Source organism: Notechis scutatus, chromosome 2 (assembly GCF_049901735.1).
Source record: "Notechis scutatus isolate UNSWTSFEM ecotype Mainland chromosome 2, rNotScu1.2, whole genome shotgun sequence".
NCBI lineage: Eukaryota > Metazoa > Chordata > Lepidosauria > Squamata > Elapidae > Notechis > Notechis scutatus.
In genome coordinates, this window is record NC_142010.1 from 169112643 (window position 1) to 169256821 (window position 144179).

A 144179-nucleotide genomic window follows, 5' to 3' on the forward strand; every position below is an offset into this window, starting at 1 on the left:
TGTTTGACTCTCACCCTGCGATGCCCACCTTGAAAGCAGTGCGGGCACTTGATCCCAAGCAACTGAGGGCTGTAGGATGGAGCCAGGTAGAGCCCGACCAGGGGGTCCCCGGCCTTTTGGAGGTGCCAGAAATGGAATGGTTTCGGTATCAACATTTAGCTGACGCAGCTCCTGCTGATGTCTCCCTGCCTCAGTGGTGGGAGGCACAAGCTGAGCAGCTTCCTGTGCTGACCCCTCTGGCCCGGCAATATCTCTGGCTGCCTGCCTGTTCTCCCAAGTCTCCCTTCCTCCCAGGAGGTTTCTTCAACCTACCAGAGGCTGAGGATGGCTTTACACGGGACGGTGCACGTCTCTTATGCATGCTTAGGTATAACCGCAGGCTCCTTTAATTCTTCTAGGTAATTTATCCAGGACTGAATGCTCACTTGGAATGGTGAAAAACCTCCAGTCTTTGCTTCGGTACCATGAGAATTTCAAATATTTGTCTTTGTTAACTAAATGGAAAGTCACAAAGTAGCTTGATTGTAAACTAATAAAAATTTCACCTGCATCAAATGTTTCTTGTCCCTTCCCTTTTCTGATGGTGAAGATAACTGGAGATCACAGTGCAACTTAAACAATGAGCATGAACACTACAGGGGGAATTGAAAATGATTATGCCTGAATATAAGAGGTGCCATTCAGTTGGGTTCTCTTTCGATGGTTTTATGGATATATTGAGAGTTTTGCAACGATAATTCAGCGTCAGAAAAGTAAAACACAGATGGCTGATGCTTCATTTAACATCTTTATAAACGTAAGTAGATTTTACAAACCAGTTGTAGATTTCTCCAACTTGGAGCAAACTCAAACAGAAACATGTTGCAAGTTCAGAGCAGAGCTCCTGTCTTCAGCAAGGAAGCAAGTTAGTTTCATCTTCAATAGATAAGCAGGCAAGCAAGAGAAGCAGTTTCATCTCAATAGACAGACTCAGAGCTCAACATAGCTGCTGAGTTGCAGAGCTTAACATATAGAACTATGCCTGGGCTACTTCTAGTTTCAGTTTCCAAACTATCCTCATTGGCTGATTTAGTTGCTATGCCTATTCATTGGCTGACCTTGTTACCAAGCTCTATTCCAGTTCATGAATATACTGACAGGGTTGAAGAGCATTCCTCTACTCAATCTTGTCAATCCTTTTCTTCATCCCATCACTGACTTGTATCTCATGTCCAAAGGTTCTAGTAAAAACTAAATAAAAGCTGCCAACCCTTGCACCTGCTCATTCACGTGGCAATTCTTTCAGAAGTGGGCCCTGTAGCATTTCAATGAAGCTGTAATCTGACTGCCTACCAGTAGATGGAGCTTATGAGTCACACTAAACTCCCTTTCTTTAGTATCTACATCAGATAGAACTTGTTCCAGCAATAAGCAAGTAGAGTTTCCAAAGAAAGCTGCAAAATTTCATTAAAAGGAATTCTAGCATAATATACTTACATTTCAAAGTAGGTCTGGACAGATGCTTCCCTTCATTGCTGATTGAGCTGGTGCTGTTTAATGGTGAGTGAGTCACAAGCGTAGCTTCTTCTGACTTCTGTAAAGAAATGTAGACCTCCAAATTAAGAAATAAAAGAACTTTAACCTTAGAAGGGCGTGACCTGAAGGTAGGGTGGCATGTCTTCATGCGGAACCCAGGAAACAAGGTTCATACTTATTTTCTTTTTTTTTTTTTTTAACAAGTTTTATTGATTTTCAAAACACACAAGTCATCATTATCCATTACATGTTTAAACCTTTTTCCATTATAAATTTAACAAGTCAGATAAACTATAATTCTGTTTTAAACCATTTCCATATAAACATACCAAAAACCTCTTATCCAATTTCCCTTTATTTCTCTTTACTCTTATTCAATTTTATTATTATTATTTCATCTACTTCTTTCTGACTTAGTTACCATTGTTCTCATTCTATATTTCTACAAGGTTTTATTAATTTTCCCCCCCAAAAAAAAACAACATAATCACACAACACACAAAACATAAAAAAATCTTTTTGGAAAGTAACTTGGACCCAGGTATCTCTCTTTTCATGGACTTCAATTATATTCAGCTCATCTTACATATCATTACTTATTTTATTTACCATTCTAAGTCTTCTATATTAACTTCTCCACATATTTCACTCTTCTTAATTCTATCTTAATTAATCATCTTAATTTGAGTCATTATATTTATATCTTTTGTCCATTCTCTATTATACCTTTGTCTCATTCCTTTTAAAAAGAAAGAAATTTCTCCTGAAATCACTAATCAGAGTATGATGCCTTTCTATCTCCCCACTAAATTAATCAAATTAATCTTTAAAATACCCAATCCGATTTTGCTTGGTACATTCTAACTGAATAATACATCTAAAACAATTAAATACATAGTTAAGCAATAGATTTAAATATTAAAAACAAAATACTATAATGAAAGTTTTATAATAACATCAATACCATAATCTTAATAAACTCTTTAATTAAAGTTTAATATTCTAAATCTCCCCTCATATTATATTTTCAAACCAATCATTATTAACATTCCAACATTTTAATCTTTTATCAACTCTCAAGCCATTTAAATTTTCTATTTCTGATACAATACTACAATATCATCTTATGTACCTTGCAAAATCTCTTTGAAGAAATTATACTTATCCTTTATCCCTAAAAAAAATTTCTTTTTTCTCATTTAATTTCAAAACTTTGTAGCTTTTCTCCACCTTTTCCCTTTCTTTCTTCCCCCAACAAACCTTTCTAGCCCCCCTTCTTCTAGCCTCTGCCTTACTGGCTTCCCTTCTCTGTCGCATTTCTCTTCCCTTTTGTTTACCATCCTTATATTGATTTTGCACATTGTTTTTCCCTTTCTTAAATGTTTTTTTAAATCTTAAGTCCTTTATTTCTCTTCTTTTTCCTCTTCCTTCCCTCTTGGTCGAGTTCTGAGATTTATTAAAGATGGCTTCCTCCCTTTGTTCTTCTTCTGCTGTCTTCTTCTGTTGCAATGTTTGTTGATAATTAATAAGCGCCATTTCTAAAAAAAGGAAGGCTTCTTTCACACCAGCTTTACCATTTTGTTTTGCTTGCTCATAATCTTTTCTCAGTTCCTCGATAGAAGAAGCCATTATTAATCTTTTCTTTTCTTTTCTCTTACAACAGCCAGAATATTCCAAAGGAAAAATAAGACAATCCCAAAGTTCTCAGTCAGTCCAAACCAAGACAGAGTTCCCACTCTCTCCTCCTGGGGTAGTATCAATTAGAGAAAAAGAAAGCCCAAATCTGTTTCTTAAAATCTTATTGCAATATATTTTAGTCTTTCAATCCTTAGGGCATCTCCTCCAACAAGGTCTTAGCATACAAATATTTTTTTTTAAGTCCTCTCTTTTCCCACTCACCGCTTAGAGCCAGTTTTCACCTAACAAAAATAAGTTTCTTAATGTTCACTTTTTATTCCGTGAAAAAAGAGGGTAAGCTATTCTTTCAGCACCATTAAACTGCCGCTTTTTTCCTCTTCTCGAAGGTATCATTCAGAAAGTCATACTTTTCAGGAATTTTGTTAAATATGTCTTAGAGTCCTAGGAACCAAGAAAAACTTTCTCCTCTCAAGCACTTACTCCACTTCCTCCTGCGCATTCTTACCCGGCTGCCAGCTTCTTTGTGGCGGCCATTACAGACTGCTGCTGCACCGTCCTGGGAAAAGGGGGTTCTGCCGGCCGGGAAGGGGGTCTGCAACACCCCCAAACCCTTCTCTGGATCCCCCCTACCTTCAACTGCCCCTGCAGGGCAGCCTAGCTCCGTACCCGTCTGGGTCGGAGCCCCAAAAACGGCTAGCGCGGCAGGGATCGCGCAGCTCCGCAAATCCCTGCCGCTCGCGAAGCCGACAAACCGGAAGGGCGTGACCTGAAGGTAGGGTGGCATGTCTTCATGCGGAACCCAGGAAACAAGGTTCATACTTATTTTCATAGACATGTAATTCGAGATTCATTAATGTGAATCTGGCGAGATATTAAGAATAAACAATATATAAACATTCCAGGACGGGTATCCATCATGGAGGCACTGATACACCACAATGCACCACATATTGGAAAAATGATTACTATGATGTTTTAGACACCCCCCCCCAAGGAATATTAAAAACAAATCAAGAACTCGGGTAGCAAGGGTTGAACATAGATTGGTGGCCATACCTCCAGCTCAAAACAAGATATAAAAAAGATGTGGAAGAATATGGAATAGAAGTAAAACCAAGCCAATTAGATAAACTTTTAGAAAGTACAGATGAAAAAGCAATTTCAAAAATGTATAATTATTTATTAGAGTTTGAAATGGCAGAGGAATTAGTTAAGGGCCCAAGGATAGCATGGGCAAGAAATGTAGGGCATAATATTAATTTGGAAGACTGGGAAAGAATTTGGGGGGGAAATTGCAAAATAACAAAATTGATGGTATATAAAGAGAATCAATACAAAATGTGTGATTGGTGGTATCTGACCCCTTTGAGATTAACCAAATTTAAGCCCACTTTGCTGGAAATGCAAACAAACAAGGGGTACCTTCTTCCATGCTTGGTGGCTTTGCCCGAAGAGTAAGAAATATTGGACAAAAATACAAATATGGATAAGAGAAATTATGAACATTCAATTAGAACTTAAGGCAGAAATCTTTTTATTGGGAATAATAAAAGGTGAATATGCAAAAGAAATACAATATTTAATTTTACATATAATTACTGCAGCGAGGATAGTGCTTGCACAGTGTTGGAAGGGTGATCGGATGCCAGTAGAAAACTTAATAATCCAAAAAGTTTACGATTGCGCTGAAATGGACAAACTTACCCTAAAATTAAAAGAAAAAGAAGACTCAAAATATTATACAGTCTGGGAAAACTGATATAATTGGATAAATAATAGAAACCAGCGAGTAAATAAATAAGGAAGGAAGAATATGAAGAGGTTATAGTAGCAGTAATAACCAGATATATGAAATAAGTATTAGAATATTGTTTGATAAGAAAGCACCATCTAACTAATTTGTATTCTTTGTTTTTGTTTCATTTTTAACTAAATGTTTTGTATTTTGTATTTATTTTTTTAATGTTTAATAAAGTTTTTCTAAAAGAAAAAAGAAAAATGTAGACCTCCCATAGATTCAGGCAAGATTCAGAAAGTAAACAGCTTCTGAAGGAGCAACCTGCTGCATTGCATCTGATTCATCTCTCTAACGCCGTCTGGGAAAGCTCAAGTATTGGAAGACATGTTTGGGCTTTTAGCAGCAGCAGACCGCATCTTCTACGCCAAGGGTTGGAACAGCTTACCCTAAATAATTAAATTGTAGAACCCCCCAATGAAGTGGCAAAGTTCTAGTGATCAAAAATTGGCTGCATTCCAAAATCAACTCAAGTCTCTCACAGAACCCCAGCATATTCACGCAGAATCCAAGGGTTCTCAGGAAGTCAGTGTGAAAAATCCTACATCAATGCCTCTTCTGAGGAGTCTAACGGTGGAAACTCAGGAGAGCTTGTTTATATATGTCAGAGCTGGATACTGTAGTTTTTATTTGCTCAGGGGAGGTTTTGGAGGTTGGGTAAGCCTACCATTTCTTGTGGCTGTATATTTTTGTATGAAAAAAGCCCTCCGGGTTTACTGGGTGGGTTTGAACATAGGTGTTGTTCTTTCTTGCTACATATCCAGCAGAAATACTTAATATTGGGTTTATACATATCCTGTTTGGTGATGGAGATAACTTGCTTCCAGGGTTAACCTAGTACGTATACTAACCAAATGGGCTGGGTTCACACAACCCAGAGAACTACTCCAATAGTAACTAAGTTTTAAACAAACACATTTTAGCATGTTGTGTCAGTATAGCTGCCCATGTTTGAACACGGTATATCTTGAATTGCTAAGTCTTGAACATGCCTCAGCATGTTGCGCAAAGTCAGCTTATATATAGTAGTCCTCGACTTGCGACTACAATTGAGCTCAACATTTCTGTTAAGTGAGACATTTGCTAAGTGGGTTTTGTCCCATTTTATGAGCTTTCCTGCCAGTTGTTAAATGGATCACTGCAGTTGATAACTTAGTAACCTGGTTGTTAAGTAAACCTGGCTTCCCCATTGACTTTGTCAAAAGGTTGCAAAAGGTGATCACATGACCCTGGCACACCGCAACGATCATAGGTATGAACCAGTTGCCAAGCATCTGAATTTTGATTACATCATGGAGATGCCTGCACTCTAGCTAGCTATCTTGCACACAAAGATGAGAGACATGTTTCCTTTGGATTAGCTTTGAGGTTCTTACATTGCAACCATATTGCTATTCCCTCAAATCTTGCAAGCAATTAGGCAGCCCAGCCCATTAAATAACTTTTCAATTTGCAAAACTAGCACATTAAAATCCAATATATTTAACCAATCCCACTTACCTTGGAAATACATCCCTTCGCCTTTGACATGTAATATTTGCTAAATGGTACAGGATTCACCAAGACAAATGGCACAGTGTTCAACTGACTTGAATACACTTTATTAATACGTAGAGAATGTAGGTGTCATAAAGATACTTATTCAGGTTTCACTTTAGACAATATTCACATGGCTGGTCATGGTTGATATGTTCCTTTCATTCATGGAGCTTTTAATACTCACAGCTTCTAATCATTAACTCAATCTAAAATATATGCCTAGTATATCTAAGTGGCTGTCTTAAATAGAGGGATATATTCCCCATGGTAAAAATGTTCCCATTATATCTGTCAGTTTTCCTTGACTTCTCTAGCCCCATCATTCTGGGTCAGCATTCTGTGTGATTTGGATGACTATACTTCCTAGTAGCTCTAAAGTAGACCTATCAAATCTTGGCTGGAAGCATTTGGCTGATGATAGCTAAGGATTAGAGCTTGTTTTTCTTTTCTTATATATTTGTATTTGTTTATTGCCATCTAGTGCTGATCCAATTTTCTGCAGCCCATATCTGGCAGCCTTAATCTTGAAAGCACTGGGGAAAGCTCTTAAATTAAACATCTTGTTTACTTTTCAAAGGACTGTTAAAGACACAGAAGTTCTACCAAGGAGAAGATGGAATCCTGAGTACGTTTTCCTGGGAGAAAGCCCAAATGAACTCTAAAAAGAGGTGGAAATAGATATGTATTTCTCTCTCTCTCACTCACACACACACACACACAACATATATATGGAGAGAGATGTTCTGTACAGTAATTAACATACTCGTAAACCCCGCGCCGTGATTGGCTAAAGCGCGCGGCACCGGATTGGCCGAGCGAGCTGCACTGATTGGCCCGTTAAGAACCTCCCGCTATTGGACAAGCCAAGAGCGGGAGATTCGAAGCGATGCCATTGGTCGCAGCCGCCGCGGCTGGGGAATAAATAGCCGCAGTTTTCCCTTCCACTTTAAGCTGTAGCTGGAGCACAATAAAGAGCTGAACTTGTCACTGACTCCGAGCTTCCTTCCTGCGCCGGACACGACACTGGCGACAAAGGTGGGATCCAAGGAAGAACCACCAAGCACGTGTCCGGAGGAAGACAAAGACCGACTAGATGGCCGGCATCACACTGCCCGCGCCATTCAACCCGGCTACCGAGGACTGGAATCGTACACAGACCGATTCCTGATGTTCCTCGAGAGTAGCAACTTGAAGGACGCGAACGGACAGAAGAAAGGGGCGTTTTCCTGACACACTGCAGGCCCGCAGTGTTCAAGATGGCAAAAGCCCTCGCAAAACCCGCAGATGTAAAGGCGATGGACTGGGCCGACCTTGCGCCATTACTCCAAAACCACTACGCTCCCACCGTACCAATCCTCATCCGGCGGGACGAATTCTACCGGCGGAACCAGCGGCAGGACGAGAGCGTCAGCGATTTCATAGCCGATCTGCGGGACCTCGGGGGCCTGTGCGAGTTCCAGGAATTAGATGACGTCCTCCGTGACCGCGTGGTCCTAGGTCTCCGGGACCAGGCACTGAAGAGCCGCCTAATGGCGAAGGGCGACATCGATCTCGCCACCGCCATGGCGGAAGCTTCCGCAGCCGAAGCCACCAAGAAATCAGCGGCCCGATTGCGGAAGGCAGAGAACGGGGACCGCGCCGACAACCCCGAGGCAAACCGCCGAGAGACCACCACACACCACGGCGACCTGGACTCCGCCTGCGGACACCCCGGAAGAAGAAGAAGACGCCCATCGGCTCCAGACGGGACGAGACCGACGAGATCAACGGGGTCGTAAGTCGGGGACCCAGTGCGCGGGGTGCGGGGGCAACCATTTCCGAGCAGAATGCCGTTTCATCGACGCGACCTGCCGGCATTGCAATAAGAAGGGCCACATCGCCCGAGTCTGCCGGCTCAGAAAAACTTACAGCCCCCGACGCCGAGAACCGAGCAACCGGAGGCGAGACGACACACCCCCCAGGCACAGAGAGCGCCAAGCCGACAATCGCTGGAACCGAGACAACCGGGGGCGACGAAACGGGGAAGACCGCCAGAGGGAGGAAACCCATCAGACGGTCACCATTGGCCACGCCGAGACCAACGATGCCCGCAAGGTCTACGTGGAAGTGAACATCGAGGGCGAGCCCTGCCGGATGGAGGTGGACTCCGGGTCCTACCTCTCCATGATCGCCTGGAAAGAAATCAAGCGGCTGGTGCCAAACATCCAAAAGGCAGGACTGGAGAGCCAAAAATTGGTAGTCAAGGACTACCAAGGGAACCGAATCCCCGTCATCGGGACCGGACAGTTCGAGGTGACCTTCAAGGGCCGCACCGCAAAACTTCCCCTGACAGTCGTGGACCGGAACCGACCCAGCCTCCTAGGACTCCAATGGTTCGCACCACTGGGCATCGAGGTCACCGGAATAAACCACATTGAGGAAGCCGACTGGGAGCAGCAGCTGGCTAAGGACTTCCAAGAAGTATTCGACGGCACCCTAGGCAAGTACCGAGGGCCCCCTATCTCTTTCAGCCTAGACCCAAACATCGCCCCCATACGCCTAAAACCGAGGCGGGTGCCTTTTGCACTACGGAAAAAATAGACGAGCAGCTTGACAAGCTCGTCAAACAGGGGGTTTTGCAGCCAATTGACCACGCCCGGTGGGAGACCCCAATAGTCACCCCAGTTAAGCCAGATGGGTCAGTAAGGATCTGCGGGGACTATAAGGCCACCCTCAATTGCGCCTTGCAACAAAGCGCCTACCCCGTCCCAGTAGTGCAGCACCTACTTCACTCACTGGGGGGGGGCAAAGTTTTCACGAAGCTCGACCTGGCACAAGCCTATCAGCAACTGCCGGTCGACGAAGAAACCGCCGAGGCACAAACTATAGTCACCCACCGGGGAGCGTTTCGTTGTAACCGACTCCAGTTTGGAGTCAGCGTGGCCCCGGGGATTTTTCAAAGCCTCATGGAGAGACTACTGCAGGGGATAAAAGGGGTGGTCCCTTACTTCGACGACGTACTAGTATCAGCAGCCAACTGGGAAGAACTAGAGGGTCGCCTAAGGGAGGTACTTGAGAAATTCAAAAGGGCCGGTCTAAAAGTGAAAAGAGAGAAATGCCAGCTTTACACAGAGCAAGTCGAGTTCCTGGGGTACCTCCTAGACCGACATGGCATCCACCCGACTGGAAACAAAGTAAAAGCCATCAAGGAAGCTCCCATCCCCAAGAACAAAACAGAGTTGCAGGCATTTCTGGGACTGCTCAATTTTTACAATGTATTCTTGCCCCAAAAGGCGACAGGCGGAGCCTTTGCATAGGCTCCTGGACGAGACGGCAAAATGGACCTGGGGGACACGTGAGGACGCCGCATTCAGGAAAACCAAGGACCTGCTAACCTCGGATGCCGTCCTCATACAATACAACGAGACTCTACCCCTCGCCGTCACATGCGACGCCTCACCTTTAAGGCGTCGGGCGCCGTCCTCAGCCATACCCTGCCGGACAGAAAAGAAGCACCCATTGCCTTCTTTTCGAGGACACTTAGCAAGCCAGAAAGAAACTACAGCCAACTGGACAAAGAAGCCCTTGCCATCGTTGCAGCAGTAAAGAAATTCCACGAGTACCTTTACGCCGCCGATTCACCATTATCACGGACCACAAGCCGTTGCTAGGAATCCTGGCGGGGAACAAGGCCACCCCGAACATCCTATCCCCCAGAATGACGAGGTGGTCCGAGTTCCTCGCCGCCTACGACTACCGGCTCACACACCGCCCCGGTAAGACAATCACCCATGCAGACGCACTGAGCCGCTCGCCATTACCCGACCTCGACGATGACCCGGCCCCCATGACGACCACCCTCAGCATAGAGGCATTGCCTGACCTACCCATAACCGCGTCAGACATTGCCCGAGAGACAAATAAAGACAAACGTCTGGCGCGGGTATTGCATTGGGTAGAAAAAGGGTGGCCGGAAAAAGACAACGACGAATCGTTCAGGATATTCCGAAACCGCCAAACAGAACTGTCATTGCAAAAAGGTTGTTTGTTATGGGGGGACAGGGTGGTCATACCAGAAAAACTACAAGGAAAGTATTAAAACTTTTGCACGAAGGGCACCCGGGCATCGTACGAACAAAAGCCTTGGCCAGAAGCTACGTTTGGTGGCCAGGCATGGACAAGGAAATTGAGGCTTGGGTGGCCAGGTGCTCACGCTGCCAAGAAACCAGACCAAAACCCCCTGCCGCGCCAATACTAGAATGGGAGAGCCCCAGGGGGCCATGGTCCAGAATACATATAGATTTCGCCGGCCCCACAAGAGGAAACACATTCCTCATCACGGTGGATGCTTACTCCAATTGGCTGGAGGTAAGCAACATGAAAACCACCACAACAGAAGCTGTCACCAGGGTACTCAACAAACTGTTCGCGACCCATGGTCTCCCGGATGTCATCGTGTCAGACAACGGGCCCCAATTCACCTCGCTGGAATTTGAAAAATTCCTAGCGAACGGGCATACGACACGCACTGACAGCGATGGCACATCCGGCGGCCAATGGTAGGGCGGAACGGATGGTTCAATTTACGAAAAAAACCATCCAAAAATCGAACACGGGGACATACAAGAAAAAATAAATAAAATGCTCCTAATACAACATATAACCCCTAATACAACAACAAACAAAAGCCCAGCAGAATTACTGATGGGGAGGAAACTAAGGTCCCCACTTGACAGACTGCACCCCACATACAACCCGGAAAAAAACCCCAGACTCATCAAGCAAACACCGGGCATTTGCACCAGGCGATGCAGTCTATGCAAAAAACCTTACTGGAGACCCACTATGGGTACCGGCAACCATAACCCAACTAACAGGCCCCCACTCATACAGACTGCAAACAACGGACGGACAATCATGGAAACGCCACATCGATCAGTTAAGATCAAGGGCAAGAAACACAACCGACACGCAAGCAAGCACAGGCAACCCCATTAACACAAACCAAGGGGGAGGGAAGATACAGGGGGCCAAGAAAGAATAGAACATAACCAGCAATACTCACCAGGTAACAGCCAACTCGAAGCCTCACCAGGGAGAAGCAGCCAGGCCAGCTCAACCAGCCCGGAAAGACCAGGCGGGAGCGGCGAAAGTCGCAGCTCGACCAACCTGGGTAGACCGGGAGGGAGCTGCAACGACAGGCCAGGCAACACCTTCCAGACGATTCCATCGAAGAGGCCAAGAGACAAAAAACCCCGACCGAACAGGTCGAAAGCCAAAGAACAACTGACCTGCGCAGGTCCAGTAGACAGGTACGAAGCCCGCCTACTTACGGGACTACGTTGCGTGAGGAACGAACCAAGAAGGAGGGGTGTTCTGTACAGTAATTAACATACTCGTAAACCCCGCGCCGTGATTGGCTAAAGCGCACGGCGACCGGATTGGCCGAGCGAGCTGCACTGATTGGCCCGTTAAGAACCTCCCGCGATTGGACAAGCCAAGAGCGGGAGATTCGAAGCGATGCCATTGGTCGCAGCCGCCGCGGCTAGGGAATAAATAGCCGCAGTTTTCCCTTCCACTTTAAGCTGTAGCTGGAGCACAATAAAGAGCTGAACTTGTCACTGACTCCGAGCTTCCTTCCTGCGCCGGACACGACAAGAGAGAAATTAGTTGATGTTTATACCAAAGTGCAGTTGGTGTGATACACTTCATAAACAGTAACTTTTTACATTTGTACAAAAATTGTTTCTGCTTGATTATGTCAAGCAGGGGAGGACAACATGAAATCTCCCAGAAGATGCTGAGAAATGTAATGTTAGCAAGAGCTTTCACCTGTAAAAGCTCCTTTATAGCTTTTTACCTGTAAAAGCTCTTTTAAAAGGAAAATCTCAAGTGGTAACTGGTGGTTGCTGATACTACTTGTGTTGCTGTAGACTAGATAAAGATACTTTGCAAAGCAGGAATTGTCAATATTGACATTTATGCCACTACCGCAGCAAAATAACAAAACTGTTTTGGAAAGCAAACCCAGAAATGATTGGGCCAATGGGAATTCCAGCAGGCATCAGTATCAGATCACTCAAGGTACTAGCTTCAGTGGTGACTATAGAGGAGACCTTCCTCCAAGCTAAACTTCTTGCTATCCTACAGAACTTGAAGCACTTATTTTATTTCAATCCCTAAACAAAATGCTGGCAGGGACTTTGCAGGCATGGATATTATATGCTTATTCATTGATTGCTCTTTCTAGGTTTCCCTCCTGCTATGATTATAATCCTGCTGATCCCTAGTCTCTATCACTGAATAGTTGTTATACACATTTCTATCAGGCCACGGTTATCAAAGGGTTAAAAATTTCAGTACTTACCTATCCCATTTTGGGAGGAGTCAGCATACATGGAGACAAATTACTGAGGTTAAAAAAGAAGGCGGCAACAAGGGGGGAATATTGAAGTTTGCTTGAATGCAGTTGTGTTTTCTAGTTTGTTTTTTCCTCAACTAATCAAGTGGTGATTGGGTTTAAAGAAGGCTTTTTTGCTCTGAAGTGTTGTCTTCAATCTAAAATTGCAAAAAAAGTGAGTATGAGGATTTGGGGAGGATGCCATGCTATTGGGAAGGGATGGCTCTGTGGGGTAACAACCCCTTGTTGGTTGTGACCTTTCCAAAACAATTTGTAGCTTTTTAACAGCTGAGAAAATGATAATAATATGCTCGACTTTGGGTGTTATGGTGATGGAGCTATCACTTGCCAAATGTTTGTGTTGTATTGAATTTCTTGACTCTTTAGCATTTGCAGAACTGATATACTTTGTAGGCCCACCATAACCAAAGAGCAGATAAAATTTTCTTTCTTACAAGTAGAAATTCTGGGACTGTAATGGCTGCATGAGCAGCTGGGAAATTGCTTTCTTATCAGAGTAACCATAGAAAAACTTTGTTAAAAACACAGCACAGGAACCTTCTTAACCCAAAATGATACCCCTTCATGGGAAAGAAATGTGTCATGCCCTTGGTAGAGTCAGACTCTGAGAGAGAGGGGGATCAGCCGACAGGGAGTGGAGGTGTGGCTCCGGAGGTGGTGCAGGAGGGCAGAGGCCGGCTGGGCAGTCAGAGGAAGGACCAGGCCCATCCCCTCTTCATCCTAAGACATGCAGGGAGGAACAGAGAAGGAAACAACTTGGCTTACCAGAGAGGAAGCGGCCATGATATCCCTCATTAGTTGCAGCTGGGGAGAATAGTACTGTATAGAAGAGAGACGTTACAACACAGTGTTGCCAGAAGCAAAGTGTGTTTTATTTTGGGCTGAAGTTATCTTGGTTGGCGTCCTTCCAACAGACTGTGCCTTGTTATCTGCTTGAAGTTGGTGATTACTTATCCTGGTCCATTGTGGAATTTCCTTCATTGTAGTTTGTTTTGGGTTTTTTATTTCACCTCTATCTGCTCATTAAGTTTGGACTGCATTGCTTTCTTTAAAAGACTATTTTTGAGTAAGTTTTATCTCCAACTGAGAATTTTTGAACAGTGGGGCCAGGTTGGAGGCATTAAAGGACATTTATTTATGTTTTGGATTTTGTTATGTTTGTGTTACATTCTGGGTCATCACAAAACGTTTGCTATAGAGACTTTTTGGTTCCATCTTGGACATACCCCATATAATGAGGCTTTTCCATGAGCGGAACTGCAATGATAAGAAAAAGAAGTCTTTGACTTTAAATTCTGTGTTAAAATGATATTAAATTCTCAAATTGCCGCAGCTAGAAAGATCACACCGATAAAGCAATAAGCTTGGACATGGCCGTATTGTTAGACAAAGTGTAAAAGGCTTGGTAAATTGGTATCAAGACCTCAGCAGCAGAAAATGAGTTCCAACAGAGGCTGTGTTTAATATGTCTGTTTGCTATGTGTGTTACTTTTCAGAGTGGATCCATGGCAAATCAATCCAGGAGATCCACAAAGCTCCCTCAACGCTGTTCTTCCCTGACCTTACAGGATGATGCCCATGCCCTGCTTTCCCACAGCTGCTCTTCAAAGGGCTCCCAGCTTCACAAGCAACTTTCTGCTTCCTCTCCCCGCCCTGAGAGACAAACGCGTGCAACGCCATTGAATGTGTCCCGATGCCGTCGCTGGAATCCTTTGCTGCGCCAGATTCAATTGTGGTGACTCTGATCCAGGCCTTGGCCCAGACAGGGGTCCCCCTTTCGGAGGCAGAGTTCTTTGAGGCTCTTGTGCGGCAGGCAGGGGCTAGACGACCACTCCCCTCCCTTGCACAGCTCTATCGTAGCTTCCTTCCTGCCCTGAGACGACAGCATGAATCGGCTCTTTGCCACAGCCTTCGGCAGCGGGATGCCTTTGTCTTCCTTCATGAGGCTACCACAGACGATGGGCGGGCAGCCCTTGGCCTCTCCCTTCTGCCTCTTAACAGACTTGGGCAGGCTCCACTGCTTCTCGGGATTGAGGTCCTGGAACAGTTGAGCCATCCCTTAGTGGCCCGTGCTGTGGCCCGCATGCTGAGTGAAGGGCACGTTTTGTTCCACCGCGTACTGGCCGTGGTCACCTCAGGGGGTGCGCCTATGATCCAGGCCTTTGCTGCCAATGGGATTTTAGGTGCGGTGTTGCCAGCTGCCCTTCACGTTCCTTGCTTGTACCAGCAGTTGGAGTTGGTGATGGAGCTATGGCAAGATAAGTTAGAAAGGCTGGCTTCACTGCAGCATCTTCTGGAAGAGACATTTGGACGGCGCCCAGCTCTCCGTCACCGTTACGCCCTATTCCTGAAAGAGCATGAACTGAAGCTGTCCCTCCCTGTGTGCAACAGGCAGGCTGGCCCTGAGGTTTGGTTGGAGAAAGCAACAAGCATTGCAGAACATCTCCCCCTTCTGAGGGAATTTGTAGCAACCGATGAAGGCGAGGGGCCCATTATGGTGAAATTGCAGAGTATCCTGGTGGAGAATGACAAGGAACTGGTGGCGGAAGCCACTTTTGTAGGCGAGCATGCCCAAGGTCTGTTGGCCGTGGCACGGTTTCTCCGCCAGACAGGTGAGCCACTGGCCCACCGAATCTACGGGGAACTAGATTCCTTGCGAGTTTCTTTCTCCTATCACTTAGATGCAAGGCTGGGGCCCAACACAGAGCAGCATCTGGCTGTGTGCCCACCTCAGCTGGCAAAACAGTTTCATCAAATCTTAGCTCAGAGCCTGAGTCGCCTGGAGCATTTGTTTGACTCTCACCCTGCGATGCCCACCTTGAAAGCAGTGCGGGCACTTGATCCCAAGCAACTGGGGGCTGTGGGATGGAGCCAGGTAGAGCCCGACCATGGGGTCCCCGGCCTTTCGGAGGTGCCAGAAATGGAATGGTTTCGGTATCAACATTTAGCTGACGCAGCTCCTGCTGATGTCTCCCTGCCTCAGTGGTGGGAGGCACAAGCTGAGCAGCTTCCTGTGCTGACCCCTCTGGCCCGGCAATATCTCTGGCTGCCTGCCTGTTCTCCCAAGTCTCCCTTCCTCCCAGGAGGTTTCTTCAACCTACCAGAGGCTGAGGATGGCTTTACGCGGGACGGTGCACGTCTCTTATGCATGCTTAGGTATAACCGCAGGCTCCTTTAATTCTTCTAGGTAATTTATCCAGGACTGAATGCTCACTTGGAATGGTGAAAAACCTCCAGTCTTTGCTTCGGTACCATGAGAATTTCAAATATTTGTCTTTGTTAACTAAATGGAAAGTCACAAAGTAGCTTGATTGTAAACTAATAAAAATTTCACCTGCATCAAATGTTTCTTGTCCCTTCCCTTTTCTGATGGTGAAGATAAATGGAGATCACAGTGCAACTTAAACAATGAGCATGAACACTACAGGGGGAATTGAAAATGATTATGCCTGAATATAAGAGGTGCCATTCAGTTGGTTCTCTTTCTATGGTTTTATGGATATATTGAGAGTTTTGCAGCGATAATTCAGCGCCAGAAAAGTAAAACACAGATGGCTGATGCTTCATTTAACATCTTTATAAACGTAAGTAGATTTTACAAACCAGTTGTAGATTTCTCCAACTTGGAGCAAACTCAAACAGAAACATGTTGCAAGTTCAGAGCAGAGCTCCTGTCTTCAGCAAGCGAGCAAGTTGGTTTCATCTTCAATAGATAAGCAGGCAAGCAAGAGAAGCAGTTTCATCTCAATAGACAGAATCAGAGCTCAACATAGCTGCTGAGTTGCAGAGCTTAACATATAGAACTACCCTGGGCTACTTCTAGTTTCAGTTTCCAAACTATCCTCATTGGCTGATTTAGTTGCTATGCCTATTCATTGGCTGACCTTGTGACCAAGTTCTATTCCAGTTCATGAATATACTGACAGGGTTGAACAGCATTCCTCTACTCAATCTTGTCAATCCTTTTCTTCGTCCCATCATTGACTTGTATCTCATGTCCAAAGGTTCTAGTAAAAACTAAATAAAAGCTGCCAACCCTTGCACCTGCTCATTCACGTGGCAATTCTTTCAGAAGTGGGCACTGTAGCATTTCAATGAAGCTGTAATCTGACTGCCTACCAGTAGATGGAGCTTATGAGTCACACTAAACTCCCTTTCTACATCAGATATCTACATCAGGTATCTACATCAGATAGAACTAGTTCCAGCAATAAGCAATTAGAGTTTCCAAAGAAAGCTGCAAAATTTCATTAAAAGGAATTCTAGCATAATATACTTACATTTGAAAGTAGGTCTGGACGGACGCTTCCCTTCATTGCTGATTGAGCTGGTGCTGTTTAATGGTGAGTGAGTCACAAGCGTAGCTTCCTCTGACTTCTGTAAAGAAATGTAGACCTCCAACTTAAGAAATAAAAGAACTTTAACCTTAGAAGGGCATGACCTGAAGGTAGGGTGGCATGTCTTCATGCGGAACCCAGGAAACAAGGTTCATACTTATTTTCATAGACATGTAATTGAGATTCATTAATGTGAATCTGGTGAGATATTAAGAATAAACAATATATAAAAATTCCAGGATGGGTATCCATCATGGAGGCATTGATACACCACAATGCCAGAAATTGGAAAAATGACTATTATGATGTTTTAGACACCCCCAAGGAATATTAAAAACAAATCAAGAACTCGGGTAGCAAGGGTTGAACATAGATTGGTGGCCATACCTCCAGCTCAAAACAAGATATAAAAAAAATGTGGAAGAATATGGAATAGAAGTAAAACCAAGCCAATTAGATAAACTTTTAGAAGGTACAGATGAAAAAGCAATTTCAAAAATGTATAATTATTTATTAGAGTTTGAAATGGCAGAGGGCCCAATGATAGCATGGGCAAGAAATGTAGGGCATAATATTAATTTGGAAGACTGGGAAAGAATTTGGGGGGGGGGAATTGCAAAATAACAAAATTGACGGTATATAAAGAGAATCAATACAAAATGTGTGATCGGTGGTATCTGACCCCTTTGAGATTAACCAAATTTAAGCCCACTTTGCTGGAAATGCAAACAAACAAGGGGTACCTTCTTCCATGCTTGGTGGCTTTGCCCGAAGAGTAAGAAATATTGGACAAAAATACGAACATGGATAAGGGAAATTACAAACATTCAATTAGAACTTCAGGCAGAAATCTTTTTATTGGGAATAATAAAAGGTGAATATGCAAAAGAAATACAATATTTAATTTTACATATAATTACTGCAGCGAGGATAGTGCTTGCACAGTGTTGGAAGGGTGATCGGATGCCAGTAGAAAACTTAATAATCCAAAAAGTTTACGATTGCGCTGAAATGGACAAACTTACCCTAAAATTAAAAGAAAAGGAAGACTCAAAATATTATACAGTCTGGGAAAACTGATATAATTGGATAAATAATAGAAACCAGCGAGTAAATAAATAAGGAAGGAAGAATATGAAGAGGTTATAGTAGCAGTAATAACCAGATATATGAAATAAGTATTAGAATATTGTTTGATAAGAAAGCACCATCTAACTAATTTGTATTCTTTGTTTTTGTTTCATTTTTAAATAAATGTTTTGTATTTTGTATTTATTTTTTTAATGTTTAATAAAGTTTTTCTAAAAGAAAAAAGAAAAATGTAGACCTCCCATAGATTCAGGCAAGATTAGGAAGTAAACAGCTTCTGAAGGAGCAACCTGCTGCATTGCATCTGATTCATCTCTCTAACGCCGTCTGGGAAAGCTCAAGTATTGGAAGACATGTTTGGGCTTTTAGCAGCAGCAGACCGCCATCTTCTACGCCAAGGGTTGGAACAGCTTACCCTAAATAATTAAATTGTAGAACCCCCCAATGAAGTGGCAAAGTCCTAGTGATCAAAACTTGGCTGCATTCCAAAATCAACTCAAGTCTCTCACAGAACCCCAGCATATTCACGCAGAATCCAAGGGTTCTCAGGAAGTCAGTGTGAAAAATCCTACATCAATGCCTCTTCTGAGGAGTCTAACGGTGGAAACTCAGGAGAGCTTGTTTATATATGACCGAGCTGGATACTGTAGTTTTTATTTGCTCAGGGGAGGTTTTGGAGGTTGGGTAAGCCTACCATTTCTTGTGGCTGTATATTTTTGTATTTAAAAAGCCCTCCGGGTTTACTGGGTGGGTTTGAACATAGGTGTTGTTCTTTCTTGCTACATATCCAGCAGAAAGACTTAATATTGGGTTTATACATATCCTGTTTGGTGATGGAGATAACTTGCTTTCAGGGTTAACATAGTACGTATACTAACCAAATGGGATGGGTTCACACAACCCAGAGAACCACTCCAATAGTAACTAAGTTTAAAACAAACACATTTTAGCATGTTGTGTCAGTACAGCTGCCCATGTTTGAACACGGTATATCTTGAATTGCTAAGTCTTGAACATGCCTCAGCATATTGCGCAAAGTCAGCTTATATACAGTAGTCCTCGACTTGCGACTACAATTGAGCTCAACATTTCTGTTAAGTGAGACATTTGTTAAGTGGGTTTTGTCCCATTTTATGAGCTTTCCTGCCACAGTTGTTAAATGGATCACTGCAGTTGATAACTTAGTAACCTGGTTGTTAAGTGAACCTGGCTTCCCCATTGACTTTGTCAAAAGGTTGCAAAAGGTGATCACATGACCCTGGAACAGCGCAACGATCATAGGTATGAACCAGTTGCCAAGCATCTGAATTTTGATTACATCATGGAGATGCCTGCACTCTAGCTAGCTATCTTGCACACAAAGATGAGAGACATGTTTCCTTTGGATCAGCTTTGAGGTTCTTACATTGCAATCATATTGCTATTCCCTCAAATCTTGCAAGCAATTAGGCAGTCCAGCCCATTAAATAACTTTTGAATTTGCAAAACTAGCACATTAAAATCCAATATATTTAACCAATCCCACGTGCCTTGGAAATACATCCCTTCGCCTTCGACATGTAATATTTGCTAAATGGTACAGGATTCACCAAGACAAATGGCACAGTGTTCAACTGACTTGAATACACTTTATTAATACGTAGAGAATGTAGGTGTCATAAAGATACTTATTCAGTTTTCACTTTAGGCAATATTCACATGGTTGGTAATAGTTGATATGTTCCTTTCATTCATGGAGCTTTTAGTACTCACAGCTTCTAATCATTAACTCAATCTAAAATATATGCCTAGTGTATCTAAGTGGCTGTCTTAAATAGAGGGATATATTCCCCATGGTAAAAATGTTCCCATTATATCTGTCAGTTTTCCTTGGCTTCTCTAGCCCCATCATTCTGGGTCAGCATTCTGTGTGGTTTGGATGACTATACTCCCTAATAACTCTAAAGTAGACCTATCAAATCTTGGCTGAAAGCATTTGGCTGATGATAGCTAAGGATTAGAGCTTGTTTTTCTTTTCTTATATATTTGTATTTGTTTATTGCCATCTAGTGCTGATCCAATTTTCTGCAGCCCATATCTGGCAGCCTTAATCTTGAAAGCACTGGGGAAAGCTGTTAAATTAAACATCTTTTTTAACTTTTTGAAGGACTGTTAAAGACACAGAAGTTCTACCAAGGAGAAGGTGGAATCCTGAGTACGTTTTCCTGGGAGAAAGCCCAAATGAACTCTAAAAAGAGGTGGAAATAGATATGTATTTCTCTCTCTCTCTCTCTCTCACACACACACACAACATATATATGGAGAGAGAGAAATTAGTTGATCTTTATACCAAAGTGCCCTTGGTGTGATACACTTCATAAACAGTAACTTTTTACATTTGTACAAAAATTGTTTCTGCTTGATTATGTCAAGCAGGGGAGGACAACATGAAATCTCCCAGAAGATGCTGAGAAATGTAATGTTAGGAAGAGCTTTCACCTGTAAAAGCTCTTTTATAGCTTTTTACCTGTAAAAGCTCTTTTAAAAGGAAAATCTCAAGTGGTAACTGGTGGTTGCTGATACTACTTGTGTTGCTGTAGACTAGATAAAGATACTTTGCAAAGCAGGAATTGCCAATATTGACATTTATGCTACTACCACAGTAAAATAACAAAACTGTTTTGGAAAGCAAACCCAGAAATGATTGGGCCAAAGGGAATTCCAGCAGGCATCAGTATCAGATCACTCAAGGTACAAGCTTCAGTGGTGACTATAGAGGAGACCTTCCTCCAAGTTAAACTTCTTGGTATCCTACAGAACTTGAAGCACTTATTTTATTTCAATCCCTAAACAAAATGCTGGCAGGGACTTTGCAGGCATGGATATTATATGCTTATTCATTGATTGCTCTTTCTAGGTTTCCCTCCTGCTATGATTATAATCCTGCTGATCCCTAGTCTCTATCACTGAATAGTTGTTATACACATTTCTATCAGGCCACGGTTATCACAGGGTTAAAAATTTCAGTACTTACCTATCCCATTTTGGGAGGAGTCAGCATACATGGAGACAAATTACTGAGGTTAAAAAGAAGGCGGCAACAAGGGGGAATATTGAAGTTTGCTTGAATGCAGTTGTGTTTTCTAGTTTGTTTTTTCCTCCACTAATCAAGTGGCGATTGGGTTTAAAGAAGGCTTTTTTGCTCTGAAGTGTTGTCTTCAATCTAAAATTGCAAAAAAAAGTGAGTATGAGGATTTGGGGAGGATGCCATGCTATTGGGAAGGGATGGCTCTGTGGGGTAATAACCCCTTGTTGGTTGTGACCTTTCCAAAGCAATTTGTAGCTTTTTAACAGCTGAGAAAATGATAATAATATGCTAGACTTTGGGTTGTATGGTGATGGAGCTATCACTTGCCAAATGTTTGTGTTGTATTGAATTTCGTGACTCTTTAGCATTTGCAGAACTGACATACTTTGTAGGCCCAGCATAACCAAAGAGCAGATAAAATTTTCTTTCTTACAAGTAGAAATTCTGGGACTGTAATGGCTGCATGAGCAGCTGGAGGCAAGTTGGAAACTGCTTTCTTATCAGAGTAACCATAGAAAAACTTTGTTAAAAACACAGCACAGGCACCTTCTTAACCCAAAATGATACCCCTTCATGGGAAAGAAATGTGTCATGCCCTTGGTAGAGTCAGACTCTGAGGGAGAGGAGGATCAGCCGACAGGGAGTGGAAGTGTGGCTCCGGAGGTGGTGCAGGAGGGCAGAGGCCGGCTGGGCAGTCAGAGGAAGAACCAGGCCCATCCCCTCTTCATCCTAAGACATGCAGGGAGGAACAGAGAAGGAAACAACTTGGCTTACCAGAGGGGAAGCGACCATGATATCCCTCATTAGTTGCAGCTGGGGAGAATAGTACTGTATAGAAGAGAGACGTTACAACACAGTGTTGCCAGAAGCAAAGTGTGTTTTATTTTGGGCTGAAGTTATCTTGGTTGGAGTCCTTCCAACAGACTGTGCCTTGTTATCTGCTTGAAGTTGGTGATTACTTATCCTGGTCCATTGTGGAATTTCCTTCATTGTAGTTTGTTTTGGGTTTTTTATTTCACCTCTATCTGCTCATTAAGTTTGGACTGTTTTGCTTTCTTTAAAAGACTATTTTTGAGTAAGTTTTATCTCCAACTGAGAATTTTTGAACAGTGGGACCAGGTTGGAGGCATTAAAGGACATTTATTTATGTTTTGGATTTTGTTATGTTTGTGTTACACTCTGGGTCATCACAAAACGTTTGCTATAGAGACTTTTTGGTTCCATCTTGGATATACCCCATATAATGAGGCTTTTCCATGAGTGGAACTGCAATGATAAGAAAAAGAAGTCTTTGACTTTAAATTCTGTGTTAAAATGATATTAAATTCTCAAATTGCAGCAGCTAGAATGATCACACTGATAAAGCAATCAGCTTGGACATGGCCGTATTGTTAGACAAAGTGTAAAAGGCTTGGTAATTTGGTATCAAGATATCAGCAGCAGAAAATGAGTTCCAACAGAGGCTGTGTTTAATATATGGTTTGCTATGTCTGTTACTTTTCAGAGTGGATCCATGGCAAATCAATCCAGGAGATCCACAAAGCTCCCTCAACGCTGTTCTTCCTTGACCTTGCAGGATGATGCCCATGCCCTGCTTTCCCACAGCTGCTCTTCAAAGGGCTCCCAGCTTCACAAGCAACTTTCTGCTTCCTCTCCCCGCCCTGAGAGACAAACACGTGCAACGCCATTGAATGTGTCCCGATGCCGTCGCTCGGAATCCTTTGCTGCGCCAGATTCAATTGTGGTGACTCTGATCCAGGCCTTGGCCCAGACAGGGGTCCCCCTTTCGGAGGCAGAGTTCTTTGAGGCTCTTGTGCGGCAGGCAGGGGCTAGACGACCACTCCCCTCCCTTGCACAGCTCTATCGTAGCTTCCTTCCTGCCCTGAGACGACAGCATGAATCGGCTCTTTGCCACAGCCTTTGGCAGCGGGATGCCTTTGTCTTCCTTCATGAGGCTACCACAGACGATGGGCGGGCAGCCCTTGGCCTCTCCCTTCTGCCTCTTAACAGACTTGGGCAGGCTCCACTGCTTCTCGGGATTGAGGTCCTGGAACAGTTGAGCCATCCCTTAGTGGCCCGTGCTGTGGCCCGCATGTTGAGTGAAGGGCACGTTTTGTTCCACCGCGTACTGGCCGTGGTCACTTCAGGGGGTGCGCCTATGATCCAGGCCTTTGCTGCCAATGGGATTTTAGGTGTGGTGTTGCCAGCTGCCCTTCACGTTCCTTGCTTGTACCAGCAGTTGGAGTTGGTGATGGAGCTATGGCAAGATAAGTTAGAAAGGCTGGCTTCACTGCAGCATCTTCTGGAAGAGACATTTGGACGGCGCCCAGCTCTCCGTCACCGTTACGCCCTATTCCTGAAAGAGCATGAACTGAAGCTGTCCCTCCCTGTGTGCAACAGGCAGGCTGGCCCTGAGGTTTGGTTGGAGAAAGCAACAGGCATTGCAGAACATCTCCCCCTTCTGAGGGAATTTGTAGCAACCGATGAAGGCGAGGGGCCCATTATGGGGAAATTGCAGAGTATCCTGGTGGAGAATGACAAGGAACTGGTGGCGGAAGCCACTTTTGTAGGCGAGCATGCCCAAGGTCTGTTGGCCGTGGCACAGTTTCTCCGCCAGACAGGTGAGCCACTGGCCCACCGAATCTACGGGGAACTAGATTCCTTGCGAGTTTCTTTCTCCTATCACTTAGATGCAAGGTTGGGGCCCAACACAGAGCAGCATCTGGCTGTGTGCCCACCCCAGCTGGCAAAACAGTTTCATCAAATCTTAGCTCAGAGCCTGAGTCGCCTGGAGCATTTGTTTGACTCTCACCCTGCGATGCCCACCTTGAAAGCAGTGCGGGCACTTGATCCCAAGCAACTGGGGGCTGTAGGATGGAGCCAGGTAGAGCCCGACCAGGGGGTCCCCGGCCTTTCGGAGGTGCCAGAAATGGAATGGTTTCGGTATCAACATTTAGCTGACGCAGCTCCTGCTGATGTCTCCCTGCCTCAGTGGTGGGAGGCACAAGCTGAGCAGCTTCCTGTGCTGACCCCTCTGGCCCGGCGATATCTCTGGCTGCCTGCCTGTTCTCCCAAGTCTCCTTTCCTCCCAGGAGGTTTCTTCAACCTACCAGAGGCTGAGGATGGCTTTACGCGGGAAGGTGCACGTCTCTTATGCATGCTTAGGTATAACCGCAGGCTCCTTTAATTCTTCTAGGTAATTTATCCAGGACTGAATGCTCACTTGGAATGGTGAAAAACCTCCAGTCTTTGCTTTGGTACTATGAGAATTTCAAATATTTGTCTTTGTTAACTAAATGGAAAGTCACAAAGTAGCTTGATTGTAAACTAATAAAAATTTCACCTGCATCAAATGTTTCTTGTCCCTTCCCTTTTCTGATGGTGAAGATAAATGGAGATCACAGTGCAACTTAAACAATGAGCATGAACACTACAGGGGGAATTGAAAATGATTATGCCTGAATATAAGAGGTGCCATTCAGTTGGGTTCTCTTTCGATGGTTTTATGGATATATTGAGAGAGTTTTGCAGCGATAATTCAGTGCCAGAAAAATAAAACACAGATGGCTGCTTCATTTAACATCTTTATAAACGTAAGTAGATTTTACAAACCAGTTGTAGATTTCTCCAACTTGGAGCACACTCAAACTGAAACATGTTGCAAGTTCAGAGCAGAGCTCCAGTCTTCAGCAAGCAAGCAAGTTGGTTTCATCTTCAATAGGTCAGCAGGCAAGCAAGAGAAGCAGTTTCATCTCAATAGACAGACTCAGAGCTCAACATAGCTGCTGAGTTGCAGCTATGAACCAGATGCCAAGCATCTGAATTTTGATTACATCATGGAGATGCTCCAAAGGTTGTAACTCTGAAAAACAGTCTTAAGCCACTTTTTTTTAGTGCTGTTGTAACTTTGAACAGTCACAACATGAACTGTTTAAGTTGACGATACCTGTATTTCAATCTTAAAACAACGTTCATTGCATGTTTTTTTTAAAAAAGCATATTGGGGAAAGAAGGTTGATTCGTTTGAAAGACATGCTTGCTGTCTGAGTGCAAGAAAAGCATAGATATTTATCTTTATTTTAAATCAAGAGAATTCTGCCTTGCATTCTGAAGTATTCTGCCCAAGCAAAGTAATATTAGCTCGAGTGGCTTTAAAATAACATAAGCTGTTTCATGGAAAACTGAGAATTTGTTTGATCAGCAGCTGCTACTGACAGGGTGTTTACTGCAATGTTGGGCAGAAAGGTCAATGTATTTATTACACTTATAGGGCTCCCCAACTCACATGTAAGGGGTTCCAGGTGGCTTATATTGTTATTATTTTGATGGTATCACACATTCAACCATTGTTTCAAACCATAGGACTGGATGGACATCAAGGGTCCTGTAATTTCAATTATCTTATTTATTGGCCAATCCAAAGTAAAACATGAAATAAAATATAATTACAAATTAAAAAATATTTTAATAATAGCACTTCCTCCTGATTCTCAAGTCTACCGGATCATTTAAACTTTAAAATTATACTCATTATTAGCTCAGGACAATTTAAAATGTATTGTTTCAATTCCTATGGCAAGCCAGGAGACTAAATCTAATGGCCTATCTACCTCTACTTACAATTCTTTATAAATACACTGCTCAAAAACACTTAAACAATACAATATAACTCCAAGTCAATCACACTTCTGTGGAATCAAACTGTCCACTTAGGTAGCAACACTGATTGACAATCAATTTCACATGCTGTTGTGCAAATGGAATAGACAACAGGTGGAAAGCATAGGCAGTTAGCAAGACATCCCCAATAAAGGAGTGGTTCTGCTGGTGGTGACCACAGACCACTTCTCAGTTCCTATGCTTTCTGGCTGATGGTTTGGTCACTTTTGAATGCTGGCGGTGCTTTCACTCTAGTGGTAGCATGAGACGGAGTCTACAACCCACACAAGTGGCTCAGGTAGTGCAGCTCATCCAGGACGGCACATCAATGCAAGCTGTGGCAAGAAGGTTTGCTGTGTCTGTCAGCATAGTGTCCAAAGCATGGAGGTGCTACCAGGAGACAGGCCAGTACATCAGGAGACATGGAGGAGGCCATAGGAGGTCAACAACCCAGCATCAGGACCGCTACCTCCGCCTTTGTGCAATGAGGGACAGGAGGAGCACTGCCAGAGCCTTGCAAAATGACCTCCAGCAGGCCATAAATGTGCATATGGCTGCTCAAACGGTCAGAAACAGACTCCATGAAGGTGGTATGAGGGCCCGACGTCCACAGGTGGGGGTTGTGCATTTGCCAGAGAACACCAAGATTGGCAAATTCGCCACTGGCGCCCTGTGCTCTTCACAGATGAAAGCAGGTTCACACTGTGCACATGTGACAGACGTGACAGGGTCTGGAGACGCTGTGGAGAACATTCTGCTGCCTGCAACATCCTCCAGCATGACCAGTTTGGCAGTGGGTCAGTAATGGTGTGGGGTGGCATTTCTTTAGGGGGCCGCACAGCCCTCCATGTGCTCGCCAGAGGTAGCCTGACTGCCATTAGGTACCAAGATGAGATCCTCAGACCCCTTGTGAGACCCTATGCTGGTGCGGTTGGCCCTGGGTTCCTCCTAATGCAAGACAATGCTAGACCTCATGTGGCTGGAGTGTGTCAGCAGTTCCTGCAAGATGAAGGCATTGATGCTATGGACTGGCCCTCCCGTTCCCCAGACCTGAATCCAATTGAGCACATCTGGGACATCATGTCTCGCTCCATCCACCAATGCCATGTTGCACCACAGACTGTCCAGGAGTTGGGGGATGCTTTAGTCCAGGTGTGGGAGGAGATCCCTCAGGAGACCATCCGCCACTTCATCAGGAGCATGTCCAGGCATTGTAGGGAGGTCATACAGGCATGTGGAGGCCACACACATGACTGAGCCTCATTTTGACTTGTTTTAGGGACATTACATCAAAGTTGGATCAGCCTGTAGTGTTTTTTTCCACTTTAATTTTGAGTGTAACTGCAAATCCAGACCTCCATGGGTTGCTAAATTTGATTTCCATTGATAATTTTTGTGTGATTTTGTTGTCAGCACATCAACTATGTAATGAACAAAGTATTTAATGAGAATATTTCATTCATTCAGATCTAGGGTGTCTTATTTTTGTGTTCCCTTTATTTTTTTGAGCAGTGTATATATGCAGAGTTTTAATGGTCATTTAATATTTTATTTTCCAACAATGATCTCAGACTGAAGAAACATATGGAATGAATCCTGTTTAAAGTTCTTGGCAAAAACATTGACTATTAAATCTTCTCAGAATCACTCATGCCTTGGTATTTGGACTACTCCAATACACTCTATATGAGGCGGTCCTTGAAGGCCACTTGGAAACTGTAATGGGTCCAGTGTCTGCAAGAGCAGTTAGGACTTTCCTTTATTTAATATAAATAAAAATATATTGAAAAATGAAAAAATAACGAGTGAAAGAATGAGCCAGTTTGGCCTAGCGCAGTGATGGCGAACCTATGGCATGTGTGCCAGAGGTGGCACGCAGAACAGTCTCTGTGGGCTCACGAGCCGTTGCCCTAGCTCAGCTCCGCGTATGCGTGTGCGTACCTCCCACCAGCCAGCTGGTTTTCAGGTCTCTGCCAGGCATGCACGGGAGGCAGGGCACATGTGCAGGGGTCATGCATGCGTGCGCAGGGGCAGGGCGCATGTGTGGGAGTTGCATGTGCATGCACAGGGGCCGGGGGTGCATGCACAGGGGGGCGGGGCACATACATGAGGGACATGCACGTATTGCATTTTGAGGATGTGGTGCACGCGCTTTGGCACTTGATGCTGAAAAAGTTAACCATCACTGGCCTAGTGGTTAAGGCACCAGGCTAGAAAATTGGAGATTGTAAATTCAAGTCCCACCTTGGCCATGAAAGCCAGCTGGGTGATGTTGGGTCACTCACTCAGCCCAACCCACCTCATAGGGTTGTTGGCAAAAACAGGAGGAGGAAGGTGTTGGCTATGTTCACTGTCTTATTTGTAAAAATAATAAAGGCAGGATAGAAATAAGTAAGATAAATACCGTATTTGCCGGCGTATAAGACGACTGGGCGTATAAGACGACCCCCAACATTTCCACTCAAAATATAGAGTTTGTTATATACTCGCCGTATAAGACTACCCCCTCTTCCACACACCTTCCACTTTTGCACTTCTTTTTTTTTGACGCACTTTTCTGCTTTGGACAATTTTGAAATGAGCTAATCCAATTTTGAACCAAGAATATGCAAATAGCTATGGAGTTTAGAAATGAGTTTTAAAAATATTTTCATTGCTTACCATTAAGCGTAAAATATGTTGTAAATAAAATGAGAACACAGGAAACGTTCTCTTCTCAATACAGCTGATCTCTCTCTCTCTCTCTCTCTCACACACACACACACACAAAAACCCGGACACTGAAAAGGCTGCCAAGGAACAGTATATTCAATGCCTTCTCTTTAATCAAGAAACAAGGAATTCCTTAGAATCTTTTTTTTTTTCCCAAGTGGCCCTCTTTAAAAAAAAAATGGAGGTAACACTTTCATTCAAAAAGTCTTCCAGTATCTGGAGTCGCTCAGACATATTGAAGTGAGGCAGGAGAGTAAGTGAAATTTGAAATGATCCAGCTACCGCTTTTCTTCCCTCCTGCCCGAAGGCCATTATCTCCACGTCAAAACGAACGAGGGGAGGCAAAGAAACCAAACACGCTAAAAAGGATCTCTTTATTTTCCTACACAAGGTCACACCTACTTTTCCGCATTCAAAGGACAACCTCTCCTCACCACCACCACACACACACACACACACCCCCAATACCCGCAAACAATGTTCTGGGCATTAATCACCATTGCTACATTAACCTGGTAAATTTATACCCTGCCTCCCCAGTGTTGCTTTGACGGCAGGATTTCACACAGCGGGACGCTCGCTCGCTCTCTTCTCCGCTCTCCCACCGTTCGCACATGTTGGAAGCACCGTAAAACCTGATAACCCACCCGGGGCTCCCCATCCTTAACCTACAGCCGCCCGCATGCAAAACCTGCGTGCAAAAAGAAAAAAAAGAAAAAGAAAAGTACGCCGCACGTGAGGATCTTGAATCCTCTCCTCCCCACACCGCTAAGGAAGGAAGAGGGGGAAAGGTTGCGCAGCGCGTGGCGAGTGACACCCGCCACACACACACACACACACACACACGCTCCCCCAGCCTCCCTCCCGGCTGCAACTCAAGCTCGAAGTGGGAGTCGGAGTCCTCCCGGCGTATAAGACGACCCCCCACTTGGAGGCATGTTTTTCAGGGCAAAAAAGTCGTCTTATACGCCGGCAAATACGGTAATACAATGGGCTAAAGGTTTGCTTAAAAATATGGATCAATGGGGGAATATGTGGCAGAAAGCATTGAAATTTACATTGTTGTAGCCTTAAAGATATTTTTTTATAAAATGTCATCAGAAAAACTATCAAGTATAAAGGCTTTTCAAACATGAAAGTGCAGTAATAAATTAGCTTGTATAGTTTCGGTACATACCAGGCCTTAAGGCCTCAAGGCCTCACGTAGGCTGAAAGCGTACCAGGAACAGACAACATCAATCAACAAACACGTCATCATGAGCAAATAACTGGAATGTAAGCGCTGATTTGCTACTTAGTACCTTTTAAACTGACCATGTAACTGTGATTGGATGTTACTATGTGTGCACTAATATTCCTACTCATGTAACTTAATGATTGGATAGACTTCACTGCTTGTGACGTATCACTGTGTGTTTTTAATAAAAGAGCTTACCGAACTTGTGATCGGGGCAGCTCACCCAAGATAGAACCTGCATTGGTGTCTTTCTTGATGCATTCGACCACCCAGTGAGAAGCCTTCCTAATGCGGAGCAAAGCTGCATCTGGTGACCCCGACGTGATCCGTTAAAAGAAATGGGTGCGTCTGTCTTCGACTGCTTATCTCACCCAGCCGGACGAGCCAGTTGCAACTCAGGGACGCCGTCTCGTGTCACGGATCCCTCCCCAGGAATCTTCCTTAAAGAAGACATCCTCCCTTCAGGTGAGTATGGGCGGAAAGTTCTCCAAAGCGCAGATAGCATATTTATAGGAATTAGGAGAATTAACGAAGAGCTCAATTCGTATTCTTAGGAATCAGGGCAAAAAGCTCCCGGTTCCAACTAAAAAGGACCTTATCACCCTTTTGACTTACATTTACACACAATGCCCGGCTTATCCGGAGAAAGGGTCCTTGAAAGTCTCCACATGGCAACGTTTGGGTGACTGTTTTCATGATAACCCCAGGGCTCCGCCAAAGATTCTGACCACATGGAGAATTGTCCTGGAATGTTTAAAAATCCATGGTTTAGCACTGACCAAAGCCCCCCCGGGTCCTTCTCCCTATACAGCTGAAACCAAAACAAAGGACGCTCTCCTGTTAGAAGCTTCCTCCCCCACTGCTCCTAAACCCATAAATCCTCCTAACTCAAATTCAGCGGAGGATCAAACACCCATGGGAGCGATCGCGCAAGCAGGGAGGGCTCTCTTACCCTGGAGGAGCTCTTTCTCTCTGTCCTGTTGAATATATAGGGGATGGAGCCGGAAATATGGTGCCTAGACTTGAACCCTTACCCATGAAATTAATCAGAGATTTAAAACAAGCCGTGGCCATGTACGGCATCCAGGCACCATAAGTCAGAGGCTTCATTGACACCATTGTAGGATCTTTTTCAAAAATCACTCAAGGCTCACATCAGCCTTATGCCGAGTTCATAGAAGAACTTCAGAAGGCCATTCAGAGGCAAATCTCGAATGAAGAAGCCCGTAAAGAGCTTCTGTTAAAACTGACTGTTGAAAATGCAAATGAGGATTGCAAGAGGATTCTGCAACCTCTATCTGCCCGAGGGGGGGGCTTCCCTCTCGGACTATCTAAAGGCTTGCAGAATCGTGGGAACTGTCTCTTACAATATGGAGCATCTGGCCATGGCCTTGCAGCAAGCAAATTCTCAAAACAGGCCAGCCGGAAATTGCTTCAATTGTGGGAAACCTGACCATTTCAAAGCACAATGTAGAACCAGAGACAACACACAAAACAACACCAAACCTAAAACAATATGCCCAAGGTGCAAGAAAGGGTACCATTGGGCAAATCAGTGTCGCAGCAACATTTCTCAGCCACAGGGAAACTAGAGGGGGGGCGATCAGCCAGCCCCGCTCCAAAGGCTGACTCCATATCTTTCCAACTAATTGCCTCAGAAGATATGGAGATTGACATTCCAGGCACTGTTTACTTTCTCCCCACATGCCTGAAAACGATCCCTCCTGCCATGACGCCCCTCATAATTTATCCCATCCGAGACCTCATGGCAAGGGGAATCATTGCATCTCCGTTTCTGAGAGATTCCGATGACTTTTCATCAGTGGCCATGGCAGTAATTGGAAATACTCCCACAAAATTTAGCAAGGGAGAATTAGTAGCAACCGCTGTTCCAGTGCCTGTTAAAACGGCTGATGCGTGGGCATTTACTGTCCATCAAACAGTGGAACAAGCCAGGCCTGTGTTACAATTCACAATCTGTAACAAAGTCTTTTCGGGTCTCTTAGATACTGGAGCTGACGTAAGTGTCATCCGAACGGCTGAGTGGCCGGACGATTGGCCTTTGGAAACTGCCCCAGCCGTTCGGGGAGTGGGAGGAGTTCAGCACACCCACCGTAGCAAACACTGGCTACCGGTGAGTTCCTCTGATATTTCTCACACTGCCTACCTCCAAACTTTGGTTCTTCCATTACATACTAATCTGTGGGGCCGTGATCTTATGTCTCAACTTAACACAAAACTCATTATTGATTAATGGAATCTTTTACTAGAACTCCTCTCCCTCCTCCCGCTTTCAGTGGAAAGTCCTACCTCAAGATATGCTCAATAGCCCTACCATGTGTCAACACTATGTAAATAATGTCTTGCTACCCTATCGTTCTGCTTTTCCACAATTTCTGGTGTACTTCATTTTCCTTCCTAGAAGGGAGAAGACAGGAGTGGGAAGCTGAGGACCATGATTGTTTGTTGCAAGTAGATCTGGTGACAAAGGTGAGGGAGGATCTGGAAGAAACTCCTTTGAAGGAAGGAGAGAGATGGTTTGTGGATGGATCAAGCAGGGTTGAGGAAGGAAAGAGAAAATCAGGATTTGCAGTCATGACAGGAGAAGGGGAGGTCATAGAAAAGGGCTCCCTTCCTTCATGGTCTGCGCAGAAATGTGAGTTGTTAGGATTGGAAACCTGAGGAAAAAGAGAAAGATGAGTTGGAAAAAGAAGGATGAGAAGGGGTGAAGGTGGTTTCTGTGAATGCAATGAGGGGAATTCTGGAAAAGGTATATGTTTGAAAGTAAACAAGAAAGCAGCAAGGAAAAAAGAAATGGGAGGGCGACCCCTAGTGGGCTGGCCTTTCCAGAGAACACAGATTGATTTCACCGAATTACCAGAGAAAGGGAGGGGCAATACCAGCCCATCGCTTTTCTGAGCAAAACTCTGGAACCGGTGGTGAGAGGATGGCCGGTGTGTGTGCACGCTGTGGCTGCTACAGCTATGTTGGTGGTAGAGTGTACTTCATTTTCCTTCCTGAAAGCCGTTCTTGCAAAAGGAGGTTTACTAACTCCATACGCATATCTGGGCTATAAAATGCTTTCAACTACTGCCTATACTTCACTTCCCTCTCTGTCTCTACCTTCTCAACCCACTCTGGTTCACCTTCAGCAATATCTGGGTACCATAAACTGGGCCCGACCTTTCCTGTCTTTAATTACAGATATTCTTTCTCCATTGTTTGAAGCCCTTACTTGGGGGAAAAAGCCTGCTGACATAATATCCTTGCAGCAACCTCAGCTTCAAGCAATACATCACCACAAAGAGCTGAGCTTGCTGCAACCATATTAGTCCTCCAGAATTTTAACGAACCCCTCAACTTGACCCTAGACAGCCTACTCAAATAATCTCTACTATTCACGATTCTTATCTCTCTCCCGCTATTGATAAAAACCTTCTCTCTCTTTTTGTTACATTGCAACACCTTGTTGCACAGCGCCAGCATCCGCTCTTTGTAGCACACATTCGCAGCCACCAACCCTTCCCAGGAATCCTCCAGGAAGGCAATGATGTGGCTGATCAAGCGGCTGCAGGTATCATGACTTCACATACATTAAAGCTCTCATGAAACATTTCAACCTTACTATGGCTGAAGCTTCAGCCATTAGACAGCAATGCCCCACCTGTAGTCAACAAGCCCATTCCATTTCCTTAGGGGTAAATCCCCGCGGGTTGAAAGCCTGCGAAATATGGCAAATGGACGTTACTCAGTTTCCTCCGTTTGCCCCCTGGAAGTATCTGCATGTCACAATTGATACTTATTCAGGGTTCATAATGGCAACCCCGCAAAGAGGAGAAGCCTCCAAACATGTCATCAATCATTGCATTCGCACTTTTGCATCATTGGGACGCCCAAATGAAATAAAAACAGATAATGGTCCAGCATACACTAGCACAGCTATGTCAGAATTTTGCGCTAAGTGGCAAATTACCCACAAATTTGGGATTCCTTATAATAGTCAAGGACAAGCCCTGGTAGAGAGAGCTAACCTAACGCTAAAAACAGCATTAGAACGACATTTGATCAAAGGGGAAAAAGCCCTTGGCCTCCCGGCGATGCAAGACACTCTTAATCTCTGTCTTTATACCCTCAACTTCCTCAATCTCTCCGGCACCCCTGCTATGACGGCAGCGGAGCAACATTTTTCCTCCCCCACTTCCCCTGATTCTCCCAAACCACAGGTATACTACCGCCAACTGCCAGACCCTACTTGGAAGGGCCCTGCTGGTCTCCTCACCTGGGGTCGTGGCTATGCAGCTATCCAGCTTCCAGATCATGTCCTGTGGGTTCCTGGATGGCACGTCAGACCATACCACCCCAAAGTAGAAAAATCACCACCTGCAGACATATCAACATGATTCGTCTCGTTGCCTTGCCGACCCTCTTCCTCCTTCTTGCTGCACATGCCTCCAAGGTTTCCATTCCATCTCGAGTGACGTACTTTACGCCAGGTACTCCCCTCCTGCTGACCTGCACTGCATCTGGGGACATTTTTCCCCCCTATCTCAGATGGTCGACACTCCCTCAGCCATGGCTCCACATCTCCAGCAATGCCTCTTTCCAGATCAACACCTTTGAACGCCCTCCTCGGACTACACTCCTCATACTTCGTCCTACTGCCACTGCCTATTATTGCTCTGGTCGACGCCTCTATGATTCCATACGTAACATTTATGACTCATGGACAGTCCTCAGACCCCGTTCACCCCATCGTCATCACAGACAATTCACGAATCAGCCTGACATTCATGCTCAGCCCCCCACCTTTCTACATCGGGTTAAGAGATCGCAGAATCCCACCAGCGTGTCAGATGGCTGCACCCCCTGCCTGACCAAAACCACACAAGCAGGCTTCATTCAACTAACTCTCATCTACCATACCCAACAACCGCAGAAGTGCCTTCCTACCAGAAAAACTTGCCAAAAAACCGGGACCATGTACCATCTATGCAAGATGAACTCAAAAACCATTTGCTACGATCCCAAGACGGCTGTTCGTCTCAACGTTACCTTATGGGCGGGACTTCCAAGAACTTCTGGCAGATCTGATCCTGCCAGAAGGGGGAGGGGGAGGGAAAACTTTATTAACCTTTGATGTTTGTATTGCTTGTTCTAAACCAGGGGGGTATTCATGCGGGTCGGTTGACTGGAAAACAACATACGCCCACAATCATAAATATTTGTGTCCTACACCCATCAACTGGGCCATAGGGAACCCCAATCAATGGGTCCCTTGTGGAGGTTCCATCGAGTGCTCGGGTTGGTCTTGTGTCTGTGTTTATACTGGGGGAGGGTACTTGGGCTGCAATCATCTGTCACATTTCAAACAAATATCAGGGTCTACCACAGACAATAAGGTAGAAATCACCATCTCCAGACAACACCCTGCCTTGGATACTTATGGTATAGGGATTGATGGCACAGGATCGGATCCAAACACTTACATTACCATAACAACTGAAATAATTTATGAAGGTAAGGAAACATCATTAGGTTGGTCGGTATACAATAATTTGAGGAAATTAGATACAGCCCCTGATACCAGTGTTATTGCATAAAACTTGTTCATGGATATGGCAGAAAAAATTGCAAAAGGTAGATGGAATAACTCCTACCAGATCTGGACAGCACCTGACAATGCTACCACCACACCTGCCAAATTCAACACCTCCCTCCTCCCCTATCTCAATGACACAACATCTTCCCAAATTTGGACAGCCCCAAATAACATGTATTGGATTTGTGGTAACCTAGCCTATCCGTCCCTTCCTGCAGATTTGCAAGGGTCATGTGTATTGGGGTGGAAAAGACCTTCCTTTTTCTTCCTACCGATCTCCATTAAGCAAGAACTAGGCATCCCTGTGTATGATACATTATCCCGCAGGAAAAGAAACACCGATAATGCCTTTGCAGGCTTCCCCTGTCAATCAGAATATACAGGGGATACCTGGACCTAACCCCCACATATATATGATTAATAGAATCATTCGTTTACAAGCTGTTTTAGATTTAGCTGGCCAACGAATAGATAAAGCTCTAAACACTCTAGCAACTGCTACAGACAAATTATGCACAGCTGTCTACCAAAATCGTTTAGCTTTAGATTACATGAGATGCGACAATTAACCTATAATCCTAATCAAGTATGGCAAGGTATTGATTTTAAAAATATTTTTAGTTCCTGGTTTCCAAAACTACCAGGATTACAAGCTATAGTAGCTCTCATAGGTGTGATTGCTGCAGGATGCGTTATTCTTCCATGTGTGTTACCAATTTTTATTCGCACTATCTCCAATAGTCTATCCTTGTTAGCTGAAAAGCGTGCCATTGCACAGGTTAATGCCCTCTGGGAAAAGGAACCTCTGTACAAAGTCATACCCTCAGAAGACCCTGATGCGTGCGCTCGCACAGATTTTCGCATGGGCAGTGACGAAGATCCAGAAGAAATTTCTCTATAAAACTAAAACAGAGGAGATGCAGTAATAAATTAGCTTGTATAGTTTTGGTACATACCAGGCCTTAAGGCCTCAAGGCCTCACGTAGGCTGAAAGCGTACCAGGAACAGACAACATCAATCAACAAACACGTCATCATGGGCAAATAACTGGAATGTAAGCACTGATTTGCTATTTAGTACCTTTTAAACTGACCATGTAACTGACGTATCACTGTGTGTTTTTAATAAAAGAGCTTACCGAACTTGTGATCGGGGCAGCTCACCCAAGATAGAACCTGCGTTGGTGTCTTTCTTGATGCATTCGACCACCCAGTGAGAAGCCTTCCTAATGCGGAGCAAAGCCGCATGACAGAAATGTAAAAAAGCCAAACATTTTGAACACAATTACACACAATAATACAGAAGATTTTAAAAACTCATCTACGATTGAAAGCAGAGGCTTTTCTTGGGGATGGATAAGCAGCTGGGGGAAAAAAATCATGACACTTGTTTTTAAATAGTATATGATGACGACAACAAAACTACTAAATGCACAAAGGTGAAAAGATTTGACTTTACCTACAATGGAGGAGTGGATAGCGAAGACAATGGAATGTGTTGAGATGGCCAAATTGACTGCTTTAATTAGAGACAGAACACTGTCTCGATTTAATTATGATTGACTCTTTCTGGGAAACAGAAAACAGAAACTACACTAGTAACACTTCTCGTGAGGAACCTCTTTCCGGGCCATTTAAAGTTTGAAACCCCCGGTTTATTCTCTTCTCACAACCCTTAACAGCCGCCCCCCCCCTTGTCCCCCAAGGTCACACAAAAGCCTCTTGCCATCATTTGTTTATAACGGCGAGGCTGGGCAGGCGGAGAGCGGGGCGGAGACTTAACTCCAGGCTTATTTTCCTGCCTCTTTTAACGCAGTTCTTGCGCTAAGCGGTTAAGTTCCCTCGCCAGCCCTTGCCAGGAACAGGAGTCCTTGCCGCCTCCGGCCCAGCCTCTCGCAACGATGCGGGCTATTTGGTGCGCTCCGTCTTGCCTACTTTTCCTTCTCGGCTGCGCCGCGTCTCTGGAGGAGCCAGGCGCTGCCGCCGGCGGTTGCTCGCCCTGCGTCCCCGACGAGTGCCCGCCGCTGCCAGCCTGGGGTTGCCCGCTGGGCAAGGTGCGCGACAACTGCGGCTGCTGCTGGCGATGCGCTCGGGGCGAGGGAGAAGCGTGCGGGAGCGGAGTCTCGGGCGGAGTCACCGTCTTCTGGGGACGCTGCGCGACTGGCTTGGAGTGCCGCCGCCGAACCAAAAGCCGGGGAGCCACCGCCGTGTGCGTCTGCAAGAGCCGCTACCCGGTGTGCGGCTCCGACGGCCTCACCTACCCCAGCACTTGCCAGCTGCGGGCGGCCAACCTGCTCGCCAAGAGCCGAGGCGACCGCCCAGTCGAGCAGCGGAGCAAGGGGCCTTGCGAGCAAGGTAGGCAGAGCCGGGAGAAGGTGGCGCCTGCGCCCCAGGGATTAAAAGTGGGAAGAGGCGAGGTCGGGATGGGGGTCTTGGGTGGAGAACCCGCGGGACGGGGCTGTATTCCTAGGTGCTGCCCTGCTCGCCTTCGCTTGGATGTGTAAACCCATTGAATTCTCTGGGGTTGACTTCGGAGTAAGCGCACAAACAGGATATAGCGCCCATTGCGTAATTTCTGAAGAAGGCTGTCCAAGGATATGAAACATAGCAACCCAATTTTTTTTTTAAAAAAAGCAACGTCCAACCAACTATTGATGGTTGTTTAACCTCACATAGGACGTAAAGAAAAAACCAGTTTGTGTTTGGATACGAGTTTACAGTAAGAATTAGGCCCCTTTGGATGGAGCTCAAGTTCGCCCTTGGCAAAAGTTGAGTCCCATAAATCAAAAGTTGATTTATCTGGTCTCTTCCATGTTGTTATTTCTAAGTTTGGTTCTCCTGTCTTGTCCTTTTTAAAACAAGTTCTGGTGTTGTTAAAATGTGTGATTTGGGGTAAGGAAACTTAAATAAATGTAAGCTTTGGCCGAAAGCTTAATTGTTTTAGAATTGATTCACATATTGAGTAAAACCTTGGTTAGGACTTTCTGTGGTGAGGCACAATTACATTGGCTGGCACTTCATAGATGAGTTTTTATGGATTAATTTAGAGCTGAGAGTATTGTGTTCTTTTATTATTTGTCTCCAGTGGTTCCTTGCATCTCTGCTAATCTGCACCAAGTTTAACCAAAACTGTGATTTCAATCCCTATAGTCCTAAACATCCTTATTTATAAGGGAATCCTAGGGATAATTTTGGCTGTTACATTATATTTCTTACCCTGCCTACTGGCAAATAGATTCAGCTGAATTTTAAATAATTTATTTCAAGGTAAACTGTAATACTTAGAGTACTGTAATATTTCACTACCAAACTTATTAATATCTTCACATCAAATTTTCAAGAAAAATTCTCAGGAAAGATCATTTTGGGATTAGAGGTATGGCTATAAAATAGATATCATTTTATGATCTTCACTGAAGAGGAAGAACAAATTGTGGTGCAACTATCAGGAATTAGGTATGGATACTTGGTAATTTAAACTTATGAGAACTACTGCAATGTTGAGGTAAACATTAGTAGGATTGTGGGTGTATGTTTGTCTTGAAAAAGTCACTGGCTAATATATCTTCAAGATGTGTCATTCTCAACCTTTTAGTGCCTATTTGATTTCCTATATTTCTGTTTTTTGGCTCATCCAGCAAATGTCTTTTTTCCCCACCTTTGTCTTACACATCAGGAATGTTAATATAAGCGTTGGAAGATTGTTATATCAAGTCTGCCTGATCTTACTATCTACAGTGCAAAAAAGGCATTCCAGATTAGATCTCAATACAAAGTGTTTCTCAAACCTTGGCAGCTTAAATAAATATTAGGAAGATGCAAAGAGCACTCAATTAAAGAAAACCTATCCTTACCTTTTATCTTTTAAGAGCATAAAAATTCACAATTTTGGTGATTAAAAATGATTATGGCTAACTTCTCATTACTTCCATTAAAAGGCCTTTTAAAACTTTTATAGCAAAGTAATTATTTCAAAATTTCGTATTTATTCACCATTTCCATTTTTATACATGTGGCATTATACCAATGCTTGACTGTTTTTCAAAAGATACCAACATTGAAATGAAAGGATTTATTGGCTGTTCTATAATGTTGAGTCTCACATACCAAGGAAAGAAAATGGGAGGACAGGACCACACAGGCTTGAGATATGCTTTAAACTTGCCAAAAGAAAAAATTCCAAAGAAGCAAAATACTCAGCTAAACCTCAGATGACCTCCAGACCCTACAGTAAGATAAAATATTTACAAATGTTGTTAGTGATTTAAGTCAAGTGTATGCTAAACAGGAAACCTTGTATTTGTGATGAATAATTTGAGGAACACCAAGTTAATTGGGGAAAAGGGCTTTAAGACTTGAGAAGATAGCAGAATCAGGTTTTCAAACTTATTATCATTTCCATATGTCAAAGTTGAATAGAAGAAACATAATAATAACAATCAGTCTATCTGATCATGCATACTATGAACCCCCATAAATCAAGATTGTGGTCAACTCCCAGGTGGTTTAAAAACTTTGTGATAAATATGGTAGCTGCTTTCTTGAGTTCACTGAACTCCTTCAGAAAGTTTAAAGTAACCAGTATTAATACCTTCATAAATAATCATTACTGTCTCTGGCTTCATCAACACTGATATAAAGAAATATTTATAGTAGCATTGGAGACAAAAAGGACATTTCCTTTCTCTTAATGACCACTCAAGGAGTTTCCAAAATACAATTTAATTTCCCTGTCTTATAAGGATGACCTTTTCACAGCACTTCTTGTTGCACAAAATGTGGCAACCGTCTGAAATAGAGTAATTTAAATCCTTCTCTTTGGCCAGAGAAGATTTTTTTAAAAAGAAATTAAAATATCTTTGTCTAGAAAAACATGCTCTGTAGATGTAGTTTCATCTGATGCATCAGCTGGTGATAATGGAGTTTCGGTAAATCTGTCCTGAAGAGAAAATTGAAGAAGGTTCTTTAAAGTGAATGGAAGAGAATTGATTGTCAGATTCTGGCTCTTTTCCTGGGCAGTCCTGCTTCTAAACTCAATGGTGCATTTAGCATATATCTCAATTTTTTAAGAAAGCGTTTTTAAGAAAACAAGATTATGCTTTCTTGCAGAGAGACTTGCCTTTACCAAATAATATGGTCGCTAATCCTCGCATCATTCTTGTGTATGTCACTGATTCTCTCTTCCCCCATAAACTATCAAGTCAATCATGCATTTTTTTTCATTCCCCTTCCATGTACACATAAAATAGATTTATGTACAAACCATGTAATAGAAATAGACTGTTTTCTAAGTAGATGCTCACCAAATATATTGCTATCTGTCCAATAGTTTTTTCTTTAACCTCTTACTTCATTTTCGTCTATCTGTTCTTTATAGAATAATTGCCTCCCTGCATAAAAATATTCATTTAGAACTCTACATAATTTATCCAAAAACTCAACCCTGTTTCATCATCATAATTTACTGAAACATAACATAAACTCTCACCGGCTAAAAATTCCTACAGCAAAGTACATTAGAATAATGAGCTGCAGATACTGATCTTTACTCTTATCAATGGCTTTCATATAAAAGTTGTTAGTAATATCAATTCAGTAATACTGAGAAGATACAGAATATTCCAGGCAAAAGGGAAAATTGGGTGATATATTTGACTATAATCACTCCACAGGTAGTCCTCACTTAACCAGAATTGGCAGCTCCAGACTTACAACATGAGTTTCTTGGTCATTAAGTTAACAACCCACAGTTGTTAAGCAAGACTTCACATGATCACAAATTGTGCTTTTACTGCCAGCTTCTCCATGGATTCTGCTTTTTGAAAACTGGCTGTGAAATGTGCAAATGACAGATATATGACTAGAGGATGCCCCACCGGTTGCAAAATGCCCAAATTTCAATCATTTGACTGTTGGGACACTGCAGGGATCATAAAATTACTTTTTTTAGCATATCGTAACTTCAAACGATTGCTAAACAAGGGCAATTATTAAGCAAGCACTATTTGCATAGCATTTCTATGGAGAGTAGAATTTTGGTCTCTGGCCAACTAGGACACTTGCCTAATTAAACTATAAAATGTTAATTAACATTTACTGCAATGTTTATAAGGCTGGGATCATGTTATACAATTTGTGGCTGCATGTGTTATAAACTTGTTAAAGTTCTACGTCTAAATGCTTTTAGGCCGTATGTTATAAGTACTCCATTGCACTATTCTTGGCAAGGGTACAGTAAGGTTCCTGAAGCTTTTAACAGTAAGATAGGGCTAGAAACAATTCCTTGGCATCCATAGCCATCCTGTGTAAGAGGCATGAAAAAATGCAGAAAAATTAGACCTTTCAGATGTTTTTAGGCTTAATTTACAGGGCTTTTCAAAATGTCTCCAAGCTTTTCTTGGCACTAAAAATTCCAGGACAAGTTGTCCTCTAAGTCCCGAAGATTGTTTTGAGTTTTTAAAGTGGAATGCAGATAGACTTATAAGGCAGAATTAGTCAACCAAAACAGTGTCAGTCTGTGCAAGTAAATAGCTCTCTCTTTCTCTCCTATCCCCACATTACAAAGTTTCTGCTAATTTTTTCCCTTTATCTGAATTTATTTTTATTTCTCATTCTGCTTATCTCTTCTTTCTTTCTTTCTTTCTTTCTTTCTTTCTTTCTTTCTTTCTTTCTTTCTTTCTTTCTTTCTTTCTTTCTTTCTTTCTTTCTTTCTTTCTTTCTTTCTTTCTTTCTTTCACAGTCCAGAAGAACTAAAACTTGGTTTTTTAGTTTTTCTCTTGATAAGTACTTGGATGGATATTTTCATTGATTGCCAGAGCTATAGATAGACTGTGAAGTAAGGAAAAAATCCCAGAGGAAAGTAATGGCAAACAATTTCTGCATTTCTTACCAAGCAAATAAGATGAGTCAACTTCCATTCAAACAATACTTGGTTTCTTTCCTAGAATCAAAATATAGTTGGGAATTTGTTGGCCTTTTTCTCTGTTTTATTTCAAAAGGAAAGGAACAGTTCCTTCCTTCTAGCATTAGACTTGCTTTCAGATGCTTCCATGGCAGGATTCCAGCTAAAAGTTAGCTTTATGGGATATTAAGGAATTACTATTTTTCAACATCAGCCTGAGCTATCAGACTTGAGCTGAAAAACTCTGGAGGACCACTATGTGACAGCAAAGAGTTTGGATCCAGAATTTTGCAAGAGATGGTAGCCTTAGCTTCAACCCATTAGACTTGAGGAAGGACTGTCTTGATGAGCCAGCTGCTGTAGTGGTTAAGACACCAGGCTAGAAACTGGGAAAGCATAGGCATAAAGCCAGCTGGGTGAATTTGAGCCAGGCACTTTCTCTCATCCCTAGAAAATGAATTTAGAGCAAAGTAAAGTCTACTGCTCCACAATTTACATTGTTTGGACAAGTGAGATGAATGATATGGTTTGAATTCTGGGAAAACTGCAATAGGGGAAAGTTGTGCTACAGCAGTTAAGTAACAGCTAGATATTTATGGAATAACAAATGGGCAGCTAAAAGGCCTAAAGACACATATATAGTATATGGATTCTATAGCAAATGACTAGAAACTGCAGATTGGGGTCTTCTAATGCTGTTATCATGGAACAGCAATCTAGCTGGTTTTGATAGGTCATCAGGGCCACCGCACACATGTGTGCAAGTTGGGTACTTGCCAAAGGTGCCATGACATGTGGGGGCACCAAACAATGAGAATGGTAGTAGTCCAGTGCCACATTACAGAGCGCCAGGTTAGGTGGGAGAAGCCTACCCACTTACTATTCCATGTGTGTCTGTGCATGCACTGTAGAAGAAAAGAGAGAACAAAACACTAGGAACCCACAACTGCAACATGATGTGACTTGACATTCTGATGCAAAAAACCTTTTGCACAAAGGTATCATAGAGGCCAGCAGCATTCCTGTAGGTCATCATTTTTAAAAACATTCCTAGCCTTTTTCAGCCTTGGCGGCTTCCCCTGATTCCCCATGCCTTTATTTCTTCCCCGCTTAATTCTTTACTGCAATAAAAAAGGCTGGATAATAGGTCTCTGTTTGATCTACAGGGTATCAACAACAGTCTCTGGATTAACCCATTGCTTAATTGTAATAAACATTTAGTTTTTGCATTGTTAAAAAAAGATTGTTTTGGGGATTCTTGAGAGTGATTCTGGCTCTGTATACAAATTGTTGGGTTGCATAAATACTGAGAAGAACCTTACTTATTTACCTTCTGCCTGGGCAAGTAGCCTTAGGTAGCACATCTGAAGAATGCTATTAGAAAACTTAAGTAGATCCATTATGGTGAAAATTTGCCCATCTGTGTTGTAAAATAAGATTGGAAGTAGAAATAAGGATATGTAGAAGGTTGCCTCTAAAAACACTGATTTTTTTTTCCTCGTATTTTTCCTCATACCAAATCATGCTGTCATATTGTTTGTTTTCCTACCTGCTCCCAGCTGCCAATCCGTTCCCAGTGCAATGTGGAGCAGGTAAATGTACGAAGCAATAGGACTAAACTGTGGAGTCAGTCACCCGCTACATTGCTAATTACTAACATATTACTAAGTTAAAATATGTTGGACAGTTTTTTATAACTCTCAATAATACTAGCTTTAATGGAAGAAGAGGGAAAATGTGCCACTTTTAAAGATTCCCGTCTATTCTCTAATATATTATTGTGTATTGTTATGTTTAGTAATCCTCTAAGCATCTCCATTCTTTAGATGTGTTCAATGACCTTTGCTGAATCAGGGTTTCGATTATGCTGAGTCCACATGCTTCTTAGTTTACGGGGTTGCTTCTTTTCATTCTTTAAATCGATGGTGCATTTGCATAGCGACCAAACATTTATACTCTCAAAATGTTTCTAAGAACACAACCCACTTTCTCTAAATCTAACTGACATTGTTTTCTTGAGAACTATGATATTATCAAAAGCAAGTCCAGAGAGACCTCATGAGATCTGTTTGCTGGCCTGATTTAAGGAGGCGTTCAAACTGATCAGCTTCCCAGATGCTGTAACAAATTCTCACAATAACCAAACTCTTTGATCCTGTTGCTTTCTTTCCAGAAAGCCTGATAATTTTGTGAGCCATGGAAGGAGTTGTGGTTTTAATAAAAACAATAAAGAGTTCTCACAAATAGATGAAGGATAAAGAAAGCAAAATAACTTGTGTAACAGTTTTTCTGACAACAAAGTCAGAGGTATGTTGTCAAAGGTTTCATATCACTCTTAAAGTCAGAAGTTTCTAAAAGTTTACTAGAACCTGATAATTTTCAGTCACAACTGTTGAACTTTGTGAAGGAGTCAGTGCCAGCTGCAGAAGTTTGTTCAAGATGTTTGTCCTTTGAATTATATAACAAGTTATTGTTTACATGCTTTTCAGTAAAGCTGCAGCAAGCATTCAAACAATTTCATTTCTGAAAGAAACCCTCATCCCTAGCTGACATGGCCACTAGAGCAATCATGGGAACTGCAATCCAGGATGTCTGGATAAATATGGATTGGGGAAACCACATTTGATTTCATCTGCATTAGTGAGGACAATATCCCCCAGCTTTTCAGTAATCATCTCACAGAACTAATAACTGTATATACATTAAACCTGGTTTTAAGTCTAGCCATAAAGCTCCAGATCCAATGTATATTAGTGCTAATCTTAGGCTTCAATTAACAATCATATCAGTACAACATTTTATCTACTGGGGGCGGGGGTTGGACTAGATGACCTACAAGGTTCCTTCCAACTGTATTAATCTGTATGTTCATCTGTATCTGTATTTTATAATGATAGTGGGGCTATTACTGCAATCAGTGTAGCAGTCAACATCAAACCAACACCGTTGCTGTAAGACTCAACTGAGCAAAAGAATTATAGATGTATTTTGAATAGAAGAAGATGTGGACAGATAAATTGTAGAGAGGAAAAAGCTTCTAGAAGCTGAAGCCAGAGCTTGGTACTAAGAAGTTGAAGCTCTCTCTGTGGTCCATTAGCCCATGGATGGAGAGTTATCGATCTTAGGTGGCAACCAATACTGTACTCCAAAACATACTACTGAAAATTGGCAGAACAGCAGAATTTGGGGTGCATTCTTAGGATTTTGCAGTGTTTTAAGGATGGAAATGTGAGAACTATGTCTCTGAGAGGCTTCTTGTATCTCCCACTACCTTCTTTAGAAGTTACTACATAGCTGAAAATGTACAAAACTCCCATATTCCTTCCAGCAACATTACAGTGTCAACATATGGATTCCAGTGGCCTTTTAGAAGATTGAGAGGTTGAGTTGTAGTCATTTTACCCTCAAATGCAATAAACTGTATGCAACAAAATTTCATTTTAATATATGCCAATTAGTGTGCATTCAAAGTGACAACGAAGTTATTATAAGTCTTCTAAATCTAAGTCTAAAAATACTACCTAAACCTACATTCTATAATCCCTTCAGTTGAATCCAAATAGCTTGACTTAGTAAAATAAAATTATTGCGCATTCCCCATGTGTGTTGAACTGTAAAGCCATAACAAGGTATTAATCAGAAATTCAGACCTCTTTCCTGGGAATCACATTTAAAATCCTTCCAGCAAAACTGCAAGTATATAAAATTTGGACCCAGCACACTATGTTATGCTGCTGATTGGAAGCAGCTTAAACATCTTCCTACATTATTATGAAAGCATTCCAAAGGGGAGAAATATGGTTATTTGGGGCTATTTTTCCAAGTATTAAAAGCATGATTGTCATCCTCATGGGACGGGAAATGACATTTATGGAACAATTCCGCAAGCAGCAGGATGTTAGTGGGGTACTTGCATCCTGTTGAGTTCTGCTCAGAGCCATAACTATAAAAGGCAATTGTATGTCATTAGTTGTTCTTCTACTGTACAGGACACATGAAAGATGAATCTATTATCTGGCACTAATGATGACCCTTCCGTGACTCTGTTCACCTATGCAATAAGAAAAGCATCCCCCCACCCACTTTTCCTTTATCATCTAGCAGAGCTATGAAGGTCCATGCTTGGTTGAGTCTCCATATTCTCTTAGGTCTAAGTCAGATAAATGTATTCAGTTACATTCTCTCTAGACTCCTAATTGAAAAGCTAATTTTACCTGAATAAGGCATAGGATAATTGTGAGTCTCTCCCTATTAATGATATTTAATTATTTTTTTAAATTTTTCTTATTATTGAGAACCAGTTTAGGGTAGTGGTAGTGATGAGTTCTAGTACTAGGCTCGGCATGAAAACCAGCTGGGTGACTTCCACCCAGTCAGTGTTTCTCAGTCCAACCCAGGTTGTTGTTTTGGTGAAAATAGAAGGAGGAGGAGGAAGAGGAGGAGCAGGAAGGAGTACTAGGTATATTCACTTCATCGAGTTACTTAAAAAGTAGTCAAGGTAAAGAGTAAAGCTGTCCCCGCAGGTTTCATTCCTCTAGTGGTTTCCTAAACCAAAGAGCCAGTGTTGTCTGGAGATGTTTCCTCAATCTTGTGGCTGGCATTATACCACGACACAGCATATGATGAAACATGGAGTGCTGTTACCTTCCCGCATGCTTATACGTGGTACCTATTCATCTACTTGCATTTGCATGTTTCCAAACTGCTAGGTTGGTGGGAGCTGGGACAGGTGTATAGGAGCTCACTCCATCTCACAGCACCTCAGATCTCAAACTGTCAAGCTATAGACTTTATATTTCTCATATAAAAACATAAAAATAAAAAATCAAACATTCATGAATGTTTTCTTTTTTCTTTTTATTATATATATATATATATTAGAAGCTAACAACATGTGTATCTTTGTTCTTCAAGCGTCTTAATATTGGTAGAAAGGATTTGCTTTGTACTAAAAGGCATAGATGAGAAATATAAAAAGAATACTTTTCTTTCTCTTTATATTTTCACTAAAATACTTATTAGATTTTTCTCCTGCCTTCATTTGAAGGACACAGAGGCTCAGTGGTTAGGATGCTGAGTCTTAGACTATTAAAAGTCTATAGCTCTGTCCTCAGCCTGGAGTTTGATCTTGACAGGGTTCGAGGTTGACTCAGCCTTCCATCCTTCTGAGATTAGTAAAATGAAGACCCAGATTGTTGGGGGCAATATTATAAACTGCCCAGAAAGTTCTGTAAACCATGATGGGGCGGTATATAAGTCTAAGTGCTACAGGTATTGCTACTGCTATTGCATATGTCTTTTTGACTGTATATTCACAACAGCAGATCAAAGGTCTTTTTCATGATTGGGTTAACAGACATTTCTCCAGTCCTTGAGTCAGCGGAAAAGTGAGCTGCCTAAAGTGCTAACTCTGACTCTTATTCTGCTTCAACAATGAAGCCAGCCAGGAATGTTGTTTTTACAGCTTCAGCATGGGACAGCTTATTTATTTCATTCCTTTCCTAGGCTTATGTGCTGCCTCCCTCATATCTGATTCTTTGCAGCTTACAAAACTACCACTCAGTAATTAGGTAAAAATAAATCCCCAGCACTAAGGACTATGCTGCATACGGAACATAAACTCCAAAGGCCTGCTGAAAAAGGCAGGTCTTAATAGCTTTGCAAAAGGCCAGGAGAGCCTGAGCCAATATGATATTAAAGAATGTTCTGGCAGATTGATGTTCTTCTAAGCTAGACAAGACACCATTGATGATTGCTGGAGACCTGGGAGTAGAGCACAGCCAGCACTTTCCTGCCTTCTGCCAGGGTACTTCAAGGAACAGTCCCTCCCTCCCTCCCTGGTATGGATTTACCTCCAGAGTCCTCTGTCCTTGGAGGCCACCGTGCTACACATCACCTATCAGGCTCTGCCTCCTTTTAATGAACATCTGAGGATGGTAGCAAGTACCACATTCTCTTGAAAATGTTGCTGGGGTTTTGAAGCCCGCTGCTCCTCTTCTGCAGCGATCCCAAGGTTGAGTTTTGCCAGCCCCAATACCTTTCTTTTTGTCCATGAGGCACAGCCCAACCATCAAAACAATATCACTGGCAAAATGCAGGGTGCCGTTCCTCACAGCAGAAGCCACCAATTTTCAAAACTTCAAGGGAACAAGGGAATAGCTTCTAACCATTATTTTTCTGTTTAGAAGTAGAACTTGGAAGAACACTGATCAGGCATTAAGTAAGCAGATGCCTCCAAAGAAGCCCAGAAACCCATCCTTCCCATAGCCTAACCCAGCATAATCACAGAGGAGAGTGCCCAGTGGGAGGGGTGTATAAGCACAACAGTCTTAAGGAGCTAACCAAGCCCTGATTCCATCATCACAAACTGTAAGCAACTATGGAGATGGCCTTCAAGAAGGAATTCAGACACTATTAGATAAATACCAGCTATATGTGGGAATGACCTTGGGAGACACAACATTGTAGACAATGTTATCTACAACTAGGCAACCTTCGGGTAAGAGGCAGCTGAACCTGGAGGAGGAATGAAATGTGGTAAACATCTCAGAAGAAACCCTTCTTAGCTTCTTTGACTGTAAAGGTGAGAAGGGAGAGATAAACTTTCAGACTTGCAAGACTCTGTTAATGTAAATGTACAAAAAAAATATAAAGCTAGTACTTTCTGGGTATGCTTCTTATCTAAGGCTGACACCAGCCAAGCCCTGGAAGGGAGGAGAGAGTAAGAGAAAAACGTCAACATACGTCCACCTTGATTCTTTTTGGAATAAATGTGGGGCAGGGGAGGGAAAGAATCTCTCAAGCTTTCAAGATTTTGTCTTCATATTGTGCATCAATAACAGAAAACTCCAGATGAACTTACGCTGCCTTGCTTCTGGCTATGGATGAGATGGAAGCAACAATATTGTTCTTTAAAATAACGATTGAGACATCTTTGGACCACCTGGTAGGAATGAGGACGGGCACGTTGTCTATCAGCATGTTTCTGAAACTATGCTCCACTCAGCACTAGAGCTCCCCAAACAACTTGACATTGTTCTATGAAGACTTTTAATGACTTTCCCCATGAAAAGTGGTTTTTCGACACTCACTACAACCAAGACCAGGTAGCCAACCAGGTAGAATGTTGCAATGATTGCAGGGCTTCCATTAACAAATGAATCATGCGTAGTTCCTATTAAAATGTTAATGATACATACTTTCATCGTTTAACATGAAGCATGCATTTATTTTAAATGTTTTCTTATTTTCCCCTTCTTACAAAAAGAAACAATCATTTACTGTTCTCATAAGAAGGAGAACGTGCTCGGTGCTTCTTAGTGTCGAAAAGTAAGAAATAACAATCTATTCGGAAACCAGAGTTACAGTAGACCCAGCTTAACAATATACTAATTTCACTATTAAACATACGCTGCCTAAGTAACAGTAGCCGAAATGCTTATTATAGGGATATAACAACCCTCAGGGGGAAATGGGTATACTATAATGTTCATCATAAAAAAGTCACTAATTTCAGAGTCCTGAGAATGTCTTTGTTTCCCAGACTTCAACTATGCATATTTTAATTTCCCAGAGAGATCCCAGCAGATCTGAATTCCTTTATGCTTTGGAAGACTGCACAGTAGACCCTAGGCTTCCTTATGATTATAGAAGGATAAGAAGCTGACCCCAACTACTAAAAGTATTTCAAATATCTTGGGGGTTGCATTGCATTTAAATTAAATAGAACTAAAAGTATAGTTTTCAACATTCACTAATATTTCATCTAGTTCCCCCAAAATCAAGACTTTTAGAGATATGGCAAAAGAATAACAACTTATTTTTTTTTTATTTTTTTTTGATTTGTCAATTGTTTACAAGATAATAAGTACAAGTGTATACATAGTTGTGAATATATGAAATGGGTACATATAAGAAAAATAAAAGAATAAGAGAAACAATAGGACAGGGACGGTAGGCACGTTGGTGCGCTTATGCACGCCCCCTACAGACCTCTTAGGAAAGGGGTGAGGTCAATAGTAGACAGTCTAATGCCACAACCCTTTCCCCACAGCTGAGTTGACAGGCCATCCATCAGTCCTTGTCAGCAAACTGTACCAACCTAACATTTGTTGTCATCACTGAATATTATTTTCCTGAGCACAAAGCTTCTGCCTTGGCTTGCTGCTGAATGGTGGCGTATTGATGGTGAGGTTGTAGAACAAGTTAAACAAAGCCATCTCTTAAATGCTAGAATTGGCCAATAGTCTTCATGAAGGGCTAGAGTAGCAATAACCAGAACTTATCATTTGGACATGCCTGCTAGATGACTGATCACTGGGCTGAGGAGTTGCTCAGTAAAGTAGAAAAGCTTCTCCACTTTACCAAATACATTTTCTTTCCTTGGTTATTCCCTCAAGGAAAAAGAAGGAAAGGAGGGAAGGAAAAGGAGAGTTGTACTAGATAGAATTGTGTGGGCAATTCCTGGTGCCTACCAGGAAACAAATGTACAGTATATCCTTTCTCAATGTGTTCTGTGCTGTAATAAAAAAAACAGAGAGAGTAAACTGTCCTCAGCAATCCTGGAGAATCACTGAAATGAGATTTGGACAGAGGATAGAAAGAGAGACAATCAGTATTATATCTATATATTATCAGTACACTAATGGAAAATACACAATGCTGATGCTTTTAGATTTCTGTTGGGTCCAAAAAGACTTTAACTGACAAGATTTGTAGGTCTAAAAATCTTTCAGGCCAAGAATTTCTAATGGACCTTTTGCTCTTTGAGGTTCTTCTTACCAGAGTTGCTGAGAGCTAAAATGGGGTTTTGTGGATTCATGGTGTTTTGTGCTATTATTTGTAAATCATTTCGAGTTCTTGAGAGACGTAGAAACATAAGCCATTTTTACAATAATTGTACACACAATGTATTCTACACACTAGAAGCCCTTGGGACTAAATTTTAGCAGAGAGTAAAATATAAATGGATGTTGTAGAAGATTCAGCTTTTCATTAGACTTCTTAAATAGGGAAAGGGATGCCATTTTATTTTATTTTATTTTTTGAGGCATGAGATTGTTGTCATCGAGTCCTGCCTACATCAATCACACTTCCTTTTTGAGGATAACTGATTGAGTCCATGTCAATATTAGCAGTTTCTTCCAAGATGTTTACCAAATCATCAAATTAGACAAAAATCTTAGAACTAGATCACATTGCTTTGGTGAAAAGCTCCTCTCTCTCTTAGATAGGACCATCTGACTGACGATATTTGGATGCTTTCGGTTAGCAGCACTTTATCCTCTGCTGAAAACTGTGGAGTTGGAAGGTCTGTCTCTTCCCATAGTAATAATACACCCCAGGGATATTTCCTCGCCAGTGCTGAAGGAAATCAGAGCAGAATAGAACAAAAGGTCACAGCTATGCAACTTCAGCTAAGCCAAAGAAAAATCTAGTAATTCTAGCCAACAATCTCAAGAACAGCAGCTTGTCTCATACTGCATAAACCTTGATCTTAGGATAAGAAGTCTTTTTCTTTAGAACTTAGAACAAAGTTCTAGAATGAAAACTAAGACAAATATTCCTTCCTGAGAAAAAATGTAATGTATACATAGGAATTATGGTAGATGTCCCGGAATATAATCTCCCTGAAACATGCTAGAAATTTGAAAAAGGAGAGTATATTGCAGATTCTGTCACAATACAGTAGTGCTTACAAATAGGAAACAGCATTCCTTTTTGCTATCTTGGTTCTGTTGCTTAGGTGATTCTTAAGCAAGAAATGAAACACATTTCTTTTCATAGTTTAGGAGCAGATTGGGAATCACTCAGCCAATAAGTCTGAATGTTACTTTCAGATTACTTATAGGACTGCCCGTTCCCTATAGTTCAAGCGGACAAAAAACGCTGCGATCCTAAACCTTTCATGATTGGAGACCATGTATATTTGTCCACAAAATTCTTAAAATCATTACAACCCTCTAAGAAAGTAGGGCCAAAATTCATTGGCCCATTCCCCATCTCCAAAATTATTAACTCCTTGATGGTAGAACTTCAACTCCCCAAAACATTTAGGCAGATTCATCCAGTATTTCACTGTAGCTTGCTCAAACCGGAGATCACTTCAAATCTCAGACCCCCCGCTTCCCACACCTCCAACTCCCATCATGGTACATGGGGAACAACATTTTAAAATTAAAGATATCCTTGATTCGCGCACTCACCGTGGATCCACACACTATTTAGTAGCTTGGAAATATCTTCTTTCCTCAGAAAATGAGTGGGTAGCCAAACGACATGTAAAAGCACCCACATTACGACGAAAGTTCCACCTAAAATACCCTGATAAACCATCCTAAATTGCAAATGTAACACATGATTTTGTTTTTTCTAGATAGACCTATCTGTTTTTTAAGGAGGGCAGGATGTCAGATCCGTGTATCTGTCATTTCTTCAATGAAAGAAGAAAAGGGGGGGGGGGAGACTGATAAAGATATCCTTCTTGATGTAACCTGAATATATTTAATCTTATATCGAATTTGTATAACCTAAACATGATACAATGGAGAGATGAAACCCAGATGGCCAGAGCCTATCACCTCTCAGAGAGACAGCCAGGAGATGAAGAGACCATAAAAATTCCACAGTGAGATGTGTCCTGGGAAACTCTGTAAAAGATCCTTCTAAAAAGGGGGTGGGGGCGGAATTAACAAGTTGGCTCTTTGTTTTACTAAATACAGATCAGGATAAGGGGAGGGGTTTTAAACTCCCTTATCTATCTCTGCATGCCTGAGAGATCTTAGGTGCTGCTTTTGACCCCTACATGAATTGTCTCATCTCAGTAAAGGATTCCTTTTGATACGTTTTCAGAAGTTCATTCTAGTTGATTGATTGGGAAAAGTTCTGTAACCTGACACTCAACATAGTTTATTTTAAATGTGTTTTTTTTAAATTTCATTATGTTTTTGTCATCTAGAGTTCCTTTGGTACTTAGGTAGCTATATAAATTTGTTAAACAAATAAATGTCTATGACTATCAGCTACAGTACTAGAGACCAAGCCAAAACAGATTTTTAAGTTTTATGGAGAGAATATGTCAGCCCTTTGAGGTAATCCTGACAGGAAGCCCAATCCATGAACACCAACACTACCTTTATTGTAAGGCTACAGTAGCAGGATCTTGCAAGTCTCTTCCTTCCTTCCTTCCTTCCTTCCTTCCTTCCTTCCTTCCTTCCTTCTCTCTAGAAAACTAGGGAGGGTCCCTTCTGAGATGCTTCCCAGTCCTGAGTTACCTTTGGCATGGTGATAGTCTAGGCTGCAGCTCTTTTTCCTGTGTCTCAAGGTCATTCCCACGTACCACATTCCAGAGCAAGAGTTGGGCTCAGCTTTAGTTTTTGAAACTTGGCAGAACAAAAAAGTAATGGCAAGGGAAAGGTCCTGAGGAATTGTTTGTTGTTTTTTAAGAGCAAATTGTGTTTTCATTTAAGGATTGAGATGGGCCTTTAAATTTTGAAACGTCAGAAGTTTCTGAAAACAAACTTTGCTAATATTTAATTTTCTGTTGGGAAGTCAGCTGTGGACTTGAAATACTATTATGTATGAATTGTTCTCTATCAGTGTCTGGTGTTGATGCTGATGTTTGAAAATATTGCATATTTATGAACATGCATCAGCTTCCTGGGTTGTCCAGCCAAGTTGAAAAGCACCTGTATATAAATAGAATACAAAATACAACTCTTTGGTCCTTATTAATACTATATTTTATCCCACACTCACATCTCTTGCTTGCTTTTTGAAGCTACATACTTCCTCGCTCATTACCCCCCTTTTAATGTTTAAATCCAATGTGATTTGTACAGCCTCCTTTTCATTGGTCAGGAAAAATGCTTTGATATCTAATAATTGTCACATATTAGTAATGACACAAAAGAGGAACGGTTGGCAGGATGAGCTGATCATACCTCAAAATATCAAGGAGCCATTGTCATAATTCTCTTAATTGCAAAAGGGGAACAGCACCCCCTGAGTCTGCTTCTGGCTTTCCCACAGTAGCGGTCTGCCTGATTATCTTGGGGAAACACAATAGCTAGAACTCAAATAGTAGTTCCATTTTGAGGTGCGGGTAGTCCTCAATATATATTCAGTAGCATTAAGAAAGACTTATATTCTTTTGAGGGCAGCTGCAAGACACTGTCTAAAACCAAAGAACTTCAGGTACCCACAAGGTCCCAGGCCTGCCCTGAATGAGATTCCCCCCTTTCATTTGAAGCCATCACTCAAATCCTTACCACAAACTTCTTCCCAAAGTCTTCTCCTTGTCCCAGGCAAGGATCTAGAGAAACAGAAGTTAAAATCCTCTTAGGACAAATAAAACAAGTTGAAAGAACCAGGTTTCTGAGTATAATCACCAAATAACAGAGAGGAGTTGGTTTCTGTTAACAATTTTTGGTTAATGAAAAAATTGCTTTAATTTCATAAATTCATGAATACACTGTTTTACTCTTTTAAAAGGATTCTTTTTTTAAAATTTCTAGGCCCATCCATTGTGACCCCTCCAAAGGACATCTGGAATGTCAGTGGAGCCCAGGTTTACCTGAGCTGCGAAGTCATTGGAATTCCCACTCCAACTCTCACCTGGAACAAGGTTAGTGGAAACTAGGCAAGTTTTGAAGGTGATCCAGCAGAAGATTTTCCTGGGGAACTTCATTAGAATAAATGAGTACCATGTCAGAACCCTGCCAAGTTCATGCCACATAAATGAAGGGGCCTCCAAGGTGCCTTTTACAGCAATGAGTCCGACGCAGAAATCCCTGGAGTCTGTGCTATTTGTAATGCTTAAGAGTACAGAAAGGGTACAGAAATAGAATGTTGTAGGTAACTGTGAGAAAAAAAGTAAACAGTTCACCATATTTGTGGCTCCTTTAAAACTATTACAAGTGCAAATGCAAAAGGATTAGAATGTAGCATGGTGATATATGAATTTAGGTATGTGACAGAAAGTGCCTTGTCAAGCCAAACTTTCTGCAGAGCCTTGGAAGTGTTATTTAAATCATAGAACGTTATTTTAAAAATTAATACTATGAATAAATCTGGTTCTGGATTCCATTCTGTTCACCCTTTTATACGAGCTCTGTTACTCTTCACCATATTAGGTCTTCCAAAGGAGCAGGTGCTAAGGAATGACTGGAACAGAATGCCAGGGTATTTCTGGAGACCTTGAAATATTTCAGGCAACAAATACAAGGCCTATTTTTGATTCAGATTCTTGGTTGCCTGTGAATGAGAAAAACAGAGGAACTGGAAAGGAGTTGCTGCTTCAGCAGTATGAGAACAGATAATATTGATGACCTTGACTTGTTTTGTAGTGGCTGAGAATTTGAGCCATGTGTTAGAAAGACCTTGATTTACCCATATTTTTTTTAGTTTCCAGTCTCTCCTTAGACATTAATTTTGTTTGACTTTATTCATGAAGAAGCCAGAATTTCAGAATGTGCTTCTGTATGTCCAGAAAGTTAGATAGTTGGTAGGGTTATTAGATCTGGGCTGCAAAAATCCAGTTGATCGCTATCGTGGTAGTTCCACAAATGGGAAATAACAGATTTAAAGTCAGCGATAAGAGTGTTGGCTTCACACTAGATTTTAAGCTGTAAATCATATTTGCAGAGATGATAACTTGGGTTTAAACAAAATATTAACATTTGGCCAAAGCCATTTCCATGGCTCACTAATTGTGCAATTAATGTGCACAATGTATGATAACAATTAAAGTTCAGAAATAAAGGGAGAGGGAGAGAGAGAGAGAAAGAGAGAGAGAGAACATGTTTATTTCATGTACCATAATAATTTGTAGATGTACTTGTAGTAGCCCTAGAAGACAATGGGAAAAATGGGACAAATTATGTTGGGAATAATATAGAAGTGTTCATCTCAAGTGCTGCTGGTAAAACAGTGTGATGTAGTAGTTAAGGTTTTAGAATATGACCAATGAAACCTAGGATTTTTTTCCCACAGCACATAATTCAACTTTAGAAGATGCTATTGTGAGAGGTGGTGCTGCTTACCAGCAGGGCTGGTGGCTTCAAAAAAAGGGATTGGACCAGGGGTGAAATTCAATTTTTTTCCCTACCGGCTCTGTGGGTGTGGCTGTGGGCATGGCTTGGTATACTTGGTATAATAGTAATAGCAACCAGTCGCAATTTTTTACCCATTCAAATCGTTCCTACCACCTCTCCCGAAGTGGGCCGAGGTGATTGAATTTCACCCCTAGATAGAACCAGTTAATGGAAGTCATGGAGATCAGTAGTTTTAGCGTTGATTGCAATATGACTGCATCTGTTGGGAAACTAGCAAGCTTCCTTGTCCAGGTGGCTGGCCACTGTAAGAACAAACTGCTGGACTAGATGGACGTGGGTTAAAATCCAGCAGCCCCCTACTTAAGTCTCTACGTTTAGTTTAGGTCCAACCTTAGCATGGAATCTCACAGGCTGGGCTTTTGCGCCAGTCATTCTTTCTCACCTTACTTCGCTCTTGTGATTGTTATGATGAGCATAAAATGAAACAAGATCTCTTAATATAGAAATTAATTCATCTCTAAATTATGAGAGGAATAAAATTAATATAGGTTAAATATAATTGCCTTGAAGTACTGCACAAAAGGCAGGTTATAAAGCAATAATTATTTTCAGAATAAGGAGAAAGCAAAGGGGCCTCATGCCCTGGAGGGTTCCAAATAACCAATTTTTTTCTATGGAGAGGCCTAATTTACCATCTGATTTCTCAGTATTTGACGTGAATTTAAAGTAAGTGGAACCCAAGAAATGTGTTTTTCCTTCCCTTTCCTTTTTTTCCTTTGCCTTTAAATAGGCCTTGAAAACCTGGTTCTTGTTCCAGGGATGAGGGTTGCCCCCTTTCAGTTTTCAGTTGGATGTGGCATGAGAAATAAAGCATTCATTGTTTTCCCTCTGGGCAATTGCCATCTTTCTAGGAACTATTATGTTTCTAGGTTTCTTTCTTTTTTCATTTTATAAGTTCCCAGAATCGTTGCAAGGTCAGGCAGCCCTAGGGCTGAGGGTGAGAAAAAAAATGAGAGAGGAAGACGGACAGATGGCTTTGGATATGACATCATGGGTGTACAATGTTCAGATGCTGATTGAAACACAAGGCAATAATGGGAGGATTGAATAGAGTCTGAACTGATAATTAGAAGACATAATAGTGTGGTTACAAAAATAGGATTTCAGATGGTAGCTCTTGCAATGGGGCTATTTTCCAAGATATGTAACAGAGAGAAGTAGGAGAACTACAGAGAAAAGAGAAGTAAAACTATTTCATCCCTTCTGCCCAGAAGCCAACTATATTTGGCTCTTCCACAATTGTCAGAAGGAGCAACCTAGCCTATTTCTACTGTAACTTTGGGAACTGGTTCCTCTGTTGGCTTCTTTCCATTTTTCCACCCCTCTACCCCCTGAAATCTTTTCTTTTACTAGTCATGTCAGGGACCATATTAAAACAGCTATTTATAAATCACTCTCTTTGAGCAAAGAAATGGTTAAAAGAAAATGTTCAGTTACTCAAATATCCACAAGGAAATGGTTGTGTTTGATTTGTGATCCTTTACAGCAGATCCCACAGTTTTCTCCAGTAGTGTGACTACCATGCTTAGAAAAGTTGGTCTCCAGCTGACTGATTACAGGGGAACATTTTTTGCCTGTTTTGGGCAAGAATATGGAAATAGGTTTTGACCCTGCCTTCTAGTTTAGTATTCCCTTGTCTCCCATTCAAGCACAAACCAGATCATAGCTGCCTTCTGCTTGACCAACCATCTGCTGCCACATCAGGGCTCTCTTCTGACTCTTACTACTTCTAAATTATTTGCTTGACCTTTCTAACTCAAGGAGATAGAGTGATACCAATCACAAATACTGTTCTCATTTTAGTATTCCAATTTTCTGCTCAATGACCTCTTTGTCAGAAGTAAAAGCACCTAAAAATGCCTATTTGGCAATGCTCAAGGGGAATTTATATGGTTTTTTTTATTATTTAAAAGATTTCTACAATTCTGGACAGCTAGCAGCAATAATTAAAACATATGGAAAGACTGCCTTGATTTGAACTCTTGAACATTACTTACCCAGTGAAGGAATGAGTTTCTAATGCCTGGGTGATAAAGTATTATCTAGGCAATAAAATGTGCATCTCCTCCTCCATAATGAAAACACAAAACCAGCAGATAATTGTTTATATTTCCATGGCTGCTTTTCATTAGTCACAGTGGTTACTTTCTCTTTGAACAACTGGCAACTCTCCCTACCATATTATATAAGCAATTCGTCTTTTTTTAAAATGCAGTTTATTGTATAACTAAGGAAAATTTGCTTTTTAAGGAAATAGTAGTCTATTCTAATTGGGCCTCCTGAAAATAATTTGTGCTCTTAACCAACATTCAGTGTAGAAAGTCTGAAATGTTTTAACTATATGGTATATTATTTATTTATTTGTTTATTTATTTATTTGATTTGATTTGATTTGATTTGTCAATTGCTTACAAGATAATAGGTATAAGTATATACATAGTTATGAATACATGAAATGGGTACATATAAGAAAAATAAAAGAAACAATAGGACAGGGATGGTAGGCACATTGGTGCACTTATGCACACCCCCTACAGACCTCTTAGGAAAGGGGTGAGGTCAATAGTAGATAGTCTAAGGTTAAAGTTTTTGGGGTTTGGGGAAGAAACCACAGAGTCAGGAAGAGTATTCCAGACATTGACCACTCTGTTGCTGAAGTCGTATTTCCTACAATCAAGTTTGGTGCGGTTAACCTTGAGTTTGTATCTATTGTGTGCTCTTGTGTTGTTATGGTTGAAGCTGAAGTATTCATTGACAGGTATGTCATTGCAATGTATGATTTTATATACCATACTTAGATCAGACCGAAGACAGCGTAATTCAAGGTTTTCTAGGTCTAGAATTTCAAGTCTGGTGGCATAAGGTATTCTACGAGTAGGAGTGGAGAATTCTTCTTGTGAAATATTTCTGGACTTTCTCAACTGTGCTAATATCAGATACGTAATGTGGGTTCCAGACTGATGAGCTGTATTCGAGTATTGGTCTAGCAAATGTTTTGTATGCTCTAGTTAGTAGTGTGATATTACCAGAGAAAAAGCTACGTAGGATTAGGTTAACATCCAGGTTCAGTCCTCCTGACCAGTCCAAAACTCTACCCACCCACCTTTCCAAGTCTTTACTCCCATCAGGGGTATCCAACCTTGGCAACTTTAAGACTTATGGCTTAATTCCTCAGCATGGCTGGCTGAGGAATTCTAGGAGTTGAAATCCACAAGTCATAAAGTTACCAAGTTTGGAGACCCCTGACGGCCAATCTTTCTTTTCATATATAGATAACAAGGGGACAATATAGTGTCCAAAGAGTGGAACTTCTTCCAGGAGACCGAGATAATTTAGCCGTTCAGACACGTGGTGGTCCTGAAAAGCATGAGGTGACAGGGTGGGTATTGGTAAGTAAAATTCTCTTTCAGGTTAAATTGTGATTTTGAGAATTTTGCAGCAAGTAGAGAAATAAGATTTTTCTTCTTGGAGGTTGGTTGGGAGGAATGTTGACACATCATGAGGAAAATGATATGCTGGCTTTCTAGGTTGAATGATTAGGTTTCACCTAAGAATTAGTATATAATCTATTATGGTTATGCCATCAACTGCCCATCAACTGATGATACTGTGTGTTTAGTCTCAAATGCTTTCCGCTATTAGCTGTAATTACTGAAGCTGTTCTTAATCCTTTCGGAATTAATGGAGACGACATAACAGAGCCATGGTGGCACAGTGGTTAGAATGCAGTATTGCATGCTAACTCACTGCTCACTGCCAGGAGTTCAACCTTGACCGGCTCAAGATTGATTCAGCCTTCCATCCTTCAGAGATCGGAAAAATGAGGACCCAGATTGTTGGGGGCAATATGCTGACCCTGTAAACCACTTAGAGAGGGCTCTAAGGCACTATGAAGTGGTGTATAAGTCTAAATGCTATTGCTAAAAAGTTTGTTTAAGGAACATTCAGGGCCATAGCATGTATAAGGATATGAACAACCTTGAGGAATGCAATTAACTATGACTCTACTGTCTACTCCAATAGATATCTCCATTGAGCAAAGATGATGCTGGAGAATATGAATGCCACGCATCTAACTCTAAAGGAGAAGCCACGGCTTCTGGAAAAATTACTGTGGTAAATTCCTTAAATGAAATACCTGCAAAAGGTACGTAGGTCTGCATAAGCACTCCCTTTTCTATTGGATCTAGTTAAAAAAAAATAGCCTGGGTTGATTATTAATTGGTAGTACATTTTGTCATGATTTGTGACCAAAATATGCGTTTCACATCTTTGTAAGCTTCAACTGGCTTAATGTATTTATTATTGTAAACCATCTCCTGCATTAAATTCTTGTTCCTTGCGCTGGTATCACTGAATCCCTTTAATGTCTACGACCAGCAGTCTCTGAAAAAAAGTAAAATACCGAAGAAAGTTTGCTTACTTGTTATCTATGATTTTAAATTAATCTAAAATAATTGTGGAGGAAGAAGGAATTGTTATCTATTTCTGCTTTTTTTCTTGCTTCAGTGAAATACCTTTGATTATTTCTATAGCAACTCATTTCTCTGGAATGTATCTCAACAATAACAAGTTTTCTTAAATTAAAGCACACTCTCATTTTTTTTGTAGGTGAAAGTACTGAGCTGTAAAAGGTGAACCATATATACTGCATATTGAGAGACAGTGCCTTTCATCTATAAGAAGTTTGTTTTTTGGAAAATTCACAATCAGCCATGGCTCTGTTTTACTTCCTACTATTTTTGCTGTAGTTCCAATAAAGTATTAAGCGAATGTCTGGAAAGCTTTTATTTCTATTTACATAAAACAAAATTCACACGTTCATAATCTGAAAAATAAACTTCCAATAAAACACACCATGTGTTGGGATTTAAAACACATTTAAAAAGGAAGTTTAAAGCAGGCAATACAAATTTCAGGAAAAGGTGAATTGTTTGAAGGCTACACACTCATCATTCGAGGTGCAATACTCATTGACATCAGTTCTTGGAAAAGTAGTTTGCAGGCATATGGCATCCTCACCAGAGAAATCTGGGAAAAAAAAATGAGATTAACCTATATTAGCAAAAACATTTCATTCCAGAAAACGTTCTATATCTTTCCTCTAAAAAAAAACCCCATAGATGGGGTTAGGGAGTTCAGAAAAGAACACCAAGAAATAATTTTTTAAAGGCTTCAAAGGCTGTAAAAATAACAGTGATAAAAACATCTTTGGGAACAAGCTGGGAAATGTGAGAAAATTTAGAAAGGCACTGCTTAGTACTGGCCAAGCTTCACAGGTGTGATGGAATATGCACCTGGAGGAGCAGTGCGGGAAGAGTCTAGCAACACAGAACTTTCCCAGAGAGAAGCACGGATTAAGAGACTGCACAGTCCCAAGCTAGAAAGGAAGGGGACAAAAAGTTCAGGGTAGCCACATCTCTCGGGATATTACTCATATGTTAGTAGGTTGCAGATTTAGTTTGGCAAGGTTCTGTCTATTAGCTGTAAGCAAACAGAAGACTGAATTTGATTGGATTTCATTGTGTCCTCTCTGGGCTTGGGCCTGACAGAAGGCCTTCTATATAAAGTATGCTGCAATCGAAAAAGCCAATTTCTTCAATGTCAATTTCCCTCTAACCTGGATGAAGAAGGACTTAAAAGATGATGTAACCATCGAGTATTAGGGATTCCAGGATATTGAAGTGTACATTTAACTGGCCATTGACCTCCAGCTAACCATTGCTTGGAATTTGAGTCCCCTATCTTACACGCACACACACACACAAACCTATTTACAGTAAGTCAATGTGAAGTAGAGCTTGGCATCATCATAATTTAAGTATTAAAGAAAACACTTTAAAAGCAAAGATTATTACTATTGCCAGGAAAATCAAATGACATTTTGTAAAGATAACATTTTAAAATTCAATTATATTCTTTCAGAAATTTTCCGAACTCTTCTGAATGGATGGGAATAGTTTTATGCTGTCCCTCCTGCAGCGAGTGACCCTGAATATATTGTATTCATGGCAGATAACACAGCGTAGACAAGTATTGGAAAAAGTGCCTCAAGGGGAGACAAAGATAACAAGTTTTTTTTAAAAAAAAGAGAGAAAGAAAAATGAAATGGAATGGGCAGTATTTTCCTACCCTCTTAACATACCTGTGTCTTATTACGACAACCCCTGCATTCATAGGTGTGGGTCCGGGTGTTTGCTATTGCCATTAGCCCGCACAAGTTGCATACGTGAACCTGATATGGATCTGAGGCTTCAAACAATCTTTCCCTCAGGAACTGCGCTGCTCCATGAGCAATCTGACAGTCTCGTTCCATCTCTCCAAACCGAAGACCTCCATCACTGGGTGAGGGGGGAAAAAAAAAATCATGTCCACTTCCTTATTTTTCCAAGTAAGAAAAACTACCCAATTGGGCTGCCCGTTACTCCTGCCCCAAATTAATGTAAGAAGGTACTACAGGAGAAGCCAGCTTATGTACCAAAAACGCTCCTGAGGAAAGAAAGTCTTTAAAAAACAAAGCATACCGGAAGCTCCAAAGAAGTGCTACATATGCACACTGTCAATACAAGAAAGGCTAAGGAAAATAAGACAATGTATTTCTCAACAATATATTTTAATACTCCCATCTGGGCTCCTAGCATTTCTGGTCTTAATATTTTTCTAGCCCTCATAGTTGCAAATAATATCACTAAAAGCTATGAAAAGGCTTGGGGAAATCTCAGAAATTAGTGGCATTTTCTAGTAAGATTTCTAAGGACTGTGGCTTTAAATATTTTGCTGAAATAAAGACAAATTGGAAAGCATACTAAGTGGGCATCTATTTCTTACCGAGATCGACCCTCCATAGGCTGCCTGTTAAGGATCTGAATAGGTCCTCTTGCCCTGGAATGAATTTTATCATCTACCATGTGTTTTAGTCGCTGATAGTAAGTGGGGCCAATAAAGATCTGTGATGTGATTTTGCGACCAGTAAAGCCATTGTACAAAACCTGCAAAAAGAAATTCCTCCTGTTGTAATAGCATATCAGTGCAGAGAGCAGACAGAATGAGACTTATCACTCATCCGTTGTATCAGATTACCTCATTTCCTCTCAGATGATACCCATAATCAGAGAGCAAGTTTGAAATCTTCTGCACGTTGACTGCATCATTAAAAGGTGTAGCATCACCTATCTCCCCTTTATTTGCTGATACCTAGAAAAGTAGAAGCAAAGACTAGCAAGTATTATATTGTTCCTCATCATAACTGTCTAAAATGAAACTGGGAAGATTATATTCTAACTCCCACTGAAGTGTAGAGCTCACTAAGTCATTTTACTTAAACTGAAGGGCTTCTGCAAGTCATAAATCGGAGAAATGGGGACTATGTAGTATTTACTCTGACTTCTTTGGAGGAAGAAAAGAGTAAACGTAAACTAAACATTAAAAGGATTTTAAATATTATGCAAATGTAGAGGTTGTGTTTTCCCAGCGTCTAGATTAACGCCACAGGCCAGAAAGATAGCTTTTTAATTTGAAAATAAAATGGCTCAAGATTGCAAGAGATTAAAAACAATCTGATTCAACCTTGGCTGGGTATGCTAGAGTCAGAGATGCCCCTGGAAGCTCTCAAAGAGAGCATGGTGGAGAATATCTCAGTTCCAAGCGGCAAGACCTACCTTTCCTTGAAGACATTCAATCAAGTGACCAATGGTCATTCGCGAAGGGATAGCGTGGGGATTGATAATTATATCAGGAGTGATGCCTTCACAGGTAAATGGCATATCCTAAAAACGAAAACAGATCAGAATCATATCTTTTTCCACAGCACCATTTTCTTGATTATAGTTTGCTTAATCTATAAGCTTTGCTGGTTTTTTTGTGTTTTTTTGTATGATATAAGTCACAAAATAAACTATACAACTTCTTTATTCTGTCAGTCATCCAGGTCATGGTTGTCCCTAAGGTGCTTTTTCAAGAGGCAACTGGACTTTCTGATTTTTCTTTGAAGACATTTCACTTCTCATCCAAGAAGCTTCTTCAGCTCTGATTGAATGGGGGGGAATGGAAGGATTTATACTGTCATATCCCTCCCAACTCTGAGAGAGGGCTGTTCAATCTATGTCAAGTTTGATCAGCCCTCTCTCAACAGAGGGGGGGGGGGATACTGCATCATCTATCTCCAGTCTACAACACAGTCCTTTCAACAGTTCCACGAAGGCTCCACACCTATTTGCACTGGTGACCCCGATGACACAGGTAAACCTCCAGGTAGCCTTAATGACTTGCACAAAGCATGCAAATAACCAGCTGTCTGCAAGGAGTATAAATCCTCTCATTTCCCACCATTTAGTCACAGCCAAAGTTTCTTAGAGGTGAAGCAAAACATCTTCAAAAAAAAAAAACCAGACAGTCCAGTTGCCTCTTGAAAAAGCACCTTTGGGATACTTGCAGTTATTTTTTCATCACCCTAAATGTGAATCTGTGGCATTTGAGGCAGCCATTAAATGAGGACTACCTACAATACTTTCTAAAATTGCTTCTGTTTTCCATGTATACTTGTATGTAGCCCATCTGCAGATAAGCTGATCCTTGAATTTTTAACTAAAATACATGAAAAATGTGGGTTGACTAATCCAAAGATAGTGCATTTTTCATGGTATTCTGGTTAAACATTTGAGAGTTATCTAATATGTGGATGGGCTTATACATGAGTACATATGGTATATGCTCATTCTATTCTTATTGTAAGATCTTTTCCATGTTTTGCCGTAGAACAGCCTTTGAATTCTCTAAAATCTCCCAGAATGTTAGCAATCCAGTCTGAATAGAACAGGAAACATAATAAATTGGTATCTGGCATATTTCAGGCCTGGTTTAAAGGCTTGGTGATATCCTACGTGGCCTAAATAACATCAGATCAACCTCCCTTCCTTTATATAAATTTTCCGCGGTCTTAAGGCTCTCCTTGATGCAATACTTCAAATAGGGCCTTTTTAGGAGAAGAAGAGATTCAGAACACCTTATCCCACATAAGAAGTTTTCATATTGAGTTAAATATATGTTTTCCACTATTTTACTGCTAAGATGTTTTTCTGGCTAAAGGTTGTAGTAAAATTGATGTAATTGTTAAGATGGCTTGATTGCATATGAGCACAGATGTCGAGAAAGCAATTGATATATTCTAAGTCAGGGGTGTCAAATTCGTGTCGTCGTTGTAGCATCATGTGACACAGCGGGACTTTTCCCCCCTTCATTAAACCAAGTATGGATGTAGCCAGCGCATGACACATCAGTCCCACAGGCCGTGAGTTTGAAAGCGCTGTTCTAAGTAGTGTAAAAACCAAGGCGTGATTTAAAATCCAATCACCTAAGCATTATCCTCTACATCATTTACCTCTTGCCTGTATTGGATACCACAGGTACCTTTCTGACCATGTCTGCTAGCAAACTTATCTCCAATCTGTGGTATTCGGACAGACCGTACCTGGAGAGATAGAATAATAACAATCTATTACACCAACAATTCCCAAATGCTGGATTTATTCTTGCAGACACATTTGCATAACTCCTATACTTACTCTTATTTTACAAAACTTGTATCCTTCCTGGTTCAAGGTAATCATGACCTGGTCAACGATACCAGTTTCACTAGTTCGTAGAAAAGTGCTGCAATCCCTTTTGGTATAGCGACGATTGGTGCTCTCCAGTTCATCTTCGTTCTCAGGCAAAGTTACCGTCTTGCCAATGATGACATCATCTCCTGAGACACGTACGCCAGGTGCAATCAAACCATCGTCGTCCAGCTTGTCATAGATGGCATGCCTCATCCCTGAGAAAAGAAGAAAACATTGCATGCTTCCAGACCAGGGCTTCTGCTTGTTCCCTTTTCCCTTTTCTAATAGGATAACATTTCAAGGCTGATACTGTTCCATTTTTACTCCGGTGTCATTCTGAATTCAGGAAGAAAAATCTATTTCATAAACATATGAAACTTAGGAAATTCTATTACTGAGCAGTTATTTACTGTCTCTGTCTTCATGATGTACTCCTGGTCATTGTCTATTTCTTACCCTGGCATGTTTCACGACTAGGTTTCTCAAACACTTCTTCTTGGTCGTATCCTTTTTTTGACTCCTGTTCTTTATACGAGCGATAGAACACAGATCTAATGGAAGAGAGAAGCAACACCAGCAGCTCCAAGTCAGAAAGCACTCTTTTAGTTCAGGTTGAGACATGAGCTAACATTCTTCAGCAGCAGGACAAAACATGCTGACATACATTAGCAAAATGTCCACTGGAGATTGGAAGGCTATGAACTAAAACCACCACTTTTACTACTAACCTTTAATCTAAAAATGTAGCAAAAAGATGAGTTTCTGACAAAAAAAAGAAAAATACTTGATGACTAACCTACAAAGAACATATTCCACTGAAGTGAAATCTTTGATACAACAGACAACTTCAAAAAGCATACCAAGAATACTTCAAAACTAGTGACCTATTTCTTATAAGCATGTGAAATAGTTTTTTAACAGGGAAATAGAAATATTTAAGAAGCCAAACCTGAAAAAACCTCTGTCAACAGCAGAGCGGTTCATGATAACAGAGTCTTCTTGATTATATCCTGTATATGAAGCTATGGCGACTATAGAGTTGATGCCTGTAAGAGATTCAAGAATGCACTTCAATTATACACATATTCTTTTCACTTTACAGATAGAGTACTAATGCCAAATAAGCTCTAATTTCTCAGTAGTTATATTTTGTTTTCTACAGCATGATGGGATATGCATATAAACACACCCAGTGACTTCCCATGGAATAGCCTGGTGTTATCAACAGAAGATACGTTTTGTGTGGAGCAGGTGTGGAACTTGCTTACAATTTCATATGTTCCTTCAACTATGTCCTTGAGAACTGTCTTCAAACCCTGTTCGTTTGCTATCCATATTCAAAAACTGGACCACCTTGAGCAAAAACATTCCAAGAATTTAAAACCAGCTAATTAGATCATAGTTGAAACTTTTGATAAATATTTTATGCTTGTTAAAATTGAAAAACAAACAGTGCAAAATGCAATAAGAATGTGCACACCCAAATACAAGCAATAACTGAGATAGATATGAACAAGGTACAGAAACAGAAAGAATGCATCTAAGGAATACTGATTACAGTTTTGACCACTGCCTTGCTACAAGTTATGCCAAAAAGTACCATGCGCTGACAAATATATTAAACAAGCAGGGCTTATTTAAGGAGCAAGCTAAGAAATATTTCAAAGTTGTAATGCTTTTCCTTTGTGATCCAGACATGCTGGTGCAAATGCTTTTCAATGTATTAATGAAACCTAATTGATTAAAGGTATAGGGAAAAGTTATATTCTTAGCTGAGGTAAACCTCTTCTCATTCTGCTATTGCTAAATCATCAATTAACAAATATCGAATCATCAAATCTCAAAGAAATGCCCCACATCTCAGTGAAAACTCATTATTGGTATTTTGGAAATTAAAAAAAAAAAAAAGACACTTTGGCATATCTCTTTGAGAGGTGGATTGCTTCTCTAGAAGTCCAGGTTTTATAGTTGAGGGTTTTACACTTGCACTAATCAGCAACTTGCAATCATACCTGCTGGCAACTCTCTGAACCTCAAATATTCCATAGAACGTGTGGTCACAAGAGGCTTCTGAGGATAATATAAAACATGGGCCAGGGTATCCATACGGACATGGAAATTAGTGATATAAACTCCCATGGCTTGTTTGCCCATAGCAGATTGGTATGTATTCCTAGGAGACTGTTAAGAAAGGAGAAATTGTGTTAGGAATGAAAAAAAATACCTTCAAAATTAATGCTTATTATTATTCCATCAAGTCATTAAAACTCTTACTTTAAAATAGTATAAAACGAAGTCCAACAAACCTGATTGTGATCTGGAAATGGAATAATAGATGCACAAACTCCTAGAATCATGGAGGGATGAATCTCACAGTGTGTATATGTGGAACAATATGCCACACCTTTCTCCTGTAAGTCATCTGGAGTCATAGCCAGCATAACAGTCTCCTCTTCTAGAGTGTCAATGTATTCTACTACACCACTGGCCACCAAATCCTGCCAGCTAAACAAAATTAATTTTAATTAATGCAACTACATACAGAGTTCTAAGAACAAACGTGATAATTTACATCTGAATTCCAAGAAAATGCACATCATTCAGTGTAACGAAAAACTAAATGTAAGCATGCACATATTATATTATCCATAATGTTGTCCCTTCAGATACAATAGGCATTTGCTCCATTCCTTCATTAGTTTATGGTTTTGTTTTTGCTTAATGCATATACAGCAGAAACCAATGTCTTGATTCCTTAGAATTCAGCCCTTTTCTAAACTTGCTGTCTTAGCTGTCTAACCCACTTGTGTACTGAATATTGTCCACGCTCAACTCTGAAGATAAGAATCTGTAATGAACACATTGATCTAGCTGGCTGTCAAAAGATGCTTGTAAAAGGAAATCTCTAATGCAACCTGGGAATGAGATAGGAAAGGAAGTGCTGTAACATTCAGAAATTCACATATATTCCTTGTATTTTACAGCTTCCATATTTAGAATACAGTGACTTTGGCAATTTCAAAAACACCTTTGTTGCTTTGATGAATGAACAGGAATTACAAGGAGGAATATAAGCAGGTATAAAAAGAATTACTTTTTGTAAGATCAGCAAATAGCTGCTTTCTACCTCATCCAAGAGGAATATTCTCCAAAATGGTGACAGGACTTGTTCCTAGTAGCACTTGAGTTATACTAGCAAAGTCAAATCACTCTAGAAAATGCCCAGCAAGTGTTTCAGACAAAACATTTCTCATTTCTAAAAACTATACTCAAAAGACTTTATTTACTTCTTGTATAAGTTGGACCTTAGTCTAAATCATCAATAACATAAACATTCTTTTCAATTCCTGCTCATTTCCATATAACATTTTAGCACACAAATTATGCCTGGAGTTTTCCTTTCTCTTCCCATGAAAAGTATCTTTGAGGAAAGACAACTACTAAATATCCCACAAAAAGAGAACATTTGAAGATAACCCCACCTGTAGTTGTTATATTCACGTTCTTTCAATTGGTCTATATGCCTCTTCTTCAGTAACAATTTTTGTTTTTCCACAATTAGAAGTGGGCGGCAGATCCTACCAGCATCAGTATAAATGCGAATTTCTCGTTCCCTGATATCTCTGATCATGGACACCTGTGTGAGAAGACACGGTTCTCATAAACACTTTCAACTAGCCATTTTTAGTAGACAGATCAAAATATCGAAACACCATGTTCGCAGATGCCCCCTTAATATTTTGCAAGTTGTGAAAATGGTGCTCTTCAGAAAGGCTTTTGTAGCTTAATGGCGATTAACCAATCCTGATGTCAGATAAAAGCAACTGAGTATCTGAAGAGTCAAGGTGAACATTCTGAATTACACATGGCCTTCAGAAAGATTATCACTCTGTTTTAATTCATCAAAATTATATAGAATTTAAATTAAATCACAGATCTTTTTTCTAGCTCAACATGTTTTATTTATTTTTTTGATCTAGGATGGCACCTCTATAGAACAGCTGGAATTACAACAAAATGTACCTCTGATACAATGATATCCATTTGCCGTCGCAGTTTTCTCAGTGTATTCATAAGCTGCTCTGGATCTTTGTGAATTCCAACCCAGCAACCATTCACAAATATTTTTGTGGCACTTATGGAAAAAAAGGGAAACAGTTAAGCTGCTGCTTTAGAGTGAACCACATAGGAGCTAATGGTATTCCATTCCATGATTCTTACTCTGCAATTGCTGCTGGGGAGATTTCTTCCAAGTTTTCCATACTCCATTCTTCTAAAAATTCCAGAATTGGGGATGGCTGAGACCCCACAGAAATATAGGCCATCAGAGCAAGATTCTTCACAAGCCCCACAGCATGACCCTAAGAACAAACACAGGCAATGTTTTCAGTCTTAACAGGCTCTATTATGCACAGAAGTTCTGGCAGTTTTTGAAATTATAATACCACTTAAGTCAAGACTCAAGACTGTTATATGAGAATGGATCCTGAGGCACATTTGGTGGAAGACAAAACCTGTGAAACCCCTTTTTAAGGTTTTGTGGAGCATCCTGTAATAATTGCCCTGCATTTTGGCAGTTGATTTGTTAAAACATTCCTGCTATTCCAAGGTACTGTAGAAATAAGGAAATATGAGACAAAAACTAACACTTTTAAAAAAATAAAAAAGGATTCTCCCAGAAATTGGAGAAAAGGAATATCCTAGCCTAAGTTGTTTTATATTAACATCACACTCATTGCAGCTCTTCCATTAATGTTCCTTGTGGCCAACAAAAATGTGCTTGCCACTGTTCACCGATAACTCGGTTCACGAATCCTTCACATTAACTTACTGGGTTTCATTACCAACCAATTATAACTTGAGGTGGTGTTTAAAAATCTGAAAAGACACTACTAAATACTGCAGAAAAAGATGGTAATAATAAGAGGAAGGCCTCTTTCATGGAAGCTATACTTTCTTACGTGTATTTTTTTATAAGCATTGTTTACACAGCAATTTTTCCTATGAAAATTAGGCTAATTGTCCTATGCAAGCTGAATTACCCAATGCAAAGTAGCCTAATTCACATGGGAAAAATCTTACAGCTCCAATTTTTTTGGAAAATTCCATTCACGGATGCTATACAGCAACTTAAATATAACCTTTGCTTTACCTCTGGAGTTTCAGCAGGACAGATCATTCCCCACAAAGTGTTGTGCAACTGCCTGGGCTTTGCTAGTTTACCATCTCTTCCAATAGGTGAGTTTAAGCGTCGCAAATGGGAAAGCGTAGAAGCAAAGGTGAGACGATTCAATACCTCAAGAAATGAAATCAAGGACATTTTTAGGTTTTTCATTACATGTGAAACCTAAATCTTGCTGCTATAAGCTCTAAAAATTATGTTATCAACTACGAGGAATATGTCATTGACAGTGAGTTACTGAGAGAAAGCTCGGCAGCCATATAAATTTTCTTAATAAATCAATAATTATGAAAGTTTTATTTGCAATATTTATTACATATAATTTGAGCACCACATTTTACTAATGTAATTAAGCATAGTTTAATTCTGAATGACTAAAGGACCAAAGAATACGATGAGCACTTTTAACTAAGAACAAAATCTAATTGTTCTCCCAGGTGGAAATTTACTGAAGTGCAATTTTATTTTATTTTTAAAGGATTTATCATCTGAACACTGTAATTTCTCAGCTAAATTTAATTTTCCTTACCTAGATAAGATTCATTCTACAATTCTTTTATAATTACTACAGCAAATTTCTAAGATACCCCTAAAATGATCCAAATGAATCAGATAGCCTCAGCCATTATCAGCAATGTGAAAGGGGAAATCTAGAAGTCAGACTTTTTAAAAGTTTCTTCCCTAAGGATCAGGGTCCCCAACCACCGGTCCGTGGAACAAGTCCTACCGGGCCGCTGGCTTGCTGGGCACGCCATCTTTTGATGAAAAGTGCTTCCGGTGAAATGGTGGCATAGCCTGAGCTTTTCCAGGTAAAGCTTTTCATTCCTCCCATCTATTTCATGCACTTGCGCCGCCAAAAAAGTGTCTGAGGTCAATCAAAAAAGATGCGGCGCCCAGCTGATGCTGGTAGGGCTATTTTAAGTACTAAAATGTTTGCAATAAAAGAGGCTGGGGAAGGAACAGGCACAAGGAAGATATACAGTGTAACTGTATTAAGAACATTTTGAATAAAAAGATCCATTTGGAACAAATAATCTAATGCCAAAGCATTAGAATTGTTGCTGGTTGAGGAAGAGGGTGTTTCGGGGTTAAGACACTTAGAAGAGACGCCAAGGTAGAAGGAACAAAATGAAGGGTGGGCAGAAAATGGGGCAAATAAGGCTAGTAAAGAACTATTTATTTAGGAAAGAATAATAAGGAAAATAAAATGAGCATTCTCATATTTCAGCCAACCCACTGAACTAGAATTGCTGTCATTCTCTAAAAAGAATTAAAGTGATATAGTCATGTCTCTTCTGAGCTGATAACTTTAAAGAACCTAAATTTGAATGGCAGGAGTACCTAAAACAAAACACTGTTTCACTCCACAGACAATACACTTACTTGTGATACTCCAGCTCTAGCCTGGTGAGCTTTCTTCTGATCTCCCCAGTTGCCAGTTGCTAATGAATATTTCAAACCATCTGATATAATCCTTGTTTTAATTGCCAACTCCAAGTTAAAATCTTTGCCTCTGTCAATAAATTTCTGGGCATATATTCTAACTTCTTTCAGCAAATTCTTAAACATTCTGTTTAAGGAAACAGAAACATTGTATAACAATAAGTGCAATTTTGCATATTTCCCCATAATCTTCCACATACAATACCAAACCAAAAGGCCTCTATTTGCAAAAGATTAGTCACAGTTGAAACCAGATTGGAATGGTACTAACGTTCTCAGGATGGTTACTAGATGAATAATCTTTTCTACAATGTCAGAGCATTTAAAGCACTCAGATACTACTATAAATCTGATTATCCTGACATTGTACAATGAAAAAAATAAACCAGTACAACAAAAAAAAAGTTAAGTAGCAACAGAGTGAAGAGCAAAATCTTTCATGCCTTCCACTATTTTTTGCCTCCTTGATTATCTAAGTACTGGTATTTAGAAGGAAGAGTCGAGAACTGTTTCAAATAGTCTAGAAGAGCAATGCACTTCAGTAATCATGATAATTTCAATTGGTTTAATGCAAAATTAAAGGGTCTCAACATGAATATTTTACTGGATATAAAGTCAACAATCCTTGAAATGTGCATTATTCTATTCTTCCAGGATAAGCAATATTTTGCAAAGAAGAGAAAAAAAGATTAGAAAGCAAAAACACTAAAGGCAAGAAATAAAGGAAAAGGAAATTACTCTTAGTTTACAAATACATTATTAATTACAGCTTTCTGTACCATTCTATCCTTGGAAACCAGCTTTGCTCCCGTGCACTATCAATATATTGCCTTTTATTCTCTAAACCTGACATTTCTCTCTCTGAGGGCCTCATTAAATTCAGCTAACCATTATATTATATTCCCAGTCTTTTCTGTCCTCCTGATCCATCCCTTCTTCCTTCATATATTTCTCTCACAATTTGATTTTCTAGGATCAAACCAACTCAATGTACTGTATTTCTTTTGCACTGCTTTAATAACAGCCAATCATTTTTTAATTCAATTCGCATTTAACCATCACCAATCTCTTATCTACAGATGACCCTGCAGGCTATCATATTCTATAGAGAAGTAAATATGTGTATTTGTACACATAACTTTTCAAAAAGTTGCAGTCCATTTACCCAATCTAAAGCAATAATAACCACATGTACTCACCCTCTGAAGAGGAAAGCAAGCAAAGGTCCTGCCAGGTCAAGCCGCTTGTTGCCGTAGTGATCCCTATCATCTAGTTCTCGTCTCCCTAAGGCTGCTAGCAACAATCTATGAACCATGTATCTGAGAAACAGTGATTGACATAAATTACAGAAAGGTAGAAGTTCAGGTTTCTGGACTGTGTACATAATAAAAACCAGCAATTTACTCTTAAAAAAGGAATCTGCCCGATCTATCATCTATTCAGAAAACCAATTCCTCATCCCAAGTATCTCACTGCATGTTATTTAAATTTGCTGCCAACAGTTTTAAAGCTGTAATTAGCTAAATTCAATTTTGTTTTTTTTGGTAGATAACAAAACCCAGAATATCTATACAATCATTCAGGATCCTTTAATTTATCTCATAAAAATATTGTAAATAGGTCAGTTTTCCTTTCCAAAATATTAATGAAGCACAAATAAACTATTAAATAATAAACTATAATAAATAAATGGGATAAACAGGAATGCTGGTACTGAGGTCCTCCCAACAGCATAGTCATTCAGAAACTTTCCATAGTACCTTTGACCCCCTGCACTTAAAAAAAATTGTAAATAATAACTAATAAAACACTGGTCCCAGTGACTGACCTAAATTCGATTTGGCATCATTATCCTGGGACACGTATATTTGCCTTCATTTGTAATAAAATACTGGTTGAGTTTAAGACAGCATTTTGTTGCATCACACTGAGCCAGTAAATGAACTTTACAAATGCACTGAATGATAAATAAATATATTTTAAAATACTCACTTCCAAAGCAGCAAGATGTTCCACTTTTACCATTTTTCCCCCAACAGGTCTCTGACTTCATATTAAAAATATGAATCTCCACAACCTAGGGCACTTTACCCATGTTGATTTCAACTGCCATAATCCTCAGCCAATATGAGCACATTAAACATTTACATGAATAGTATTCTTTATCAGTACATACCCAAGAAAATAAGCCTTTTTTGTTTCACAGAAGTCACTGACACCAACATGTGGAAGCATTTCTTTCTGTAAGACTTCTTTGGCATACTTGATCCTCTTCTCTTTAGTGACACCGGGCTTTGCACCTCTTGAACCAATGAAATTCAATGCAACATTCTGTTCCTGAATGACAAATGCTTCATCCAAAGAGGGCTTAACCTATTGCACACATAAAAAATAAATGAGACTTACCTTCTATAAGGAATTTCTAGAAATATATTATTAAATGAAGATGCACAAAAATAGACAAGAGTCCTAGCAAGTTTCTTGCAGAACGTATTTAGTGTTCATCCTTGTGAAGCAAACATTTATAAATGGTCACAAATCAGGATAGCATTATCTAGGTTTCTAAAGCAAAGTTAGGAAATTATAGTTAAAGGTACTTTATCGTAAATTTAAGTACCTTTCTGAACACAAGATGAACTGAACAAGAGCGAACTAATTTTACTACTTCTAATAAAAGATAGGGGTTTAGATTTCTTCCTGTTCATAAAGCAAACCCCCCTCTCTTTAATAGCTTGTGCTGACTTCAGCTCAATGTGATTTGGCTTATCCCTTAAATTTCATTCTAACACACTGTAACTGGTAAAGAATTCATAGGACAGTGAAGAAACTTTCTTTCTGCCCTTCAGTAGGAGTGTAGGGTCCACCTTCCTATTACCAGAAAGATACTTTGGAGTAAGTCCAACTACCATTCTTGGAGATGAAACTAACAGGTAAGAGATATATAGCCTCTTTGTGAACAAAGTTGGTGTCTGAAGAGGATCCGTATACTGCAGTTTATAATCTTTATAAACATAGGTGGCTACATCCCAGAGCTGCCATCGAAATGTCTATGGATGGGAGTCACATGACACTACTCAAAAGAGTGCTGTGAAGCAGGAAAGAGGCAGTATCATGCAGGCTATGAATGCCAGGCAATGCATTCTCTTGCTCCATTTTTTATATTAGAACGTGAAACTCATCTCCTCTGATTTCCTGTTTGTATGAGGAAAACAAGACTGTCTAATGAATGAACTCCTCCTAACCTTTTGCACACCAAGCTTCAGCCATACATTCTGTGTGACAAAATAGGCTGTGTTCAGTTAAACCATAGTTGTATCTGATTTTTTTTCCATCCTGCATGCCCAAACTGGCATCAACGGACCTCATTCTTCAAACTGGCAAGTCATGCTTTATTAGTGCTCTCTCTCATCAATATGATGTTATTTCAGACTTCTGGACTGCTGGTGCATCTGATGTACCTTGTCTGTCAAAGGTGCAGGGAGAGTGTTTCTGAATGACTATAACACTGCTTGCCTCTTTTAAGCTCCCACACCTCCCGAGGCCTGACAAGACTCTTCCACTAACTGTCCAACTTCCAACTCTTAGAGCACTCTGTTATTTGGCCATGGTGCATGATTCTATACATGCCTTGATAATATGGCAGTGAAAGCTTGGTCTGTTTCGCTCTTCTTTACTATCATCATTTTATTCTCCAAGACACAGTTGATTCCTTCCTCTAGAAATTGCATGGTTCCATTTGCTTTGAAGTTTAATAATGCGAGAAAAGCATATCTAACAATATACATTCATCTAACTTAGCAATTAATATACAGAATCATGTACTTTACCATTTCCATCATCTCAGGATCTTCAAAGTCATAAATTATATGCTCCAAGATGTCTCTGTCAGATACAAACCCCAATGCACGGAACACAATAATGATGGGCACTTCCTGCTTGATATATGGCAAAGTTGCCACAATACGTTGACCTATCGCACTCTTCTTTGCACCCTAAAGTGTAGAACAAGCGCAACATCTATGCCATCAAACTGTATTTGGGCAATATTTGATGATTTTCAGATGCATTGCAATTTTAAGGGGAAAAAAATCATTTGGATCTCTTCTCAACTCTCTCCTTTACACACACACACACAGCCAAATATCTTGGACCTATGCACTCAGGTTGAGCAGAAAAAAAAAGCATTTCTAACTTCTAATCCTTTCAGGTAGTTCAGTAGAACACCATAGCTGACCATTTCTGAGATCAGTATAAGGTCCAGTAAGGCAAGAATAGTCAGGTTCCTGCCATCCAGTTCACCACAAAGTATCCACAAGAGTGACCAGTGCAGTTTGTGTCCATGCCTAGGTCAAAGATATAGATAACTCTCACACACAATTCAGAATTTTTTTTTAACTTTCCTCATTTAGAGCTCTACGAGTCAAATGGGCTTAAGGCACCCTATTTTCTTAAAAAAAAAAAAAAACCCACACACACACACTCACACCTAAAAAAAAAAAAACAGGCAAAATAATCCCTTGAAAGTGGGGACAGACTCTGGGAGATCCAACAGGGTTTCTAACCGACTGGACTTAGACTTTGGCCTGCATTTTTCACTCCTGCAATTTAGAATGGCAAGGTAAAAGAAAATGAAATAAATCTTATGTCCTGACAAACCAAGGCAAGCCCGATACAGACAGGAGGGCCAGAAGGATGATCGCACTATTCATTTATCAATCCCTAGTTTATTTATAGTTATGAATGGAAAATTATGAATGGAAAATTCTTACCTGCCCACCTCTGGCTAACATGCTAACCCATATAGTACTTGTCGGTCGAGATGAGTTCTCCAGGCAAGAACGACACTCTCCTGTGTATGCATATTTAGAATCTTTCTTTGCAAACACATATACTGTGTTTGTAGCCATTTTCTCTTGAGCAATCAGAACCTGTTGGTAGAATATAAACAAGCATAAGAAATCCTGTTTAATAGCAAAATATTTTACTGTTAAAACACAGTCCTTTGGAATGCTTCAAACTATAATTGCACAGAGTTGCTGGAAGTCATGATATACACAATTATAATTATATTTATATTATTTTCACTTGTAAAAAAAATAACAGAACAGGCATGGTACAAGGAATTCTGAGTTCCAATCTCCACTAAAAAAATAAAGCAATCTATTTTGTTTCAATCAAAACAACCCCTCCTGTTTATTGTATTTGTTAAATGGCTGAAAAACTCATACCTTCCTCACATATTATGCAATCTTTAAATACCCAGGATATAATTCAATATAGAAAACCAGATGGTTAATCAAAAATATTATAGGACTCTTTTTTAAATAATCTCTTTGAACAAAAAAACCTCTAAATTGAAATGTAAAGATGAATGTTCAAAAGGGATTGAAGCTATGATATAGCAAGCAGATGGAAGATTTTTATTCATGCTTTCTTCCTGAATATACCTAAACCTTACCTTTTCTGATCCATTAATAATAAAATAGCCCCCGGGATCAAGAGGGCATTCATTCAGTTCACAAAGATCACGATCAGTCAAACCATTTAATAGGCAGTATGTGGATCGCAGCATGATTGGAATTTTTCCTATGAATGTTTTTTGATGTTGTGTCTGCAACTGGTCTTCTCCTTCCTTAATAACTGTCTTAGTTATGTCCACATACAGTGGTGCAGAATACCTTTAGGAGAAAATTTACAGTATGTTTTATTTTCTCAAATCATTTAAATACCAATATAATCAAGATTATTTTGTACCACTGTACAGTACTTCAAATAATTATACAACCCTTGTTTTGTACAATAAATAAAGAAGTAGATAGCTCTTACGTAAGATTTCTGAGCCTGGCTTCATTTGGCATCATAGGTGAAGGAGCACCATCTCTTTCCCAATGAGTTGGCTTGGACAGATAAATTTGTTCAAATTTCAAAAGATAACGTGGCTGAAAATAACATAAGCACAGCATCAATTAGGCATCTCATCTAACGGCACTTTTATCAAATATATGAAGTGAGGAGAAGCTATGCAAACATTTTGATGAGGATCAAGAAACTGAATGTGAATCTTGACCAAGAAGTAACAACACAGAGAACAACACAATTACATTCTCTGCAAATTTGGAAGATTGTATTATCTGCTTTGGATAAAGAAATGGATGTATAACTGGAAGTTGCTCCTTAAACTCTTACTACTGATGGAATAAGAAGCAACCTCTGCGGCAAGAAGGGCCTTTTCATAGCCTGGTCTGTTTTCTGTAGCAATAATCTGGTTGCAATAATACATGCACGGACAATCTTAAACTGGACCACCATAATGGCCCTGCTTGTGGATTACCTATGAAGTTGGCCTGGCAACTACCGTGTTTCTCATATAATAAGGCCGGGTCTTATTTGTTTTTGAGCCCTGAAAAAATGGCTAGGCCGTCTTTTCGGGGGTGACTTAATTTCCCCCCTCCTTGCATCTTTGGGCGGGCGGGCAGCGACGGCTTGGATGTTGACCTCGGCATTGGTGGGGCACTTCGTATCGGGGTCAACGCAGGCAGCACCATATCCGGGTGTGCCACAAAAGTACTTCCTAACAGCAAGCCCTCCCCCCCGCCATTCCCTCCCATTTCACATGTTTTAATATAGGCCTTAATTTGGGGGAGGGGCTTAATTTCATTTCATGCCTATAAAACATGCTGGGACTTCCTATTGGGGGAGGCCGTATTGTTGGAGAAACAGGGTATAACTAATGTAAAATGTTGCAGCTATATTGCCAAGTTGGACAGCCTAACAAAAATATATTACATCTGCTTTTCTAATATACAAATTTCATTAAAGACTTTTTTAAAGGAAATTAATTAACATAAATAAAAAAGAGAAACCAAAGAGAATGCTAAAAGTGAAATCAGAAATTGCCTTTTAAAAAGAGAAGCAGCTGATCCACCATGCAGGCTTCTTATAAGAGGCTGCCTCATGCCATTCTAGAAGCGGGAGTCATTTTGGGAACAATCACAATTCTTGGATTTTGAGAACTGCGGCTGTTTCCAAAATGGTCCCTGCTCCTGGGAAGGCACCACACAACTTCTATATAGGAAGTCTGACTACACATCAGCTGCTATTCCTTGGAAAAAGTGATCTTTAGAAGAAGTGGAGCAAAGTATGATGGAGCAGGAGAAACCCAAGAGTATGGACCTAGTGGTGCAGGAAGCAGGTCCAAGGCCTGTGGGAGATCCAGCTGGGTGGGAAGTAGGCCCAAGAGACCCAGGATAGGATAGGATGAGGGGGGAATAGTCAGGTGGGGACAGCTATAGTGTTCCTGCAGTTGGTCATAAGGGCAAGTGGATTGCCAAGCACCTGAATTTTTGTCAGATGATTTTGGGGTCGCTGCAACAGCCATAACATTGGGTACAGGTCATAAATCCCTTTATTTAGCAGTCAAAATTTCAAATGACTTCTGAATGATTGGTCGTAAGTAGAGGACTACTTATAGTAGCTATTCTTGTTTACTTATAATTTACCACCCAGAATTTTTTTTGACGAGGCAGTATGTATGTGTGTGGATATGCGTGGTTTTGTGGTGCAAGATTTCTTTGCTATTTTATACCTAATATGATACAATCCCCTTCAGAGGTTTTTTTTTCTGAAGTGAAATAACAAGGCAGAATATTTTAAATAAATATTAATACTCTGTGTAGCATACTGCCCACTGAGATTTAAAAACAAAACAAAACGCAGACATATACTTCCTTATTCAGACTGCACATTCATTCTATTATAAAACTCTCAACTAGCTCTTTTGGGATACACAACAATTGGCTGTTGACAATCATGACTTGTGCTTTATACTATTTTTAAAAAACAGAACAGCCTCTTACCGGTTCTTCTACTTCACCGGTAGCATGTTGAGCTTCTGCTTGTAGATCAATTGGTGGGGCATCTTCTACAATTCTTTGCACAGACATCTGAATGAACTCATCAAAAGAATCCAGCTGCTGTCGAACCAGACCTTTTTCGTCAAAATAGGAGCTTTGGAAAATATTTTAGAGCCAGTCAGCATTTAGATTCAATCTTTATCATAGCATTGACAATCAAAAAAGAAGTGTATATACCTATACCAAATAAGAAAAAAATGCATCTTGCTATCTAAAAGTTTTACTAGTAGCTGCTTTAAGTTATAACTTACAATCAACAACTCTTTTAAATTTACTTTGATGTATTTTTGTCAAACAAATATAATGGATCAGTAAAAATTATATCTGTATTGCCAAGAAAAAAAATATCAAAATAAAATACTGTATAAATATCATTTAAGTGGATAAGCATACACATTTTAAAAATCCCTCTAGAACTGTTTTAAAAGTGAGCTGAAAAGTTTTCATAACAAGGGCACAATGAAAGCATTCAGCATTTTACATGAAACAAAGTGAATTACAGAAAGCAGAGTAAAAAGCATGCATGTAATTTTAAGCAGTGTATAATCAGGGATTACACAATGTGTATTATTCTTCCCCAATACATCTCAAGGCATGGCCTTGAGATGTATTGGCATTATAGTTTAAATTCCAAAAATGTAAAAATGTTTGTTGGAAATACGATTCTTCAAAGGGATTAAATAGAGTTAATATACATAAAATATAGATTTCACATGAATATAATCACTGTTTTATAATTACCATTTCAAAATATGTATTATGCTACCTTATCAACAATTCCTTCTGGATGTTAAAGGTCATTGCCTTCATTGAGAAACCATTTTCCAATCTGGTCTAAATTAAGCCTATAGCTCCATGCATATATTTTCAGAACAATGGCTGTGTAATAAATTTAAAACACACAAAGTAGACAAAATGACTGTGTGTGTGTGTGTGTATATGTATATATACATGTGTGTGTGTGTGTGTGTGTGTGTGTGTGTATTTTCTTAAGTTTTTGCATGGTACTTCCATGTATGGTATTCAGCTTTGTTCGGGTATTTTCCCACGTCATAATAGTTGTGCTTTTAAAGTTGTAGCAACGTTTCTGGCAGAATCTCACCTGCCATCAGGCTTCTGTATTGTGTTCATGCCACCAGGAAAACAGACGAACACAATACAGAAGCCTGATGATGGCAGATGAGATTCTGCCAAACGCTGCACAACTTTTAAAAGCACAACTATAATGATGTGGGAAAATACCCAAACAAAGCTGAATACCATACATGTAAGTACCTACAAAACTTAAGTGTATATCTATATATATCTATATATCTATATATCTATATCTATCCATCTATCCATCTATCCATATATATATATATATATATATATATATATATATATATATATATATATATATATATATATATATATATATATATATATAATAAAGACAGTTTATTAAAACATTTAATAATTTTAAAAATATAGTATTTGTGTCCTGAACAAGGCACTTTATTCAAATATTTTGCATAAACCCACCTAAGAATAGTTTCTCCTAATTTAGTGCAATAACTTTGAGCAAACATGCACTATTCTACTGATTTTGGTTGAAAAAAAACATGTCCATGTGATTTTCTCTTCTCCCAAAATGTAAATGGATTTTAAAGAGTGTTTCATTTTGGGAATACAGCCCATTTTAATTTTTTTAGTATGAAATGTTACCTGATGACAATCCAGCATGCTTCTTGCCACAGATCTGGAGTGATTTCATCATCATCCTCATCATATTGCATATCTATGAGAAAAAAGGGAGGGGTAAGGAACTTCTATAGCATCATTCTAATCCTTTGCAGAGAAAGTATTATTTTTAATGCTAATAGTTTATTATTTTTTGATGTTTACTTCTAGAATCTCTGGATAATAAAAGTAGTAACAGCTCTTCAATATCTTGAGCAGAAGTACAGAAACAGAATCTGACATCTCCTTATAAACTATTTGCCTTATATTTTACCACTGAGTTATGAATTTGCTTTTGTATTGCATAATTTAATTTCTAATTTAAAAATTCTTTTTTGCAGGAATAAAAAAATGCCTTCTACAATTATCTGCAAATAGATTTCAAGTAACAATGGGTCATGTTCAAACCATTGCCTCTGCATTTGTTTGCAAAAGCAATGTCTAATACAGATTAAAAGTCAAAGAAAGACTAAATAATTGAAAATACATGGTAGATTTTGTTTCTGGTTTGATTTGTACTGACTGAAAAAAATTAATGCATATGTTTACTGATAAGTCCCATGCTAACAGCCTTCAATACTTGCACCAAATATCTTTTTTCTAGGTGCACTTATATTTTGTAAACTGTATGTATTACATATTGGCAAGAGAATTCAAAAATTTTTTAAAATGAAACCCTACAACCCAGCAGACACAACTGCACAGAAAATGTCACACTGTCATTTAACTGCAGCATGCCTGAACTTTAAAAAATTAGATATATTTTGTATTACTATACGTTAAAACAAAGACACTTCATATATTGGGGTTTGCAGTTGACTTGTTTTCCTGAAATACAATTAAAATATCCAGTTTAACCCGAGGTTGAACGATGGCTCTTATTCAAACGTCCTCACTTATATTACATTACAATTCTACCAATGCACATCTGTTGGACCAATTCTACATTGTCCTCCTCCAACCTTAAAGGACGGAGAAGAAATATCGGCCTGATCTGATTAGATCTTGTCATAATAGTTGCAATAATATAAGCGAAACCCTTCGGATTCCCCACCATCTTTAACAGTATGGAATGATTAAAAAGCAGCCAGGCTGCTAATTAGCAGGTAACTTCGGATGCCACCAGGAAAACCAACAGACAGAACAGTTTTAGGAGTCAGAAATGATATGGAACAAAGCTCCCCACAAGAGGTGAAGGCTCCCTTCTCCAAGCAGCTGCCTTAATACGAGACTCACCTTCGTCCGCATCATACATCTTGGCAAAGGTACCTCTCGGTTGGTCACGAATACACGCAAGATACTAATCGCCACCGAGACCGCTCACTTCTGAAACAAGAGCCACAGGATTATTATCGCGCTTGCGCACAGCTCGCGTTTCTCGGCTACTTCCTATCGCTTCAAAACCTCATTTCCTTTCCCATTAGGGCCGTGCAAAGGCTTATGGTCCTTCGGCAAAACATTTGCGCATGCGCGAAAGTTCTTCCCATGAATTGTCATCTGACGACGGGCTGCATATACATCCTCCCCCTACCCCTCTCTTTACTAATAATATGCACTGTTGTGTGCAGAGATAGCAAGAATCTTGGTAGACAGATTTTCTGGGTTATGGTTTGATGAGGGCCGAGATTGTTGAGGGCAACATGCTGATTGTAAACTGCTTAGAAAGCACTACGTATGAAAGCACTACGTATGAAGCGGTATATAAGACTAAGTGCTCTTGCTATTTAGGATTTCTCTGTGTCAAGCGAAGGTTAAAAAGCAAAGTATCTCATATGCAATGAATGCCGCCCTGGTTTGACGGGTGACAGTTCAGATATATTTTCAAAAAGACCGCAACTATTTCAGGAGTTTATTTTCCTCTTGTCTTCCATAATAGTACTTAACCGTAATTCACTGCATTTATAGAATTCTAAAAAGATAATATGGTCATTAATTAAATTTTTTGAAAAAAAATTAAAGTGGAGCCAAAAATACCTAGTGGGTCAGTCTTTTATTGTTTCACAGTCTGTTACTGATAATTTGAATATAGATGGAATTGTATATTTCTTCAAGAAGAGCAACCGTTTTAATGCTCTTTAAGACATCCAATGTGCTCATTTGTTTAAGAGAAGCAATTCTTGTTGAATGTATGTAGTTAATATGTTATTCCTAAATAAGTGAACAAATTTAGTTTGAATATTCAGAATAAATAAATTTGTTTTCAAGCAATGTTTAGATCTGAATCTGCTGGTCATAGATTTCTGATTCAGTTGTGAGTCATTAGCTGCAAAAAAGGATTTTCTATATACTCCAGTATTGGTTGATTATGTGCCATTAAGTCATTTTCAATCCTACAAACCATATAGATAGATTTTCCCTAGGACATCTGCCCTTAACCTGTTCTTTCAAGTCTCCCAACAACACACTCATTGCCACTGTAACTGAATCTAACCGCTTCGCCTATGGTCATTTTCTTCTTGTCTTTCACCTTTCCCAGCATCACAGCCTTTTTCTATAGAGTTAGGTTTTTGCACAATGTGTCCGAAGTAGGATAATTTGTGCCTGGTTATTTATGTTTTGAGTGACAACTCTGGATTGATTTCTTTGATTATGTTTGTTTTCATAGTCTGCAGAGATTCTCAGTCATGGTTGTCCCAAAGGTGGGGGTTTTTTTTTTTTTTTTTGGAGGTAATTGGACTTTGTTTTTTCTTCGAAGACCTTTGGCTTCTCATCCAAGAAGCTTCTTCAGCTCTGACAGGATTTGTTTTCATAGCTGGCCATGATATTGTCAGGAGTTTTCTCCCAGCACCAAACTTCAGGGGCTCTATACTCTTCCTATACCGCTTCTCTAAAATCCCACTTTCGCTTCCTCTGAGAGCCCCACATGGCACTGCTGAAATTACTCAAAACTTTCAAGACAAATCCTGATCTCTTGTGAATTCTGCTCATTTCTAACCCTTAAAACTGAATCCTGAACTCTGAATTTTTAGAGATCAATTTGGGTTTGAGTTCGACTCCAAGCCGTCCTTCCAGGGCGCTTCAGGCCTGAAGTCCTGAACTTCACCAGGAAGGGGAGGAGCCCCAGCCGTCCGCCTTCGCTCCTCCCGCAGAGGTCGAAAGTTGAAAGGGCCGCAGCGTTGATGTGACTCCGGTTGTCCCGGTCCGTTCGCTCGTGAGCGGCGATGAACGTCTTCCGGAGGTTTTTTGCCGGGGGCCTTCCTCGCTTTTGGCAACCGCCCCCGCTTTCCGCGCCTGCTTGTGGTAAAAGAATCGGCGCGCTGCTTTGCCGCACCTCGCTGGGCGGCCCCCCTCACTTCCCACTCGGGAAGGAACCGCGTGGACGCTGGGGAAAGACGGCGGTAGCGGTGTCGCCCGAGTTGATGGAGCAGGAGGAGTTCGTCTTCCTCGAATATGTCCCTGAGGAGCTGCCCTTCGATGAGGAGAAGCGGTCGGTGAAGGCAGCGGCGGTGCAGGAGCTGGAGCAGCAGCGGGCTAAGAGCGACAAGCAGCCGCAGCAGCGCCGAGAAGGACGCCAGAAGGCGGCCCGGAGTCACCAAGCGGCGGGGGTAGCGGACCCTTCGGTGCGGTCCAGCGGAGTGAACTGCTCGGGATGCGGCGCGGAGCTACACTGTCGGGATGCGGCCGTGGTGGGGTATGTGCCCAGCGAGAAATATCTGAGCCTGGTGGGGCCTGAAGGGCTCCTGCCGAGGAAAGAAGATGAAGGAGAACCGAAGGAGGAAGCGGAGGGGAAGAAGGGCTGGAAGGACCCCGTCAGGAAGGCTCTGGAGGGAACTGTGTGCCAGCGCTGCTGGCTTCTGATGCACCACCACCAAGCCCTCAAGGTGGAAATGCCCCGGGAGGCATACTACAAGGTGGTAAGCGCCGCCTTAAAACGGCCTCTTCGTCATGGACGCTCACACCTTGTGCTCTGCATGGTAGATATGCTGGATCTGCCTGATTCAATTTTGCCTGACCTGTCCAAGTTGGTGGGGACGGATACCCACGTATTTGTCCTAGGCAACAAGGTGGATCTTCTGCCTGCTGACTCACCAAAGTACCTGAAGCACCTCCAGGAACTGCTGTTGAAGAATTGTGCAGATGCTGGCCTTGTGGATGTGAGCCAGCCTTCAGGAACACCAAACCAGCGTATAATTGATATACACCTCATCAGTGCCAAGACAGGCTATGGAATAGAAACTCTGATCTCCAAGTTGCAGCAGTCTTGGAAACTAAATGGGGATGTCTACCTTGTAGGAGCAGCCAACAGTGGAAAGTCTACTCTCTTTAATACTCTCTTGCATTCTGATTATTGCAAATCCAAAGCTTCTGAGGTGATCCACAGAGCAACCATCTCACCTTTCCCTGGTAAGAGGCATGCTTTGACAACTTATCCTTAGACCATTCAGGAAAACGCACATGAAACTTCTGAGCACTTTGTTTAAAAAGTATTACTTAAAGGCTGTTCCATTATTTATTTGATTTTTGTCCTGCCTTTATTTTTATAAGGTGAAAACATACATAATACTCTTTCCCACCCCCCACAACAACATTCATGTGAGGTAGCTTGGGCTGAGAGTAAGTAACTAGCCAAAAGTGAAGCAGCCAGCTTTCATGCCTAAGGCAGGACTATAATTCACAGTCTCCTGGTTTCTAGGCCAGCACTTTAACTATTTTATCAAAATAGTTGTTTTTGTATAGAAATCCTTTTGCTGACGTGAAATTGGATTTTTCACATATATCCAATATATATCAGAAAACGTGTTAAGGTCTTTTAAGCACTCTTACTCTTCACTCTTCACAGTATTCTTGGAATGATCCGTAAGATTTTCAGAATTCTTTGCATTGTTCCCAATTTAAAAAAATTGCTGGCTCAGAATCACAAACTAGCCAACTACACTTTAGCTACTGTATTCTACAAACCCAGCCCAGTTTATAGGTGTATCATGTAAACCTGAGGTGGCCTAACAAGAAAAATCTGCTTAATTAAACACAGTAGAGTATGCTGTGCTAGTGCAACTTTTGTGAATTTGTTCCAATCTGTAAAATCTTAAATTATATGAGTTAATCTCTTTAGATTATATGAATTAATGTCATCTTTAGTTTATATGAGTTAATCTCTTCTATGCTAGCTCTTAAATGCCATGTGGTTATGTCTAAAGTCTGGTTTAAATATATCTATGTGCCTATTCTATGTGCATTAGAATTGTGTGTCAGCAACAGATGTTAAAAAAACTATAAATCAGAAAAGTGGGTGGTAATATACCCAGTTTGTATTTACAGTTCATAAGAATTTTAAGTAACATAGCTATGTCATTTTTGAAGATGATTATAGAGCTGCTTTGTTTTATTTTTTATTTTTTTAAATGTAATGTATTGATATAAAGTTGGGGTAATTTAGCATCAACCAGATCTAAAATGTTTGGTATTGAAATACCATACTATATGGTGTTGCTATTCACACATACACATACACATATATAAATATACATATACATACATATACATACATACATATATATGGATCTTTGGTTATTAAAGGGTTTCTCCCGTAAAATTGAGTATCTAGGCGACGTTTTGATGAAGTCTCATTCATCATCTTCAGGCTTGTGTCTTGACTTTGTGCTTCTCGGAGAAACACAAAAACTCCGAGAAGCACAAAGCCGAAGACACAAGCCTGAAGATGATGAATGAGACTTCATTGAAACGTCGCCTAGATACTTCCAATTTTACGCGGGAGAAAACCCGAATAACCAATGATCCACATACAAATACCCGCGAAAACCTCAGAAAACATACATACATACATACATACATACATATAATATTTCATATGGCATAACAGAATACAGCATTAGTGCATAAAAATTCACAAAATATATATCAAAATGTAAAACACCAGATCAGTGAATTATTTTAAAAACACACAGTGCAAGTGATAAAAGAGTTATGAATAGAATTAAATTATGCACAAATATTGACCGAAGTGACAAATCCTGTGACAGTGTGACTGGATATCTAAACCATTTAGCTATTGGACAGCAGTATCCTTGAGGTGATATATTTCATGCAGGTATTCAGGGAACTTTCTGAGGGAGCATTCTGTTACAATATGATATAAAGTTTGCAGGACGTTTCCACAGTCACAGTTAGGATTATCAACCAGCCCCCATTTATATTTCCAATATTGACACCTGCCATGGTTGGTTCAAATTTGGTTGAGGCTGTCCAGATTTTCCTTGGAGATCAAAGCTGAAGGGGCGCTGTACTGTATCAGATACTAAATTAAACAGATTAGGGTTACAAATTGCCCAGTCCTGGTGCCATGCTATCTCAATGTCAAAGTGTTTTTTGACTAATTGCTGTCCAAGTTTCCATGGTGGTTCCAAGATTTGAATCTGAATATTTGATCATGACAATCCATGTGTATAGGTAATAACCAATTTGCCTCACATTTTTGCCATTCCCTTTTTAAAACTAATTGTCTTTGAAGGTGTGACTAGCCTCCTCGTGGTGCACCCTGGGCAATGTCACGGCTAAATAGTCTACACATTCCGGCTGCTGGACCTCACAAAAATTTCCCAGCAAGAAGCAGCAGCATGATTACTGAAAATGATTATTTAATACTGTATAAAGCAGACAATAGAGTTATAGAAAGGCTAAATAATTCTTGCTAGACAAGTAATGTTGTCTGAAACCTAATGTTAATAATTTTAGAACAAGTGTGTTGAGAACACTTTGATAACAGTTGTAAGTTTGACAGTGAATTAACCAGTATTACTGGTGTTAGTGTTGAATTCATTTTCTGGCTGTGAAGAATTCAGTATTTCTTTAAGAAAGAATGTAACTTTTAAATATAACTATGGTAAGTGCCATAATTTTGACATAATATTTTTTAAATAAAAGTTATCCTGAGACCTGTGTTAATCAGGATCCCTAAACGTTGTAATAATGTAATGGAAGCCCTATCATTTTTTTAAAATCTAACAATTGCTTTTTTTCTCAAAACTGTTTCTGCCTTTCAAATAAAATAACAATACAGTGAGGTGAATCTGTCTCAACTGTTCATGGTTTTGCCTCATTAAGTGGCACCACCTAGCCTGCTGTATTGATCTGAAAAAGATTACAATAATCCTCGACTTGCAACCATTCATTTAGTGATCATTCAAAGTTACAATTGAAAAAAGTGACTTATGACCACTTTTTGCATAAGTGTTGCAGCATCCCCACAGTCACGTGATCAAAATTCGGGTGCTTGGCAATTGGCATATGCCAGGGTCATGTGATTTCCATTTGCAATCTTCCCCGCTGGCTTCCGATGAGCAAAGTTAATGAGGCAAGCCAGATTCGTTTAACAACCATACCATTCACTTAACAACTGCAGTGATTTGCTTAACCACTGTGGCCAAAAGGTCATAAAATGAGGCATACCTCACTTAACAACACTCTTGCTTAGCAAGACAAATTTTGGGGTCAATTGTAGTTTTAAGTGAGTACTTGTATTGTAGCAGGCTTGGCATTACTTGAATGTGGAGCCAACAGGAAATAATGAGATTTAAAGGCTAGAATGGAAGAAGGAGAGAAAAAAACCAGAAGGAAGCACTAGAAAATTTGTTCTGTTCTTATAAAGATGATTCAAGGACAAATGTGTTTGTAATATTTCCACTTGGAGGTGACTCTAGCCACAGACCCTGGAATCATCAAATGGGGCAGGAAATCATTATGCAACCCTAGACCAAAAAAAGTTTATCAACTGTTGCTTTAATTTGTGGATATAATGATCATGTATGATTTGTAATACATTTGACTGGTGTAAGATAAGCCAATATATATTGATATTTCAGATTTGCTTAAAGTTAGCCATGGTTGAGGCAGGATTTGAAGTGGGAATTTATTGACTCGATATTTATCCTTTTAACCTTAATTGCTATCCATTATCTCATTTTTTTAATAGGGCCCTCCTATAGCTACAGTTTCTTTCACAAATTCATTTTCTGACATATCGCAAAAGCTGTATGCCTCACATAACAATTTGTGACCTATATTATTTAAACCTATTCTAGTATCTTAATTATTTGCAAATTCTATATAAACCAATAATGGAAATTTATGGTGGGTTTTTTCTTCTTCATTTTTTCCTCCTAGGCACTACATTGAACCTCCTGAAATTTCCAATTATTAATCCTACACCTTATAGAATACTCAGGAGGCAAGAAAGGCTAAAGGAAGATTCAGAGAAAAGTGAAGAAGACCTCAGTATAAATGAACAACAGCAGCTGAATATTCTCAAAAAGCAAGGATACTTAATAGGTGAGTGGGGGCTTTGGGAACTGTGCAAGTGCTACAACTAAAATATATTTCATAGATCTTTCCAAGGCTGTCCAGATATTTAATGCAGAGATCAATTAAAGGCAGATATTGTTGCACATCTAAAATGGATCGTTTTAATTATCTGACTAAAAAGTCCACCTAAATAATCAAATTAGATGGCTGCAAATTGTTTTGGATAGTTTAGGTACTTCTGTGCACTTGGAGAACCAGACTTTTCTAAATTGATTCAGATATTAAAAATTACCAATTTGGAAACTTACCTGGATGTCCAAAATAAATAATTTCCACAACTGCATATGAAAAGAACCTTGAATCTAGAAGATATCACATCTATACCATGAAAATATTTATAAGAATATTTATAAGCTAAGATTTATTGGGGCAGATTCCATTAATATGTAATTTCTGTTATTACTATTTCCATGGTCTTTTGAGTCAGGCAGATACGAATTTAAAGAAAAAATACAATGAAGACACCTGCCATATTTTTAAATTCATTCATCAGAAGATTAAAAAATACGATGGATGTTTAGAATGTACAGTGGAGAGGAGTCAAAATTAACAGAGTAAGAGACTGTTGTACTTAGCATTCACATTACTTTAAAGAGTGGATTATTTAAGCTTAATTTATTGAACGAACAACTGATGGATTTTTCATAATATACTACACTAAAATAAAAAATCATATTATAGCCTAATGCAATAGATGTACAAAGTCTGTTAATTTGGGGTTGAACTGTTGCATTTGCTAGCCTCAGAACAACATATCACAAAAGAACATGAATAAACTACATCTACCTGTGTATCTTTCTATTTTTGAAACAGGAAGAATTGGAAGAACCTTTAAGCAATCAGGAAAAAATGAGAAAAATATTGAAATTGATTTTGATTTTGAGGCATTGTCTGTTAGCATGGAGGAAGAACCCTCCACTCCACGCAAAGCTCATACCCCGAAAATTGAATTGACATACAACGAAGTGAAAGATTGTCGTTGGTTTTATGACACACCAGGAATTATAAAAGATGAATGTGTAAGTATACTGTTAAATTTGTCTGATATCTAAAACAGAAATGAAGCCACTATTTCAGCAGCTTCCTGTGATCGTAATTCTTCTTTATTTCAAGTATTAAGGAGCTGAAAATGTATTTCATATACAGAGTGTCTGGGTTATCTATCCCAGAGCACGAACTATCTTGAATTCTAATGTATAGTGCAATATTAATGCAATATCAGGGGGTTTTCAATTCAATTGCACAGAATGTGACGGATGTGTGTTTTTGTTTCATTTTTTATAGTTTTCTTATATATAATGCACACTGAAGATGGCATTTAATTTTGTTGTACAAAGTGCAATGACAAAAATATTAACAGATTAACAGAGTTGGAAGAGACTTTGTAGGTCATCTAGTCCAACCCCCTACTACTATTACTACTACTTGGAGCATTTCTGAAAAAAATCCAATTATAAATAACACAACTATGTATAGAAACAGAATCATTGTAAAAGCCTTTTTTAGCATTTGGTAAATCCTTCACAAAACATTTTCAAAATAGTGACAGCAACTACTTTATTCTTCAATTTATTTTCAAATCTTGCCAATTATTATTTTAAAGGAAACATCTGAATTAATTTAGCATTTAGGTTTAAATAGTTTACACTTGAGTATTAAATGTGAAATTTTGGTTACATAAATGCTCTATCAAAGCCTTACAAAGTTATGGTTATACAGTTGCTGTGCTTTGTAAAGGTGTATGAGAAAGATGCTTCCCCTTTTCTCTGTACATTATTCCAAAGATAATGATGGAAGCATGGAGTTTATGCTACTTAGTTATTGAATATCTAACTTTCCCTACATAAACTGACTGTACCTGCCCATTGAGGAAGAAACAAAACCCTTGCAAACAATGTCTGCAATCTCCGATCCCATAAGGCAGCAGACCCCAACATTTTCAGCTTGAAAGACTAGCGGGGAATGGGGTGGAGGGATGGTCCCATGTGAGCATGCACAGCTCCATTTGCGCAAATAGCTACACCTGCACACCACTCACACACCTGGGCTTTTGCATGGCCTGGTTCCAGATGGGTTGGGGTCCCCTGCCATAAGGCATTTCAATACAGTAAGATACTTTCCTCATCTGGGTCCTGTCATTGTCTTCTGTATCTGATTTTCAGGTTTGAATCTTGACTGAAATAGACCTAGATAATCCAGTTTATTAGGGCTTCAGTAATTGTTTTACTACAACCATCTCAATAACCTTCCCTAAAAGGAAAGGTTGAAGACTCAGCAATAGTTACCCAAGACCACTGAATTCTGAATCCAGGGAGGATATCTTCAGTAGCATTTGCACCAAAATAGTGTCTATGAGGAGACAAGATGACAAAGTGCTATACAAATTACAGTATAGCAGTCAGATCAACCATATAGAAGCAAAGCTGCTATAATTCCATCATTTTAGGCTTTCAGACATTTTCAAGAATTCAGATTTTCACCAATTATTCTTTATAAATAACATTGCTGTAGGCTAGTCACCCTGTAAAAATTTGCGAAATATTGCCAAATTCAAAATACTCAAGAATGGCTAAAGATGGAAAATTAAGATTTAATTTTAAGGTATATTTCACTTTTATTTAACCCATTCATTGGCAGTTAATACTGCTAGCAGACATAGTGATGGCATTATTTTTCCAGCTGGCTTTATATCAATGTTGAATAAAACAAAGGACAAGAAAGAACTCTAGACAAAAACTGTATAGAACCATAAGATAATGCTCAAGAAAGGTTAACAGGGAAAGAAGACTAGGACCAAATGCAATACAATGCACCAAAATCCCAAGACTGCCAGGTGGTCCAAAAGAATACCAGAATAATTGGCCTCAAAAGTAATCTAGAGAAAAGAACTTCCTCAATGCCACAACAGTAATACACACACACACACACACACACATACACACACACACACACACACACACACACACACTTATGTACAGTATTGACTGATCACTGACTTTGGGCCAGTCACTCACTTTCAGTCCAACCTATCTTACAGGGCTGTTATGGGGAAAAGAGGAGGAAGATACTGTCACAGATATGTTTGCCACCTTTAACAGAAGGTGGTGTTAGAAATAATATCCATGTTGTAGCTTTTCTTGTCTTTAATCCTGACTTTCATTTCCAGATTCCTGTTACTATTTTTCAAACTTTAAATCATAGCTTTTTGAAAAAATGTTTAAACTTTCAACATTTAACTTGATTTTTAGCTTAATATAAAATGCATTATAGTAATATAGTTTAGAATAAACTGGGCACAGTACAAAGATGTGTTCACATGAAAGCCAACCAGACATACCAGTGTATTTTTCTTTCACTTCTCCATAGCAGCCCTTAGTGCCGAACAATGTCAATGAGAGGTTGGTAGGGGAACAAATATAACACTATTCTGAGCCAAAATTTCCAAACAATTACTTTTGCTCACTTTTATTGAGTGGCAGCTGTTTTGTGAAATATTTAATTCTCATCTCATTGCATTGAAAGGTAAACAATAGGCTTTCGGAAACTGCCCATGATTTAAAAATTGTTTGCCCGGCGTTATTGTAAAACTGCTAATTAACTATTGTCTTTCAGCATGCTGAATTTGGTTGTGCATTATTTGGAAACAGAATACTGATATATATATATATATATATATTTTGCACTTACAGCTGCAGAAAATTACTCTAGTATGTACATTAATCTTTGGATTATGGCCACTGATTACAATTCTCATTAATTCAATCGTAACTAAGAAGAGCAGCTACACAAGTATTGTCTTGCCATCAGTAGTGTTAAGATGCTTCATTGCTTTTTCGTTCAGCTTTACATGAAATCCCTTTTAACTGCCACACATCAGGCTGCTTCCTTTGTTATAAAAAGTAGAATAATTGCAACTGAGTTGTATTTGTCTTGAATTGTCCTTTTGCAACAGGGAAATAGATCCTAGCTATTACATGAGTGTATGAGTGCTGTTCATCAATGCTCCTATATTTTAGTCCAATCCAACATGCCATCTATTTGTGAACCCTCATAATATTTTAACATTTCAGCCTCTAATTTCTATATGTTTTTTTATTTTATTTTAGGTTTTAAATCTCTTAACAGAAAAAGAAATAAAATGTGTTTTGCCAACCTTTGCCATTGTTCCAAGGACATTTATACTTAAACCTGGAATGACTCTATTTTTGGGTGCATTGGGACGTATAGATTATTTACAGGTAAGAGTTGCCACGGGAATTCTGAACTTAGTGTAGATGATGTATAGAACAAGATATTATTTAGGCTGTTTGAAGGTACCAGTAATCAACACTTTTGTTCTCCTGCCGCTGAATAATTTCCACTTATTAGAGTTGATGCCGGGGCGAGGCGGGTGGGGGAGGGCTGTTGCTTCTTAAATGACTTGGAATGTAGCCATTTCTTTTTCAGGATCATTAAAGTCTCCTAGTCCAATGTTCTCTTCTTGCATTCTGGGTTGAAATCTAGCTTTCAGGAATCACTCTGAACTATAGAAGCCAGAAGCAGGTCGATTGGATTGATCTCTGTTTTAGAGAAATTTAGTTTCTCTTCTAACGAAAACATGAACAAGAATTTCCTCTCTGTCCCTTTGGAAGAGCCCCTCTTGATTGGTTCTACCTTCTCAGTGCATCCCATTCACTCCAACCACTGGAGCCAATTAAAAAATAGGGGAGGGGGGGGGAAGGAGAGAATCCAGCCACAGAATAGAACTCAATTTAAAAAAAGAAATTACACAGCAGACAGGGAAACCGAGAATATCCACCTCACTCCTGACTTCATGACCAGTCATGTCCCATCTCTGTATGTACGGAAGGAATACTCAGGGTATGAAGATACTGACTGTTAAATTCTCTGGGAAGCTTCTTCAGAGAGAATCAAGCCTAAGGGGAACAAGCAGTGAGTTGCAAATAGAAAAATGGGGAAAATATGTTTTGAAGCGGCAGCTGGACAATATTTTTGTGTGCACCTCCTTAGCCATCACAGGGTAGCAACATCAGGAATTCCACATGAGACAGAAAATCCTGCACAGATGACTATTATTATTATTATTATTATTATTATTATTATTATTATTATTATTATTATTATTATTAAATAAAAATAAATGATGTGCAAGATCTCTTTAGGAGTGTTTTAGTTCTAGAGTGTCCCTAACCTACCTCTGCAAAATAGCAAGCTGGGTTTCTCCTTCAACATTAGTTAGACATTACAAAATAGACAAAGACTTTGCAGCTGCAACATAATCCTGCACAGATTATTATTATTATTATTATTATTATTATTATTATTATTATTATTATTATTATTATTATTATTATTATTATTATTAATGATGTGCAAGATCTCTTTAGGGGTGTTTTAATATGTTCTAACCTGGTGACCAAAAATCTGTAATGAATGTACTGTGTAGCAGCTTTGGTCACTGATAATAGCCCCCCAAAAAAAAAAGTATCATATAGAATTAAAAGTATAGAAAGAGGCATTCCACACACAGAACATTAGCAGAATAGTGATGGAAAATGAATCTCAGTATTTTGTTGTTGTTTTTTTGATTATGTGATTCCAAGCAATACAGTTGGCACTGCTATATGGCTGAAGTGAGTTTCCATAACTGAAAGTTTTGTCCCAAAGAACAAAAAATGTTTTTGGGGGCCTTGCTTTCTCACTGGAAAAGGAATTAAGCCTTCCCTTTTGGTCTATCAAATTATTATCTTGGTAAGATCAACAGCTTTTTGCTGTGAATGAGAAAATGAATTAAATGTAAACGAAAGAACAAGGATGGAATATCAGACTATGATTTTGTTATGACTCAGGAACTATCATTTTATTCAGTACTTCAATATCTTACATTGCTTTTAAATTGTTTGGTCCTCATTCACATGAATTAGATTAAATGTTTTTCCTCAAAAAAACAAAACAAAACCCTAAGCTAATTATTTCATTTTTAAATAGGGTAATATGGAATAATAAACAAAGACTACCTTATTCCAATAAAACTTGAATAATTCAACTGTGGGGACTAAAATGTCATTGTTTTACTATGAAGTTCATTCAATTTGTTACAATAGACTAGCAGCCTTCAGAAGCTAAGTTATCATTACATTAGTTAGTAAAGTTGGTATTTAAAATTTAATTGAATTAAGAAATACTGTAGAATTTTTCAGGCAGTTTAATTTTCAAACTTTTTATTCCTTAGGGGAATCAGTCCTCCTGGTTTTCTGTTGTGGCCTCTAATTTGTTGCCGGTGCATGTTACCTTCACAGAAAAAGCAGATGCTGTCTATCAAAAGCATGCAGGTCAAACACTACTAAAGGTAAGCCAGCACTTATGTACACTGACTGGAGAATCTGTTAAGACCTTGTGATTCTCTCCATTCACAGACATTCATTATTAGGCTTCTTGGGACTTGGACAAGAGAAGCTTTGTTCTGCTGTTAGACAATACCATGACTGTGTTGTCTGAAACAAGTTTTCTCTATCTTGGTGGTCTTCCACTTTATGCAAAATGATAATAGTTTTACACATTGTGTCTTTCCAATCTCTGGAAAGAAAGATAGTAAAAAAAACAGCTGGTATGTAAGTTCCAGGTAAAATATAATACAAAGAAACAGTCAGTAGGTTCATTGACACTGGTCTTTTATGTAGAAACTTAACTCTCACCACTGCCAAGATATTAAAAATATTAAAATATTCCCCATGTATTGTTCTCTGCTTATGAACATTTAAAGGGATTGCTATTTGTTCTATTGAAATTGGCAGCTTTTACCCACTAAACAACTTAATTCAAAGACAAGTTTCAAGTTTAAGTAAATTTAGTTCATTTCTTCTAACTTAATTGTATGGTAGACTGTGAGGAAAACCAATTTTTAGATGAGTGGAATTGATTAAATCAAGTTGATACATAGAGATATAAGGTCAACTTGTTATCTTTTTAGGACAATCCCGTACATTTGCAATGAGAATTTTATTTATTTATTTATTTTTGGCGCTTGGCGTTCTCAAACTGTCCCCTTCCTTCAGATAGTAACCCGAGGTCCATTATAGTAACTTGAGATCCTTTACTTATGAATATGTATGCTGATATCACCTGTTGCTTATGTTTTAGTGTTGTCTCATCTTTCTGGGACATTTAAACATAAGTGCATCCCTTTGTTGGATAGGATTTCTCTCAAGATTCTCTACAGTGAATCCCACCAGCACGTGCTGTGTAATAAACATTGCAATTTAGCCTTGATTCTTCTTTTCGGGTTCTGCATTTCATTTCACAAGATAGCAAGATTGGTGTCAGATAAAAGAAATCAGGAACTAGGATAGAGTTCGAAAGTACTACAAGTTTATTTCATGCTACCTATACACAGGAATCTGAACTACTAACAGTGAAAGTGAATTGGCGCCAGATAAGTCAATGGACTTCAAGGGAGTTTGGACTTAGGTTTCTTACAGGAGTGTAGAGACTCCAAACTGATGATGTATTTGATCCAACCCTTGGGCTCAACCTGGTCATCTACAGTTAGCTCAATTTCCCAAACTTGGGACTACCATGGTAAAAGAACAGTCTTGAGATATACTCATCAGAATCAATATCTGTGTAAAAATATATATATATTTTTCATACTTTATCAATCCTCTTTATTTTTCAATATTCATCACCCTTTCTGTTTGGGATATCTGCTTTATTTTATGTCTGGCATATTGCAATGTTTATTTCATTTGCTTTATCTTTTTGTCTCGTTCTTTTCATTCTGTTAACTGATTTTTATTTTTTTCTGATCACTTCAGCCATATCTTGGATGTCTGCCATCTTCTTTTTCATTATCATTTTCCTTCTCATGTTGTCTTCTGCCATTTTTATCCATGCTTATTCAGCTGTAGTTTTTGCTCACATGAAAACCTACCATTCATCATCTACTGTTTCACCTAAATCTTTTTTTAGAGGCACCTTTACAATTTCAATGCTTTTTTAAATCACTGGGCTTCCAACTTTTTCTGTTTCTTTGGCTTTCTACTTTTATTGTTTTGCTGTTACTACATTATAAAACTGAAGGCAGAAATTGATTATATATAGTATCTACCTGATATACTTATGAAAATTACTAAAATGTTATTACTTAATGTATAACTTGCTGATTAGGTTTGTCAGATGAATCTTAATTTTTACTATTTAAAAGACTGTCTTTCTAATTTGTAACACAAGGTTCCAATGGGAGGTGAAGAACGAATGAATGAATTTCCACCACTTGTTCCTCAGGAAGTGATTTTGGAAGGAATTGGGAAGAATGAAGCAATAGCTGACATAAAGCTCTCATCTGCTGGTAAAAATCCTCAAATTTTCTTTCGAATAGGAAACCTATTACAGGTAGTGATTGAATTACAACCACTCATTCAGCCATCACTCAAAATGGTGCTAAATGAGGGGGTTTTTAGTCTGAAGTTGTGGTCCTTGCAGTGCTACAAGGTCATGTGATCACAATCTGGGTGCTTGGGTGCCTGGCTTGCAATTACAACATCACAACAAGCCACAGTGACATCATGCTTTATGACCATGTCACTTAGTGACACAATTGCTAGTCCCAGTTACCATCATTCAGGATGGATACCCGTATTCCAGATTTTTGAATGAAAGGATATCTTTCCCAGTAGCTATCTATATTCACAATGTGAATCCAGATAGAATTGCAGTCAGAAGCCAATCTTTTACTCTCTTACATAAGAAACATCTTCTCTTCAGCAAATAATTCCGAGAGGAGTCCAAGCAGAATGCCCAAGTTGCTAGTTGTTTGGTGGGAAAGAATTTTATGTCACCGAGTAGGTGTTTTTTTTTCCTATCAGTAGAATTTATTTTATGTAGCAGGTGCTTACACTCCTCTCTGAATTTGGCACATCCACATCAATAGGAAATTTAGGATTATTTTCTTACGGATTAGGAACATTTTCCTATATATTGCCTTTGTGGTTCCCATTGGTTTTCAATCCCATACCTGAAAAAGAGACTGCTCTCTTGTCAGACAAGTAAATACTGCAATCTTTTAGATCTGCCTAGTGCACCACATGAAGGGAACAACCAGTTTTCAAAATACTGTTTCCGTTTGCAACAGAAAAAGAACTTTAATACTTAAAGACTAATGTTTGGTCTTTTGATTCTGTTGACATTGTCAAGTATTGTTTTGAAGGCTTTTGGGATAAACACTGAAAATTTTTGAAAACAGCTCTTGCTTTTGGTCCTAAACTAGAAATTAATATGACTCTCTTGTTGCATCAGTCAAACTGAAGTTCACAGTAAATCAAATTAAGAGTTTTTATTTGTTCAGTAACAAAATGATGCATTTCCTCTCTTTAGGTTGGGTTGCAGTTACGGCTCATTCAAATAACAAAATGCAGTTAAGATGCTATACTCCTCAAGGAACACTGGTAACTGTACGTAAACCACCTATGCTGCCATACATTGTTCATTTGAAAGGGGAACGGGTGAAAGGAAGTTCAACCTATAGAACTAAAAGACCACCTTCCTTTGTGCAAAATTTAAAATCTAATATAAATGAGAAAAATATAAAATATAAGGTTTTATAAACAATGGAATCCCCAGTGTAATTTTTTTATCCCAAAACAGCAAATGGTTATTTGTTTAAAAATAAAGACATTAGTTTTCTTATTGTTTTGTTTTAGTAAATTGTCACTGCACATTAAAGGTCATATTTACTTGCAACTTTGTGGTATTGTACTGTTTTACATTGCAGTCTATAGTATTTCTTTTCTTTAAAGACCAGTATTCTTTTCAGCTTTTTTCTAGTTTCGGTAGCCAAATATTGCCAGAAAAGAAAGATGACCTTTCTCTTACAACTCCAATAATACACCAAACTTTAGGAAACTTTCCTTCAGGGTTTAGAATATTTATGTATTGCACATAAATTAACTACATCCGTTTAGTCCCAAGTAATTATTTTATTACAAATTATTCCCAACCTTCCTTTAAAGGTATGTTTCCAAAATGTAGATCACATGTTAGTATAAACAGCTGCAAATAATACAATACATATTTTAAAACAAGTTGCTAAACTCTTTAATAAGGCAGTTGTCAATCACAGGGGACAGAGCAATATTATTTGTGCAGGCTTATATGATTGTCACTTGCTTTCCTCCCTCATATCTGAATTTCCTTGAAAACAGAGACTAGGGGATTGATCTGTGAAACTTTAGATACTAGTAACTATCTGTTATTTCACAGAACTGAGAAACTCAGCTAAATAATAAATATACTGTATTTTGAGATTCAGTTGCTTCCTAATATGCAAGACATTTTGCCTTGCTACCAACTGCAAAAAGTAATGAATGTGGCTGCCAAGGTAAGTGTATATATATTCAGGCAACTTTCGCATTAAATCTGATAAACTGCTTAAGGAATGAAGCAAGGGGAAATTTATTGGAGATGAGATCCAAAATAATATGCCAAAAATTTGCTATTTCATATTTGAATTATTTAACTTATTTTGCAAGTATGGGACTTTCTTAAAGATATTTATATTAATTCTTCACCATGGTAGCAAATACTGTGTAGAATGTTACTGTCAATACCACAGGAAGGATTTTCTACAAATACAATTAATGCAGTTCTGACAAGGTTTTCAGAAGTGGTTGGCCATTGTGTCCTTCCCAGTGCCGAGAGAGAGGCTGGCCCAAAATCACTTAGTTGCCATTGTAGCTAATGTGAGAGTACTGAAGAACCAAGTTTCCTAGTTTCTGGCTTGATGTCTTAGCCAAACAAAAAAACAAAAAAAAACCCCAAAGTTGGCTAGGAGTTAGTAAAACGTGTTAATTAGTGGGACAACTAAATAATTCTAAACCTAATGCGAAACCTTATTTTTCCCAAACGTGAATGATGCTCTTCACACTCTACTGTTATTGTAGTAGAGAAGGGAAACATGCCTTACACCAGTGCATATACTAGATTAATACAGATCTCTTACAGTCTGTTTTATGAGACAATTGATTCCTGAATATATGTTTAAGTCAGACTCAACATTCTCTTCTATGTCAGGGCAGTGATTCAGAAAACAGGCTGTGTAGAAAAACAGTTTTGGTTCAGACTGACCAAATAACTGAGGTATAACACAATCTATGAGGGACTCAGTGGCTAAGACGCTGAGCTTGTCGATCAGAAAGGTCGGTAGTTCGGAGGTTCAAATCCCTAGTGCCACATAATGGAGTGAGCTCCCGTTACTTGTCCAGCTGTGTGGAGAATATAACCATTTCTCCTATAATAATTGTAAAAAAAATTATCTTGGGCTTTTGGGGATGATGTGGCAAATCTGAGCCCAAACATTGATCTTCTTGTTATAAAATATGTGAATTTAATTTAACTAAACACAGCAGCTTTACTGTTGATTACAGAGGTGTGTGCTGCCTTATAAGACAGAAATTGTGCTGCATACCTTTAATTTAAAAGAGAGTTCTAAAACCACCTGCTGAACTTTAACATACATATTATGACTGCACAAGAATCTGGTTCGGATTTGCTTAATGACAAGACCTATTTCTAATGGGATCTTCGATTCCTTAAGGCTTGGAAAACATGTTTGAAAATCTATAAGAAATCCTTATTCAGATACTGTGATGCCCACAAAGATCAGAATAATGCAAGCAATGGTATTCTTTGTGACATTCTATGGAGGCAAAAAGATGAAATTTGACGAAATAGCATAGGAAGACTCTTGATCCTTTTGGTGTAGAGAAGATTCCTGAGAATAATACATCAGACAGCCAAGAAAACAAACAAATGGATCATCTCACTCAAGACACAAATAATAAAGCCCAAATTATTCTACTTCAGACATAGTATACGAAGCTAGAAAAGGCTCTAATGTTGGGAGAGCTGGAAGGATACAGAACAGGACAACTAGCAGCAAGATGAATAAACACAATGATGAGTACATGCTTAGAAGACCAGGTAGGAAGAAAATCTTTGTAATTGCTAAGAGCTGACAAAATCTTAATGGTACACAATCGAATCCCAAAGGCAATCTTAGAAAACAACAATTCCTGAAGAACACTACAAGGAAGCAGTACTTCAGAACCAAATAATGCTTTTTTTCACTATACATAATTTTGAATAGAAAGGTAAGACAAAAGTTAAAAATGTAAAATGAAATTATGCAAATGAGCAAATGCAGTATATTTACATAATGTATCAATTCATGGAAATCAAGGTGTCTCAGGAGAATATCACTCTGAACAATAGCACTGGATATGCTGGTTCCCACTACTAGCAAATTTTTCGAGCAGGAGTAGACAGAACGTAGCCATACAAAAGCTGCTGAAGAGCTAGTGTGAGAAAGAGAAGACTTAACAATACACAAGATTTCAAAGATACATAACAAGAAGCTTTAAACTGGTTATTCTGGTAATCTGCCAATTTAATTTAGTCCTCCCTCAATAGAGGGGGAGGTTCAAAACACCACTTATCTCCAGTCTTTGCTGCAGTTCCAACATTCCACAACCAATTGCACTTTGATTCAGATGACACTGAGGACACAGATAAATCCTAAGTGGCCTCAACTGAGAGCAGAAGAGTGATAATGACCAGATGACTGCAAAGAAATACAATACATCCCCCACCCCCCAATCATCCTCTCATCCCTCCATATCATTCCATCCCTCCGTCAGAACTGATGAAACTTCTTGGATGAGATGCGAAATGTTTTCTTCTTCCTCAAGGAAAAACAGTCCAGTTGACTTTTGAAGAAAAAAGCACCGTCGAGACAACTATGACCTGGATGACAGAATATCTGCAAACATTTTGCCAATTCAGTTATTGTTAAGTATTTCTATGTACACAAGGTTGATGGCAATACCAACAAAACCCGAAAATACATCTTACTAATACAGCACCTTGATCACAACTCAGTATTGTAATACAGAATTCACTACAGGTAGTCCTCAAGTTATGACCCACAATTGAGCCCAAAATTTATGTTGCTAAGTGAAACATTTGTTAAGTGATTTTGCCCCATTTTACGACTATTCTTGGCATAGTTGTTAAGTGAAGCATTGCATTTGTTAGTAACATGGTTGTTAAGTGAATCTGGCTTCTTCATTGACTTTGCTTGTCAGAAGTTTGCAAAAGCTGATCATGTAACCTTGGGATACTGCAACCATCATAAATATGAATCACTTGTCAGGCATCTGAATTTTGATCACCTGACCAGACTGATATTACAACAGTCATAACTATGAAAAACAGTTGTCACTTTTTTCAGAACCATTATAACTTTGAACAGTCACTAAATGAACTACTTTAAGTTGAGGACTATTTGTATTAGAAATTACTAGTGTTTAGTGATCACTAATTGTATTATCCCTAGTGTTGCAACCTTGAGTGGACTTGAAAGATTCTTAAGAATATATTCTATTCTGCTTGCTGCAAACTATGCATTGGCCCAGCAGTGCTATGGTTTCATTTCATGATACAGCATTTCAGTTGCAGAAATATCTCCTGCTTCAAAATTGTTGCATCCTTCCACTTAAATCTGGAATGGTAGAGAGCAGTTTGGTCTAGTGGTTAAGGCACTAGACTAGATAGCAGAGGCCATGAGTTCAATTTCTGCCTTAGGCATGAAAGCCAATTGGGTGACTTTGGGCCAGTCATCTCTCACCACACATAAGTAGTCAGCAACAGGAGTTGAGTTCAAAGCACTAGAAGTTTATTGCATGCTACTTTTGCACAAGAATCTGATCAGTAAGGCTCCAGTCCTATATATCTATATTGGATATAAATAAGGAAGATCCACCTCTCCAGAATAAACTTAGTATTGTACATAGGTCACTTTAAAATGTTATTTTCATCTATTGGCATTTTGTAGCTTCAATATCCCTTATTTTTTAATTTCCCGTTTTAAAATTTTTTTTTTTTTTCACAGTGGGAGAAATCTATCTTGCTGTCATTCTTTTCCAGAGCTCCAACTCCCCCAAAAAAAAAAAAAATCAGGCTATTTGGGGGAGTTCTTTAGCCTTTTGTAGAAGATACTAAGTGAATAGCAAGAGCTATGAAGAGGAAATTTTCCCCTCTTTCAAGTTCTATGGAACAAAGATTACTGGATTTCATTCTATAATTTTGTTTATGAAACTCCTGATACCATTAATGTTTTCTGAGATTATTTTAGAGGACTAAGATATAAGCAAGCAGTAGCATTTATATGAACAGGTAGACCCTGCCTAACTACAATTGGGACTGGAATCTCAGTCATTGAGCAAAGATACCACATGACCCCTTTGTTCAACAAACACAATTTCTGAACTCTCCCAGGTGGTTAAGTATATGGCATCCCAGGTAAGAAGTATGGAGTGGGGAAAACTCTGGGAGACCCAGCATAGGCCATAGCACAGGCCATGCATGAATGTCTCTCAACTCAGGAGCTGAAAATCCTCTTTGCTGAAAACCAAGCAGGAGTTTCAGGCCCTGAGCAGACACACATACACCTCATAAACATCCAAATTACAATCCTATGATTGAAAGGAAGTGCAATAGCTATAACTTCAAGTACAGGTTCTAAGTTCCTTTGTTCATTACCTTCATAATTTTGAATGGTTGTTATGATTACGAAGAACTCAACAAGCTACCAATCTAAGCATGTGTGTTAATTATATAATTTATAACAGAATAGATCATATAAAATTATAAAATGTTTGAAAAAGGATAAACGTGACAATGTAAAAGATAAGGCTTACATGTCTCAATTATTTTAATAAAAGTAAAACCTTGTTCCCTCAAAACCAGAAAAATAGCAAAGAAATTCTTACTTACCTAAGTGCAAAATACTGCAATACCCTCTTGTTAATTATCATCCACTCAGCATAGGTTTTGCCATACAACCCCTTCCTTCCCAATAAAATGTAATCCTAAGTGTCAAAAGGTTATTTAACAACCATTCTGTTCTACATCAAGTGTATTGCAATCTTGGGTATTGGAGGTCAGGGATCTATTGCACATTTAAATGTGTATTCTTAATCAACAATTGTGATTTGACTTGGCCAATCTGCGACTACTCTTGATTTTCTTCCATTTTGGTATATATTAAAATATCTCCTTATCATTCACTAAGTCAATGAAGATCTTCATACCACAAATTCATACATAATAGGCATTTGTAACACATGAATGAATAAAAGACAATTAATCACTATGCATATTCCTTAATAAAGTTTATTGCCTTATAACTATGCTTGGGAAAATACACTCAAAGGTTAATATGCAATTTAGTTTAACACTTTATAATTTGAACAAAGACTTGTACATAGTTTAGGTAAATAAAAAACCCAGGACATGTGATCTGTTCTGATTTTACATCTATTACAAATGTATAAAAGCACTTCATGCACTACAGTAGATAGCAAGCACGAACAAATTACCTTTGGTTTAAATTGAGAGAATAATACAAGTATTGCACTGTTAAAAGCATCAAACACGGTGCAACCAAACATAAAACATTTCAGTGCCAGCTTACAAAAAAGTTCTTTAGCTAGTGTGATTTGAAATTGAGAAGTGAAAAATTGTATATTCATTGAAACAATTCCTGAACCTATTTGGATATCAATACTGTACCTCAGCATGTTAGCTACATAGTGAAGGTTCAATCAATTTAAATGAACTTCTGTAACCCATCAGCAAAACATATTATATACTAAAATTATTAATGCTGTGCATAAACTGACCTGTCAGTTTGCCTATAAGAATTGAATGTTCTAGGTCACAGGTGGCCCTTCAGCACCCTGAGATTACACCACTGAAATTCAGCTGAGAATGACTAATTTTCAGTAGTGCAATTTTTAAAATTTGTATTCCTTCCCACATTAGAATAACAATAGGAACAGGAGGCCTCTGTGAAGCAAACCATTTTTTTTTTAAAAAAAAAAGTCCAAAACGGCCTCAAATCACACAGCCGTAATATGGCAGAAAGTTTTTAAACCACTAGGAGAAATAAGAGTGAAATCCAGAGCACTTTACCACTCTGATGCCTCCTGCTCCTATTCTTTCTTAGATCTCCTCCAAAAGGCTTTAGATGGGTTGAAAAATAATGTTGATTCCAGTGACACCTATGAATCATTGGAAAGCATCCTTCTTCCTCTAGCTGGCTGTGGATATGAATTGCAGTCCTCAGACTAAACAGGGTCATGCTCCAGATAGCAGCAATATTCAGTTGTAATGCAAGTTCCTAATTATCCTTTAATTTAGTTGTAGAATTTAGTTCAAGTATTTGTTTCCACAAATACTAACAGTGCTACTAACTATAGTGCTCAACATGATATATTAATGAAGTATTTGTCAAGCTAAGATGTTACAACAAGCACTGCTGCTAAAAGAAGCCTTCTTTCAGTAAGGAGAAGCTGGAAAAACATCCACATTCTTATAATCTTAATGTTCAATTTAAGAAATAGCTACCTTAAGCAAACATAGATTATGTTATGTATACTTTTAACCCTAATTTATTTATCCATTAGCTACATCTAACATGAAGATAGGAGTGCCATTCCATCTTTTACTGGCATACTTTAAAACATGTAATTCGGTCTTTTTCTAAACAGACAACAGGTAATAATATATTGGGATTTATGATAGTTATAAAGCCAATAAATCTCGGGACACATCATAATATCACTGGCATATTTGTTCTTTTAACACTTCATTCCTTTGCATTCTCATGCTCAAGAATTTTCTAATTCCTTCTACTGTGAAACCTTTATCTCTAATCATTTTCTAGTACCTATTTCAAGTCATATATCATTTTAATACATCGTTATCTGATGTGATTAACACTATTACAACATATCTGCCTTTTTTTCTCCAACCAACTTGGTTTAAAAAAATTGCTAGAAATGTAGGCCAAGGCCTCAAAGGCTCTTACAAAATGGAAGCATCTCTCTTAAAATAGGAAGACATTTTTAAAAGTTCACAGAGTAATGGGGTTTCCAGTCTCTGTCCAACCCTCATATAAAACAATATTTTACATCCGTCAACAAAACTGTGAATAATGCTACTTTAGCTAACTGGTTAGGAAGACATTTCCGCAATGTTTAATGGATCAACATAAATATAGTTGCAACTTGATTCTCAGTTGACAATGATTGTCACAGCGACGTAAGATTTGACATAGTTTGCCACACACAAATAACTAACATTACACAAATTGTTTTTGTCCTAAAGGGTTTTTCTCCCTCAGATCTTTGGCCTCTATTGCAAATCTGCCATCTCACACCTCCACAAAAGTGTTAGGTTTCTCAATTCAGTCTAATTATGTTGAAACAGCTATAAACATTTCTAGGATAAAACAGAAGGGAATTCGGAAAAATTAAATATAATCCAAACTATAATGCAAGATCAGCTTTCTTCAAGGGGAAAAATTAAATATTATAGTTTGTTTCAATATTTCTGAAGCAGCAAATAAAAGTCTCTTGAGAGCCACCAGGAGATATAATCAAGAGATTCTCATGCACACACAATAAGACAGGAGACTACACAATTCAAGAATACAGCAATGGGGCTTCACAGCAGATTGTGGACTTTGACAATATAAGTTTTCATATATGTTAATTTGCTGCATTGGAAAGCACACTTATACCTATAAATTTACAAAAACAAGAATTATTTGAAAATGAACAGGTTGCATGCTCAGTTTTGCTATCTGTAGCTTTTCATTGTGTTTTCAGAAAGTTCAAGCAAATGTTACCTGTTAATAAAGTCTTTAAAATAAAATTGTGCTTCTCTCCCTGTGCCTGAATATTTATTCTTCAGATATCTGATCATTTCAATTTCTCTTTATGTGAATTTTAAAGAGGATCAGGATGCTTAGAACTTGATTTAATGGAAATTGAAATTTTTACAACTGACATTTTCAAGGTTTGTTGCTTATCAGGATTTTTCTGATTTATGAACTATGAAATGAGCAATTTCGTTCTATCCAGGCAATTTCACGCTCACTGAAATAAATGCACACTGGGAAAAAGCATAATGTAATATGAGCTATGATCCAAGCCATTCACTTTTGATGTAAATTATGCAATACAGTGGATATTTCATTTATAATTAGCAATGTCTTAAACCCAAATAAGTACCTCTATTAATACTTTTAAGTTCACCAAGAAAGATCTCACATAAGTCACTCTAAAAGAAACAGGTGACAGACAAATATATTGTATTTATTTTAATTTTTCCCCAGCAGGGGCATGGCAAAAATATCTATAATGCAAAAAAGAAGTATTATTAAAACAGAATATATACAAATAACAATGGGCTGGATCCATAATTTTTCTAATGAAGAAAGCTCTTCTAAATGGAAACTTATATATTATGGATTTAAGTTTAAATAGCCTTCTTAAAAGGAGGATAAGTTCCGAACTTTCATTAGAGAACATCCCCTATAAAGACATCATGCACAGTTCAATTGAAGCTAATACGGTAGGAACTCGTGACTTATTTGTGCAACTCTTTAACAGTTAAATCAGAAATGTACAGAAATATTTGTCCAAAATGATATAATTAAAAGTAGTAGAAATTTTATAGATTATCAACCAACATAGAATCAGAAAGTTATAGTCAAAAGAAGCAGACAATACTGGCCATGATAAGCAACAAATCTGAAAATGTCAACATTAAGGGAAGAAACTGATTTAACAAAACTAAACATGCATATATAAAATGTACATATACAACAAAAATACTAAACTCCTAAAGACTTAAACTGCATAGGTAAAAATAAAACAATTATGTGCAACATTTTTCTCATCTTAAAGCACAAAAAGAAATGACCTTGTTTTAAAGAAGTATTTACCAAATTATGGATTCACCAATCAATAGATGGAAAGAACTTCAAGATTTTGGCTTGCTGATCATGATTGGGGGACCTGAAATGTATATGCAAATTAAAAATACGTTCATGAATTTTTTTTTACCGCTAGTGAACCTCCTTTTTTCCCCAAAAGTGCTCTTTTTACAAAATAAGCTATTGTGTTTCTTGTACAGCTGAGTTTTTAAGCCTTACCAACACATTAAGATAAACAAGAATCAAAACAGATTCTACTAGAAGTATCAAAGTTATGTATTTTTTTTATTTCTAAGATTCCATTTATAGAACAACTTTGTTAGCAAAGATGGCCTGTGTACTGGGCAAATTTTCAAGGAGCTATTAACCATGGATAAACAGCCTCAGGATTTTGTATCCAAAATTCATGCTCACCTTTTCAATGAAGAGGTTCTGCATGGAATAACCTGTTAATGTATTAAAATTGGTGCTTCCCTGACCACACAATCTATATCTAGAACATCCCCATTTAGGAACTGGCAAGTATTCTGATCATCAGAAACGTACGGACACATGTAACATATCAGATGTACACAATTGTTCTTATCCATGTAGTTCTTGTGTTCACCTATTGCAAAGGCACAGAACTGCATGACAGTAAAATAATTCCATACTGTAGCAAGTGTGCATAAACGGGACTCAAGGAGTTCTAGACTAGATGATCAGAAATATAGCACATTGAAGTAAATAAATTCTGAATGATATTTTACTTTCTCCAATTATTAAGGGAGAGAGATTGATGGAATATGCCTGAGACTTTTTCAGATTAAACTTTCTCCTTGCGATTTTTTAAATGTACAGGCACAGACCTGGGACTTAATCAACTGGTACCATCTACAGTTCAAGCTCTATGAAAATAAACAGACCTCTGCAAGAACATGACATTGGTTTTGCAAACTTCTAAGCATTTTCAGCTCATTCCTAAAGAGCTTGTACAGGAGCAACTCCCATGAATGTTTCCCTGGGCTGTCCATTCCTAAACCTATGAACCTTGTACATATATATCTACTGCAAGTCAACAGAAACATGCAAGTGATTCAAGGGCTCTATCTCAAGGACTTTTGTCAGCTTTGCAAGCCACAACTTTTCATATCCCATTTGCCTTCTCTAATGAAAGAGAAACAAATAGTTAATTAGTTCAACTTTTGTTCAAGGGTCGGGGGAAATAACCAACCAACAACTTAATAGTAAAAGCAAACTGAGCTTAAGCAAAGATTCTACAAGAACTGTACCTAAGCTCTAGAAGATTTTACAAAAAAGGAATAAATTGTCATTAAACTGTGTTTGGTTAATCTTGCTCTTTTGTTGCTTTCTCAAGATAGTATACATTTACCAAATGTCGATTCAGATGCTTACTGTATTCACCCTTTTTTTTAAATGACCGGTCACAAAATATACACACATAGTTCTCCTTTGTAGGCTTAGCCTCTGTTACTTCTTGGGATGATTTCTGACCTGTTTTTTCTTGGGCCGTCCGAGCACCATTTAATCCAGAATCATCACTGCCTTCTGATATGTTGTCACTTATATCGCTGCCATCATGACTATGGATACCTTCATCCTCTTCCACATCCTGATTTTCATTCACTATTGTGCCACTTGGTGATGATGAAGGCAAATCTGCTGCAGTATTGTGTTCAAGTTTTTCTGGCTTTTGGCGAGGTTGAGCTCCTGCTGGGTCTTCAGCCTGTAATTGTTTTGTAGAACAAACATCTTCTTGATGTGCTTTACTCATTATCTCTTTGTCACCTGTTTGCACTGACCGTATTTCTTGTACTAAATCTGGATCAGTCACACTTTTCATCTCACAGGTTTGTGCCATTGGAATATCTTGGCATAAATCTGGTAAAATGTCCGTTGCTTCTTTTTCCATGGTGGTATTTGAATCCACAGAGCTGGTCCCAGGCATAACTGCCAGTACTGTTTCAGTGTTATTCTCTGAAACATCTTTTGCAATCTCCTCTTGTCCTATACATATTTCTTGGTTTTTCATCTCTGCTGGGATATTTGTGTTTACCTGCTGTTCATGTAGCTCTTGATGTATGTCATTTTCAGGTGCAAATTGATTTTCTCCATCAATGAGAAGCACAGTTTCCTGCTCACTAGCAGTATCAGATGTCTTCCTTTGTCTTTCATGGATAAGAAAACATTCTTTATGAACAGAAGCTTCATCTGAGCTCTTTTTGTTATGAGAACTGTTATTGTTCTTAGCAGTTTTATTCTTCAAATATTTCTTTTTTTTGTTTTTCTTAAGGCAAGAATTTGACTTTTTGGTCACCTCCAATTTGCTTTCACCCTGACTCTTGGGTGATAGTTTTTCAGTTTTCTTTTTCTTTCTCACTATTACATCAATATCTGTTGATAAATCTTTTGTCAATGAAATAGAGCTATTCTCTGCTTTTCTTTTTGCCTTCTTAGTTTTATTAGTTTTTTCAATTTTCACATTTTCTTCCTTTCTTTCACCAACTATTTTGCGGCTTCTTGTTGTGATCTGGCCTAAACTCGCACTACTAGTTGCTTTCTTGTCTTTTGACAAACTCTCTTTCTTCTCTTCCTTTACAACTCTCTCATTTTTCTTTTCAATCAACTCTTTCTTTGTTTGTTCTTGTTCTAGTTTACTCTCAGTGTTAATGTTCTCAGAAGTGTTAACCTCGTTCTTTTTAGTTCTTAATCTTACTTTTGAGACATCCATTGTGATATCACAGCAGTCTGGGTGCCTGGATTTGATGTGATATTGCAAGTTACATTTCTTAGATGCAGCATATTCACAAACTGGGCAGAGGAACTGACGAGGACTGACATGGAGTTCCACATGCTTCTTGAAATTGCTTCTGTCAGCTGTTTTGTAATCACAGTGGGGACAAGCCAATGGTTTGGGCCCATCATGAACCTGCCTTGCATGTCGAGTCACTTCATGCTGGTTTGATGCCACATAGCAGCACTGTTCACATTTGAATGGCTTCTCACCTAAAGCAAGGAAGAAGCAATTACTAACCATTATATTAAAAATCACAAATTATTTACAGCTATAGATTTATACAGTTCATCATGCTATTGAACTTCTTGCATTTAAGAATAATTTGATTTTCCACTTAACATGTTCACAAAAAAACAACAAAATACAAGAAAGAAAACAACCATGCAAGAAATCATTAGACATTCCATCTATGTTATATACATACCAGAAGATCACTCTACAGTATTATTAGCATTTGGAATCCAAACCAAACTGGTCCATTGAAAGCAATGTAGAAAAATGGAAATTATAGATGAATAATCTTACACAATTATTGTACATACCCCAAAAGAAAATATATTCTCATGAAAAAATAACAATTTCCCCATCCCACCCCCTGGCAACATAATATAATATTTAGAATGTAAATCCAACAGTTTGGAAATCAGTGTATCTTACTTTAATATTCTGAGCAAAGATGATGAATAGCTGCTGCAATTTAACTTTCATATTGTTTCAAAATGTTTCCAAAATTATGTAGCTGAGCAAACTGAATAGGGTTTGTGGGTTTGTGTTTTGCATTTATGCAAATGCAGTTTCCTTCAAGAGTGCTTATATCACTCTTCTGGTGCTATTCTCCCAAATAGGCAATAACACTCACATTTGAACAAAGCAAATTGAAGGAAAATAAGGAACGTTTACAAAAAATTGCTACAAGTAAAAGTCCATACAAATAGTCTTCAACCTACACCACAACTGAACTGGAAGTGAAGTAGTCATAAAATGAGACGTCACATGCCATCATTAAACAAGAATCACTGGTTATTAAGTAGAGGGTGCTCCAGTTAGACGGGGGGGGGGAGGGGCGGCCCTCCGGGGATTGGGAGAGGACCTAAGAGGCCCAAGACAGGCCGTATGCAATTGTGGCAGGGTGTTTAGTGTAGTGCGACTACAGGGAGGCCAGGGAAAGAAGCCACAGCCACCCCTGGAACCTTCAGTCACACAGCCTGGCCCAGCAGTGTGGTGTAAAGGCAATGTATCTTGGGAAGTGCTAAATGCCCAGGAAGTGTCCACAGCGGACTGCAAAACAGCCAGTATTTAGGATGCACTAAACATCCAGGGAAACATCCAATGCCCAGGAAACTCCAACAGGATAGAGAGAAGCAGCTGTCGTCGTTCCATCCCCCCACCCCCAAGAAGACCTTCGTTGCCCTATATTTCACTATGCCAACTGATCTTCACTGTCTTCTTTGTCCTGTTGCTGACAAGGCATGTCCAGTCTGGCCATTTGCTGTTGGCCACAGTACGCCTTCTTCCAAGGCCACTTGCACTATTCTCCAAACAGCATGCAGCCTTGCCAGCTCACGTATGGCCTTCTCGCAAGGCTTTGGAAGGGTTCAAAACCCTCACAAGGCTACAAATGATTTGGAGAAGGGCACACATGGCCTCTAGAAGATACAGTGCAGTCAGCAGCTTCCTCACAAAGGCTAGCCTGAGTGTGCTTGGTCAGTAGCAGAAGGAAGAAAATGGCAAAGCTTAGTTGGGCAGCAGGAGCCACAGAATGTAGGGAGCTAAAAGAGCATAGATGGGGGAAGTTGAAGCACTTCTGCAGTCGTAAGTATGGGCAGGCTGCCAAGTGCCTGAATTTTTATCACATGGCTGTAGAAGTACTACAATGGCCCTAATTTTGGGCATAGATTTCAGCTATCAATACTGTTATATATTTAGCTGAGTGCCAGACAACCCAAAAGAAAACACATATAAGTACAAACACAACATCAACTTTCAAAAAACATCCTGTAAATGAGGCAATAAGAGTTTTAAAATATTGCTCACAGGCTTCAAATTGGTTTCCTTCCTGATCCCCAAAACTAGTATTCCACTAAGCAAGCTCTACACTCAGGGCTTCACTGATCCAGACTCAGGAGCATTCTTTGCAGTTAACCTTGAGCTTCAGAAGATATGCAGAAAGGCTCTGGTGAAGCAGGGTTGCAATATTACCTAATGAATTGTGGATTACACTGAGCTTAGGGAACTTGATAGTGAGAGGTAGCAGAGATCACCAACTCTCTTCTATGTGCCAAAATGGAAAAAAGGGGCTTAAGCCTTTTTGCGCTGCTACTACACATATCACAGATAGCATGCTACACACAAACACACACACTTATACACACATACACACCATTCACTCAATGCTGTAATAGCACAGCTAAGAGATGATGATTACAGCATCTCTATATCCTCATAATGGATTGCCTTCCTACTCTAAAAAGCAAACTGCAGGTTCCAAAGAATCAATAAGACCAAAAACAAAGGATATGTGGTCAGCAAAGAATCTAAGGGCCAGGCTACAGAAGCTGTTGCTGCTGCATCAGCAACTGTTACTTTTATACTGTGTCTATAATAGCTTTTTTTTCTTCAGAAGACCTTTTCAATAAGGCATTATTTTACAGTGTAATCAATTCATATATATAATACTACAATATGTAATTTTAGATGAGGTCAACAACATGGTATACCCTCAAATATCAGATCTTCCAACAATCCACATGATAACCACGGCTTCCCAAAACCTGAACTGAATTAAAATAGAATTATTTTCAGAAATCACTAAAAATTTACAAGCTTTGGCAAGCCTTTAAGACTTTAAGTGAGTTTTGGAAGGACCAGAGATCTGACAAGTTGCTAGCCCTTACTTTAATCAATTAAAGTAATCCAAGATTTAGAATTTTGAACAAGCACATTTTTAAAAATATAGACAGCATAAAAATTCCTTTAAAAAGTGTTTGTAAATACAGGAAAGCATCTTAAAGAACTCAGAAACAGATGCAGGCACAAAATATGTCTATCACCCTCCCACTTTAGAAAGCACTTTATGTATTCTGATGCATAAAATATATAAAACTGAATAGATCCCAAAATAGTGAATATAATTTCCTGTAGGATTTGAGAAAATAAGAATAATGTAAACTGAATTTTACATCTAACCAAGAATTAACATTTATCTTCCAAAGAAGAAAGATGTCTGATTGTTGATAACTGAACATCAACAAACATATGTAACACTTAACAAAAATTAGCACCACAAAATAACAGCCTGCTTTTTGTTTTTTCTTGGCTCATAAAGCTCTGCATTGCTAGTTTTCAGCACTTAACAGTTTAATATGGAAAACTCTGTGAAATGCTGCCTGCAACCTGCATGTAACAGAAATACCATCTTAACTCTTTTGAACTGTTTTTTACCAACCTGAATGAGTACGCATATGTCTCGTTAAATGAGTCTTCTGAGAACTCGAATAAGGACACATAGAACATCGATAGGGACGCTCGCCTGTGAAAACAGAGCATTACATCAAATATAAAATCTGTTGTCATAGAAAATTAAACCACTGTACTGGGTCATAATTATTTTGCCAGAGTCCATCATAGCTGGCAAATACAGCAAACATAAATGATCCTATCATAAGCTGCAATATTTCACCTAAAAAGTCATTCTCTTGCTTGAGCAAGAGCTGTTAGAAGAAGCTTCCAACTGCCCTTCCTCCCACCTACACATTATAGTTTTCACAGCCATCACATGACTAACCAGCAATCATCACCCTTCCTTTCCTAACTTTAGAATGACGGAGACTGTGAAAATCACTGCACAATTGCCCTAGCCTGCTGCTTTAAAACTGGGGAAAACAGGGATTGTTCTAGGATCATAAGTTCCTACATCAAACAAAACTCTTACTTCCCAGTAAAAAAAGACTTTCCCTTTGTTTCTTAATTCTTCTAAACTATTGCAAGTGAGATGAATACCAGAGAACTTGATAGAAACTGAGAATGGATTTGAGTTATAGAGTGACTCATAAGAAAATATTTTAATGACTCTGAATACTGAATATATCCTATTTATCTCAAATTATAAACCAATCATATTTTCTTCAATGAACAAATACAATAATAAAACCAATGAACAATGGAAAGTAAAGCTTTGTATCAATTGAGTTAAAGATGATAGGTTTATATCTCAGTTACAACTAAAGGTAACATCAGATAAATGTATAAATCTAATTTATATCATTATGTTCATATGTTTGTGTATACATATACACACACACAGAGGGAGAGGGGAGACAGAGAGTTTATATCAAAGGTAGGAGGTGAAGAATATGCGTGGGACTAAATGTGATTAGTTTTGATATGAAATACAAGAATAAGCAAATTGAGATAAAATATCTAGAAAACATTTTAAACTTGCATTTTTATTTAAAATGTTTAAATAATTTAAGTTTCTTCAAAGCTCATTTATAAAGAAGACTGCAATTTCATTCTTTCCCCTTATTTCTTCTAATATACTTCCATGTACTTTACCTACTGGCTTACTCTGTAGCATTAAATAAAATAGACCTACAAAATGCCCAACTGGTACAGGTAGTCCTTGATTTATGACAAGTAAGCCCTGTTGCAAAGTAAGAAATTGGTTAAGTGAGATTTGCTCCATTTTACGACGTTCTGGTTGTTAAGGAAATCCAGCTTTCCCTTTGACTTTGCTTGTTAAGTGGCTGGGTAACAATTACAGATAGTCCTTGACTTATATCATGAGCCCCAACATTTCTGTTGCTAAGTGAGACAATTAAGTGAATTTTGCCTTATTTTATGAATTTTCTTGCCACAGTTGTTAAGTGAATTGCTGCAGTTGTTAAGTTAGTAACACAGCTGTTAAGTGAATCTGGCTTCTCTATTGACTTTGCTTGTCAGAAGGTCGCAAAAGGTTATTACATGACCCTAGAACACTGTAATCGTCATAAATGAATCAGTTACCAAGTGTCTGAATTTTGATCACATGACCCTGGGGATGCTGCAATGGTCGTAAGTGTGAAATATTGTCATAAGTCACTTTTCTAGGGCTGTTGTAACTTCAAACAGTCACTAAATGAACTGTTGTAAGTCGACTACTTGTATTGTATAACAGTTGTAAAATCACAATGATCTATTTATTTGTTGCAATAGGAAAAAAGAGCCAGAACAAAAAAAGACAATGAGGTATCTAGACAGTCTCAACAGCTCTTTGAATGTTGTCTATTATGTAATGTTGGGCTCTTCACTTTATATTATCCTCATAAGGCTTCTATATCTTGGCATAGGGTTATTAACACACCTACATGGATGAATTAGGAGTATGAAAACTGCCCAAAGTAATATCATCACCCTATCTTGTGGCAGCAAATTGCACTATTTCACTATGTGCCATGTAGAAATATTTCCTTTCATGTGCTCTGAATTCTCCATTACTCAAATTCATTGGTGATCTTGAATTCCCAATTGAAACTAAGGAAACTGACTAAGTTTTTTAAAAATTGTAAAGTTAAAGTTTAATTTTTTAAAAAATCATCTTAATATGTATAAATAAAAGTCCCTCAAAATATGCAAGGTCAACAAATGCTGATTTTTACTTAACCACCAAACGTTTTCCCTTTTAAAATATTTTAAATCTTAGTTATTAGTATTAGTGGAATAAAGAATGATCTATTTCAAAGCAATTTACCTTAACAAACCTAAACCTAAACCAATTACAATTTGCTGGATCAACTCAAAGCTTAATTCAATATGTCCATCATTCTTTTTCCATCTTAATACTTCTGGAAGTTTACAATATTGGCATCCATGGGGGTAGTCCAAAATGTCAAGTTTTGGTTGCATTGCTGACAGTAGTAGCAATGCAACCAAAGCTCTACCTATTTGTACAAGGATGTGAAAACATATATACAAAAGGGAGCAAGGTTTCAATCATACTGCCATGACTACCACTTTGATTTTTCAGAACATCCCATTTAGTTAACAGCTGTTGCAAATGTTTTTCTAAAGTTGGTCCAATCCTAAATATCCTCTAATTTAGAAACCATAACATTTTACATTAAGAATGTACTGCAAACTATAGTATGTATAATAAACATTATATAAACTGACTGCTCTGGAATAAGTTATGCTGCATTAAATTGAAAGGCTGTTCCAGAACAAAGTGGTCCTGAAATGTACCATATAGCTTTCAGTAGGAACACAGTATGCCTGGTAGGTGCCCAATTTTATTTTCCCTACATTAAGTATTGGAATCGCTTCCATTCACAATGAGAGATATCCCCTTTTCCATCGGTCACCGTCAAATCTACTCCAGAGGATTCTATCTATAAAGCACATCTGGAGTGCTGTTAGTCTGATGGGGTGAATATTGCAAATATAATCTATTAAATTGCTTTATTATTTTTTGTTCATTAATCACAGCATATCAGCAAGAATCAGTATATGATGTTCATAACTGACCACATATTTCAAAAAAATGAAATGTTAAACCTTTCCATTACAATTTATCTTATGATAAACAAGCACAAATATAAATATACAAGTTTGGCACAAGCTCATTACAATTCATTAACAGACTTCAAAATGTAAGGTACAATACATACCTGTATGAGTTCGAATATGCTGCACGTAGTTATTCTTCCGATCTGAAAAGTAGGAGCACTGTGAGCATGTATATACTTTTCGTGGAAAATGGTTTCTTAGGTGCTTTTTCCAATGATATTCACTGACTGTTGTATATGTACAGATAGTGCATTTGTAGACTCTTTCATTTTCTCCTGCTTTGTTGTGGTGCTTCAAGTGAGCCACATAATGATCATATCTGTTAGTGTTATAGCCACAGCGATCACATCTTATAGGCCCCTTAGAAAAGTCAACCTCCTCTGTAATGCTAGAGTCAGTTTCTTTAACCTGGCCATGTTTCTCAGCTTTTTCTTCTACAATGAATCTCTTGGCACTGTGTACCCGAATATGATGGACAAACTCTTTCTCAGACTCTGCCTCATACTGGCATGGCTTGCAACGAAATGGTTTGCTCTTCAAACCCTTACATTTGTCATCTACGCTCTCCTGAGCATCTGGTGCTTCCAATGAAAAGACTTTTTCTTTATTACAAGAGTGAGGAATAGTAGACTCTGATAGTCCAGTTGTTTCCGCATTATGATCCTCTATATCCATATCTTCTATTCCTTCAGAATCATTCTCTGTTTCTTGTGAATCATCTATTCCTTCTCCATCACTGTCTGAAAAATTGGTGTTACCCACCGTTGTCAGTTCAGCCATTTGCCTCTCTTCACCAACCATATAATCACAACAGTTGCCATTAACTTCTCCTGTCAGAGCCACATTCGCCAGCATAATAAGTTGAGGTGCTGCCAATTCAGCTTTGGAAAGTTCAGAAAAGTCATACATGTCATTTGACAGTGCCATGTTAAGGTTAGTATTGCTAGAAAATAGGCTGCTGCCACCAGATTGCCCCAAAACTTGCATTGCCATAACAATTCTGTTAAAAAAGAAAGAAATCTGAGTAAATTTCATTTTTATAGAGAAGTTATATTCTACAAAGCAAAAAAATATTTCAGGCAATATACTGTAGTAAGGACAATTTGATTAAGATTGCAGTGTTACTGACAACATATCTAACTAAATTTATCTTAAAATCAAGCTGATTAATCCATACAGTATTGAAATAATCTTTTTCAGTAAATTAATTATATAGGATCACACAAAGTTGGTCACTCCTTTTATTTCGTAAGATACAGAGTAATTTGTGAACACCTTAAAACAGACTTAATTTGCAGCACCAAATAAATTGATGTAATCACAATTGGTTGAACAAGCCAGAAGCAAGACCCATTTAAACTAGCAAAGTAAACATATTGTTTGACTAATCTTGTGTCAAGTTTTCAGTTACTATTTCCTTACACCTTGCAATTTGGCTAGAACCTATTACAAAACAATCCATAAAAGAAACTAAAAACAAAACATGTGTGCCTCTTCAAATATTCAAACTCTTCAAATAAACCAAAACACAATCGATAAATTAACAAACCACATTTTTGAGATATAATTTGGAAACAAACCATAGTATACCTCTTTTGCACATAACAGAAAGACACACTTTGACCATCAATGACATCTACCCCAAATTAAGGCTATTTCCATTAAATATAGTAGAAACCTAGGACACTTGAATTAAACGCATATATGTTTCTGCACAGATGTATGTACATTTCAAACTTATATTAATACCTCAGATTTCAATTGCAAAAAACTTCTACTGGTAGAGAATGGATAAATAATCCAAAAAATGATTAATAAAGGTCATAGAGAAGAGCCAATTAAAAAGAATGTTCCAGAGAATGTCCATTTGTTAACTGTGATTCTTCACTTATCTTGAATCATGCCTGTTTAGAAGTTAACTTTTATCAGGCAAACTTAACTGCTCTGTTAAGTGCTCTGCTCTGTATTTTATTCACTGCTTAACTGCTCCGTATTTTATTTATTTTATTTAATACAATTATCAGTTCACACAGACAAATTTGAGAAAGTCTCTATTAAGGTGTAAAAATGTAATTATGCACTATATATTGTCACTGAAATTAGATTTCAAGCAATATAATTGGAAATAAGGCCCTATGCAACTTTTTAAAACACTGACTGGGTTCACATATGCTAAGCCAGAATTTTTAACTATAGTTGTTACATAAACCATAATGGTCTTATCTGCATATCACGCTAGCCTAAAATAAAATAAAATAAAAACAAAACCTCATAGCCACTTACTATGTTTGCACAGGATTTTATGGAATTAATCTAATTTTCTGCGGTTGGACAACTCACTGAACCATTAATAAACAACTCAGGCAGAGTTCGCACAAAATACCTGGTTAAAATGTGTCACATTAGTTTGTTGTTCACTATGTTATAGGAACACAGCCATTATTAAATGACTGAAAATTAATGTTCCCTGACTACATTATTATATTATTACGGGTACTACAGTATGTAGGAATCCACATCAATAAGAATATTTGATAATCATATTTGATCAATTTATTTTCAAAAATTTAAACCAGTATGTACTTGGTAAGATTCTAATTAAATACATGAACCCTTCTTACTCCACTCCTAATCCTGCTGGGTGGGCTATTCAGTCTTGAAATTAAACTAACAGCATGGGATGATTTTAATTTACATATGCTTGCTTGCTCTGGTCTAAACATAAAAAGATCAGTAATTCTCAGATCTATATCTGAAATTGCTTCTTAGCAGAGGAAGCAAACCATATTTCAATTTGAAAGCTTTCAAAAGCCAAAAAGCATATTTTAATTAGAGCATCAATCTTTGGGGCCTTCAGTCAGATTTTACATAAAACTGATTTTGAAGCCCCACCAAGTGTCTTTCCCCCCCTGCAAATATATAAACGAATCACAAGGTTAGGACCATGGATAAACGCCCAAAACTTTGCACTTTAAAAAGCTCCTCACTAAATGAATGTATATTGGCAGCCCAGCCAACCATCGGCAGCGGCGGCTGTTGCATTCCAGAAATAGGCATTCGGCCATTTTCTCAAATACCAAGTAGGAGCACAAAGCACAGTTCTCTTTGCAAAACTCTTGCCTGCACCAGAGACTCAAACTCAGCCAACTCAAGGCCTCCAACAGCTCGCGATAGATGCATCATCTACCACTTTTCCTTTCCTCCTTTTTTTGCTTTAAACCTTCCTCCCAAAGTTCCAGCTCCTCCACAACTTTCTAGCGGGCTCCCAGAAAAGTCACGGAAGACGAAGAAGATTTGCCCAAGTTTTCTCTCGCCCGCCCGCCCGCCCTCCCCCACCCAAGGCGGCAGAGAAAGCGGGTGGGGACTTTTTTTTTTCCCCTTTTCCTTCCCTCCTTGAAGTAGCTCCCGAACCGAAGAAAATGGGGGAATTGGCTCGTGCCTTGCTGCTTCCCTTGTTCCTTCCCCACCCCCAAAATCCCCAGAACCACCGCTCTCCACCCCTAACCCTGAACCTAGAATCTTCCTCGACTCTTCGCCCCCGTCCCTCCCCCCCCCCACATCACATACGAGGTGGAGGGCGCGGGTCGAGGAGATCAAGGGGGCTCCCCCGCTCCGGAAGGCGAAAAAGAAGCGGACCATGGATCTGCACTGGTGGGAAAGCGTGGCGGGGCGAAGACGATCGAGGCCCACTCACACCTCCGAGGGGCCGAGGCGGCGGCGGCGGCGGCGGCAGTGCCAAAACGCCTCTCGGCTTCTCCATCCGTGCAGGACGCAGAGCCCAAGGTCACACACACCCCCCATACATACATACATACACACACACACCCTCAACCTACAGCTCACGGCGAAGGGGCCCGAAAGCGGAGACGGCGAGAAATCGCTGTCCAGCTCTAAGTAGGGCGGCTGCTTCTGTTGCCGCTGCGGCCTCCTCGGCAACTCTCAGCACGGGAGACGACAGCGGAGGCGGCTCCTCCCCGCCAAACTTCCTTCCCTTCTTCCTGCAGCAAGGAAATAACGGCCCGTGGTGAGAGAGGGGGGGAGCCGGGGTGGCAAGCCTCCCCGGCGAGAGGGAGACCTTTCCTCTGGAGCTCCTCCAGGGGCTTCCTTCCTGAGAGGCCCCGTAGCTCGCCAGTCCTCCCCGCCTGCTCGGCTCGGCTTTCCCCACCCGCTCACTCCACCCCCTCCGCCGCCGTCCCATGCGCAGCAGCGGCAGCAGCACTAACAACCTCCTCCAGATCAGCCCTGGACAGCGCCACAAGCTCGCTCCCGCGTCCCTCTACCGCCAGCGCAACGGACCCCCCCGCCTTCCCGCCTTCCTAGCCCCGGCCGGGGTTCCTCACCTCCCTCTTCTTCGCGCTCGCCTGGGAAGCCCCTCGGGCGTCCAAAGAGGGAGTCAAGGGCCTGCGGGGAGACTCGTCTGCTGGGCGGTGGGGGAGGGGGAGGGCGACGGCGAAGGCAGGCGAAGCGGCGCCGCGCATTCCAGCGCTCACCACGCGCATGCAACGGCAGCCGCCGCGAGGAGAGCGGGCCCCGCCCATCCTAACCCGATCCAATTGCTGCCCTGCCCTGACCCGCCCCTCCCCCTCACGCCAGGTCAGAGTTTTGGCCTGCGCGGTTCGTGATCCTAGAAACCTGTTTTTGGCCACATGCAGCCATGTTTAGTGGTCCTTTACTTTCTGTTGGTTTTCCTCCCCCCCCCCCCATCCTGGTGGCAGCAGAGGAGCAGTATCCTAAAGGGAGGGGGGGAGGATTGAAGTAGCTTAATAAAAAGCAAAGATAAACTTGCTATTGCCTCACTCCTGTAGACTCTTCTATGAATTATTACCTTTAAAAAGATGGTGCATAACACAGGTTGCGTGACTACGCAGTTGCTGAATTTCAACATCTCAGGAATTTTAAGTTAAGAACCTCAGTTTATGTGTGTTTACTTCGGGATAAAAAATCTGATGTTTGGGAGTTGCATGATCGCATATTAAATATGCTGGCTGTGTTCACATAATGTACTTAATTAACTTTCTGGAATTGAGACAGGTTGAAGCCATAAATTAACACGGGCCGAATTTGCCCCGTAATTAGTTGGGTAAGCCATACAGCACATTAATCCGTGGTTTCAATTATCATCGTTCAGAGAATCAGCTTAATGGGTTGGTTCCCACAAGATAGTAGCTGTGTTCACACAGCACACAACAAACTAAGACAGCTGTGTTTTACCGTTGCACATAGTGTGCAAAACCAGAAATGAGAACGAGTAAATCACATGAATTCTACAAATTTAACCACTGAGCTGCAGACTTATAAATCATAGTAGCCAACACCTCTGCTGTTTTTGAGTCTTAGTGATGCAGGTAAAATGATAATGCTATTAATTTGATGGGGCTAAATTTTAACATTGTGTAGATTTAGTCCACCTTTCCCAAATTCAGAATCTCTCTTTCCACTCCCTGGTTTGTTTTCTGCCAGAAGGAGGACACAGGAAATCAACTCTGTTGAGTAAGGCAGAACATGGCTATAAAAGCAAACAAGTTGCCTTCTTATCAAATGCTTATTCCCTGAGGCAATTCGTCATCTGCCATCATCAGGCTTCTGTATTGTGTTCATCTGTGAGTCAGACTTTTACAGTGGTTTGTTTTAAATTTGGGGCAAGCCTACTGCTGTGCCAGAATGGTTTTTTCTTCATCCTGATTGGTTGGGAGTCTTGGTCTGTGTTTATTGGTCTTGGAGTTTGCTGTGTTCTGCTTGATTGGTGTTTCTAATATCTTCTGTCTGTTTTGTGGCTCTTTTGTGTCTTGATTGGCTGGCAACATTGTGTTCCTGTATTGGAGGCCTTTAGTGCAGCTTGGCTCCGGGTAAATGGACGGTTATCATTTGTTAGGAAGCTAGGTTTCATCTGGGTGCCTGGTTGGGGTGTGTTTGAGCTGGAGGTATCAGGGGGGATCTGTTTGTGCCCAGGTGTTTGCCTGGCTAGTGGTGTGGAGATTTTTTTGTTTGTGAGTGCAGGCATCCAAATGATTGACAGTCTGGTGGAATCATCTCTTAAAGCATGAATAGCCTGATGATGGCAGATGAGATTCTGCCGAAACTGAATACCATATATATACATATACATATATATAAATATTACTTGGACTCTCAACTATGGTAATAGCAATTTGGAATTGTTATTTGTCTTGATAGCCATCTAATAGTGAACCAAGGAACTTTAGCTGTCTGTCAAAGTTAGACTTTAAATCAGATTGTATACTGTGTTCAACCTTTGTTTTTTAAAACAACTTGAAATATAAAAATGCCAAACCTTCCATGGCTTTCCTACAAAAAAAAACCTCAAATAAATGTATGATTTGAAATATTTCACAGTTGGAAAATTAGGCTGCAGATAACAGTTATTAAATTCCCAAGTTAATATCCTAAGGGTAAATTGAGATTACCCTTAATAACAATGTAATTGGATATTGGGCTGATCATTAATCCTTAGTATATTCTACCTCTATAAAGGCTTATTGTGAAAATAAAATAAGGAGGGTGTCGTGTATGCTGCCATAGGGGGTTGTTTGTTTCATTGTTTGTTTTAAGAAAGACGGAACAGAAATAATCCACAATAATGCCATTATTACAACTCTTTTTCTAATGTAGAGGGTAGTGAGGAGCATTTTGGCTGGGATCGGATTATCCTGTTGCTCCATGCTATTTTCCATCCTAGTCCAGATTTTCTTCCAAGATGTCATTTACTGAGGAAAAAAGTATATAAAGCAGACTTAATCACATAATTATCTTCTCATTTATTTGTGTTCCATTGAATAAAATAAAATGAGAAATATAGTACTTCAATCATACCTATGAAGAATATACATATAAAATTTTAGTTTAGATGTCATTGCTTTGTTGAGAAAGGGAAGTGTGATGAAGCCATTGTTTTCTTCCGTCTCTTCAATCTGCAATGTGGTAATTAGATTTCTCACTGGGTCTCTGGCAGAGCACCTAGACGTGCCTATGTGTCCAAGGATGCTTTCTTTTATATGTGCCATGCTGCTTGATTCTCCCCTTTACTTTTTAGGTGTAAAAAGTTTTAATTAAAAAAAAATGGAAACTGACATGTTGCAAAGCACAGGGCCAATCTCCAGCATTCCCTTTATTTCCAGTAATGGTTCTGGAAAAGCTATTAATAGGACCATAAACTTTCTTAGAGAATAATAATTTGCAAAGTCTGTTAATCTGCTTAGAAAAAAACAACAAAGATAAACAAAGATATTGTGTAGAAAAATGGGACAAAAGGAGTGGTAGTAGCATTCTGGTAAACTGATACTTTGATAGTTTGAAACTGATGATCTATTTTCTAAATTTTAAAGCTCCCAAGAACCATTTTTGGTTTTATGACATTCATGTCATATTCAATTTATGACATTCATGTCATATTCAAAATTTCAAATATCCTTACTAACCCCAAAAGATTAAAGACTTCTGGATTATTATACAGAATTTCTGTAATACTATATGAGTTACACCGTATTTGCCGGCGTATAAGACGACCCGGCGTATAAGACGACCCCCCACCACCACCGGAAACGCCCTCCAGAAATCCCGGGGCTGCAGCGGCAGGGCAGAGTGCCAGGGCCGGGAAGAGCAGGAAGGCTGCAGCCTCGGGCGGAGCAAGGCGAGCGGGATGAAGCGGAAGCGACGCAGGGGATCCAGGAAGCCAGAGGCGCCTTCGCTGCGCCAACAAGCATCCGAAAGCCGGCAGTGGATATACCGGCGTATAAGACGCCCCCACTTGGAGGCATGTTTTTCGGGGCAAAAAGTCGCCTTATACGCCGGCAAATACGGTAAATATTTTATAGTTATATAGATTATACTTTAGATCCTTAAACATTTCAACCTTTGCTGACTAATCCTTTGTAGCTGTCATTGATTATGTTTTATAACATATAGAGAGGAACAAGAAAAGCAGAAATGTCAAAGAAGAAAAGGAAGAGACAGAATCTAGAAAAGCAGAAAGGCACAGACTCAAGAGAAGCTGTAGAGTTGAGGAAAGACTGGGAGTTGATTTTTGCTGTGTAGGTTAAGATACTTTGTGATGTGGACTGTGGCTGTCTTTTTTTTTGGACAGTTTTTTCCTCAGAAGTGAATATTGTCACCATGGACATTTGGAAGTATTGATTGCTTTATTAGAAGATTTGTTTTTTTCTGGTTTTCAAAGCAGGACCATTGCCCTGTGTTCCATAGTGGCGGTGTTGCTCTCTATTGTTTTTGTCCAGTGAAAGAGAAATAAAGATGTTAATCATGAAGATTAGAACCTGCCATTTGGAACAGCATCCCTCACCCCAGATGTGTTGGCTTTCTGTTAGGCCTTAAACCAGACCCCTCCTTCTGTGTGTTCCCTTGAGCATTGATCCAGAGAGTTGGATGAACCAGTCCGCTAATGGTTTTGAAATTGTAATATGTTTTTGGCTTAGCTGTATTGTATTGTTGTGCTATATTGTTCTTATTTGTTTGTTTTGTTTTTATGCTTTTAACTCTTTGTCAGCAGTCCAGAGTTTCTATTTGCAAATTGAATGGCCATATACATCATTCATGGTGGAGAGAGAAGGGGAAAGCTGAATGCAGCAATATAAAAAGTTTTTTATTCATTACTTCAATTTATATAATTGCCCATCTTGCAGTTATAACTCTTGTCAATGAACATAGGATTGTGATCAGCAAGACAACAGAAACAAATTAGAAATAATAATCATAATAACACAAGATAAGTTTTAAAAAAAACTTCCAGGGGACTAGGTAGAGGAATCTGGAAAGAAAAGAAAGCAGGTTAGAGAAGAAAATAGCCCTTTTCAAAGGCTGGGAAGAGAGAAGGATGGGAAAAACCACTTATAAATGAAATATTAGAAATAGAAATTTGCCTCAAAGTCCACATGAAGGTAGCACAATAATAAGCAAGGTTTTGTATCTAAGACAGTAAAAAGCTGGTTTCCACTGAAAAATAGGCCGAATTGTAAATAATGGCAGAAAGTGTATCTCTGTAAATATTTCTGAGTATTGAGAGCACTTTTAAGAAGGGCTGCACTCCTGGCTTGCCTATCCCTTGAGCTTATTTCTTGCCAGTTGGCTTTTAGTTTTGCATTCACTGAAGACAAAACAATCTGCAAGTTGTTGATTCCACACATTCCACAAGGAAGGTTTTTGTTGTGAGAAAGAATTGGGAAAGGAGAAATGTCCCTAGGAAAGCTTCCACTGAACATAAAATTGTCAGACTAAGTACCAAGTACCAACTAAGAATATAACAATTATATTCTACTTCCAGGCTCTTATTCTTTTGCGGGCATAAATGGCTCTTGCTTGTGGGTCATTCTTATATCTTTTCTGATACAATGGAAGATATTCTAGCAGTGAAATGGAAAGGGTAGGCTGGTTGTTTTTAAAGGAGGGCCCAGATTTGTTATTACCATGATGTGATAACAGAGGGCATATTATAAATATTAATTTCACTGGTATATTGTAACTGAAAAATAAGTACAGTTCTTTCTATCAGATGAGAAATACGTATCTTTTTACAAATCTCTGACACAGTGGAACAGAAATGCACATCATATGTTTTATAATTTGGTGTGGAGAAGATGATGTGCTTTTTCTAGTTATTTCTAGAAATGTTTCTAGTTCATTTAAATCTGACATAGTACTGCATGCTAGCTGGGATTAGCTAAATGTGACTCATGTGCCCTGAGGGAATGGTTACCTCTTTGAATTTGTATTCCACTCCTGGGGTATTTTAAGTATAGCTTGTAGGGTTGGGGGAAGTCAGGTGATTTGTTCTGCTTGCTGTAAGGGGAAAAAGTTACTGGATACTTCCAAAAGCGTGGCCATTAAGGCAGTAGATTTTCAGATCTCACATTGCTGTAAATTAATGGAAGATTACATTCAGTTTTACAGTTATTTATTTTTTACAAACTTTTTTGCACTTTTAAAAAAATATCATTTTGTGTTTGCTTTAGATATAACGGTCTGCAATTGTTCTATTTGCTCATTTCTTTTGCAATTCTTTTGAAACTTTTTAACTATAGCATGCACAATGGAAACCAGTCTAACCTGAGTTTTAACTTTTGTACATAATTGACAAAGCAATTCTTTGCGCTGTCTATGTTAAATGTCTTTTACCATATATTCTTTGCCTATCAGCACTTTAAGTAACTTCAGTTGTTTAATGAAGTAGAAGCTTATTTTAAATAAATTAATATTTCATAGTTATGCTCCAGCACACTTAAATACAAATAAGCCAGTACTATGCTATTTAAGGAACAACAATGAACAATAATTCTACGTTTAGGGTATAGGTTGTAGGAATTTAAGAGCTTCCATTTTGTTGCCCTAGATTGTTTAGTTTTTCATTCCACTAGTCTGGTGGGATGCTATAAGCATGATAAGGATTGATTGATTCTGTGCCATTATTTTTGACTCCTAGTGATTTTCTCTATCATGATCTCTCTCTCTAACTGATCTTTCAGGTCTCCAAAAGATGCAGTCATTGGCACACTAACTGAATCAAACTGCTGATTATATCTTCTCTTCCTTCTTTCCTAGCATTTGAACCTTCTTAACAACCATTAGTTAGCAGCAAAGAGGTTCCTCTATTGTTTGACAGCCATCTAGTAGAGCACTCAATTTTTGCAGCCCAAATATAATCACCCTAGAAGATAATCAAAAAGAAAGGAAACTTTCAGTGGCTTGTTTTTTTACATCACTTGGAATGTGTGGAAATTTTGCATTCACTTGAAAATGATGTAAATTGCTAAGGCAATGTTTGTGTGTGTGTATTTGTGTATTTCTGACAAACTGATCAGCCAGTTGATATGTCCCTTAAAAATACATGTTTAGATCATGCTTGAGGAATTATGCTTAAAGTTTTAAATTAAAAGAGATTATTTAAATTGTTATAATAGAGAGATTATAAAAACCATATATCTGTTGGAGAAAAAAATGACAATGCTTTTCTTTGTTCCAATAATTCCTGAAATTATTTAGCAATCATTAAACTGACTCATCCCCAATTCAGATTAGAAACTAACTTTATTATAAACAACCTATTTGTGGCAAGCTTTCAAAATCTCTGATTCTCTGCATCAGGTAACATTATCTAAAAAGCAAAAACAAAGTAAGGAGAAGGACCAGGAATTGATGAGAAGAATCTGGATCTCCTGAGCCTTAAAATGGCACGGAGAAGACTTACCATTAAATAAATAAAATTCTGGGTCCAGATTTTTTAATGTACCTCATTATCTTTGTTCATAAATACATTTTCTTCAGAAACAGTAGTGTGTGTGTATATATATATGATATATGATATATTGATGCATGATTTTTATTGCACTGTTAGGAAAATGTGACTTTCTATGTGCCTAGATTGTTTAAAAATGTTTACTGTTTTTAGATTTGCATAAGGCAGACAGATGTAAGACAATATTAATATTCCCAGGTTATCTCGTATAGCTATGGGAACTTCTCACTCCAGAGCCAAAGGAAGGCAAACGGTAATTGCCTAGGCCCTAGTAATTCATTACTTATCTGTAAATCCTATGCTTATTGGTCTACCTTAAAAGGAGAGCTCAGACAAAGAAGTGGAGTATCTTAAGTGAAATTTTATGTAACAATAAATTTGTTAATCTTTAAGAAAGACTTGGTTAATTGAGTTGTTATTCAGGTTTTTGAATAGACAAAAAACCAAGAAAGTTAAAAGGTAGCATAGTGTCATTTTAGCAAACAAGTTAATTCTATACATTGCAGCAAATTTTAAAAATCAGTGATATAAATCATTTTACAGCTATAAGCTTTGAGAGTGGCCTTTCCTCTAAATCCAACTGTGGCCAATGTTCAGGGGACAATCAGACACTTTTCTTCTTGCCCAAGTTATATATGGTAGATGCTTTTAAAAAGACAGGAACAGCACAGATTTCTCTCTTCTCACCATCACCTTGCAGAAGTAGTAGCTTCATTGCTCCATCACAATTGAAAACAAGGTTCTTTCAACTTCATTGTTAACCCCAAATATAATATTTTGCATTTCCCCCCAAAATTAATGGCTTTTTAAGGAATGCCATAGTTTTGACTGATGGATGGTTAATTGATTAGAAAATATATCTTTTTTCATGTTTTTCAAGGAAAATAGAATGAAACCAGCTAACAAGTAATTATACCAAATTGAAAAGATGAACATAACAAGAAGTGTAAGCCTTTCATGAGAGTAACAAAATCCATACAGATCAATAGAGAAAGCTGATTGTTTTTTAAAAATCAAATACAGGTTTGGACCTGACAAGAAAGCACCATAGATTATTTTAATGGACAGATTCGTCTGAAAGATGGATATTCAGATATCCTGAATTAAGGGTATTAAACTTATTCTTAGTTGCTAACTGATTCCTTGACTGAATACTGACAAAAATAGAATGGGACAATGCTTCCTTTTTGAACATTTTGACCCTAGACTGAAGCAAGACTAGGTGGAAGTGAACATAATCCATAGCGATTTACATTTTTCACCATAGGGTTTTTACATTATAGCCATTAAAAGCTGAATGGAGATTCTTTTGGTAACTTGAAGATATAAAGTACTGAATCATATAATATAATAGTTAATGTTAGACTTGGGCCAGAGAAATTCTGATTCAGTTCCTCACCAAAGCTCATTAAGTAACCTTGCACTAATCTGTTTCTCCTCTTAGTCAGATTTTAACTTTGCCGTATTCAAGATGGCCAAAGCATTAGCGGCACCCACCAATGTGAAAATGATGGCCTGGCCAGACCTGGAAAAAATACTGAGGGCTCACTACACACCAATCATTTCCTGCCTCATCCATCAACACGAATTTTATTGGCACGACCAAAAAGAAGGTGAGAGCATCGGCGATTTCGTTGCAACTCTGAGGGACATCACTAGAGCATGCAAATTCCTAAACATGGATGAAGCCATGAGAGACCGAGTGGTTCTGGGACTGAGAGATCTTACACTACAAGGTTGATTATTAACAAAACCCAAAGTAACACTCATGGAAGCAATAGAAGAGGCTACCGCAGCAGAAGCAACACAGAAATCGGCAGTCGCCATGCGGAAAATGAATAAAGCGCCACCGGAAACCCCTAAAAACACCACCACAACCCACCACGAGGACATCGAGTCTACATCGGAAGACGACGAGGAAGGCGAAGGGGTAAATCAACTCCGTTCGGGACAGGGCAGAAGGGACCGAAATGTAAAAAGGAAGGAATTTCGTTGTGCTGGCTGCGAGGGGAACCATCCACGTTTCGAGTGCCGTTTCATTGATGCAATCTGCAAACATTGTGAATGGCGGGGACATATTGCTAGGGCATACTGAGCAACAAAAAACTATGGTCCTAGACAAAGATGGAACATCTCCCCCCAGAGAAAGGGAGAAACAAACAGGGAGCCGTTGGAACCAAGACAACCGAAATAGGCAAGGAAAAGAGGCAAGCAACGGAAGAGATGAAACACACCAGACGGTGACCATCAGACACTCTAACATGACAAACACCAGGAAAGTCTATGTCCAGGTAACCATAGAGGGCCAACCCTGTCGGATGGAAGTGGATTCCAGCTCATATTTGTCAATGGTATCATGGGACACTATAAAAAGACTGATACCAAACATAAACTGGGAAGGACTTGAAAGACAAACACTGATGCTGAAAGACTACCAGGGAAACCAAATACCCGTAGTGGGCACCGGAAAATTCAAGGTAACATACAAAAAATACACCAGAGTCCTCCCACTAACCATAGTTGACTAGAATCGGCCAAGCCTCCTGGGACTCGAATGGTTTGCACCATTGGGAATCGAAGTTACAGGAATAAACAGCATCACCGAGACAGAGTGGGAAGAGGACCTGATGGAAAAATTCCGTGACGTGTTCGACAGAGAGCTGAGCAAGTACCGGGGGTCCCCAATTTCCTTTAATTTAAACCCAACCATAGCCCCTATAAGGTTAAAGGCAAGGCGGGTTCCTTTCGCACTCAAACCAAAGATTGATGAGCAATTGGATAAACTCATTGCACAAGGGGTTCTAGAGCCAATTGACCACGCAAAGTGGGAAACCCCAATTGTTACGCCAATTAAGCCAGATGGGTCTGTGCGCATCTGCGGAGACTACAAAGCAACCCTTAACCATGCGCTCCAACAAAGTGCATACCCTGTCTCAGTGGTACAGCATCTATTACATTCCCTTGGGGGGGGGGAATCTTTGCAAAACTAGACCTCTAACAGACCTACCAACATTGACCCCAAAACAGCAGAAGCCCAGACAATCGTAACGTACAGGGGGGCATTCAAATGCAACAGATATACAGTTTGGCGTCAGCATCGCCCCAGGGGTGTTCCAGAGCTTAATGGAATGCCTATTGCAAGGGATAAAACGGGTGGTGCCATACTTTGACAATGTCTTCATATCAGCCAAGGACAAAGAACAATTGCAGGACCGCCTAAGGGAAGTCCTAAGGATACAAATTGGGACATCTTTTACCATCCTGACCTAGAAAAGCACACTGCAACTATCCTGTGCTATATCAAAAACTGCACAGATACTATCACTGTGGATAAACGTATTAGGATCTATCCCAATCAGAAACCCTGGATGACCAAGGAAGTCCAGTGCCTCTTGCATGACAGGACCAAGGCCTTTAGGTCTGGTGATAGGGCAAGATACAGTGTTGCCAGAGCTAATCTGAAGAAAGGTATCCTGAAGGCCAAGACTGATTATAAGAGGAAGATTGAGGATAATTTTTATAGCAATAACATGAGGCAGGTGTGGCAAAGAATTCAACAAATTACAAACCATCAACCAACCAATGTCATCCCTGCTAAGGAGGATGCTTCATTGGCCGATGAACTGAATAATTTCTTTGCTCACTTTGTAGTGGAGACATCAGAGGCAGATAAAATACAACTACCAGCCAATTGTAGCCCCCACCCCATTGTGGAGGAACAGGAGGTGAGGAGCATTCTGAAGGCTGAGGACCCTAGAAAGGCTGCTGGTCCTGATGGTATCTCTGGCGGAGTGCTTAAAGACTGTGCTGATCAGTTGGCTGGAGTCTTTACCAGGATCTTCAGTTGGTCTTTATCCCAGTCCACTGTTCCATCTTGTTTGAAGGCTTCCACCATTGTTCCACTGCCAAAGAAGTTCCCTATCAATAACCTCAATGATTACAGACCAATAGCACTCGCTCCTATCATCATGAAGTGCTTTGAGAAATTGGTCTGCCGGCACATCATTTCTGGTCTTCCACATAGATTTGATAAACACCAGTTTTCATATAGAAGAGGATTTCTACAGAGGATGCTATAGCCATCAGTCTTCACACTGCTCTGACTCATCTAGAACAGCAGGGGGGATGCTTTTTGTAAGTTTTAGTTCTGCATTTAACACAATTCTTCCACATAGACTAGTGTCTAAACTTCTGGACCTTGGCCTTTCTTATTCAATCTGCCTTTGGATTATGGATTTCCTGTCTGGCCGCTTACAGAGGGTCAGATTAGGTAATCATACCTCTTCAGCCCTTATTCTTAACACTGGTACACCACAGGGTTATGTGTTGAGTCCCTTACTCTATACTCTTTATGTGCATGACTGCATTCCCACTCACGCTAGTAATACTATTGCTAAATTTGCAGGTGATACAACAGTGGTGGGACTCATCTCTAGGGGGGATGAGTCTGCCTATCGAGATGAGGTGGGCCGGTTGCTTTCATGGTGTGGAGACAATAACTTGGTCCTCAACACCAATAAGACCAAGGAGCTTATAGTGGACTATAGAAGGAACAGATCAGACATCCAGCCCTTGCTTATCAATGGAGACTGAATGGAGCAAGTGGCCAGTTTTAAGTTTCTGGGTGTCACCATAAAAAAGGACCTGACCTGGGGTGCTCACATTGCAGCACTGGTCAAAAGGGCCCAGCAGATATTATACTACCTGAGACTTCTCAGAAAACAACAACTGAATGAAAAACTGCTGGTGACCTTCTACCTCTGCACCATAGAGTATTTTAACATACTGCACCTCTGGTTTGCCAATTGCACAGTGGCAGATAGGAAAGCATGCCAGAGGGTTAACGTCATTGCCCAGAAGATCATTGGTTGCCCTCTTCCCTCTTTGGAAGAGCTTTATAGCTCTCCCTGCCTTAAGAAAGTTCAAAACATTCTCAAAGATGCATCTCATCCTGGGCACTTTTTTTTTTGAACTGTTACCATCTGGCAGACGGTACAGAATAATAAAAACAAGGACAAATAGGCTGAAAAACAGCTTCTATCCCAGGGGAATAGCTCTTTTTGAATTCTGCTGTATAGTGCAGTATTGATGTGGTGTCGGGGGCTTTCGGTTCAATGTGTGGAGAGTGAAGGATGTGTGTGTTTAATTTCATGGTCGTGGTCATGATGTGCCCCTGAAGATGGTGTTTGATTTCGTTTTACAAGGTGCAATGACAGTAAAGAAAACTAAATAACTAAATAACTTTGGTAACCATTCTCTAGACAGAACATCTGGCCAGCATCACTGCCAAAGTTGAGGAGCAGACTGAAATCAGGACAGCAATTTTTAAGCCATTTTTGTTGCCAGCCAACTTTGGCATGGAAGATAGGCAGCCTACAGCTGTTGTGCAGATGAGGCTTATTCTTCTGTGCAATAGCATTTTTATAACTTGGCTTCAGATCAGAACAAGTATGACTCTGCAGATGTTGGCAGACGTTTCAGCTGGAGGATGTATTACTTCTTTTCCTGCACCCTTATTTTCCATCTCTGAGGGGTATATGAGAGCATTGCAATAACACAATGATATAATCAGAAGAGATCAATAGGGTGATATTTTCAGGGTTAAAAAAAGGACCCTATATAGATGTATGGCAAATAGGTACTTTATGAGAGCAAGAGGTATAATACACCCATTTTATTCCTTAAAGTGTTTTTTAAAAAGGAAAAAAAACATTTTGCTGTCACCTTTATGTGATGCAATCCTGGGAAGTCTGGAGACTACAAAACCATGTTCTGGGCCACAGTTATTCAGCTCTGGCTAACAAATTCTTCTTCATTGTATGGGTTACTCATCCGACTCTGTCTTTTGAGAGCAAGGCTATTGCTACGAGTTCAGAATGTTGCTATATGGATTCTTTCTTCCACCAAACCTTTGTTTGTTTTAGTCCATATGCATCTTTTCATTATTTGTTTAATGCATTGTTACTCCACTTTTGGCCAAAAATTCTCAAAATAGTATGATAGTAACTATCTGGAGGCTTATTTAAAAATAGAATATCTAAGGAAAGGAGTTCCTTTCCTTAAGGAGGAAGGGGAGGGAGGGAGGGAGGGGGAGACAGAAAGAGAGACAGAAAGAAAAGACAGGAAAGGAAGAAAGAAAGAAAGAAAGAAAAAGAAAGAAAGGAAAGAAGAAAGAAAGAAAGAAAGAAAGGAAGGAAGGAAGGAAGGAAGGAAGGAAGGAAAGAAGGAAAGAAAGAAAGAAAGAAAGAGAAAGAAAGAAAGAAAGAAAAGAAAGAAAGAAAGAAAGAAAGAAAGAAAGAAAGAAAGAAAGAAAGAAAGAAAGAAAGAAAGAAAGAAAGAAAGAAAGAAAGAAAGAAAGAAAGAAAGAAAGAAAGAAGCAATAGACAGGAGAATTTAAAAGTGAATCCTGGAAATGAACTGTCTAAAGTTAATGCCTGAAATAAAGCCTTGCTATAGAAAGCATTGGAAGTATTTTGGAAGTATCGATATTGCAGGACCTAATAAGCCACTCAATAAAAATCAAAAGCAACATTTTCATTAAGTTCATAACCCTCTTTTTCTATTTGTTAACGCTCAAAGAGTACAAGAAATAAACAAGATAAACTCAACTACTTGAACAGGAAGGCAAATACAAGGCCATAAAATATAATATCAATCCAGTGGGGATTATGTCAGCCCTTCTAGGAAGGCCAGGTCAGGAAATCACAAGTACCATGTAATAGAATTATATTGTTACACAGGATGTAATAACAGATCTTGAAAGCATGACAGAAATTTTCTCTTTCCTATTGAATGCCAAAGAAAATCAAGGTTGAGCAATCTTTTCCTCCCTCCTGCTTTTCAGGGTATTTACCTAAGAATTGATCAATATCTTCTTCAAGGTCATCCCCATACTCCTTTACAATGACTCCCATGATAATCAAAAGATACCATATTTTTAAAAGAAGAAGAAATAAGGATTCACTAGCCCTACTGTATTGTTCCAGACAGTGGTGGTATTCAATTTTTTTACTACTGGTTCTGTGGGCGTGGCTTGGTGGATATGGTGTGGCTTGGTGGGCGTGGTGTGTGGCTTGGTGGGTGTGGCAGGGGAAAGATACTGTGCTTTCCAGCTCCATTCTCCTGTACAGGGCAACAAAAGAAAAGCCAGCCGATCAACTGAGACACTGATCAGCTGGGACTCAGGAGGCAGAGAATAGATGGGGACAAGGCCAGTCAGAGGTGGTATTTACCGGTTCTCTGAACTACTCAAAATTTCCGCTACCAGTTCTCCAGAACCTGTCAGAACTGGCTGAATACCACCTCTGGTTCCAGAGCGAGAATATTCCATTCCTCCTCTGGACCATGTCAATCCAGCCATTCTGGGTATTAAGGGCTGTTTGTGGATATTCATCTTCAGAATCAGAAGCAATTTGTAATGTTCCAGACAAAACAAGTCTCCTTATGGGCCACATGCCTTCAGAACAGCTGGGATGGCATCGTTTGAAGAAGAAATAGAATTTTGACATTTTAAATTTGGAATATTCTGTTCCCAGAATGGTAGATTTCACACATAACTAAAAAGAAACAATAGAAATGGAGACAGACTGGCACTTATTTTAATGGTATTTATAATTGTTCAGAAATTCAAATAAACAAATGGAATTATATGAGCTAAATTAGACATTCATAGTGGCATCGGCAATACCAGTCTAAATTAATAGAGCTCGTCCAGCTAGGAAGATGTGAATGAAGTTTCTAAAAACAAATTGCAGTCTTTCAATGTGGCATGACATAATACCAGTGGCAATATTAATTATCCTGATCTCTTTTAGGAGACAAATTCTGTCAAGCAAGGCTTTTCCAGGAAACTATAATTAACAACTTTCTCCTTTAAGGATGGAGAAAAGTACAACAGCATCAACTATTTCTGACTGGATGCTAATTATTAGGGAAAAATTAATCATAGATGGAGCAGAAACTTTGAAGAAAATGATAAATGAATATTGATTTACTGGCTGATTATGTGCCATCAAGTCATTATCAACTCTTAGCAACCACATCAATCTACCACTAACTGGTCTTTTTTTTTTCTTCCAATGGTACACTCATTGCCACTGTAACAGAATGTGTCCATATTGCTATTGGTTAACCTCTTCTCTTTCCTTCTACCTTTCCCAGCATTAGCCTTGTTCAAAGCATTAAATCTTGCATAATATGTTTGTAGTAGGATCATTTAAACCTGGTCATTTATGCCTCAAGTGAGAACTCCAATTGTTTTGTTTGATAAGCCATTGGTTTGCTTTACATGGGTTTTACAATTTTATTTTAAAGACAATTAAGCCAATGTGGTCCATTCTATATTTTAGACTTTTAAAAAATGTTAATAAACTCAGAGCAATTATAAGTAGGATCCATGGCAGGAGAAACTAATAGAAAAAAAGAGATCAAGATGGGTGGGAATTCCTAAAGGAGGCGATACTAAAGGCCCAAGTACAAATAATTTCAGTGAGGAAAATAGAGATCAGCAGAAAAAGTGCAGCTATGTAAAACATTTAATGAATATTTGTAAACAAAAAAGAGACGTGGAGGATGTAGAAGGGAAACAAGTCATCAAGAAAGATTATATACAGGTAGCAAGACCTTGAATAACTTCCATGAGCTCAACTATTTTGTATATAGGAGTCAACCCTCTCCTAGGCTATGGAATGCTATTCCTAGAATGTTTTGTTTCCACACTTTCAAATTTGGGGGAGAAATGGCAGAAATGCAATCCTTTTACCAAACTTTTACTTATAAGCTAGTTTGAATTGTCTTGATTTTAATTTTGAATGTTGTTTATATATAAGACATTTGAGTGTTTTTTAAAAGCCAAAAGTGGAGTCTGTATAACAACATAAAATTAGTAATAGATCCACTTTATTTTGAATTTATCAGAAACAGTGTAAGGAAGATTCAGACAAACTGAACAAAACCAGAAAAGGCAATGAGGATAATTAGAAAATTCTAACAAAACATCTTAACCTTTACAAGAGAAAAGACTGATGTGAACTGTATGATAATATTCTTCAAATACTTGAAAGATGTCACACAAAAGGTCAAGACCTGTTTTCCATCGTTCCAGAGCCTGAAATAATAATTCCAGTTATAGGAAGGCAGATGCCAGTTGAGTGTTAGAAAAAAATGAATACTCTAATATGCAAACTTTCAGGTTCTTAAAAAAATATTTCTTGTGCAATAAAATATGTAATAAAGTAATAACACAGAACTGTGGAATGGGAATGGAAGGGAGATATATGCTACTGTAACCATGGAAATCTAATCATTATCTAATTTAATTATTGTAAAGCTACTCCTTACACTCTTGCAAGCCTAATTTACTGTGGCCAATCTTGAACTGCTTCTCATGGCTATTTTTAAGTACAACACAAATGAATGCATTCTTATATTTATTATATCATCTAACTGGTTTTCTCTTTGAACTCAGCAATACTTAACCACTGAGGAAACAAGTATACACTAGTTTGCAATACCCAAAGCATTCTGATCTTGTAATCAATAAACATATTTTCTATATGATTCAATATCCTGCTGGCTAATTCAGTATCTTGCATATTCTATTCAAATGAATTCAAGATGGATTGCAAGTGGTGCTAGCCTCTGAACAGATGATAAATGTACTTAAGCCTGACTATGAACGTCCATATTTAAAGATTATATAAATACAACATCTATAGTTTATAAATGTAAACTATAACCTTCAGTTTATATCCAACTTTTCTCACCCTTCCAAATTTTTGCATTCTGCCTGAAAAGTTCTAATGCAGAACATTGGGTCTTGATTGTGTGTAATTTTAATTAGGCTTCATAGAGGTGTTACTATTTTTGTTCTGTTTGGATTTGTATTGTGAAATTGCATGATTCTATATGAAAACTTGTCTAAGTTCTAAAAGAATTGATTAGCAGAGAAAAATTAAGTCATGCAAGTTATCAAGGGAAAGTTGTTGGTGAACTGGTCAGGTATTATATTCTATAGTCTCTTGTTTAAATGAACAGAATAACATTTTTAGCAACTAGCTTTCTTGCACGCCAAAGTTAACTTACTTTTTCTTTGATCCTGTGGCAAAGTGTTTGTTCATTCATATTTATTTTATGGCAGTATCCATATTATCATTTGAAAAGCCCCACAGTTTTTTGGCACTACAGGAATTTGCCTTGTAAATTTTATAATGTTCAAGGGTTGCAATCAACAAAGCCTTAAAATATGCACTGCGTTTTTATTTCTGAAGTTTCACATAAATAAAAAAAGGTATCCATATATTTGTCATAGGTGTTGGCCTATTAGAATTTACACCAATATAAACTCTGATGGCTACAGAGCTCTGTCTATACCACTAGTCTTATTTTATGAATAATTACATATGATTAAGACACAAATATTTTTTTATTCTGGAAAATTTAATTTTTCCCTATTATTTTGGACTCCAAAAGCTACAGTTTGACTAGTAAGGGATTGAGTCAAAAATGCTCAAACAATTTTCTGACTCGGTTGGTGATTGGGGAAACAAAAACAACTGTAAGACAAATGTGCAAATTTGTGTCATCAAAAACTGAAGATTTGGCTCCCCAGAGCAATCTTGGGAGTGCTCCAAGCACTGTAGAATTTGGGTTGGGAAACTACATGTGGCTGTATTAGAGAAAATGATATATTACAAAGCTAAGTACTGGTAGCAGCTCCAATACTGTATTTATTTCCAGTCATGCCTTGTAAATATTCTTAGAAATTGAGGTTCATTGCAAAACAATTATTTGTTACTGGACATAAAGTAGATAATCTTGGAGAAATTAATATGGGATGGAATACTTTGAACTATTTGGTGAGAATTAAACTGCTGTTAAGCAAGTTAAATTCCAACCAATTAGAGTAAATCATAATTTCTTACTTTTTATAGAAGCTTTGGGGAAGAGGAAAGAACACAGTAATTGTAAGGCGGGGTTGTCAAACTTGTGGCCTGCAGGCTGGATGTGTCACATGATGGCCACACCCATATCAGGTTAGCAAAAGGAGGAAAAGTTATGATACGTCACATGAAGCCGCCGTGATGATGCAAGTTTAACACCCATGTTGTAGGGGATGGTCTGGGAAATTTTCCTTCTATGAACTCATCTTAGAATATAAGCCATTGTTTATCTCAGCTTTCTATCATGTCTAAACTAGGATAAGGTTGACTCAGCCTTCCATCCTTCCTAGGTTGTTAAAATGAGAACCCAGATTGTTGGGGGCAATATTCTGACTCCAAACCACTTAGGGCACTGTGAAGCGGTATGTAAGTCTAAGTGCTATTGCTATTGCTGTAATACTTAAGGTAGACAAATTCAAAAGAAGGAATGGAAAAGAAAAAGTCATTTATTCTTTCTCATTTTACATTTATTCTTTCTCATTTTACTGCTGTTGGACTTGGAACACATTCCAACAAGCATTCAAAAGATGTTTAGTAAAATAACTGGGACTAGTTTTCACCTGTATGAATTTAGAGTATTCTGTGATCTCTCTCCTTAAATTGTGCCTCACAATAGGATAGTGGTTCAACAGATTGTGGTCATGATGACTTTTCAAATAGTTTCCTTGCTATTATGATGGAAAACCTTTCATAAACCTCTGAGAAAATTCAGTTTGAATAAGTGATTTTATAACATTAAAGCCAATCTGAATTTCTCTCATGACCAGCCATTAACTAGCTGAAGAAAGAGGTTTTAAATCTTGAATTAGGCATTTATTAAATATGATAGCCAAGATAGTTGTACCACTCCTGCCTGGTTATGCCAGAGATAACTGAGATCAGTACTTCTCAGCTCTATCCCATAGCCTATAACACAGATAATCAATTTTTTACCAGGCACTCTATAAAGTTTTAGACCGGGTACTCTGAAGTTATAGACAGGGGAAGTTGGAGACAGCAAAAATTGTCATGGTTCATTTGGGTCTAACAATTGTTTCTTGAGAAGGAAGCACATTACAGTCTCCTTCAAGGCAGGCCCCAACCACCTGTCGCTCAGAGAGAATGGCATATGGATTCAACCACACTTTTTCTCCCTCACCAATCAGAAAGGTATATGGTGGCTGGGCTAACAGACCCAAAAGAACTGTTTACTCCTTTGGGAGTTATCACATTCTTCCCAGATAACTGAACTGAATTATGCCTTAGTCAAGTGGGCTGAATTTTTCCAAGCAGTCCAAGTTCAACAGGTATGAGTGATTTTAACTGTCAGATGCCAAGAATATTCTTCACACTGGCTCTAAAGATGTTCTTGTGACCATCTCTCCCTAGCAAACACAAATTCACCTTAAAGGGGGTCACTGCCAGCCATCTGTGAACAGCAGAAAAATAGGTACGTTCAGCCACTCTTAATTGCCATGGTGTAATTCCTAACATAGGGGACGCGATGGCTCATCTGAGCTTGTCAGCTGGAAAGCTGACAGCCTGGGTTCAAGAACTGAGTGCCACACAAGAGAGTGAGCTCCTGTTCTTTGCCCCAAACTCTTGCCCACCTACCAGTTGTTCACAGATGGCTGGCAAATCAAGTACTGTATATACTCGAGTATAAGTCGACCCGAATATAAGCCGAGGCACCTAATTTTACACAAAAAACTGGGAAAACTTATTGACTCGGTATAAGCCGAGGTGGGAAATGCAGCAGCTACTGGTAAATTTCAAAAATAAAAATAATTAATTTGGGAAACGATCTCACTATCATGAAAGGTTTAATTGATTCACTAACCCAAAAGAAGAAGATGATGATGACAGCGGGAGGCAGGAGTCACTCTCTTCCCCTCCCTCGGAGGCCCCTGAGTCAGGAGTCACTACCGCCGGCGCGGCCCCAGTCCCGCCGCCTCGGGAAGGAAAGGCAAAGCGCTTTTTGCCTTTCCCTTCCCGGCTGCTGTTGGGAGTCGCTGCCGCCGGAGGCGCGACTCCACACCATTTTTTTTCAGAGGGAATCTGACTCGGTATAAGCCGGGGGATTTTTCAGCACAAAAATTGGGCTGAAAAACTGAGCTTATACTCGAGTATATACAGTAAATTGGTATCACTTTGGTGGGAAGGTAACAGCATTCGGTGTGCCTTGGCGTATAGTCGTGCTGGCTACATGACCATCGAAAGGTTCCTTGGACAATGCTGGCTGCCTCGGCTAAGAAGTGGAGATGAGCACCACCCCCTAGAGTTGGAAATGACTGGACAGGGGAAACCTTTACCTTTACTTTTAATCCCTAACATAGGCTCATACTATAGGAGTCCAATTGGATTTACTATTCATCTTTCTCTACTAACTTTATAACTTCTTGTGGTGTTTCATCTCTTGGGGCTCTTTAGAAAACCAGAGCCAAATGGGATCACTAAAGAGTAGAGGCTAAATAGGGGCAACCCCCAATCCAAGGCCTAGCTACACCCCCATTCCAGCTACCCAATAATGCCTTAGTGAAACTGCCTACCTGTTCTTTAAGCTCCCTCTGAAACTGACCAAGGTCCATTAGTCGCCTAGAGATAGACTGATCAAACAGGTCTAAGTTCCCCCTGGCAAGTAGAGGACAGCATTAGCAAATCGAACAGCAATTAGTCTATAATGAGTGCAACACCTCTGTCCTGGATTCATCAGTGGTAATTGACAATAACAAAGCACTGATGATAAGATTTGCCACCTTATATCACAACTGCTCATATCACAGTTGCCATAAGACAAAAAGAAAAAAAAATTATATCTTATATGCAACCTCCTATGTGCATCAGGCACTCAGCAATTTAAGTCAGATCCATAGTTGCCATGATGGTCACGAATTCCTGAGCCCCCGCAGATTCTATATTATACAAGAGCATTTAAGCAGCTCAGGTGAGATGTCACCATAACACAGCAGCGAAGATAATAAAACATTTTGAGATCAGTTTCAACCACAGGGTCTCCTAGTTTTCTGCAGTGCAAAACTTCTGA

The 144179-nt window shown here is 39.3% G+C and overlaps 7 protein-coding genes across 7 annotated transcripts in view; 5 read left to right on the plus strand and 2 right to left on the minus strand.

Moving 5' to 3' along the window:
* The window catches only part of LOC148132404 (uncharacterized), a 1673-nt gene extending 1284 nt beyond the window's left edge, over positions 1–389 (plus strand). The window contains 1 exon segment of the mRNA XM_087954211.1: positions 1–389. This exon segment is cut by the window's left edge and continues 411 nt beyond it. Coding sequence (XP_087810337.1) covers positions 1–389 — 389 coding nt within the window.
* Positions 390–14392: 14003 nt separating this feature from the next.
* On the plus strand, positions 14393–16065 carry LOC113432388 (uncharacterized). The gene is given in 2 exon segments (XM_026694542.2): positions 14393–14584; positions 14587–16065. Coding segments are annotated over 2 exon segments (1671 nt in total).
* A 6828-nt stretch (positions 16066–22893) lies between these two features.
* Positions 22894–24567, plus strand: LOC148132405 (uncharacterized). The gene has a single exon (XM_087954212.1). It carries the CDS (start codon positions 22894–22896, stop codon positions 24565–24567), a length of 1674 nt encoding a protein of 557 aa, XP_087810338.1.
* Positions 24568–36999: 12432 nt separating this feature from the next.
* Positions 37000–61374, plus strand: IGFBP7 (insulin like growth factor binding protein 7). Its single transcript, XM_026688442.2, has 5 exons — positions 37000–37941; positions 55003–55112; positions 59874–59990; positions 60625–60748; positions 61213–61374. Exons 1-5 carry the CDS (start codon positions 37488–37490, stop codon positions 61230–61232), a joined length of 825 nt encoding a protein of 274 aa, XP_026544227.2. The 5' UTR covers positions 37000–37487; the 3' UTR covers positions 61233–61374.
* On the minus strand, positions 61375–83874 carry POLR2B (RNA polymerase II subunit B). Its single transcript, XM_026688441.2, has 25 exons — positions 83694–83874; positions 82443–82515; positions 80679–80829; positions 78649–78761; positions 78281–78500; positions 77592–77750; positions 76650–76814; positions 74999–75195; positions 74022–74141; positions 72763–72949; positions 71350–71493; positions 70419–70558; positions 70221–70332; positions 69680–69834; positions 68504–68702; positions 68210–68378; positions 67147–67243; positions 66654–66748; positions 66162–66412; positions 65978–66067; positions 64260–64367; positions 63682–63795; positions 63430–63590; positions 62747–62942; positions 61375–61632 (listed from the first exon to the last, which is right to left on the minus strand). The coding sequence occupies exons 1-25, from the start codon at positions 83710–83712 to the stop codon at positions 61543–61545; spliced, it is 3525 nt and encodes a 1174-aa protein (XP_026544226.1). The 5' UTR covers positions 83713–83874; the 3' UTR covers positions 61375–61542.
* A 65-nt stretch (positions 83875–83939) lies between these two features.
* Positions 83940–100514, plus strand: NOA1 (nitric oxide associated 1). Its single transcript, XM_026688433.2, has 7 exons — positions 83940–86801; positions 90579–90743; positions 91590–91795; positions 94883–95014; positions 97009–97125; positions 99006–99123; positions 100149–100514. Exons 1-7 carry the CDS (start codon positions 85619–85621, stop codon positions 100376–100378), a joined length of 2151 nt encoding a protein of 716 aa, XP_026544218.2. The 5' UTR covers positions 83940–85618; the 3' UTR covers positions 100379–100514.
* A 5472-nt stretch (positions 100515–105986) lies between these two features.
* REST (RE1 silencing transcription factor) lies at positions 105987–119953 on the minus strand. The gene is made up of 3 exons (XM_026688438.2): positions 119059–119953; positions 115860–115943; positions 105987–112623 (listed from the first exon to the last, which is right to left on the minus strand). Exons 1-3 carry the CDS (start codon positions 119948–119950, stop codon positions 110945–110947), a joined length of 2655 nt encoding a protein of 884 aa, XP_026544223.2. The 5' UTR covers positions 119951–119953; the 3' UTR covers positions 105987–110944.
* Positions 119954–144179: the final 24226 nt, after the last annotated feature.

Coding starts and splice junctions, on each gene's coding strand:
- LOC148132405 (XM_087954212.1), top strand. CDS start 22,894: ATGGCAAATCAATCCAGGAGATCCACAAAGCTCCCTCAACGCTGTTCT.
- IGFBP7 (XM_026688442.2), top strand. CDS start 37,488: ATGCGGGCTATTTGGTGCGCTCCGTCTTGCCTACTTTTCCTTCTCGGC. Junction 37,942..55,002: donor CAAGGGGCCTTGCGAGCAAG/GTAGGCAGAGCC, acceptor TAAAATTTCTAG/GCCCATCCATTGTGACCCCT. Junction 55,113..59,873: donor CAACTCTCACCTGGAACAAG/GTTAGTGGAAAC, acceptor TTTCATATATAG/ATAACAAGGGGACAATATAG.
- POLR2B (XM_026688441.2), bottom strand. Junction 80,830..82,442: donor GCATGCTGGATTGTCATCAG/GTAACATTTCAT, acceptor TATTTTCCAAAG/CTCCTATTTTGACGAAAAAG. Junction 61,633..62,746: donor GTTGTCGTAATAAGACACAG/GTATGTTAAGAG, acceptor TTTTTTTCCCAG/ATTTCTCTGGTGAGGATGCC.
- NOA1 (XM_026688433.2), top strand. CDS start 85,619: ATGAACGTCTTCCGGAGGTTTTTTGCCGGGGGCCTTCCTCGCTTTTGG. Junction 90,744..91,589: donor AAAGCAAGGATACTTAATAG/GTGAGTGGGGGC, acceptor TTTTTGAAACAG/GAAGAATTGGAAGAACCTTT. Junction 99,124..100,148: donor CATAAAGCTCTCATCTGCTG/GTAAAAATCCTC, acceptor TCCTCTCTTTAG/GTTGGGTTGCAGTTACGGCT.
- REST (XM_026688438.2), bottom strand. CDS start 119,950: ATGGCAATGCAAGTTTTGGGGCAATCTGGTGGCAGCAGCCTATTTTCT. Junction 115,944..119,058: donor GCATATTCGAACTCATACAG/GTATGTATTGTA, acceptor CTGTTTTCACAG/GCGAGCGTCCCTATCGATGT. Junction 112,624..115,859: donor ACATATGCGTACTCATTCAG/GTTGGTAAAAAA, acceptor TCCTTGCTTTAG/GTGAGAAGCCATTCAAATGT.